Below are 119,240 nucleotides of genomic sequence, written 5' to 3' on the forward strand. Positions count from 1 at the left end.
CTAGACCTCATCCTTCTGAAGCCTCCCTCACATCTCACCTGTCAATCATCACAGAGCTCCACAGCTTTTTATATTTAAAGATAGTGTTTTAATAATCAAAAGAATTGGCTGTTGATTTAAGAATGAACTCTTTCTCAAATATACATATATAGTTTTTTGTGATATGCGCCCCCTGGTGATTCAGTGTATGTCTAGATCCCTGATTCACTTCAGAGAGAAGATATGAATATGAGCGTTTCTCCCTTTATATGGAAACTTAATGTCTTTCTTCATAAATGCAGATTTTTCCAAAAGGTCTTTACGCCTCTTTTCCCTTACAATAAAGATTCAGACTGAACTGGAACCATCAACCTGTTGTGTCGATTGTCGATCACAGTGAAGCCTCGGGGACACACAGACACACACAGACACACACAGAGCTGCAGTACATGTGAGGAGACTCTCAGAGTTACACATGTGAATGCAGACAAACCGGCCGGGTGGGTTTGTTCCAGCACGTCTGCAGGAATGTTACTCCAGTCAAAGTAAAAGTACTCACTGACTCAGTACTACACTAACTATTGATGCCATCACTCCAAGGTCAGGCCAAGGTCCAAACCTGCCAATGAGCAAGGCAGCAACTATTTGTTCAGTGTTAATTCTCTCTTAGATGTAAATTGAGTCACTCAGCTCATTATTCATTCACTTAATCTTTCTTTTTCAGAGCTTGTTAGTTTCTTTACATGTTGTATCTTTGAAAAGTGTAAAATATCCAGTTTAATTGTCTTAAAGTTGCACTAATCATTGTATTAGTCTATTAGGGCATCGTATACAACGTGTTTTGTAATTTCTTATTCCGTCTCTTCAAGAATCTAATTCCAAGGAACAGTTTGAAAGTAAAGTGACGGGCGATGAACTGTGTGAACTCCGATCCGACTCTAACCGGCCTCTGAAGAGCAAAGACACTTTTTCTGTCGACATCAAAGTGAAACCCCAAACACCCTGAAGCTCCTCACTGCAGCAGCTTCGCTCACAAGACAGAACCAGAGCTTTCCTTTAATTATTATTGAGCAACGCACATTGGGAATTCATTTTCTTTTCCTAAATAGATTTATAGTGTTTTGGAATGAAACTCTTCCAATGTAAACTCTGGCTCGGCCTCTTCACGGAGCTCTCCCAACCTAAACAGAGCAAAGTGGGACCGGAGGCGAGCCGCTCGTCCCCAGACGCAGTGGCAGAGCCTCTGGATGGCATCAGAGCAGAATCAGGCCCAGGAATTCACCAGCCGAGCGTGACTGTGTGCCTGTGCGGTCAGTAAACACTGCTGGTTGAGGAGGAGAGGGGCCTGCATGTTGGCCGGATGGCATGGGAACGTTGGAGGAAAGTTTGTTTTCCATCAGCGAGTCTCAGACTCTGGAGATCTGTCGAGGATTCGCTCCGTACGTGAAGGACCACGTCACCGACTCCAGGAACCTCAGTGGAAAGAAGTCTCTTCACCGGCATGTCCATCAAGCTGTTTGTGACTCTGATGCATCACAGTCCAAGATAAATGTGCTCAGCTCACATCACACGAGACAAATCACTTTGCATTGTCCCTTAATGTGACAAAACACACAACAGCAGCAAATCCTTAACCCTTTGAATTGTTGAGTCGGTCTGAAGTTCAGCGTGTGCGTGGTTTGTCTGTGAAGAGGGCGGAGCCATCATCCCCCTGTGGTTTGTCTGTGAAGAGGGCGGAGCCATCGTCTCCCTGGGGTTTGTCTGTGAAGAGGGCGGAGCCATCGTCCTCCTGACACGCCATGAGAGGAGTGACTGATTTCTGATTTGTATGTAAATCATCGGAGAGTCTGAACCAAGCCTCATGTGTTTGTTCCAATCCTGCCATCCTGGAGCTCCTCCTCTTCCTCCTCCTCTTCCTCCTCCTCCTCCTCCAGCAGTTTGTCTCTCAGCTGTTTCTGCTGCTTTCACTGCGTCTGCCTTCATTCATGTGAATTCACCCTCTGGCTCTGTTTTCCTTCAGCCTACCACACACACTTCTCTCTCTCTCTGTCTCTCTGTCTTTCTCGTGTTTATCCATGTCTGCTTGAGGTTTGGAAATCACTATTAACTGTGACTTGAAATACAAATTCTCAATATCAAGTTGATTATTGACACTTTTAACAGTTTGGCTTGTGACTAACTTAAAATCAAACTTATCATTCCATCGTGTCCTCCACATCCGGATGCACGGTTCCTCACGTGAATCGGTGAATCTGCGTGTGTTTGGTTTAGTTTCTGGGCGACACCTCGCGACACATGAGCCACAAATCTAATATGAGACACCGGATCAGTTGGTCTGAGCCGGGGAATCTCTCACCTTCCCCTCCAGCGCGGCCCGGCAGGGCGACAGGTTTTATTTGTCGATCCCGACAGGCTCTTAAAAATACACAACACATGGCTAAAAATATTTCTGTCGGAGCGGACTGCCGCACACACGGACGCTGCCGGCTTCGAGAGCTCCGTCAGCTGCTGCTACATGAAGCCCAACAGGAAACACATGATAAGCTACCTTTAAACAGTCGGGGGGGGGGGATTGCTTCATGTGTGTAATTGCCCTGCAGCTTGTGTGCATGTACACAGCTGCTCGCTCCACGGTTTATTGTTGGTGAGTTAAGGTCACTTTGACTAATTCCTGATTGAAGCCAGACTTTTCCTCTGCTGCTGCAAAGAAAAAACACCTGTGGCAGGTTTGAGATCAGTGTCCGAGCTGATGAAGACAGTTTATCTGATCCTTTAAAACAGGGGGAGGGTTCGAGAGGCCCTGTCCACACTCATCTGGAGATTTAACAAAGTGTAGTTCTGAAGTTGAGCCTCTCGTTCACACGCAAAGTCCCTAAAACTCAGATTCTTCTGTAAACGATGATATTTGAGAGGAAACAAAAGATTTGGATTTAAGCTTATTTTCTGTCTTCAAGCTCCAAATATTTGTTTGGATCTTTATTTACTTTTTATTCATAGCAAAGTTAATGATTAAACTGTAAAATAAAAAGCGTTGATTATATTTTAGTTATCTTAGAAATCATTGCTAATTATTTAATACTTTAAATCTGCATCAGCTCCCTGAAGCTCCAGGTTTTGCTTGTTTGCTTCACATCAGCATGTTAATGTGTTAATGACCAAATTTGCATCTGTGGCAAATTCCAGCTCCAAGACAACATGTGGTTTTTGTTCAAACGTGGATAAAAACAGAATTTAAAAAACAGATCTGAAGCTCCTTGTGAGTTTTGTCCCCGATCGTGTTCTACTATTGATTTAATCATCTAAACTCAAGCTCTTATTTTTCTGCCGTGTCACAACTGAAACAGAATCTCTGACCCCAGATGAGTTTCACATGTGTCAGAGTTGTGTGTGTGTCCTGCAGGGCCGTGAGGGGGTTAAACCCTCCGCGGTGTGTAGAGTGATTACACAGACCCAGTCATTGTTTTGGTGTTTGGGCCCAACAGCGAGGACGGCCATGTTTGTGGACATGTCTGAACCAGCTGGAGGGAGGCGCCGGCTCCTCTTTCATCTGCACCGGTGAGGTATGTAAACACGAGGAGCAGCGCCGCACACAATCTACCTGGACGTGTAAAGACACAGGGCCGACCGATCCATTGTATATTTCATTATTGATTGAATTGAAAGAATTTCCTCGTCACGTTTGATACACCGGGTTTCTGCAGAGGGATGTGGAGCCACATCAGTGCCAGGAGATGGATGCATGGATTATTCAAGCATGAAAGAGTAAAAAACTGATTATTAAATTAAAAACTACAGGACAGATTTGCATAAACCTTGGTGGAAGGATGTGGTACAAGTCAGAGAAGAAGCATTTTGTGTGTGTGGATCCGGACTAAAGACCAAATTAAACTTTTGAATAAAGCCTCTGCATAAAACAAGAAATACAGATTAAACAACTTTTTTGTTTTTGCACAAATAATCCAAGTATGCACATTTCCACTTATGAAACCTCTGAGTTTCAGGTGAATTGAACTCATGCAACATAATGACTTCATGTGTGAGACGGTGCCTCTCTTCTTGTCGTGATAAAGTTTGCAGCACTTGAATAATGGTAGGTTTGATTAGTGGCTTTTCAGAAATCAATCATTTCACTGCGTTAACAGTTTCTTTCCATTAATTCTAATCCCCTGATGTCACGTGTTGATCGTATGTGTCATGGTGAATCCTGCAGCAACACGCCAACACCTACAGCCGGGGTTGTTGACTACATACTGTCTCACACACACACACACACACCCACACACACACACACACACACCCACACACACCCTACAGCTGCCACACTAATACCTGCGAGAGAGGTTTCAATTTCCTGCCGGAGCATTTGGATCAAGCGGCTTCAGAAGTATGCAAACACACACACACATTTGTCACCAGGGAACTCAGCGGCAACAGCTGGTGCGTTACAGTCAAGGCCGGCGACTGCTGGTGTCACCACTGAGTTGCTGGTGTCACCACAGAGCTGCTGGTGTCACCACGGAGCTGCTGGTGTCACCAGGGAGGTGCCGGTGTCACCACGGAGCTGCTGGTGACACCACGGAGTTACTGGTGTCACCACGGAGCTGCTGGTGTCACCACTGAGTTGCTGGTGTCACCAGGGAGCCGCTGGTGTCACCACGGAGCCGCTGGTGTCACCACTGAGTTGCTGGTGTCACCACTGAGTTGCTGGTGTCACCAGGGAGCTGCTGGTGTCACCACTGAGTTGCTGGTGTCACCAGGGAGCCGCTGGTGTCACCACGGAGCTGCTGGTGTCACCACTGAGTTGCTGGTGTCACCAGGGAGCTGCTGGTGTCACCAGGGAGGTGCTGGTGTCACCAGGGAGCTGCTTGTGAAACCACGGAGCTTCTGGTGTCACCACTGAGCTGCTGGTGTCACCTCCAAATCCGTTTGTCCTTTCAGCCTCGTTAATATCGTTTCTAGAGTTTGGTTCATGTCCCATAGCAAACCAGGGGTTAAGTGACTGAACTCAGACTTGATTGATCAGGGAGACACTGCGTCCAATTAGTAATCAATTACCTGTACCCATGCCACCAATTGTCCAATTAGTAATAAATAACTTGAAGCCATTGCATTTTTTTCCTTGAGACAGTTTTCTGCTTTTCTTTGTTCTACATGGTTGGAACGAGACATTTAAAGACGTGGCCTCAGACTTCAGGAGAGAGACAGAGCCTAATTTGATCAGGACAGACGAACACCATCCTCCTGGGAGCACTGGGGCTCTTTTATAGACCGTGACACCCGCTCCTATTCAGCGACGCTGCTGCTTAGTTTCCAGTGAGCTAATCTAAACCAATGACACTGCAGCTGAGCAATGTCCACGGTCATCAGGAGCATCGCCGGGTTGTTATGTTAATGAGGAACTGAAAACATTTAGTCATGGACGAGGCTGAAAACGCTTCAAAAAACACAAAAGAAGTAAAAACAGATTTGGTTCAAAGTAAAAGTCGTGAGCTGGAGTTTGAGCGCTGCCGGCTGCGAGTTGTGAAACTGCATGATGTCAAACATCTCTGTGGAGATTTCACAAGACGTCTTCCTTTGTGTGGATTCACATGAAAGAGACACTGAGTCGTTCTCGTGGTGTCTCACACCTCTCGGCTCCGGGGAGACAGTTACTTTCTGATTGTGTGTAGTTTTGGTTTCTGGCGTCCGATCACAGTCGGTGACCAGACGCAGAAACACGAGGAAACCAACAAGACACAGGAAGGAAAGGAAAAGTTCAGATGGTTTTTTACTTTAAACCATCGAGTCTTCTTTAGTGTTGCACATCTCTATCAATTACACATCTTCAATGTCAGAGATTAAAAATATTCCCAGAAACGACAGCTGGGAAAGATACGGCGGGGGGGAGGGGGGAGGGGGGGAGGAGGGAGATCTGTTACAACAGGCTTTTTTTTCTTCAAGTGTTTCCAAAGAAAAGAGAAGAAGCAGAAAATAAACAGATGAGAAGCGCAGACGATAGCAGCAGCGATGCAAACTGCTGATTACATTAACGCGGCTCATGCTGGTGTCACCGTGCCTCCAGCAGATCACATTTCCTGCTGCTGTCGCTCACATTCATTCGTACGTGTTGAAAAGCTAAAATGAGCCGTGGGACGATGAGTGAGCAACACAGAGCTGATGAGTGTCTCCCAGTCTGACTTGTTTCTGGTGGGTTGACTGCAGAACCTGGTTAGACGCTGAGTTTCACATCTGGAAACGCTTGAGCTGGAAATGTACATAAGTGCACGTGTAAAAAAAAAAAGAAAAGTCTCCGGCTGAGTGAAACACAGACGCAGCGTCCTGTTGACTTTACTGGATCAGGACTGTGTTATTTTTATTTAGCCAAATTCTAATCGGGTTATTTTTAGTCAGAGATTTAGACCACGTGACACATTATCATAGATCTATGAGTTATAGTAATTACAGAAGAAATCCCATCAGGCTCTAGGGTCAGTGTAACGTTGGCGTAGAATAAAGACCTAAATTCTGGTGATATTTATGAATTGATTCTAATATGCTCGACTATTACAAAAGAAATAGTTAAATAACCATCTGCCACTCATCCTTCCTAACCCTCTAAAGACAATTCACTGATATTCTGCTCCTGCAGCAACAAACCATGAATATTTAATCCGCTGCTCGATCACTTGGGTTTCTCTTGTTTTTCTCCGGCCGGCTGGAATCTATAATTTGAGATTAGTTGTCGGTGCAGGTATCGAGTGCTGTTGAACGGCAGCTCGAGTTCCCACTGCACCAGAGTGTCTCTTGGCAGCTCCTTGATTCCTTAATGACCTGCACATAGTTGCCTCGGTGCCTGTGTAAACTCTCATTCATGGGGAGGAGGGGCGGGGCCCAGAGGCTGCCAGTAATTTTCCATAATAAAGATCCGACCCAACGCACTTCCCTGTTATTAGGAACAACAGGGCCGCTGCAGCTCCAGACGTGCAGCGTGTGCAGGGAGACTCTCTAGGTCCTGGCTCCTGATTGGCTGCGTAACGAGCAGGAGAGATAGCTGAGTGATGGATCACTCCACACAGTTTCAAACGGACTGTGTGTGTGTTAGGGGGGGAGCGGATGCAACAGGTGGACGGAGCGACCACGGAGCAGATCAGCGGCCGGCGGCTCCTGCACGTGGTGCCGCAGGATTTACAGCCGCCGAGAGACTCGAGCGCAAAAGAACCAAAAACACAGAGCGGAAAAACAGGTGGCGAGAGCCGACAGCTGCAGGAATCAAGACTCTGAGGAGCAAGAGCCCGATTCTCCGGCCCCGTGTCGTCCTGTGCTCGCTGAATAAAGTCTCCAGCGTTTCATAATTGATCTGCAAGTAGGTGGAGAGCAAGCAGTGAAGAGATAAGGTCACTAAACATGCAGATCTCAACACGTTCAAGCTTCTCACACTAGAAAATAATCACGACAAATAGAATATCCAGAGGGAATCAACACTTTTCTAACTTGAGTCTTATATTTTCATAGATTAGAGCATTTACCAGAGTCCAAGCTACAGTCTTCCTGGACAACTGGACACAGGACTCAGAAAACGCAGCTGAAAAGCCTCAACTCAACTCGAAGGAAAAACATGTTATGCGTTGAAATCAAAGAATGTGCAGTTGTGAGTCCTCGTCACGTGTGTGTGTGTGTGTGTGGAGCAAAGAGGGATTTTTCCTTTGGTTTGGAGGCTCGTTGGAGGCTTCAAGTGGTAAAAGTATCTGATTCTCAAGGAGGAAAAGTCCAGAAACAAGAGAACAGTCAGACGGAGTAAACACACTTTGATGTCACGGATCTCTTTAATCATATTTTCATCCCTGGAGTTTTTCTTGGGACCCATTTATTGGCTCTCCGCTCCCATGCTGCAAATCTTTGCCCCGGCTTCATTCCAGGTTATCCAGTTACATTCAGGGACAACAGCTGGTGGAAGAAACACTCGGAGGAAACCGATTTTCACACATTCAGAGCGAATGAAAGCTTTTACATGATCACTTAAACTTTCTTCCTGGAGTCTTATGGAGACAAGTTTTCAGAAGACGAGCACAAAGAGCACGAAGGCTTCCTCCATTTCCAAATCCAACATGAGACATAAAAGAGTCTTCAGGCTGCGCAGCAACATACCTGTTAATGAGCCTCACTAGGAAACATGATATTTGACAGGATAAATCACATGAGGAGGTTTCGTGGAGCACAATAATCACTAAAATCGCTTCAAGATGGAGCAGTGAAATAAAAGAACTACACCAACATCGTCCAGAAGACAGTGAGTATAAACCCATCGGATTAAAGATCCTTTTTAATTCAAAACATTTGAGGTAAACAAAGAGATGTTCTGGCTATAACGGCTCAACGAGCGTCCAGCAGAGAAGAACCCAGATCGATCAGAAGTTCCCCGTTTCTGCACAAACTGTCACCGTGTTAATTATGGTCATTGTTCCACGGCGTCTCCGACAAATCAGACGGCTTGGCTGGAGCCCCCCCGCTCCGTATCAGGGACGTTCACAGCTCGGCAATTATCCAATGAAAGGAGAGGCTAATTCTGAGCGACACATTTGGGTCGATAAAGAGGAAGTGGAGTCAGGAAGCAGCTTGTTCCTCTGAGGAAAATGAGATCATGACGGTTCGGTAACTGTATCCTGACTCTGGAAATATCTGAACCTCCACACTCTCGTAAAAAAAAGGGGTCCTGGGTAAAAACATGACCCTTTGAGAAGCTCTGAGGAGCCACCACACAGCTTCTCCTCCTTCTACACAACTGGAACTATCAGAAAACCGCCAAAATACGTAATGATTCACCAAACATGTGGTCGCAAGAGCTTTTTATTTTTAACTAACATGAGATTATGCTCATGTCCTGGAGAATCTTCAAACGCTTCATATTTCTAAACTCTAAATACTTGAGAAGCCTCAATTTGTGGATGAAGATTGTGATTTTAAAGAAAAACGATATTGAAATCCAGCTCGGGTGTTAGCCTGTATGCTAATGTTAAATTAAATCTCATTTAAATCAGATTCACGCAAACAGCACAGATTTTCTACCGTTAATGAAACTGTTCTTACAGAATCAACTTCAATTTTTTTTGTGGCTTGAGATTCACTTAACAGTAGAAAGAGCTGGAATTGCCCTTTAAAACCACTGTCAGCTTCCTGTAACTTACTGCAGGGGCTTCTGGGTAAAAGGTCAGCCTCATCTTTGACCTGCAGCTGCTTGTCACTGTGGACGGTTTTCTTTATTATTCAGTCATGCAATAACATGCAATAGTATATAAAAAAATCCACTGGGACGTGCACAAGCTGCTGCTTTTCACTGATCTTTGATTGGAAATAGATCCTGCAGATTCCCTGTTATCCTGAATGTTTAGATTTTTAAACGTCCTTTTCTAATCATGTTCTTTTCTGTCCCTGCGTGCTCTCAGCAGAATCGCAACCGAGATTCAAGACAAGCCACAAAGCGCAGAGCACAGCGCGTCCTGTACTTCTTCTTTAAATAACAACGTCTATCTCTCGAGCGCGTCCGAGCCGCCGCTCAGCCCTGTTTGGCCCCAGGGCCGTGGCTGGAGCAGAGGTTAGCAGACACCTTTCACTCCACCGCCACTTCGCCCCGGGCGCTTCCTCCCGCCCTGACTTCCTCTGACAAACATAACTTCCTATAAGACACAGAGGAGAGATTAGTCAACGTGTTTTACAGGTTTCCCCTGATTAACTGACAAGCACGTGGAGCTCGGCGGCGAGTTCCAGGCAGAGCGGCACGTCGGGCCGAGCTGAGATTAATCTGCACTGATCTGCCCCACGCTGCTTTTCATTAAACCTTCACTTCCCCTGCTGCTTCACTTTCTGGAGTCTCTCTCCGTCATTCATGTCGACTCAGTGTCCTCTGAGCGAGGGGACAGAAAAGCTCTGCAGGTTTCATATCTGTGGACGTGTTAGCTGACGGGTGCTCTGTGGTTTGGAGTTTAATAATCTAAAGAGATGACTCATCATGGGTAAACAGCTCAAAACAACTCTGTGAACTTTACTTTAGGTCAAAGCTGCAGAGAAAAGTCGACATGACCTTTAAAGACTGCATTTATCATTTTCCAACTTTGATCCCATGTTAAAAAAGCTTGTATTCATTCACAATTTGGTGCATTGATGTCTTATTCCCTTTATATATTAACTAAAAGCTTACCACGCTTTTCACAGCTCTTTGTTTGGGCGGTTTGTGCTTGGTTGGCAGTGACGGTTGAGCAGGACGGACGATGCAAATCATTTTTATAGTGGAGATAAAAATCGGGCTCAGTAGTAACATCTCCCCTGGAACGGACAACAGAGACAGAGACATGACGACCAACTGCAACTGCTCCATAGAAGCAGATGTGTCAGGTGCTGGGATTTGTGGGTAAAACAGTGTGAGTAAGGCTTTAGTCACCGATGGGGAGCGGACGGATGAAAGAGACGGAGGTCGTTTGATTGTTCTCCAGCTTTATGATTGTTCTCTGCAGGAGGAATAGAGCTCAGCACAGAAACAACATCGTGGCACGACAACAAAGCCCGCCCACCACAACGTGTGATGTCACTGACTGGGAGGACGCTGTGATGAAGAGTCATGCGTGTTTGATCCATGTGGATCGTGGAGAGAAACACATGTGTACCAGAATCCCTCTGGTTTATACTATCTGTATATTGATTTCCCTAGATAAAACTACATCGTCATGAAATAAAAGTATTTTAATTCCTCAAAGTTTTCAGTGAATGTCCTAAAAGAAAGAAAAGAAAACTACAAATTTAAAAGATATGATAAGATAAAATAACGTAGATAAAACAGAAATGAGTGCATGAGGCAGCAGCAGCAAGTTTCTACACACACACAGACACACACACACTGTGGTCTTCCCCAGATGCCTGGGCAGGTTTCTACACGAGCGTCTGTCTGCTGTGTTTTGACTGCGACCCAGCCGACGGTCTGCAGGTCTGATGTTATCACCCTGGACCCACTGAGACACACAGGACTCCTTCCAGACCCTCTCCAGATCATATTCCAGGAATCAGACCACAAACAAACGTTTTTCTTCTCTGGTGCATCATGATCTCATTCGTGACCTTTGACTGCACTGACACATCGGCTGCATGAAGACTTCCTTCAACGTTTACACAAGTCTCGGGTATTTAAAATGGTTCCCATGTTCTCTCCCTCCTCTTGTCTTGTTTTCTGTTTGATTCTGTGTCGACAGAACCGGTTTGTGGCAGCGTTTGTAAAGGTCTCTCTGTTGGACTTTGTCTCTCCTGCCAATACAAATATTGATGCTCATACTTCACTGACACAACCCAGTTCTTTATCTCCTGCTCTCAACCCCTTCACCCTTCACTGAACAAGCTGTTTATCCTTTCCCAGAAAACAATGAATGAAGCTAGTGAATAACATCTTTGCAGAAAGCGGAAATACTTTTAAAAGTGTGTAACAACAAATCTAATCGGAAAATCTGTGACAGAGTAGGAGCAATAAAACGAATCATATTTAAAAGTTTAACAGGAGGAAAATTAATCTTCAAAGTCCCAAATATTCCAGGAGACCAGAAACCTGCAGAAAACCTGGGTTTTGAGATGAAAGTATAAAAAAAATTCTCGCACCCTGACCAAAATCTGCCTTGCAAAACAAGCAGCAGTGCTTCACTCAGCCTCATTCAGCCTCATTCAGCCTCACCCGGCTTCACTCAGCTTCACTCGGCTTCACTCAGCTTCACTCGGCTTCACTCAGCTTCACTCGGCTTCACTCAGCCTCACTCAGCTTCACTCAACTTCACTCAGCCTCACTCAACCTCACTCAGCTTCACTCAGCTTCACTCGGCCTAACTCAACTTCACTCAACTTCACTCGGCCTCACTCGGCCTCATTCGGCTTCACTCGGCCTCACTCGGCTTCACTCGGCTTCACGCGGCTTCACGCGGCCTCACTCGGCCTCACCCGGCTTCACCCGGCCTCACCCGGCTTCACTCGGCCTCACTCAACCTCACTCGGCTTCACTCGGCCTCACTCAACCTCACTCGGCCTCACTCGGCCTCACGCGGCCTCACTCGGCTTCACCCGGCTTCACCCGGCTTCACCCGGCTTCACTCAACCTCACTCAACCTCACTCGGCTTCACTCGGCCTCGCTCGGCTTCACTCGGCCTCACTCGGCCTCACTCGGCCTCACTCGGCTTCACGCGGCTTCACGCGGCTTCACTCGGCCTCACTCGGCCTCACTCGGCCTCACCCGGCTTCACCCGGCTTCACCCGGCTTCACCCGGCCTCACCCGGCTTCACCCGGCTTCACTCAGCCTCACTCAACCTCACTCAACCTCACTTGGCTTCACTCGGCCTCACTCAACCTCACTTGGCCTCACTCAACCTCACTTGGCTTCGTTCGGCCTCACTCGGCCTCACTCGGCCTCACTCGGCTTCACGCGGCCTCACTCGGCTTCACGCGGCCTCACGCGGCTTCACGCGGCCTCACGCGGCTTCACTCGGCCTCACCCGGCTTCACCCGGCTTCACCCGGCTTCACGCGGCTTCACGCGGCTTCACGCGGCCTCACCCGGCCTCACCCGGCCTCACCCGGCTTCACCCGGCTTCACCCGGCTTCACCCGGCTTCACTCAGCCTCACTCAGCCTCACTCAGCCTCACTCAACCTCACTCGGCTTCACTCGGCCTCACTCAGCCTCGCTCAGCTTCACTCAGATTCACTCGGCCTCACTCAGATTCACTCGGCTTCACTCAGCCTCACTCAACCTCACTTGGCTTCACTCGGCCTCACTCAGCCTCGCTCAGCTTCACTCAGATTCACTCGGCCTCACTCAGATTCACTCGGCTTCACTCAGCCTCACTCAGCCTCACTCGGCTTCTCTCAGCCTCACTCGGCTTCACTCAGATTCACTCGGCCTCACTCAGATTCACTCGGCCTCACTCAGATTCACTCGGCCTCACTCAGCTTCACTCGGCTTCACTCAGCTTCACTCGGCCTCACTCAGCTTCACTCGGCTTCACTCAGCTTCACTCGGCCTCACTCAGATTCACTCGGCCTCACTCAGCTTCACTCGGCCTCAGGACGAAGCAGGTCCGAGCAGACGCCGTTAAACCAGCATCTGTTTCCTGACAGCGGCTCAGGACTCCTGCCAAACAGTGAATCTGCAGCAGGACTTGCTTTGTGTTTTAGAGGTGAGTTGCTGATATGTTACGTTTATTTTTGTGTGTGTGTGTGTGTGTATGGTGTGTATGTGTGTGTGTGTGTGTGTGTGTGTGTGTGTGTGTGTGTGTGTGTGTGTGTATGGTGTGTGTTTCATGTCATTGCACAGTGTCGGTGTGTGTGAAACCTCGGCAACGACCACAACACTGGTTTCTGTCTGTCGACGCCTCGGAGCAGCCTGCCAGGCAAACGGCAGGAAAAAGCAGAAGAGGGGAGAAGTGGACACTCCCTCGATTCTTACAGAACTAGAGTTTCACTCACAGTCTAGAAAACTTAGAGCACTCAACCTCCACTTACTGGCTTCTTCTGGAGCTCCTGACCAGATTAAATTGAGGAGCAGTCAAACCAAAGTGCCTGGAGATGTTTTCTTAGCTGTTGTTTAAAAGCACTACAGTATCTCTGACAGCACGGTGACCCTTGACCTTCAACCCCCTCCTCCTTCCTCGGCCATGAGACTGGCCCGAGGTCGGGCTGGGGGTTTGGTGGGGGGGGGGTCACGGGGTTCAGATAGAGGAAGCTCGACGACCTCCAGTCGGTTGTATCTGCTGGGAATAGAGAGCGCAGCCTGAAACCGTCCGCTGGAAACACATCTGGAAAATACATGGAGGGGGAGGGGGGTAGAGTTTGTGTGTGTGTGTGTGTGTGTGTGTGTGTGTGTGTGTGTGTGTGTGTGTTTCTCGAGGCCCAGCAGAGGAGAGGGAAGTTCAGCCGAGCTATTATAAGACCACAAATTACGGCTCTCCGCAGCCAGAAATCTCCTCTGCTGGGGCCTCATCAGACTTCACTCCAAAAACCAAACACATCCACTCTGTAAAAATGTGGAAACCTCAGATCCGTACACTGTGGATTTCAAGAGGACCTTCATCACAGAGCACTGATCTGTGGGCAAATACTTCAGTGACACACACGGACAGAAGGAACAAAAGATTCTCAATAAACCTTATTTGCCTGAAACCGTTCAACATCGGGCTTTTGTTATTTTTTGACATTGTCGTAAAAGGTTGTTTTTTACTAATTTCTGGTGAAATATCACCCGGCACTTTCAGTTTTACTTCTTTGTAGTTGTTTTTTTATAGACATTTTGCAAGATTTCCATCTCTTTTCAATCATTTAGCATCTATTTGAGGCAGATGTGCAGCTCTTTGCAGTTGTTTTGCAATTGTCTTGTGTCATTTTGCAGCAGTTTTGTGTCTTTATGAGGCAATTTAGCCTTTTTGAGGCCATTTTACATTTATTTGAAGTCGATTGGTTTCTTTTCAGGTGTTTTTCGTCCCTTTCAGTTTATTTAGGCCAACGATCATTTTCACAGTTGAAGCGAAGCAAAGAAAGCGTCTGAGACACAGACGCTGACAAACAGAGCCGTGTCTGAACATGAGGGAGGTCTGGTTCAGAAAACGTTCAGAGCGTTAAACAATGCCCCTGTTGTGCGCGTCGGCCATGGGATCAAACCTCCGGGCGTTTCCCAGTGGCCTCTCCGCCCCATCCTGCGGCTCGGCCCCGGGGTAAGAGACAGGGACGAGAGGACGGACACAGAGCAGTCCTTTCTCATCCACTTCCTGCCGCTCCAACGTGCCGGCCTTCCCATGAGCCTTTACACTCCCGGGTCGTCTTTGTTCGCTGACAGGCATGCTGGGAAATTCTCCATCGCACAGACTCTGACTCGTCACAATGAGGGATTCACCGAGGCCGCAGACGCTCAGTCAGTCTGTTCCTCTGGATCTGTGAATGTCATTATTTCTCTTTGAGCAGACACATGAAGTCACTCCTCGTCTGCGGGTTAATGACCAAAATGACCCATAATGCAACAGGCAAACCAAATAGAAGCGCTGCACAAGTGGGTTGTTTACATTTAATCAAAAAATAGCAAAACTCAAACATTGAGAGCTCAAGTATTTCAAACATCTTAATTCAGATGTTTACTACCTTTAAAAAAGCTCTTGAGCAGCTGAGCTGGAAGTGAACCTATGAAACCGATCAATAATCTCTATTTAACAGTTTAATAGTCAGACTGAGCTGCCGTTTAGTTTCTGTCTGACACTGTTTTCAGATCCTGTGTCTGGAAGGAGGAATTGTATTGCTCTTAAGTAAATGTTTGTCCTGGGAATAGAGGGAATATCTTGATTTAATTTGTGGTCACTGTTCCGCTGCTGTTTTCTCTGACGCCTGCAGAGCACCGACTGGCTTGGGTGTTTTCCCCGCGTCGGGAAATCTATTTTAATTGCGATGTGGGCAGCGAGGCTCATTTATAGAAAAAGGCTGTGCAGCTTTAACACAAGTCACGTCGTCACTCACTCACCCCAGAGGTTTTCTGGCTGTTGCATCATCCGTGTCACATTATGAGTTACAAAGCCACAGTGGACGATTAAAACCAAATGATTTTCAGATCTTTTAAAAATCGCTTATCGCTTTAATCACATTAGCAAACATGTTTCAGGGCCACAATCAACCACAGCGGCTTCATATATCAATACATTTGTGTGGTTCGTTGATAAAAGCTTGTCTTTTTGGCAGAGATCCATCAAGACACTTCCACCTGCTGTGCTCTTAACCTCAAGGAAGCTCCTTGAATTGTTTATATTTATTCACGTCACTTAAATACAGACATCAGGTTTTCTCAGAGGCTGTGTTGTTCATCATGAGGGGAAACGTGCTGGAGAGACAGAGCAGATCTTCACGTCTGTGCTTTCTTTCTCAGCGACCGGCCTTTTTAAACCATTGTTTAGACCTTTTTAGAACTTAAAGCTATGAATCAACATCTAAATTCAGGGTTTGTCCACAAAAAGATGCTTATTTTCCCAGATGGCAAGAATGGAACAGCTCAGTCTGCGCTCTAAGAATATCGAAGCCACTTCCTGTCCTGTCGCTGCCCCGGCTCCCAACATGACCTCACAGAAGATCGGCCATGTTCTTTCAGTCCAAGTAAACACATATCTGCTGAGGATCTACAGACATCTCTCATAGACACAGACACACACGCAAACACACACACACACTCTTTAGTTTAAGAAGACGGCCTCATTTCAACCTTAATCCTCGAGCAGCTGCTTTGTATCAGATTTACCTTTTAAAACTTGTAAACTCCATTTTATGGACTTGCTTGTTCCTCGATGTCTTTTTATTTTGACTGTTTGCACGATTATTTCTAGGCTCCGTCCTCGTGCTTTTATCCCTCCACACTTTTAATAATCACCTTTCTTTGATGTCTCGTTTTTATTTGACAGTTAAAGCACTTTTATGTTTAGTGTAATAAAATCACTACGCTCTATTATCGCAATTAGAGCGAAGCAAAGACAGAGATCCACAGAGGAACAATCGGTCGTTATTATTATAACATTTATCTGGAGAACAGTATGGTTATTGACACTGTACTATCTATGAGTACTTCACGGTATATAAATATGACTCTAAAGGAAAAATACCCAGAGACATAGTTTACTGATAATAAACTACAGTTAAGGACGCTTCCTGGCTGATAATTTATTGATTTATTGATTTATTGATTTATTGATTTATTGATCCACCAATCTGCCGCCTGCCACTTGATATGCATACTCAGGTGTGTCAGAATAGACGGAGGCAAAAAGGTTGTTTTAGTTTTAGAGCTCAAAAGGTGTTTGAGAGTGGATGTAGCCTGGAGGTGGAGAAGCCGACCTGTCATTACACAAAACCTCAAAAGCCTCGGTAATGAGGACTTTGTTCAGACTTCACATCAGATGCAGATACTAACCTGCAGCACAATGGGCTTTCACTTCTGATGCATGCACTTTTAAAGGAACCTTTGAAGGACCAGGTCAGATTGGGGGAACTGTGTGTTGGAGGGTGTCATGAATGGATAGAGCCCTGAGTTGTCCTGCTGCAGACCTGCCGTGCAAACAAGCTGCCTCCCCCCCGCTGTAACAACACACTGGAGACCTGCAGCGTTTGTTTGAGCCGGGGGGGGGCGAGCCGAGCCGAGCCGAGCCGAGCCGCGAACCTCAGACGTCGGAGCCGAGGAGGAAAGGGCTGAACAGTCGGAGGAAAAGGGGCCCCGGGGTGCTGCAGGGGGCGCCACAGGAAACGGGTGTGGCTCGATGGGAGAGGTGACGGATCAGTGGCCAAGAGGCGGGCGTGTTTGTGTGTGTGTGATCTCAGAAGCTTTTATGAAGACTGGCACTTATTTTTGATCTCGTCCTTTTTGATAAATCTGTTCTCAACCTGTAATAACCTGCGGCGTGTGTGTTGCAATCAGAAAGCAAATGAGCGGCTACTGGGCGAGGGAGTTAGAAAATACAAAACACTGTCACATGCTGAGTTAGTTATTCTGTGCAGATCCAGGGGCGAACGTGCCAACAGGGATTTGGACTGTGGTTTGGATTATCACACAAAACGCTCCAGTACCTGTCAAAATAAAAGCACAAGCCCGGTGGGATGTTGACACAGGGAGGCAATTTATAAAGGATCAGGGATTAATCCGTTAATTCCTTTCTTTTGTTAATGGAATTTTTCTCTTTTATAATAGTCATTCTATTCACAACATTAAGATTTTTTTAATTTACAATAAGAGAACATGACTTTTCTTTTCAATCGATGACTATTTCTTCTCCCCTTCTTTCACAATAAAAGCCCTGGGGGAAGCTGCCACCTAACCTCATAAGGACACTGGTGAAAGTAACCAGACTCCCGGGCGCATCTGTTCAGTCGACACTCGGTGAACGACGCTGCCAAATAATTGATGGATCCGAAGCAACGCTCTCTGACGTCTGAACACAAACTGAGATCAGGGCTGAAAACTGAGATCAGGGCTGAAAACTGAAATCTAACTCTGCAACTCCAGAGAAGAAGAAACTGCTCAGTTCAACACATCAACAACTTTTCTCTGTTTTCATTCAGAATCCCATTTACCATCACTTCATCTATTGACTCTTCCCTCAGTGATGAGGTCAGCGCTCAACGTGCTCCATGACGTCAATTCAATCAAATCAATCAATCCATTGTTTAGTCTAAAAAATGTTTTTGTATAATGTAGAATAGAAAGCATGAAACTGGACAAACACTCCACCAGAGGGAAAGCTTCTGACCACCAGAATAACAGTGACAGCATTTTAAACTACAGCACAGAGCAGGTGCACACTCACATGTTTACACACACACACAAACACACACACACACGCACATGCACACACACACACACACACACACACACACACACACACACACACACACACACACACACACACACACACACACACACACACCCTGAGTCTTAACCCTCATAAAGCATAAAGAAATGCTCGCCTCCGCTTCACACCTCCTGTTGCTGAGGAGGACGGCTCCGAACACACACACACACTCACACACACACACACTCTCACACACACACACTCTCACACACACACACACACACACACACACACACACACACACACACACACACACACACACACACACACACACACACTGTGAATAGGAACCCCATCTTTCAGGCGTTCTGGATCTAATTGCTGTTATTTTCAAAAGCGGTCTCAGAACAATGTGAGGAAGCTGGATGGAAACTGGAATAACCTCCCAGCGCCATGTTCACAGAAATAGGGCAGAATTCGTTTTTTTTTTTTTTTTTAAATAACCTCCTGGTTCCCGGAGGAGAGATTTGTCTCTCTCTTTTTTTTTAAAGAACCTAGAAGTTTATTTATTTTTCAGGTAATTGTTAACAGAGATTTACATCAATACATTTGGAAAACAAACAGCTGGCTGGTTTTCTCCTTAGCCGTGTAATCTCTTTTCTTGCAAGTACAATAGAAGCTCTATTAAAAAGATAAAGACGGATTAATTAACCTACATTATCTGTAGTTAAAAGTATATTTATTCTAATCTGTTTCCACAAAATGCAGCATTTGTTGTATTAGGTTTGAGTTAAAGAGAAATGGAGCGAGTAAAAGTAAAGTGGAGAAAAGTTTGTATTGAGAATATTTTAAAAACGATTAAATGAATCAAGGAGAAAACGTGGCGAGAATCAAACAACCAACCCCACTGGGCTCATACTGGAGGGTATCGAGGCAGCAGCACTTTATCCCTGATACAAAATTAAACAAGTAGAGAAGAGTCGAGAGGCTTCAATGGAAGAATAAGTGATCAAATCAAAGTGATGCAGCCTGTGAGACAGGAGAAAACACATCCTCAGCTCCAAAGGTTCCCCCACTCACCATTGAAGAAGCTCTTGACCTTCAGGTAGCCGACGCTGAGGCGCAGGACGGACAGCTTGTCCAGCCGAGCCCTGACCTCCTCGGTGAAGGGCAGCAGGCTGGTGAGCTTGTCCAGCTCGCCGTTGAGCCGGTCCCGGTGGCGTTTGGACGGGTTGGACTTGATGCCATCGGGAGGTGGAGGTTTGGGGCTGCGGGGCAAAAGAAAAAGGATTTGACAACAAGAACAGAAGGTTCATTTAGGACATCAAAACAAACATCTACAAGAAAATAGAAGCGGTTTTGACTCTTTCTTTAAAAGGTCAGTTCCCCTTACAAGTCAGAGCTCGAGTTTGAGACTGAGAAAGGTCACGATGAGTGCAACCAATGAGCTGGAGGCTAAATGTGTTCTGTAAACTGACGTTTGTGTGCGTCAGTGTGCACACAGACAGCAGCTGGAAGACATTGAAATAACAAGCAAATAAAACAACAGAGAGACACATAAATAAATGTGCGTTTTAAATAAGGCTGAAGCTCACAATTATTCCATTTATCGATTATCATCTCATCTCATGAATTAAAATGATTCACAAACCCATGACTCAAAATCCAAAGGTCAGAAAGTTCCCAGAGTACAAACTGACATTCTGGATGAGTGTGTTCCACTTAACAAGATTTCAGATGAGATGAATTACCAAATCTTCACACCTGAGCATCTGGACACAATTAAGATTTAAAGAATGAATACATTTTTTTAATATTTGCTGCACAGCATTTAATAAGGAACGTGGATATTTCATGTTTGCACATTAAGTTAGGACAGAGGCGTAAGTGCCGGCCCTCTGTTATAGACATCCCTCTGTGAAAGAGCTTCTGGATGTTGGGGAGTAAAACGTTGAGATCAACAAACGAAGCCCCGCCCACCGGGACTCTCCAGAGGCGGAGCTGAGGGGGAGCTCCATCCGCTGTAAACATGGGAACCAGGTGAACGGCCTGAAGTCACCTGCTCAGGGACGTGTTGTCACCCGTGTGTCGAGAGAGAGAGAGAGAGAGAGAGAGAGAGAGAGAGAGAGAGAGAGAGAGAGAGAGAGAGAGAGAGACAGAGAGAGAGAGAGAGAGAGGGGAAATGGACAGTTTCCTTCCTGAATCAGATTTCCTTTCCACCATTTAAAAAAAATTACACAAAACACAAAACTGAAAGTTCAAAGACCAAGTTCATCTGCCTGCAACTTCCTGCTGACTTGAGACACAGCAAATGTTTTCAAGGGAACAAGATGGCGGCACTCGTATTCTCTCATTTGATATTTCAGATTCATTATTGGGGGAAGACGGAAGGAAACCAGCCAAAATAAATATATTCAGTTTACTGTACTTGATGAATAGAAAAATTAAAATACTGATCTGTGGTGGTGTGATGGTCTAGTGAAGCGGACAGACTGCTACATATTCAAATCCTGATTAAACTATAGAGGAATGCCTGACATAATAAACTCTATTCATAAACGCCTGATGACATCTTGCAGCTCCAGTCTACTCATATTGGTTTCCATATCTGCCTCGGTGCAGTGGCATGTGTTCTCCAAATAAATTCCTGACACCTTTTTGTTGTGTTAACCTGTGTAATGTGGTAAATAAACCGCGTGGTCGCTGAGGCTCCGGCTGCAGCTCGAGGCCGACGGGACAGATGAAGCTCGGCGGCAGGTCTGTGTCTGTAACTGAACTCCGGTGACCGGCGGTAAACCCAGCGGCTTCTCGTCTGTAACTCAAACCAGACCTCCGCTGCACAGAGGGGCTTTTCTTTTTTCCCACAGAAGGTGTGAGGCCGGCCCAGGAGATGCCGCTCGTTCGGGGTCAACCCGAGATCCATGGAGGTTTTCATACAGTCTGAGGGACCAGGGCTAGGTCGGCCATTGAGTTTAGAACTGTCAACCATTACATTTTCATGTATTGAATTCCTTATCAACTCAGAAATCCACTGGTGACTTCTTCTTTAGTGACTCGTGTTCTTCAGAAAGTTGATACAAGAACAGAAATGAGTCGTTTAAAGATTCTTATCAGTTTCACACAATTTCCACCGAGAGGCACAAGTCATTATCTTTACTTCTTCATCTGAAGAAAGCACAGAAACAAGACTTAGTTATAAATAAAACCAATAACTAACTTGAACGTTAGGTGTTCAACCTTTGGAACGAATTGGATGTAAGGTCAAAAACCCAAAAGCCAACATAAAACCAAAAGGAAGCAGGTTTGAATCTGACGTTAGATTCTCATGTTGACGACATCTAGATGATGCATGTTACGGAACGTTTACTGTGAAATACAAGAAGATGAAGACGACCTTGCAAAATGACCTTGACGCCGGCTTCTGCCATTCAACACACACACACAGACCCTGGCTCCCCCCCCCACTGACAGAGTTTGATTCTATGACTCATTAACGGTGCCTTCAAGTGTCAGACTGTGCAGCCTGGAACCAAACTGTGAAAACAGCGAGGACCAGAACTTCTTTCCTCGTTGTGTTTGTTCAACATCTCGACTGCAGTGGATACACAATGTCAACAGCCATTGCCAATATCAATTTTGTGCCCTGAAGGTAAGAGAAGGCTTCCTCTGAAATATGATAAATTTAGAAGATGGGTTCCAATGAGTCCGAAGAAGGAATGTGATCCACTGGCCAGTCAGAGACTTTTATCTCCGGTGAATCGTTCTGGAAATGTGCACAGAAAGAATTGTAAAATACGTTGAATCCAGAAGATCAGATTCAAAGAGGTTACAGGAAAGTAAACGTGAAGAACTCATGCCTCGACTCGCTGGAGCTCAAACCTTCAAAACCTCTGGACCACAACTGACTGAAAACACAATCCCCAGCAGAAAGCCACCTTTCAAGAAGAAAACCACCTTCTTGAAATGTTTCAGAGCTTTTCTGTTGTTGAGAGCAGACAGCCTGTGGGAGAACAGTTGTGGAAGGAAGATCTGAAGTGTAAGTGCAACTCAAATGTGTAAAATGTGGACGCTGGCCCTCCCTCCCTTTCTCCTTCTCTCCCTCCTTCCCTCCCTCCCTCCTGTAAATAAGACATCTGCTTCCAATAATACTCCAGAACACGACATATCTGAAATCAAGGCGAGATGGCTATCGCTGCATTCCTGACGGCACAACTCCCTGCGAGAACAATGAGCGACCAGTGTTGTTGCTTCTCGCTTTATCTGCTTAATCTGTCCTGGAAGGGGCGTGTATATACGAGTGTGTGAGTGTGTGAGTGTGTGTGTGTGTGTGAGTGTGAGAGAGAGAGAGAGCGTGGAGTTGTGTTGGATTTGAAGAAACACTCCCCTGCGCTCACACAAAGGCACTTTGTCTCCGACGGGGAAACGACACCTTAGAGGAACAAAGGAAACTGAACACGATTTTGGCGTCTGCTCCCTGCCGGAGTTATGATACAGGAAAAAAGAGGAGTGTGAGAGCTCCAGTGATATCAGAGCCAGAAACAACACAACCGATGGGTCATCGGGTTGAAAGCTGATCGATACTCGATCAATACTCTACCAATACTAACATCATCTTTTACACATAGCAATAAATGATTCTCTGCTTTATGTGTCTATATATGTTTAATGTACTTTTCAAATAATTCAGGTTTTTATTCACATTCAGCTTCACAAACACTTTGATCTTATAAAAGTATAAAACTCAACACCACGTTAATATTAAATACATAAGTCCATTTATGATTCAAATAGCTAGAGGTGTCTGTTTTTGGCTGATCTGGTTCATTAAATCCCTGGAAATTGAGGTATTTAATCACTTTGATGCAAAATACTGAAATATATATCAAATACTACATAAATAATCTGAATATCCTATATTACCAACATTAATAATTACTAATAAACATGTTTTAATTGTGTTTACTCTGATTTAAGTCAGTGTTTATAACTTTACTCATCCATAAATATTAGAAATTATAGCCGCCATCGTTGTAATGAAGCAAAGCTGATTAGCACAACGCAGGAACTAAAAACCATCAGAATAAAACCATCAATAAAACAACCAGTGAGTGTGTTGTGGCCCTGGCCAGTGTCATAACACCCAGGAAGTGGATGTTGGGTGACCATCACGTGTTAGTCATGAGAGAAGTTGTGCGTCTCTGGCTGCCGGCCTCAAGACGCATCAGCAGGACTCGAGCCAGGATCACGTCCAGCAACACAAAACAACAACAGCAACACAAGGAAGAGCAGGAGTGACCGGTCTGTTCCTGCTCTCCTTCATTCTGTCCGACAAACAGAAATCATCTGGCACTTGAATTCATCTGCAGGGAAACACTGAATATAAACACATGCATGTGCCGCCATGCTCCACTTTTCACTGTCAGAACAAAACAGTGGAAAAAACGTCCACTTTTTCTTCTTTGATGCAACTTGGAAACCTCATTTGATCCCCTACCATCAAAAATCAAAAGGGGAACTAAATGGAAATTCCTGTTTTGACTACAGGCATTTTTTTTCCCCTAGGGAATCATAAATCATTACATTTCAACTTTTATAGGGCCCATAAATAAAGAAGCTAATATATGTGGTTTTGTGCCCATCATGACCAAATCACCGTACACTTCCCAGTATCAGAACTGGCTCTGATGCACATCACTGCATCTCCAGAGTTACGTTAATCGTCTTCGGCATAAAACAATATTTCCTCTGTCAACATGACAACACAAAGTCAGCATCATAAAGAAATACTCTCCCCAGTTTACTGTGACGGAACCATGAATGTTCCCCACAGACCACCATCATAAAACTTTTAATGGGACACCTCTAACTGCGAAAAAGCTCAATTATGACTTTTAGTTAATCCAGGAAACAGTGTGTAAAGTCTATTTATAACATATTGCCTGAAATGCATAACGTGCAGCTGATATCAGATATCAGCTGGCAGCCTTCTCAAGTCCAATATCTGCACCGCACCTTCTAACTGGTGGAGCTCCCTACAGCTGCTTGCACACGGGCAGTGAAGCTCGGACATTTTCTTGGAATTTTTGCGGAGGAGCTGTATGTGAGAACGCAGAGGTCTGACTGAGTTGCTCTGGAACTTTTCAAGAACATCAGAAATGTCAGAATTCATTTTGAAGTGGGTGTGCTGTTGACGTTTCGCACAAAGATGTGATTTCCACAGCAGGATTTCCACGTCATGTCCTTCCTCCTCCTGCTGCTCCAGACCAGGACAATCTCCTGCTCTTCATATGTGAAAGGCAAAATGTCCTGACCCAGTTTTCAGGACATTCCCCCGTCTGAACACAGCTTGTGGCTCTGGTGGCTCTGGTGGCTCACTGGGCAAATACCAGTATGATATAACGGCTCTCCTCCGCAGCATATACATGAGCATAGTTTCGGGGTGTCACGTTCATAAGTCATGAAGGGTGAATGGTTTGTGTCCACACACTTTATGTCATGTCCTGGGTCTTTGTCGGCTTTTGTCTTCTTACTTAAAGTTTGTTTTGCACGTTTTTGTGACGCTGGCCCACGTTGAATTCTCCTTGTTTCCTCCGCGCAGACATTAGCATAGATTTAAATGTTCTGGTTTCACGTGCAGTGTAAACAAAAAGGTGAAGGGCTCGAGGGTTTGCTGCTGGAACACCGCCTCCAGTGCTGCCTGCCGGTTAAACACACGTCTTCTCACACACTCATAACTCTCTCACAACCCCCCCCCTAGAAAAGAAAGGAAGAAAAAGATAAATTCCCAGAGAGTAAGTTTTCCTAAAAAAACGAGGCGAGTGAACATGGCAGACTTACGTAACCGTTTGCGTGACACAGAACTATGTTAATTTGAGTCAAGGGAGGGAGGAAAAAAACAACCCCGAAAAAACACACAGAGAGACAGAAGGAAAGACAGGAAAAAGTATGTTGTGGCAGTCAGAGGAGGAGGAGAAAAAAAAACAGAGCGAGTCTCAGATTACGCCATCCTCCCTCCCTCCCTCCCTCCCTCCCTCCCTCCCTCCCTCCCTCCCTCGTGGAAACATTGCGTGAGAGTGCTCTCGCTCCGCGTCCTGATTATGATTAATGCAGGTAGTACCACACACACTGAAACCACGGTTCTGGCAGGGTTCTCCCGGGGTTCTCGGCTCCAGCCTGTGGTTCCGAGTAGAGCAGTTAACACTCGGTCTGGCTTGTTAAAGTTAGAAAATCACAAACTGGTTAAAATCACAGAGAGGAGGAGGAGGAGGAGGAGGAGGGCGGCAGGGAAGATTACAGCAGCTCTTCAATCCTGAAGGAACCAGGATACTTCTCCTGCAGCACGGTGCTTTAAAGAACACCTCAAAATACTAAGAGCCTCTATGGAACCAGTCTAATGTTCTTTAGAGAACCATGAATGCTCCCAGTGGAACAACTGTGTGCTTTTTAAAATCATCTAAAAGTGAAAAGTACCGTGAAGGCTGAAGTTATTTCAACGTATAGAGAACCCCTCAAAAGGATCCTTAAAGAACCCATCTCAAAGTTCCTCACAGCAGTAAAGGGTCCTAGGATGAAACTATTTTCAGCGTGGAGCAATAGAGAACCCTAAAAAGCTCTTAATGGCTCTAAGTGTTTTTTAATTGCATGGCAGAGAACAAAGTAACGTGGAACGAAGGGAAGAGCCTTGATGCTGCAGATAAAGGATCAAGGCAGCTCCATATAAGGTTCATATTAGAGATGAGCACATCAGTCTAGAGGTTTATAAAGGCTCCTAGTTAGTCAGTGGCAGAAATACTCATTAACAGTCTGTTATAAACTATTTAAGTATGGAACCTGTCTCAAAGTTAAGAGGATTTAGGCAGGAACCATTCTACCATGGTACTAAACCACGATGAGGGTTCTACTACACAGCTGTTACACACACACGACCCTTGATGGTTCTTGGAGAGGGACTTTGCACATCTGTATGTCACCTGAGGGCCACCGTGTGTTGTCTGACACACTTGGAGAGGAAGTTAGTATCTGCTAAAGGGTTCCGTTAAGGTGTTCTCTCAAGGTTCTTAGGGAGTTCTGATTGGTCCGGAGGTGTCTGACTTCAATTCCCTGTTTCACCTGGGTGCTAGTGGGAGATTAAAACCCACAGCCGGGTTTCCACTGAACGAAACCAGGACTATGCAGCACATGCCGCCCTGAAGAATGATCTGCAGAGCAACAGTGTGCAGCAGCAGTTCTCAGATTGTGGTCTGGGGCCCTCCAGGGGACCGAGCAGGGGAATCCAGGGGGGGACGACATGCCATGTGCATGTTTACTTAAATCACAAGTAGAACCATAAGGTGGTGTCCTGATATTCCTGATGTGCACCTCCCCACCTACAGAGCGCCCTCACCTCGGCGCTATGCTCCTCCAGGAGGTTTCTTGAAAGGAGATCTGAGTGAAATGGCTTTTTTTACAGAGTGGAGTCCATTTGCACGAATCAGTCTGAGAGGGCCAGCTGTCTCACATGGTATAATTAGATTTAAATAGTACTGAAGCAACAGTTTTCTTTTATTTTCCATGCTGGTCGTGGATCGGCCTGCACGGCTGTTGGACTTCGGCACTTCACATTACCTCTGGTGTGGCTGGCCAACATTGCATAACCGCAGCAGGGGGAAAATAGACTTTATGGATCGAGCTCGGGACAATGCAGCTTCTATGGCAAACACAGAGCACAACGTGTGAGCTGCTGCGCCCTTGTTCCCGTGCAGCTCAGACTGTAATGCAGACTGACTGGAGGTGTTTGCACAGCTGCAAGCACCTAGACACAGAAAGCTCTCTGCACAGCGCAACGTGGAGGACTCACATAATGCAATTAAGAAGTTATAACCGCTTCGTGCTGCGTTGTAATAGATTATAAGCTCATCCCGGAGGATCACGTGCAGTGCGGTGCTGCAGTCCCAGCAGAGGAGCGGGTCACCAGACGCACTTCGGGGGTGTTCACACAGACACAATAAGGTCATTACGCACAGACAAGTCATTGTAAACACGCTTTAAACAGCCTGTGGGGTGTTAGTAGGGTTATTATGGGATGTTACTATGCTGATTATACTGATTATCGTGGTTATTGGGATCGTTAAAGCAGTGGTTACAGCGGGGTTTCTGATTGACTTACATTTTCTGAACGGGCTTCTTTCGCTTCTTGGCCGCGTAAAGCGCCGTGCTCGGCAGCATGGTGGCGTCCGAGCCGCCGAGGGCACCAGCGGCTGGGTCCCGGGTCGTCAGGGTCTCCACGTCCGGGCCGAGGAAGAGAGAAAACCCCCTCGACGACACGCGACCCGGAGTAAAGAGGCTGCGGGGAAAGAAGCCGGAGAACGAGGCAGACAACCCGTCTCCTTCTCCGCCTGGTGCGTAAAACTACTTTTGTTTTCTTCAACTCCTCCAAACGTCCGTAAAGACGCAAGTCAACTACCGTAACTTTCAGTATTCCCGACGGCCGCTTACTCCCGCGTCGGTTCACCGCAGAGCCCCGCACGTTTCACGCGTTCAAAGTGAAGTAAAGTTTAAAAAAGGTCCTCGGAGGGATTTTTCTCCTCCGTTGTGATTTGACAGGGCTGGTTCTGCTGCCGCCGCGCGCTCCCGACGCGGCTGGTGAGTGCGCGTGGGGCGTGCTCGTGTGTTTGTGTGTCACCGTAATAACGCGAGAGGAGACATATTTAAGGTGGAGCGAATGTGGGCCAAACGCGACTGACAGCGCAGAGCGGGAGGGACCAGAGAACTGCTAACCCACCCGGACGACCTTAAAAACACTCTCCACCAATCACAGCATGGCATTTATACGAGTTTTAATACAATTATGATAATTGAGTAAACGCTCATATTTATTAGAACAACAATCTTTTATAAATAGGCTTTTATTGTAATTTTTACATTTATTTAGTTTGAATAATTATAATAAGAGTAAATACAATACGAATATAATAATACTCAAACCTTTTTAATATATTTGAGCAAGGAATTATACTTTAGTAAATAGTAATAATATGACATCATTTTAAATATTAATACTTTTATTGTAATACTTATAACTTTGTATATGGTTTGTAATTAAGGATCATGATCATAAATTAAGAGAGAATAATTAATTCTACGGTAACTGTAAACATGAAGAGACAAAGGAAACCACAGAGAGACACAAATACTTATAGATACAATTACATTTGTGTTTGAAAACTAATGGTTCAAAAATCTTGTTAAAATATATCTTGTAAAAACTGATTCCCACCTCAAGTCTTTTTCAGCTCCACTATTGGCCACGACAGGAATAGACCGAGGTGCTTGTACTTGATGGATGCTGCATCCTCCTACGCCCTGTCATCAGGAGTTGAACCCAGGCTTTACACAACCCTGCATTTTGAAGGATTCCTGTATTGTTCATTGTGCTCCGTGAAGTCAGTGTGAGCATAATTTATCTTAGTGCCTGGCGAGCGACGTGCTCCAGCACGCCACGCACCCAATATATAAAACAACTGAAAGGTGCACAAAGTCACTTCTCATCACCTGATCCCAACGTCTGAGCTCATACCTTAAGCCTTAAGCCTTAAGATATGAGCTCAGATGTTGGGGGGGGGGGCTTCACTGGTTCTGTCGGATCTAAAGTAAACTGAAATTTACTGTTATATCTTGTCATGATGGTTCAAACTGGCCTCACTTTGAACCACAGGAAATCGAGCTCAGGCTTTTTAATGTTTTTCTGTCTAGTGCTCTAATGCTGTAAATAAAGATGGACGGTGCATCTCCACTTCCTCCTCTCCAGGAATGAAGCCGAAATATCCTGGATTCAAACGATAGTCCGCACAGTAGTAACGTTCAAATAAAAAGATGGAACCACAGGTTTGAGGTGCAGCTGAACCTTGGCGTCTCCCTCCCTGCACCTGACGATGATGGTGAAACCTGCGCAGACTGATTTACATTCATTATATCAACCATTCCCTGTAAAGACATTTTGGTCTTTTCTTCTTCCCTGTAATTAAAATCTACTTCTCATTTGCGACTGTTTTGCGTATAAAACAGTTCCAGGTTGGCCTCATGGAAGCGCTGAGGGGGAACTCTTGGCATCCATGTTGCCATGGCAGGATGTTGTGTTCAACACTAAACACGGCAGTTACACGTCAACAGTTATCTGCGATATGCCACCCTCTGGCCCTATTAAAATGCAACCTTTGTTAAAATACACCCTGTTTTAATACAGTTTGGCTCAATCGTCGAGCGCCTGGCAGCCGCGCTCTCACTCATTTTTCTTTATGAGGCGCTTTTAAAGAGCCAGAGCACCTTTTTCTGTTTCTGCAGCTCGGCTTTGTTTCCCCGTCTTTACCTAGAAGGACTTTGAGAAGGACGACAGTTTGATTCGTGCCCTCAAAGCTTGAATTTAACGGCTTTGTTATCTCTAGACGCTAATGGAGCCGAGCAGTTGTTTCTCTTAATTGAGACATCCACAAAATGATTTATAGCTGGTAATTAAAATAAATGATAGAGCTTTTTAAAGGATAATAGCTAACTTTGGTCCTCGCCTGACAGCATGATTATGAATCAGTAGTTTTGTTGTGTTTCTTTTCTCTGATCAGAACATGCCCGCTGCAGCCGTTGAATTAAAAACCGGCCTGTTTTTGAGTTTTTTTTAGCTTTTGGCTTTGACTACACAGGGAGCAGAGGCCATTACGAAGCCAGAAGCTGTTGTTCCTCATCATTAGCTTGCTCTATGACTAAAGTGAACCAGTTTATATATTTGGCAGCACCAAAACAGGCTGAGGAGCTGCAGTAACTTTCCACCGAGCCACCGCAGGCTGCTGCTGCGTTTTATTGCAACATGCAGAGGTGGCATTTACACGGCTCCCAAAACTCTGACTACAACTTGTGAAATTTGTGTGGTTAGAGTTTGATTCAAAGCAGGAGATGGTTCCCACGTAGACCCTCTCTCTCTCGGGCATACAGCTCCATTGAGCGAGAAGGCAGTGCCTTGCTCAACAGGTACCTCGGCATCTGATACTTCTGTTTAAGCTGAAAGACATTTAGTGATAATAATACGATTTTCTTTGGAGTTTTCTTATCAATTACAAATGAAAATGCATGCCCTGAAAATCCCTGCAGGAAAGCCAGACACCATGAAGGTCGACTTGTAGATGCATATATGGAAGTATCCACCTCCATTTGGCCACATGTGGGTGAGTGCAGAATATCTACGCTCCTCCGAGGTTAAATCCCTCTGGTTTTATATTTATAAACAGTATTATTTGACTTTGGGCTGTTTTCTGGTTCCTCGGACAGCTGGCAGAACTAGGGAAGAGTCTTTCACCGTCTGGAGCTTTGACACAGACATCTCTAAAATATGAAATGGCACCAAACATGGGTCGACGGTCAGGGTGAAACTTTTTAGACATCCGTCGTCTCAAATTAGCACCGGGCCACCGACAGAAGCAGGGATAAAGGATGTAGATCAAGATATGATTAAAGGTCACAGCCTCTTGAAATTACAGGTCTGCGTCAGTCGTGTTTTTTCCATGTCGGGCCGGTCTGGATGTGCTCGGACCTGCGGCTCATCCTTCAGCCCTGGTTAGTGGTGAGAGCTGTGCAGCCGGAGGAGATGCGGCAGGCTGCCGCTCTGGTTAATAGTCGTGTCCGGGATAGGCCTTTTCTGGTAAATTGGTGGCAGATGTTGTGGAGTTTGGACGCAAGCGGGGACTTTCAGAGGTTTGTAAATAACTGCGGAATCAAAACTGGAATTTAGGAGATGCTCTGTTCATACTTGCGGCTATTTGAGTTAATTTGGACTCAACTTTGACTTCTATAATTCGAATTTTTGTAGTTTTCAAAGCATTTACACACTCTACACTATGTCCTTGTCCATTTAAAAAACATACACAACATCTCAGCCAACATGGAAAAACTAAAGCCCGACAGATGGATTTTGGGCAATAAATACAGATATTAGGCAATAAAATATATTGTCAATGATTCCTGTGATGTTGTTTTCAAACTTTATAACAGATAACTTTAAATAAAAAGACAGCACAAATACAACCACATATATATAAGAAGATAAATTGTAAATAAACATAACATTTAAACCTGAATCACACAGTTTCTGTGCATTATTCTGTAAAATAGTATTGTTTACACGCTGATCTCTGTGAAAGGCGAAAAAGAAAAGTGAAGATTTTACAATTCCAACAGAGCCTTCTTTATGTTCTGATGAGAATCATGTGATATCACTGAAAACTCTGGACGGGCTAAATTAATCCTGAGGGAGTTTGACTATTTTATATTTTTTGTCCATCTTGATACATACCTACAAATGTTACTGTCCCAAGTAGTAATATTTTGTATATATGTGTAGTAGTAGTATTTTGTTGTTGCGCTATATGTATTGAATAACAGGAAATTCCCACAGCTACTAAAGTAGACACTTTTATTTTGAAGAGGAGATCGCCACTTTTGTGTTAAGGTTATTTTTGTTTCTTTGTTGTTGAGTTTTCAGCATTGTGATTTGTCACAGTTCTATATAAGTATGTTGAACACCATGTTAAGTGTGCAAGACTCCGGGGGGGGGGGGGGGGGGGGGGGGGGGGGGGGGGAAGTACTGGTGGAAGTTTAGTGGGAGTTTTACGTTGACAAGGACATTACCCGAATGGGTGGGGCTTCCTCGGAACGGAAGCTACGTACTTTCATCGATCTTCTGACTTTTATTAGTTTTAGGTTGTAAATAACATCAGAAGTTAGTCTACATGTTATATAATGTTTTTTTAATGATTTCATGTTAGTTTGTTGTGTTGCCAAATATTTTAAATTTGTGTAAACCTGAATGTGATGAAGAGGTGTGTCTGCTGCGTAGCGGTGACGCTACTGTTAGCATGCTAAGCTAGCATGTTCCCACAACTGCAGGTATGTGAGTTTATTTATGTCTTGTTTATTATTTTCTTAATGTACAACACATACGTTAGATTGTTTAATTTATGTAAAGTGTATTTTATTTACTTTATTAAATTGTATTTAACTTAACTATTTTAACTAACTTTTAATTAATGTATATATATAATATAAAGAAAAGAACACAGAAGTAAAGACACTACATTTGCTTTACTACTTTTCACTATGGGTCTTTCAGCTCCTCTCTCTGTTGCTACTGAAGGTCAAAGGTCAGTGTCTCTTCTCTCAGGGTCCTGGTTAGACTGGAGGTTTTCATGTTTCTGAGACGTTGGGATGTTTGGCCCGAACATGACCCTGTTGATCACATCTGCACAGACACGTCGCTGCTCTGGATAATCACACTCTTCTCTCTGGGGAGTTTACAGAGCGACTCTTTATGCTTTTTTTCACTGGAACGTAATTTTCAATTACAATAGTCGACTGCTACGTCTGTGGATTGCTCTGAAAAACAAGGGCGTTGTATCTGTAAAACAAACCATTGTAGTACTAGTACCAAGTAGTAGTATGTCTGTTTTTTAATGCAGATATTTCTTAATCTGGTGTTTTGATCATAGAGGTAGAGAAACTTCATTTCAGTGTCCTGTGCTGTCTATAGTAGTTAGTTATTATTGAAGAGAAAAGGTCTGATTTTATATTAGGTTTAAAATCAAGAAAACAATTCCTGGTTTTCAGTAACGAAACTTCTTTTTTTTTGCTGAACCCAGACAGAAGTGTGTCCATCTTCCTATTAAGATGGTTAAAGAGAAATCCGAGTCATGAGGGTTTCGAGCCAACAATGGCAGCATTTTCCTTCAAACAAAGCTCCTCTTTTTTTCTTGGAAATGGGAAAAATCAAATCTATGAACAACCTTTTCAGTAATTGCAACCTCACATTCTTCCTCTTTCTTGTGATTTATTATGGTTTGGTGTATTTTGGGAAATCAGCTCTTTTTTTTTTTACCCCAGTTTGACCTTTTTAAAGGGATTCAACTCTGTAAATAAGGGAACTGATTCTCATTTACCGCAATAAACTAAACTTAATTATCACATAAATATAAAGTGACGTGATCGTTGGGCTGGAATCAGTCTCACTGATGCTAAAGAGTAAAGATTTAAGCCCAAACTGGAAACGTTAAACCTTGAGTTTCTAGTGTCTAAAGCCCCAGTGTCATGCTCTTGATAGCAGAACTGAGAATTATCTAATTCCAATTTCTTTGACCTGAAAAAAGGTTTATTGGAAAAACTGAGAATGAATTCGTGAAAGTGGGAAAAAACAACATCTCATCACTCGTATGATTGCGTCTGATTTGTTTTTTTGAAGTCCGGTGTCAGATATCTGTGAGCAGATGAGTCACTGTGAAGGATCTTGTTTTCAGGACCTTCACATTAGTCATTGTTTACTGGATGAAGCCGCAGGAGTTGACAGCTATTGGGGGGGGAAAGGTCCCATAATCCCTGAAGAAGTTCTGCAGCTGTGGTGTTAGATAACCAGACATGTTAATACCTCATCAGGTATCAAAATAGATATATAACGTTTCCAGTAAAACTATTGGTACTGATATGACTGGGAAGAAAAGAGTTTGGATAGCAGTCAAGCTGATCCCCTGTTATTTCCTGATCCATTATACTGTAGAAATGCTACTGGGAGATCGTGCAGTAGTTCTTATACTGGTGTGTGTTCAAGTGTTTATGTTTCTAATGAGTTTGGTTTTAATTATCTAGACAGGACTCAGGTCTCTATGTTTCAAACATCACCTCCCGACTCAGGAGCAGACAACCTGATGCAGATACAAGAGGCTCATTCTAAAGTCGTCTCCCTGTCATGAAACCGTCTGGACCTCTGACCTAACAGCCTCCAACCCTGTACTTTAACCCCACAGCCTCTGAAAACCTCTGCTCCTATTTATACCCCAGCCGAACCCTGCAGCTCGTTAAAGCTGCTCCTGTGGCTGGGAGCTCGTAAGCAATTTGTTTGTGGGGAGAGTTATCAGGCAGAACGCTGCACGTCTGTTTGGATGAACGCATCTGATCACACATTCAAATCACACAGTCCAGTGTGCACTTGATCTATGATTGCTTTTTTTCTATTGGTCAAACTGGGACAAGGTGGATGGTCACACACTATTTGAGCTCATTTTGTTCCCTTCAAATATCGGCAGTCACAGACCTCAGACTTCTATCTAAACTAAAGATAACATTATTTTGACCTTTGTGGTGTTAACGCTTGGGCCGACCTTGACCTTCTGTCTCTGTCACCTGACAGTAACCTGTCGTGTCTCTGTGCTCAGGATCACCACGTTCAGCCAGAACTCCTCCACCACCGTTTCCCGACTGCAGCCCTGGTTCCACCAAACAGTGAGTGAAAGCATCACTCGAAACCAAACCCACCAAACACCACCAGTCACAGGTCATTTAAAACCTGTTATTCAGCAGGAGAAGAAGAAGAAGCTTCAGATCCGAGTCTTGGAGGTTTAACCAGAGATGTCTCCTTACTTTGAGCTCGTCTGTTTATAATCCCTCATTAAACACTTTATTTATTTGTAAGTGCTTTACACAGATGAAATAACAACAAACAGGGATTCAATGAGAACAAGGCAGCAGAGAAAAATAGAGCGATAAAATAGACCCGTTAAATAAATGAATAGTATTAGTCAGTGTAAATAAAAGCAAATGTCAGCCACCCTTTGGCATGACCTGTGTCAGTGCCACCCAGTCAGGCTGTGAGAATGATTGTGTTTCCAGAGCACGACAACTAGAGGGGATTCTAAATGAGCTGGAATTGTATGATGCAGATATTTGTCTGAAGAAGTGTGAGAACTGGTAACTTTGACTTGTGTGATGATTAGTGCATCTGCTGGATGTGTGATGGCTCGTCTGAGATACTAGATCTCACTGAATACTTCACAAGTCGGAGACTGACACTACAAACAATCGCCTCAAATCTTTTTACACATTTCTGGGATGTTGAGAAATGCTCTGAAGCCATCAAGCGACCAGAGGTTATCTGGGCTCTGTTTGGTTAAACACCAGCTTCCACACACTGACGCCTGAGAGATTAACTCCGCCTGAGAGCTTCAGCTCCTTCGCCAGCTCTGGAAAAAGGAAAACAAAGAATTTAAATTTAAGAAAAATATGGCGGAGGAGAGCCGCATATTTTCTTCGTTCCTCAGACAACAAACACTCACACACACTTCACTGCCACAGTGAGTCGACAGAGCCGAGCGTCAGAAGGTTTGTCTGACGCCAGAAGATGCTTAGAAACAAATGACACATGGACATGTGCATATGAGTCGGACAGACCGAGACAAACACACATGATGCAGCCACATCTTTCATTCTGCTCTGAGGTTGTTGTGCATCTCGTTCTGTGGTTGTTGCTCATCTCTCTGTTGTTATGTTGCGTCTCTTTGTAGTTGTTTTGTGTCTCTTTGCGATCACCAACGAGGATCTTGCACACAATTGTCTAGTTCTTATGGTAGAAATCATAATCTCCCTGCCGTTGGTAAAAACAATGATAGTGTTAAATTCATTTGAAGTCACACTAAACATATTTTGTGACGATATATTTCTCAAATTGTTCATAATCCATATATCTACAAACATTTAATTTCAGGTTAACAGAAAAGTTTATAGTCTAGAGAAAAGGTGAAGTTCCAGTAGCTGCCAGCAGGAGGCTGTGGTCGCAGCAGCTCTCACATCACAATGTGTTCAGCTTTATGAAAATGAATCACAGCATTGTTGAGAAACCTCCCCTGGATAAATGGGGGTTGAACAAAAACCTCATCGCCAACCTGGGAAGTGGACATTTGTTTTCGAGTATTTATTTGGAAGAAGTTTCAATCCATCATCCTGCTATGTGACTAACCCAGCATGCTGGGAAATGTTTTGGTCGGTGGCCGTCTTTTCCAAACCCTGAAGTTTTGATGACTCACTCCTGGACAACATAAAAACCTGGTCTGGAAAATGAAGCGGACGTTTCTGAAGCTGCTCTTCAATAAAGTTTTAATCCAAATCTGACCGAAAGCACTGAAACCAAATGCCCCCAGTGTTTATATATTTAGTTGCAGCTCCTCTCAATACATCATTTTAGCGTTTCTATTTTATTAATCACAATCCTCGCTGACTAAATACTGGAACTTCCCAGTTCTGCCGTAAATCTACTAACACAGTTTACGTGGCACCAAGCTGTTGCTTTCTAGGAGCAGTTTGTCCTGATCGACCTTGAACGCAGCATCGACAGCTTTTAGTTTTATATTCGGTTGAAATGTTTGTGAACGTCGTCGAGTGGAGACGTTGAAACATCTCACACAAACACAAACACACACACACAAACACACACACATACACAAACACACACAGTGAATCAGCTCGTCTGGCCTCTCCACTCATCTGGGGTTGATTAAATTCACCACTTCCCTACACACACACACACACACACACACACACACACACACACTGACATTGGTTTTGAATAAATGGGTAGGGGGTGTATCTTGGACTGCACACACACACACACACACATACCACACAGACTTATGATTAATGTTACCTTGGCTTCCCATGAACTCATTCACCCTTTCAAAATAAAATGTGGGTGTTCATCTCTCTTCTTTCTCTGCTTTATAATAATTAACTCAGATTTACTTTTCAAAACCGACTTTTCAGGGCCTCACAGATTTATCCTGACTTAACAATAACAATTTGGAAATTCCGTTGTGCAGAGCAATGCACATATTCTCTACACAGCAGGACTCAAATATGGTTTAGTTTCAGGATTAGGTAACAATAGTTTGTACTTTGTATTCCTTAACAAAGGTGGAGATAAAGAATTTTAATTTGTACCCTGGTGTCACCATGAGCAGTGAATTATGGAAATTGTTATATTCATATTTTCATGTCGTTCATTTACTCTGAGTTTTTAAATAATTCGAATTAGCTTTGTGTTCCATCACAGGTTTATAAATGTATATAAGAGTATTTCTCACCTCCGCTCTATGATCATCTTTCAGGTGCAGCACTCAAACTGTAGTTTTTACCAATGACCAGCAGGGGGCGAAACAGCAGGCCTGATAATGGACGGCAAAAATAATGGTGATGAGGTAAGAGGAGAAAGCAGCAGCGTCAGGTGGATCAGTCTGTGCTCGGATTAGTCGGCTGCCTGCTTCACTCTGTCTGTGACTCACATTACGTCTGTTGATTCTTATTAATCTTTAGATTTAAGGAAAACTTGATTCATTCATTAACTTTCTCTCATTTAAAATTTTCAAGCACAATTCATGTGAACTCTGTCTGCTGTTATTCAAATGAAGTTAATTATTTTGCACGTTAGTTGAAGCTGCTTGTCGACTCCTGGCAGAAAATGTACCAACTCATTTGATCAGATTTTGAAAACTGATTTGGGGAAATAGTTCTCTCTGTAAACTTGTTGAAGCTTCCCCTCTTATAACAGGCACTTGTGATTTCACTGTTTTTTTGTGTAATTCCAGGAGAAGGAGCAGCTGTCAATTTTTACCAATGACCAGCAGGGGGCGAAACAGCAGGCCTGATAATGGATGGCAAATGAATGGCAACAAATGAGGTAAGAAGAGAAAGCAGCAGCAGCAGGATCAGTCTGTGCAAGAAAATGAAAGGCACTTGGGATTTCAAGACGCTCTGTTGGTGAGTGTTGAAGATGGCCTCCTCACCAATGATGTGGTGAAGGGGGTCATCATAACTGTTGTCGAGGTAAAGTTTGACCAAATGATGGTTCAAGAAGAAATAAATCAAATGAGAAACTTAAACATCTTGTCAGCTGCATATTTCCAATAGGTTGGACCTTTTAGTTCCCTGTGGGGTTCCATTCAAAGTGTTCTCATCTACTCTAACAGGAGATGGTTCCCTGAGCTGTGTTAATATGAACTGAAATAAAACAGTGGAAAACCATTGGAACGCATGTTTGATTTAGAGTGATGATGAAACCTGAGTTTATTAATGATGTGTGCATTGAGTGTCTGTAATGTGATTTGCTCTGAACCAGTCAGAGCAGAAGAAAAATGTATCATTGGGATCCAGATCTCGTAAAAGGGAAATACACATCCTGGTGTCTAACAAATCACACTTCTGATGAGAACACATGAAGTCCAGGCTGATGTGTGTGTGTGTGTGCGTGTATGTGTGTGTGTGTGTGTGTGGCAGCTTTCACACAAACTTCAAGGAAACAGATTAAAGCTACAGAGTGTTTGGATTGATGTTTCTACTCTTTCCTTGAGGGAGTTTCTCATATTTACTTCAGAGAATTAGAGAAAACCAACTTTTCTACAAACTCGATAAAAGCTGGAGAACCGTCCCCAGAACAGGAAATGAGCGGAGCCTCCAATCACAATGGAGTCGTCCCTTGAGCCTGAGCTCCAGGTTAAATAAATGGCTTGTTGATGTATATTCACATTCCGGTAATGATGTTGTGGGACCGCCGGGTGGGAGGGTCCACGCTGCCAAGAGCCTCTGGAACAGCCTGCGTTACTGTGGAGAAATGAGCCATCTCTCCAGGGACGACCTCTTTGAAGTCCTTCCTCAGAACAGTTTGGGCTCATTCTTTCCTCGGCCGCTGACGCGATGTTGTTATTGAGAACATCGTTAGCTCTAATTGATTTGACAAACGGCGAGCGGGTGAGTCACAGAGGAAGTTTCCCACCTTGGCTCCTTCGTTCCTCGATGGTTTGAAGGACGCAGCTCTTACTGGGCAGGGAAAGAACCAGACCAGGTCCAGACGTTCCCTCTGAACTTTAACCTGCTCAGTTCCCGACTTTAAACAACGGAGAAGTCAAACACGTAAGCTGGTAAGAATGAAACGTTAATGAAGGTCATAGAGGTTCACTCAGGACTTTCTCAGTGTGAGTCAGAACCTGGAAAATCCCAAATCCACGAAATTAGAGAAATCAAGAAGCTTAAATGGAAAAATACAATCGGTGTTGATTCATCTTGAATTCATGGCTACTCTAAGAAAATGATTTGATTTCCCCTGGTGCGTCATGGAAGACAGATGTTTTTGTATATTTAGACGTTTGTTAGTTGGAACGAGGCTGGAACAACAGATGAAGAACTTCCTCAACCCTCAAGAGGACTAATAATAGTCACAGCAACCGCAAGAGGTTATCTACAATAACTAACTTAAACCAGAAGTTTAAAGTTGTAGAAAACATCAATATTCGTCTTATACAAACTGGAATGTGCCTCTCAGGGCTAAATCGGATGTTTACGGATGTTTAAGTGTCTGAGGAATTCAAAGAAATGCACGATACTTCCGAAAATGATGGTCAAGAGTCTTGTTATAAATTCATTGGTGGATTTATTTCTGACCTTGAGATTGACCTTTGACCTGTGAACTATCTGAGAACGATGGTGGGTTTGACTTGTCCTACAAATCATCCTGTACCGGTTGATTTACTGTTTTTATTCATGCTCTGTAGCATTAAACCAGAGAAGCAGAGGAGCTCTCAGAGGAATATTCCTAAAAAGATGGAAAAAATCCTCTAGTCCTGCAAGTGTAAATAAATAACAAGAGCGACTGACGGAGCTCAGGAAAGTCATCACGAGAAAATGTGACAAACCTTCTCCAGCTGTGAAGTAGAAAAAGATTGTTTTCACCAGAGCTGTCCGGTAACTTTCATTTCTGCACTCGTTCCTTTTTCTATTTGTTATAATTTTTTTGTTTCAACTAGAGTTTAGTTATTCAGTTTATATTTTTATTTTAGGCCAACAGTCAAAATGGCACCTCGACAAAAGAACAGGCAAACAACGAGGCTCTTTTCGCCATTGTTTCAGATATTAATATTTTAAAATACTCAAAATAACGTGCATGATTAAGTAAGAATGACTTTGTCTAAACAAACCTTTCATTTCATTTATAACACAAAAGGAACCAAAGCTAAATTTGAACCAATTTGTCCCCAAATGACTCAAATGGTTTATTTTCTGCCCTTTAAGCTGAAAAATGCTCTGTGTGTGTGTGTGTGTGTGTGTGTGTGTGTGTGTGTGTGTGTGTTTATTTGGGGGTTTTACAAGGTGATAAACACACAAACACGTCGTATTACTCTGCTTCTCTGTGGATGTGTTATATAATGATTGAGGTAACATGAGCTCACTCCTGCGATAGAGGTTTAATTTATTCTGTATATCTACGATCAAATTACTTTTCTTTTATATTCCAAGACTATATTTCCCTGTTTTTCCTCATTATCTTTTATTCCTCTTCTTTTCATTAACATATTAAATGTTCTTGGTTCTAAATTGTCCTGAATATTGTATATTATCAGTTTTCCACTATTTTCTGTAAAAGTCGAACTTTTAGCCCCATCTGCTGTCAAGAGTTGGTATTACAGTCAGTTTTCCAGTTATCTAACTTGTTTTTTGGCTTTTTAAGTATGAAGAATAAAAGCTATCAGGATTAAAACGAGGGGAAACATTTTAAATCCTCTCAGAGCTTTCGCCAATTATAATGCTTTTTTCGTAAGTGTAGCTCTAATAAATCACATTTACAAAAGTTACGCATATTTTTTGTTATCAATTATTTTATTTATTGAAAAATCAAACCCTTTCTGTATTTACATGATTTTTCATAAATGAAATAATCACTTTGACTCAAAGAACTGCTTAGACCTTTGAGGTCAAAGGTCAAGGTCACACTGACAACCTGTTCTTGTAAACACTACATTTTAAGGTAATTTCTCCACATACAACAGATTATTTTCTGCTCCACATGTTCTGAGCTGTTTTACTTTCAAATAAACTGTTTCATGTCTCAAATGTCTTTTTCTAACAACAATAAGTCGTTTTCATTCTTAAATGAAGCTTCTTTGAATCAATCCTTCCTCTTTCGAAGTCCTCCCCTGAAGGAGTGTCTCACCAGTGCTGCTGTGGAGTGATCATGGTTGAGGGGAAAGTTGAAAGGAAACAGAGTTTTGACAGACAGGATTATTTTAGGCTCTCAGAGCTGCACTGATAAATGTTGAACTATCAAAATCAAGGCTGCAGTACCCAATTTCAGCCACTGGATGGAGCTATTTGAACTTCAGTCACATTGGTATCAAATACAAAACATGTAAACTTCATTTAAATGTAGATAATAAAACTAAACATGAACTTTATATGTAAATTGAGTTTAAAACATCCACTTACACACTTTCATGAAAAAGCGAAGCAATAGATTTTTTTAGTATTAGACTTCAGGTTTACAAATCGTTACCATCAGTTGATTCGTAACAGCCTCAGCGTCCAGTCTGCACTTAGTTAAGATCTTAAATATGATGAATAATGACGACCAGGGCGGAAAAGTCCACGGCAGCCAGGAGATGCTGGTAAATGTTTAGTTACTGGGAAGTTGGTTGTTTGGCCTCAAAGCCTCGGCTGTGTAGTGAAGGTTAATTTGTCTGGTGGAGGAATTACAGGAGCTGTAAACCTCTGAGGAAACCAGCAGCACGTGGGCTGTGGGATTTAACTGGTGAGACAGTGAAGCACTGGTTCTTAAGGTTTCTCTGCTTAATGTTGATGGTTTGTTTATTAGAATAGAATTATGTGAAGCCGTTTCTATGGGATTGTTTTATTGCTCAGCCCCAATTCAACTTAAGATGCAATAGTTCTGATTAACCTTAGTTTCATAAACTTAAGTCCCAGTCAAGGACGACTTGGTCCATGTGGTCATCTCTACACAAATCCTGCTTCATAGTTCAGACCCCTGGACCTTGGTTTTATGATCGCCTCTAAAACAAACACAGATTCCAATGTTGGTCCACTGTTTTATTTCAGTTCATATTAACACAGCTCAGGAAACCATCTCCTGTTAGAGTAGATGAGGACAGCCACTTTGAATGGAACCCCACAGGGAACTAAAAACAGGGAACTAAAAATTCCTATTGGAAATATGCAGTTGACAAGATGTTTTGTAAAGACAGTTTTTTATTCCATCTTCCATTGGAAACATTAAATAGAACTTTCTTTCAGGATGACAAGTATATTTTGACGTTTTACAAACCAAGTGCTCTAACTGCATGACCCCTCCCTTCTTTGTGTATCTCTTCTCCCTACGACAGGTGATTTATGCAAGCTCCTCGGCCATCCTCTCTGCCTTCAGGACAACTTCCTCGATGGGGCCGACCATGTAGAAGGCCTGCTCAGGCAGGGCATCGTACTCGCCTACAGAGAAACACGTGTAAAACATTAGTAACGTGAAGATATTCAAGCATGCAACAGTAAACTATCTCTTGCACGAAGCACATTTACCATCAAGAATGGCCTTGAAGCCCTTGATGGTTTCCTTGAGGGGCACCAGCTTGCCCATGTGGCCAGTGAAGACCTCGGCCACCTGGAAGGGCTGTGACAGGAAACGCTGGATCTTGCGGGCACGAGCCACAGTCAGCTTGTCCTCCTCCGACAACTCATCCATACCCAGGATGGCGATGATGTCCTGCAGGGATTTGTAGTCCTGCAGGAGAAAAAGGTGGAACTGTTAGACGGGCGCTAACAAAGACAAACAGCCTCACAGAGTGTAAATAATCAAGTCCCACACCTGAAGGATTTTCTGTACGCCACGGGCAATGTCGTAATGCTCAGACCCGACGATGTTGGGGTCCATGATACGAGAGGTCGAGTCCAAGGGGTCGACAGCGGGGTAGATGCCCAACTCAGCGATGGCACGGGACAACACAGTGGTGGCGTCCAAGTGAGCGAAGGTGGTGGCAGGGGCGGGGTCAGTCAAATCATCAGCGGGCACATAGATGGCCTGGGGGGGGAACAGACATTTAGTCTTTAATAGTAATAATCCATAAAGAAACTGTACATCTTTCATCCATCACCAGAGAAGTCCTCGTCCTCCGAGTCACTGTTTACCTGCACAGAGGTGATAGAACCCTTCTTGGTGGTGGTGATTCTCTCCTGCATGGTTCCCATGTCAGTGGCCAGAGTGGGCTGGTAACCCACAGCCGAGGGGATACGACCCAGCAGGGCAGACACCTGAGAGGGAAGCAGATGAAGTCAATTATATAACATTAAATCAAGATTTAAATTCAAATATTAGTTCTGTAGGTCACAGACCTCAGATCCAGCCTGTGTGAAGCGGAAGATGTTGTCGATGAAGAGCAGCACATCCTGACCCTCCTGGTCACGGAAATACTCGGCCACGGTCAGTCCGGTCAGAGCGACTCGGGCCCGGGCGCCAGGCGGCTCGTTCATCTGTCCGTACACCAGCGCCACCTGATGGACACAGAGGTTAGTGCTCAATGTTTACTGTGATCCTTCACAGTGAAAGTTTTTAAATTGTTTTCCTGAATCTCACCTTTGAGGTGGTGTCCTTCAGGTTGATGACTCCAGACTCAATCATTTCATGGTACAAGTCATTTCCCTCACGGGTTCGCTCTCCTACACCGGCAAACACGGAGTAACCACCATGAGCCTTGGCCACGTTGTTAATCAGCTCCATGATCAACACGGTCTTGCCCACACCGGCACCACCGAACAGACCTGCAGCCGAGAGAGATGTTAGCACGACTTCTACAAGTGGCAAGATGGAAATACTCATAATGTGCAGCATTTAAATTTAGCACATACCAATCTTTCCTCCCTTAGCGTAGGGGGCCAGCAGGTCCACCACCTTAATGCCAGTGACCAGGATCTCCTGCTCCACACTCATGTCGGTGAACTCAGGGGCCTCAGCGTGGATGGGTGCAGTGCTGGGGAAGATAAATCCAGTTATTAACAACTCCAAAAGGACTAAGACCCAAACCCAGTCATGGCTGTCGTCTCATTCTCAAAGGGAACTCACTGCTTGGTGGAGATGGGACCCCTCTCGTCGATGGGCTCTCCGATCACATTCATGATCCTGCCCAAGGTCTCTGGACCCACTGGGATTCTGATGGGGGCTCCGGTGTCCAGGACCTGCTGTCCACGGACCAGACCTTCAGTTCCATCCATAGCAATGGTGCGCACCGTGCTCTCCCCTAAACACACAACATGACAAGTCAGTGCACACACGTCTCTCTGCGGGAGGTCGAAGGTTGTGATCCGGGCAGCTCACCTAGATGCTGGGCCACCTCCAGGACGAGGCGGGCCTCTCTGCCGCTGACCTCCAGGGCGTTGAGGATGGGGGGGAGCCCCTCATCGAACTGGACATCCACCACAGCACCGATGACCGCCACGATGCGGCCGGTGGCGACGCTGGCAGCTGCAGCTGGAGCGACATAGTCTCTGCCTGAGGAGGAAACACACACATTCAGGGGGTTAAGTGTGTGTGTCTCTTATTGAAGGTGTTAACGGAAACAACAGCGCGTGAGGCCGCTTCGCCTCAATGTCAAGTTAATGCCAACACCTGGAGAACGACTCCGCGTTAACACAAGTGACACATGGAGGTTTAAAGACTTTGTTAACTTGACTCCTTCCAGCTGGACCCCAGAGGAAATGAACCCCAATGACCCACGGATGAATGAAGGGTTCGTCAAGCTAACGTTGCTAATGCTACTAGCTAGCGGTGCTTGCAGCAGAGGACACCGCAGTGAACATTGTGTAGACACTTTGTCATGTTCCTGATCTTCTTCTACACAAACTCACTGGATCTGTGGTGAGAACACGTCTGTGCTCGAGTTGCTGATCTTCCATCGGGATCCTGGCAGGACGTCAGAGCTAAGCTAGCTAGCGGTGCTATGCTCACATGTCATTACACAAAGGTCATTGCAGCTAGCAGGGTAAAGACACAACCTGGTCATGCATGTTGCATGTCATGTATGACCAGGAGCACGTGTGGATACGTGTGTCACTTCACGTGTCGGTGTTCTTTCTACATATCTGATCTTTTTGACGTTTCCCGACTCGGGCCTGTTGCGCCGCTGCAGCCGGCGTGTTGCTAGCAGCAGCTAACGCTAGCACCGCCCCTGCCCTCTCGTGACAAGCGCCCAAATTACAGACTTTTGTCCGGATAAGAAGCACCACGCGTGCAGGGACTCACGTGAAAGGACGGCCGGTGATCCGACGAGGGCCTTGAGGGGCTGGACCCCGGGCTTAAGAGCCTGCAAAGCCCCGGTGCAGCAGCGTCCTACGGCTCCCAACATGGTCAAAATGGCTGAAGGTGGAAAGAGACGGAGAAACTTGGGGCTTTATAATGAATGAGAGCTGGGGTGAAGTGCGCATGCGTGCGACGTCAAGGGGCAGACCGGGCATGCGCACGCGTGTCGCTGAGCCAGCTGACACTGTGCCCTCCACAGACCAGAGCCCTGTCCCAGTCTGTGCCCTCCACAGACCAGAGCCCTGTCCCAGTCTGTGCTCAAAGGGACCAAGTAGAGGTTGTTCTTCTTCACGAGTCTTCTACCTCATGGACATCTTGTCCCTGTGCAGCTGTCCCTTTCTACAACATGTGGACACAATGTCCCAGAATCCACTGCGAAGCCGAGGCTGTGTTCTGCTGCATGGACTTGATTTGTTCTCCAGGTCTGGACGACTTTGTCTGGATCACCAGCTCCAGAGAGAAACTGCAGAATGTCTTTAGTGATAAGATGAATGGTCACAGACAGACACAGACATGTAGGGAGGATGGGGTAGATACACATGTCTGTAGGTGGGGGGGTTGTGTGTGTTTGTGTACTTCATTGATCCCAAAACTCCTAATTCAATTCATCCTCATCTGTTAATTCATCTCCATACGATTTGACTCTCCCACAAAAGGAAGTCAGTGGAGGAACCTCAGTGCTTTTATTGACTGAACGTGTATCGCATTGAGGGGATCCAGGATCAGTTCTGTATGTACATGCTAGATCACTGAAGTGGCTTACTGGGACTCAGAGGAACAGAGACTTGGGGAAAGTCAGCAGTTCCTCCTGTGCTTAGTCAAAAGGTTTATCCCATTCCACTACAAACAGTCCATTTAATACATTTCTTATATGCAATATTTAGCAATAGGCTATGAGAATGAATATATATTAATAGAAGCAGCGGTGGAGGAAGTACTGAAGTTTAGTACTTAGTAGACCCAGGAAAATGTATACTTGAAAAGTACTACATCAACAATCCTACAGTATTAAAAGTAAAAGTACTGTTACGCCCCTGGTCTAGGGAAAAACAGACAACCTGTGGTGCCTCTCCCTATTCTTCCCACTCCCAAGCAGGCCAGTGTCACCGGGTATTTTCGTTTAGGGGTAGCTTTTTATTTTCACTTCAGAGGAAGAGAAGGCCAACACAACAAACAAAAACAATCTATCTCCCTACCTTCCTGCTACAAACCAAAAATGTTAACAAAAAGACAAAAGCTTACCTAACTCCTAAACCAGGAAACACAGGAGAAAGAAGGGTAAAAGAAAATGGCTTCTCCCTCCTACAGGGCTACCACACACAGTTTTCTACTTTCATACATACGCAAAAAAACAATACTTCAGCCAGACACTGGTCCCAGTTGGATGTGGGAGAATTGGTGGAGGAAGACTACAGTCAGTCAGTGCTTCAAGTTGGCTCCTCTCTTCACTCTGGCCAATCCTGGAGCAGCAATCAGGCGGTCCAACCTGCTATCAATCAGGCACACACACGCACACACACACACACACACACACACACACACACACACACACACACACACACACACTCTCTCTCTCTCTCTCAAAGAAGACTGCTCACACTCTAGGAGGAGGAACAGAACAGTGTCACATATTCACACCCAGGGTCGTAACAGTACTCACGCAATGAAGGAGAAATGTTATACTTTTATTTTGAAAAGGTAGTTCCTGAAAAACGAAAAAGATCGCTAAATGGCAGGTGCATGAAAAAGCATTACTTTTAGTTGTTTAGCACCTGGCTGATAAAGGCACAAGGTTTGTGGTTATTTCGTTACTTTTTGTCATTATTATAAACATAATTCTAAACGTCTTTTTGCGGTGTAAGGACACGTGTGTGTGTGTGTGTGTGTGTGTGTGTGTGTGTGTGTGTGTGTGTGTGTGTGTGCGCGTTTAAACTTCCAAAACACCAACGCAATCCATATTTCCCGAAACTGTGTTCATATAATGTAACGAGTAACGACACATATTGTAGAAATGTAGTGGAGTAAAAGTATAGATAATAGCTGCAAAAATGTAACGGAGTAAAAGTAAAAAGTATGCACTATTATTTTTACTTAAGTAAAGTACAGATACGTAAAAATTTACTTAAGTACAGTAACGAAGTAAAAATACTTCGTTACATTCCACCACTGAATAGAAGCTGTGTACAATATCAGTATTTACTGTGGAACTGAGAAGCCAGAGATGTGATTCCATGATATGGACAGCAGAGGGTGCTGCTGTACCAAAACAGACAGGACGTGTAGGTGGGTTCAGGTGGAGGAACATGTGTGGCACACATGGAAGGCTTTTTCATTTTGGAAGCCTTAAATCATGCACGTGTCAAAGCCTTTGTTAAACCATAGCATAAAATATATATATCTCTGTACAGCGTCCTTGAGCAGACACAGCTGGCAGAGTTGTGTATTGTGTTACTTTTCAACCCTTCAACACAGGCAGGGCTCAAAAGAAACTTTGATTTAACTTACAAAACAAATACTTTGCACAATAGTCTGCATAATAATATATAATTTACCATTTATTATAATGTGATCGTATAGTATGAAATATTACTTTAAATACTGTGTTTAAACCTTCATACAGTTTTGGATATTACTCTGATTGAACAATACTTGAAATCCTTCTCCCCTCAGATGACTATCGGACTCTCTGCAGGCACAGACGCATCTTTACTCGTCTGTATTTGTCAGTGGAAACACAGCACATATTTGAATTGGGCATTCTGTGCAAAGTCAAGTCTGATGATTGACGGCTAGGATTACTTCATGCTGCTAGGCTACTGTGGTTTGTCTTGCAAGTGCATAATATATATTTACGAGATAAGTCAACACCTCTGAATGTCACCTGATGGCAAAAATATGTTTTCTCATAATTTAAGACACACTTCATTTGAGCTCTTTTGATTTGTGACAATCTAAACACTTGCACTTCAGGAGGTGAACGTGTCACATGCTTCAGAGAAAACAGCTGTGACACACAAAAGCAAAGGGAAAACCCAACAAGCACAATCCAAGCACTGACGAGCTCGTTTGATAGTGTGTCCTTAAAGTTTGTACGAATTTGTATATGCATGTTTCTCTGTGTTTCGACAGGTGGTGATTGTGTTGAGCTGCTGTTACTGTAGACACAATGATTAAGTTAAATTATCTCACAACGGTGTTTCGAGGCCAAGTTAAACAAGAAACAACACGTTGAGTGATCAGTGCAGTGGAGCCTGGTTTGGTCTCATTCGCCTCAAGAAGAGTGTGATGAGCCACATGATGAACAAACCTGTGGAACTTGCTCTGGATCCACAAAACTCAATGCTCCACCTGTGGAAGGTCTATGTCAGTTTCTCCAAAGTCCTCCTTCCTCCCACTCTGGAGCGTCTTGACGTTTGCAGCCGCTCCGGAGAATTTCCAGAGGTTTCCTGGAGTTCAGTGCAAGTCAGAAAACAGGGAAAGTGCCCTGAGACATGCCGCTCTCCATAATGGTGACACATGGTGTTGCTTCCCACTCCACTGAAGATCAGGTGTTATTCATGTTCTCCGTGCTGCTTAACAACATGCATTATCTAGTAAAAACAGTGGTTAAGCTAAATGTCATAGGAAAGATACCTGGAGGGGTTGAGGGAATATCAAAGAGTTAAGTGGCGGTTTCTGCAACGTCTTCAAAGACAGTATGACTCTGGTTTGGTTTCCCCTCCTCTCCTCATGCCACCTTTTCCAGGGAAAGTATTTGCATATAAAAATTCAAACGCACATCAACAATAATATCCCCTTATTGCTCCTTGTTGATGGTTTTCAATGGTTTGCAGCTCAGAACGTCTCTGTGCTGGTTTATGTTGGGTTTGGGTCATTTAATCCCACATACTCACTGATTGAATATCACAGACTCTCTGGGTAGTTTAGACCCACTGTGGCGTCCGACCTGTTAACTCCCACAATGCAGTAGGCCCAACGTGTAGACTCATTATTTCAGAATTTGAGAGTTAGATAAGTTGTGTTTTTTGACTGGGATCATTTCACCTACGTCACTGCAGACTAGATCAAAACAGACACATGGTTAAGATAAATATTACAGATTTTTCTGAAGCGGGTGTAAGCTGCTCCGTCTTTCACCGGGAGCATTCTTGACTGACAGCTCACCTGCCCTCGCCTCCACTAACGCAGCAGGCAGTAAAAACACACATTGTCATCCCTGTCGTAGAGTTATGTGATCCCAGCTCCAGCTTTTATGGTTGCAGACCATCTCACGGGACGTAGGACTCCTCAGATTCAGGACTACAGGAATGATAATGATAAGAACAAGGAGTTATGAGGCTTTTCTTTGGTGCTAAAAAAGGAAACACACCAGGTTTCAATAGAAAGTGGACTGATTCAAAAGAAACGCACGTTGACGACCTGTTACATCCGCCTTTGAAGAAAAGAGACGTCATCTTGTGTTAATGTTCAGAATCTGACTTCAGGTGGACAGATGCCTGATCTCTGTATTTGGCTGTAAATGCTCCGGTGGCTCGACCTTTAACACAAACAGCATCTGTCATGTTTACAGTAAATCCGTGAACAAATAACAAGCGACTGCTCTGGTTGTTTTCACAGGTGAATCATGGAATGCAGCTTTTGCAAGGTGTGTCGCCTCGAGGTATGAAATCTCAAGTCCAGAGTTTTCCATGTGTCTGGATCACTCTGAGGGCAAAGCCAAAAAGACATGGATGTGTAATTGATGTGTAATGTGAACAGTGTTGTTTGTAGTGATGCACCCACACAGAGATGCTGCATCACCCACTTGGCTGGACTGCAGTGTCATGGCCTCCTTCAGCTCATCATGGCCCATAACTATATTTGTTTTTTAGCAGAGCTGCAGTTTACAGGAGCCAGATATTTGGTGCAGAACAAAAGGAGATGAGAACAATCCACATGAACGTTGCTGCACATCCTCAGTGTTGCTTCTTTATAAGTTCACGACATCAAATGTGTCAGTGTTGATTTCACAGCTTGAGTTCACAAGTTTCCCTGCAGGAGAATGAGCTGCCGGGCGGAGACACAACCAGGAGCTGAAGTCCTGAGGTGATTGACTTAATGTTCAGGAGCTTGAGTTTTCATCGCTTCCTTTTTGCAGGATTACACAGAACTGATTTTCTTGAAACTCGGGGGAAAGACGGGACATGGGCCAAGAAAGAAGAAATTCAAGTTTGGCACATTCTGTAACATTTATAGCATGAAAGCATTTTTGCCGATTTCCCAGGCAATAATTCATGGATCTTGATGAAAATAAAGGAGGACAGATATGAATTTGTTCTCTTTGTTGCAGCTGGATCTTGGTGGAGAGATATGCACTCTACTGAATTATCTGCATAAAGTAAAGGAAGGCAGGGGAAACAGCCTGACCCGGCTCAAAACAACACAAGGAAGGAAAAGGCTCTGTTCACTTCCTTTACACCAGATCTCTTGAATCCTGGCAGATGCTACCAGCTGGTTGAGCTGTGTGAATCCCAAATGAGAGAACACAATTTGTTTATTTAATTTATATTTGCACAGAAATCTATAAGAATCATTTTCAGATGTAGTTGCTGTGACTCTCAGTTTGCACCCTGGCTGCTGTTCATGAGGAAATTGTTGGAGCTGATTTATCTGTGATTCAGATTAAATGAAGAACACAGTTCAGATCGATTTGTTATTATCTTCTCTATAAACGGAGGAATGCTTCCATTCCATTTGTCTGGCTGTTAGCAGGATTATGCAGATGCAGGATTTCTTTTAACTTTCTTTAAAAAATGTGGACAATTCAAACAATAATATCTTCGAACAGGTGAAATTGGGGGCAGATCTGGATAATGATCTGTATATGCAAATATGCAATATGTTGATAAAGTGCCCAACAAAGGTTTTGTGTGTGTGTGTGTGTGTGATTTCTCCCACACTCTGCCCCAAAATGGGAGTGATTTTTAAAAAGGGCTGGCCTTCCTTTCTTTTACTGCGAGGGGAGAATGGCTCCACTTATGAGAACCAGGATCCAAACCTGTGACTCGGCTCTGCTGCTGCTGCCTCTTCCCTTCACCTCAGACTCTCCATTGAAGCTCGGCACATGGAAGCAAACTAACTTTGAATGAAGAACCTCGCCTGCCTGTTTGCACTTTCTGTCTGAATTCCTTCACAGCCAGGAGAGCCAGTCAGAGCTGATCACATTGGAGACCTAAGTCAGCAACATTGTGAGTTATGCATGCCTGAGTTTTCCAATACGCAAGCTTGTTAAAGCTTGTTCTCTGAGTAGGTGCAGGTTTTGCAGAGGGTAATAAAATGTGAGGACTTGGCTGGGTACTTTTTTTTTAATCCATCTCTGTCTTTTCTTTATCTCTCAGGGGAATCATGGTCCCCTCACTGCTCTGGCTCCTGATGCTGGGGGGACTTCAGGGTCTTTGGGCACAGGAATATGATGAAGACTATGAAGAAGAGGTGGTGACCATCAAGAAAAAGAACAAACTATATCCATCCAACTCCATACCAGAAAAAAACAAATGTAAGTCTGAAATACTCAAATTTAAAATGTGATTTTCTGCAGAACCGTAAAGTTATTGTTTTGTTATTTAGAAAAACTGCAGAATTTCAATCTATGAAGAGGTGAATAAATAGAAATAGAATAAATAGAACATGAAACTCAACGAGGACTGGAAGATGCACGTGGACTGATCATATCTCTCAGGCTTCTCCGAACCATTCATCTCCTGTGTGACTACTCAGCGCTCTGCTACCCAAATGTTACACTCGCTCAGAATCCTGGTTCCCCAGGCGCATTCTCCCTGTGACATATTCCTGTGAAGATTAATGTGATTTATCCTCAGCCTATATTAGATCTGCAACCTCCTTCCATTGCTGAAGGTTGCTGCAGCAAGTTCAGCTACTTTTATTCCCACTTCAAAATGATATGTCACATTCATGAAAGCCTAAGTGGTCAGTAAATCACCTTTAGCTCCTCTGGCTCTGCAGATAAAATGTCCCCCTGACTTAGAAAATATGTTTTGCTGTGATGATATGAGTCTTTGTGTTTAGCTGGATTTGAGGGTAATGGTTTCCTATTATATCAGTTTAGCAACAGAGCATTGTGTGCAGTGAACTCATCAGTAAGTCATATGTTTGGATAGAAACCAGTCTCATGCCGGAAGGTTTACGTGATCACAAACTCCTCTTTCCTCTCAAGCGCTAAATGATGAGAACTGCGGATTGGAGTTAGCCTTCCTGATTGACAGCTCAGAGAGCGCCAAGGACAACCATGCCCAGGAGAAGGACTTCGCCCTGGAGGTGATGACCCGCCTGCAGGGCCTCCGGCTGCAGACCGGCCGCAGCCTCACCTCCCGTGCCGCGCTCCTCCAGTACAGCAGCCATGTTATCATAGAGCAGACCTTTAAACAGTGGAGAGGGGTCGAGGACTTCAAGGCCCGACTCGCTCCCATCGTGTACATCGGTCATGGCACCTACACAACCTACGCCATCACCAACCTCACCCGCATCTACCTGGAGGAGTCGGACACCAGCAGCATCAAGGTGGCCATCCTGCTCTTCGACGGCATCTCGCACCCCAGGAATCCAGACATATTGTCAGCTGTGGCTGATGCCAAGAACCAGGGCGTGCGTTTCTTCACCATCGGCATCACACCGGAAGCCAAGGAGGCAGCCAACATAGAAAAGCTGCAGATGGTTGCTAGCACCCCCGCCTCCCGCTACCTCCACAACCTGCAGGACGCAGGCATCGTGGAGAAAGTCATTAAGGAGATTGTGAGTAAAAACAAACGTTGGTGTCAGATTGCATGTAGAAGTAGAGGTAGTGGCTGTTCTAGCTTGAATGACCAACAAAGTTTGGTGTTCTCGATTCCCCCCCCCCCTAGATTCAGGCTTTAGCGGAAGGACCTGGGGTCAACCTGCCCCTGCCCCCTCCCATCGTCCCCTAGCTCACAAACTAGAACTAGGGCTTCCACTCCAACAGGGTTTGTTGACTCACATGTTGACAAATCATCGACATGACATGTCAATGAGCGATAGAAAACAAATCGCCTGAGAGTAAACATTCACCCGTGTGACCGGGCCCGGCCCCCCTGGCTAGATGCCGCCCTGGGCAGCTGCCAGTATGACACCTACCTCAATCTGCCATTACATGGAAACTAAAAGTCAACTTTTTAGTTTCTTAATATCATACAAGTCTGATCTGGTGGCTCATAGTTGTTGCATAAACAATTACTGAGTCCAGTTTGCCAAACTGATAACTCTTCTCCATGCTGCTACTGTTAATAATAAAAATATGCTTCAGGATTTATGACTCAAGACCCACTTGAAGCAGGAGTGTGTAAATCCCTTAAATTCAACTGTCTAAATACATTTTCATATAGATGACAGCGATAAATATACATTTTTTGGTGAATACGACATGTTCAGACATGAATTCTGTATAATCATTTTTCTCGCATTAACGTGTCTACATTTTTTTGGCAGTGGAACTCCATGTATGTTTGATAATTGCTTTTTACCTGAGGATAGAAACTTATGGCAGGAAGCTTCCAAATCGTTATTATGGAGACAGATATCAGATATCAATGATTAAAGTAGCTTTGACCTCTCCACTGGGCCAAAGGGTTAGTTAAGTTCTCATCACCCAAATAATCACCAAAATAAAATGTAAAGCTGTGAAATTCATCTTCAGCTGCAAACAGAGAGGGACGAAGACAAATGTTATTGTTATTTTCATTCTTCCTCTGAACTGGTAATAAATTTCCCCCAAAATAACTTGAACATGTGCTGCACACACAACCGAGCTGAGGCTGTAACACATGCTTTGAATTTAAACTCTTGTGTGTGAAAATTGGGTGCATTAAGTACATGAACCCAAGGAGAACATGCATGCACGCTACACTGTGTGAGCAGCTACTTGGAAATCAGGCTTCATGTTGACACAGGTGGTTCAAACCTGCATGATAAGGGAACACTTAGTAGAAGAGCATGGCATGCAGGACCCCAGCAGCAGCAGCTTCACTCAGACGTTCATCATTCCTTTGTACAGGCAGCATCTGTATGTCATAAGCATGAGTCTCCGTCCCTGAGACGAGGAAACTGTCTTTTATCTTCGGTCGTAGACCTCGACTGCGTTTCTCCATCCTCCAGGAATGGACAGACTGTTGTCTTCAGACAGCCCAGGACACTCAGGCTGTTCTACTGAACATTACATGTGGCTTGTATTTAATCTCAGTGGAATATGGAACATTCCCCCTCGTGTAAAGAATGTGGTCAGCTTTGAAGAGGAAAGCAACCACTGAGTTAGTGCAGGACACCAGTCGGCTCGCAGGAGGACATTTGATTGAGCGTCGCAGTGGACTTGTTTGATTGGGTGTATGTTTAGCAGCTCTATTCACAATCGTGTGACTTTCACATCACAATAAAAGATGGTCATGTTTCTGTTCATCAACAATATGCAGCTTGACCTTGTTGTGTTTCTTGCTCCACAGACGGCGCTGGCAGATGAAGGGGTAAGTCTCAACGCTGCTGTGTTTCTGTTCATATCTGGATTTGTTTCTCTGAAGCCTGTCTGACTCTCACCTGTGTTTGAAGTGTCCCCTGGCCCAGAGCACCTGTGTCTGCGACAAGGGAGAGAGGGGCCCCGCCGGCCCTATGGTAAGTATTTGTCTTACCCAGAATTCATATGTTCACTGGTAAACAGGAAGGAGATAAGTTATGAGAAGTTCTACATTGTCCCCTGCCTCATAGGACAGGAAGTTAAACTGATACCACATTGAGCCAGTTAGCTGACACTGGGGTAATCGGGTCCAACAAGTAATATTGTTTCACTTCCCTGCAACAATGAAAGTTCAGCAAATGCCTCACATTCCTGGAGCAGATCAGTGAGAGCAGGGCTGTTGACACACAGGGTTTACACCGGGAATCAGCAGAATCATGAAACAAGCCACTGGGGAATGTGTGAGGACACATGCAGAAGAAGAAGAAGGTACATGCATGACTTTCTTCGCCTGCCAATGCCTTGTCGTGACTGAGAAGCTCGACCACAATGAGACGTCGCGGTTTAGCTTTGATGTCTTTTCACTGGATGAGAAGAGAGTAATTACCCCATGAACCTGATGCTCTGAACAAAAGCTGTTTCACATCAGGGGCAGCGGTGACGGAGGCAGCGGATGCAGACAGACATGCAGAGAGGGGCTTACTTGAAAGATGAGAACATTCTCAGTCCACACCCTACATGCATGAAAACAGAGAAGAGCCAGACTGTTGCTCGGGCTCCCAGACCCTGTGGCCTTTATCCACGATGCTCTTCAGATATACTGTTCTCAACATGCATGGAGAACAAGAGGAGCTCTTTCCCTGCTGAGCTCGAAGCAGCTGAGCTCACTGAACAGAGTAGTGGGACACTTTGGGACATTATTCACTGTCTTGCACGTTAGGACCAGGCTGTAAGTTGCATTTTAGCGTCACACTGTTCATAGACTTTCTGATTCCGCACCTTCCACTGGCTTCTTCTCCATGGCCACGGCTTGTGTTCGATTCCTCACCGCGTGGAGTCAAAACTGACTAAAACTGAGGAGGCTTATTGGACTGAGGTTGTATTTGAGGCTCATATTATCAAGGTAACCTACGTGAGCTGTTTGTTTTAAGATCAAACTCCAAACCAAACTGAAAAAGGTACAAATTCACCAAAACATCGGTCGGTTGTGCTTCTTAATGTTTCATAAATTAAAATCCTTTTCCTCGCAGGGAAAGAAGGGCCGTCCTGGAGAAGATGGAAGTAATGGTTCAAAAGGACAGAAGGTGATGCCTGCTCACCAACCACCAGTTGTTGTTAAATCAAACTGCATAATTCAGATCTGCTGCCAGATATCGAATATATTTCCTGATTAAAAGTAGAATCCTTGTTCTTCTTAGGGTGAGGGGGGTCTCAGTGGACTTCCAGGTCGTGCAGGAGCAGAGGTGAGATCCAGTGGTTGATGAGTTGTTCCACAGACGTGTCTCATGTGGTCTGTGGTTTGGTTGCTGCTTGTCTCCTCCTGACTTAACATGACTGTTTTGTATTCACAGGGGAAATCAGGATACAAAGGAGAGCAGGTATCGTATGGATTCTACTGTAGATTCTCACAATTTCTGCTGATGATTTTTCAAAGTGTAGAGTTCCCACGCTGAAGCTGGGAGAGAAAATGAAGAATTGTTATGTTTTCCAGATGTTATGATAGGGATTAACCACACAATCATCACAGCAGCTTGTTCTCCTTCTTACATCTGTGTTGAATGTCTGCAAGTATCTCCAGGTTCTTTCCCTTTGAGGGAATTTAACCCACAAGATCTTTAGTACATGAATCCTATATCATTAGTCTTGACTAACCACATCCTTCCTGGGATACTAAAACTCATTACTCCAAGATAACCAGTTGGAAATTGCACGCTGGTGTAAACTGGTAATTAGAAAGTATGAAATTATATTTATAAAGTGTTTTTGTTCTCTTACAGGGGGAGAGAGGGGAGTGTGGGACACCTGGAATTAAAGGAGACAGAGTACGTCACCCTTTAACCCTGTTTTATGTTGACTTGAGTTCGGTACACCCATCTTAATATTCACTCTATGGATCGGCCCAATCTCACTTTTCAAAATAAATAAATACACAATAAGACATTATAAAGTGATTTATGGAGTGAAATGTTGTTTTATGACTAAAGTTAATCCTCCATACCATTTCAATCTATATCTGTATTGATCACATTATCACTAAACCCTTAGAGAACCACTTAAAGATGAAGGTATCGTTTGTGATCATCATGGACGAGGAATTTAATCTCTTCTCTTTTCCAGGGTCCTGAAGGAAATGTTGGCCCCAGAGGAAACCGTGGTCCCCAGGTGAAACCTACCTTCCATTGATCATCACTTTCAAGTGCACAGCATCATTTGTGTCAGTTTTATTTCAAATACTTGCTCTGCGTGTAACACTTGTTTACACTTCAGGGTTTGCCTGGTCCACATGGTGATATCGGACCTGAAGGTGCGATGGGTAAAAAAGTAAGTATTCCTCTGTGTGATGCTTTTGAAGTCATTGTTGAATATGTATGAGGTGTGAACAAAAGAGAGTGAGTCAGAGTTTCCTATCTGACGGGTCCTTCCTCAGTAAACGTGTGTTTCCCCTGCTCCTGATTCTCCGGTCCAAGTCTTTTGATTAAAGCTGAGCTACAGCCTCCGAACCAGATGCATATCTGAAGGATATTGGGTGTTTCGTTTGATGCAACTCTTTTCCAGTCTGGGTTGAATTAAGTCTCTTTTATAGCTGTATGAAAAAATGTAAAAACCTCAAAGATGATGAGAAACACTGGCACCTGGGAGAGGTGATGGATTCAAAGTGTGGAATCAAAGTGATCTCTCAGTTCTGGAGAGTTTTTCTCACAATAACATTACTCACGAGGTTGACATTTATAATGAGTCGATCTATCACATAAATAATATCACAAATGTTAAGTAGCCCTACGAACTAATTGCTTGACCATATACTTAAACACATACTTGTGAGTTATGATCCATCCCCAGTGAAATATTTGGAAACCTTTCTGAAGAACCTCATCTGTTATTACCCTGTCAGCCTATTTGTGTGGCCCTATACGTTTTCAGCCCCTTCTCCCGTCTTATAGCTGCCAATTCCGCCATGAGCGCACACTCCCCACCAAGTGTTCCCTCCTTAATTATTTTGGAAGAATGTTCACGTTGATTGTCTGGCTGTCATCCTATATCACTTAAATGGCAGACTAATGTCTGGCTTTAAACATTGTCCCAACCTGCCTGAAAGGGCAAGGGAGAGAGAGACACGTGTTGGTATGCACCTCTGAACGATTCCACGCCCTCTCTGCGTGTCTTAAAGCGCCCGACGCTGTACACCACCGCGGTGATATATAGCTTCTCTGGAAATAATTGCATTTTTTAACAATAAAGTCTTGAAGGGATGAAAGGACCAATATTACGTTTCCAACATCCTTTAAAAATAGCTGAAAATTACAGGAGGGAAAAGGAGTTTATGTAAGGGTGGAGCGGAAGAGAATAGAAGAGCCGGGGCAGTACTACTGTTTCCACCTTTATCGAAATGAAGCCAAGAATCAGATGAACACAGCTAGTGCTGCTCTCCATGCATCTGTGTGTGTGTGTACTTGCCCACATCTGTCCCTGCCTGTCTTCACAGGGGGAAAGGGGACTTCTTGGGCCACCTGGAATCCAAGGGGAAACTGGGATCGGCCTTCCGGGACCCAAGGTGAACTCTGCCACCCTTTTGTTGTGGATAATTAAGTCATGAAAACATAATCATCAACCTCACGCACGGTTGGCAACCCTCTCATTCTCTCTACTCCACAGGGTGTTGTTGGCTTCCAGGGGCAACTAGGGCTCCCCGGTCCTCCAGGGCTCGGCGAGTTGGGACCACCGGTGAGTAAGACGCCAGCAGTGAGACCGACTGACAAACCAAAAAGGTTGTTTGTCTTTGTTCCCCATTATTTATATATATATATCTTTTGTTTTATATCAGGGACCTAAAGGGCAGCAGGGAGTCCAAGGTGAGAGAGGACCACTGGGAGAAGGTCTCCCTGGCCCAAAGGTGAGTGAGGGTTCATGTCTTTTATGCCTCACGCTCATGCACTAAAACCTTTGAGCCCTTTTGACCCCATTTTCATGCATTCAATCTCACTTCAACCCCTCAACCCACTGATCTGCTCAAAGGCCTCATCTGGGCTCCAGATTGCAAGGTCGTCATGAAAGGAAATTGACAACGTGTACTGTAACAACGGCTGACAACACGTAGGTTTCATAAATTCACATAGAGCAGTGCAGCACGCCTCTCATGACCTCATGGAGTGACCTGGTCCATTGATCGTCCCCAGTAGAGGACACGAGCACAGACCGGCGCTGAGTGGATGTGGAGACAATACAGGAAAAGAGCCAGGACACCTCGAGACATGATGAGAGGGAGTGACTCAGAAAGAGAGGAAAGAATGAGTTTGTGCGTCTGGGTCTTCTCAGGATGTACACACACACACACACACACACACACACACACACACACACACACACACACACACACACACACACACGTATAGACACTCCCACGAGTGTGCACATGGGCAGAGACTTGAAACACAAGTGCAGTTTCCATTCTGCAATTACGACACAATCTTTCCCCATCAAAGCATCATTTGTTTTGTGAAGATTTTATCAAACAGTTCAATGAAGTTAATTAAATCAATAACTTCTTTATGAGCGGTGTCACAGTTCACTTTGTAGGTTTATCAGCCTCATCTGTGAAGTCAGACAAAACCCTTTTGTTGTGTGATGAATGCAGACAGTAAAGTGAAGGGTGATGGAGTCGGTGGAATTCCTTCAGGTCATGAGGAACCTAATCACTTGCTGGCTTTCTTAATCAACAGATATACTTTACATCAGAGGCGCAGTAACTTGAATTCAGGTTCCATTCTGATTCTCCCCACTCGCTCCAGGCCTTCATCCACTTGATCCTCTGTCGACTTTCCTCGAGGGGATGGTAACAGCTCGTTTCCACCCTTGAACAGGCGGAGGTGCTGATGCAGTGTGAAACTTTGCCTGGAATCATACTTCTTCTCGTTATTATGAATTCATGAATTAGTCAATAAACCACTGAGAACACACCGCTACTCATTCGCCCTCTGTACAGTAACTATCAGGCAGATATAAACAGGCCTGAGGCTTCTGGCCCAGTTACACACACTGAGTAGGAAACAACCACACACCTGCAGCGAGACCGGGTTGAAACCATAGACTGTGAATAACGAGCCGTTTCCCAAAAGTGAAGCCAAAACATCCCCATTGACATCTCACTAACCCAGCCTCCTCCGTGTTAGTGCATGGGACATGGACCAAACCTGATTGCTGTTTGCTGCGTAATGTGAATTAAACTTCCTCATCCGTGAACATGCTTTGCACCGGAGTCCTAATAATAATAATGATTGTTGCTGATTCCTCACCTTCCTCTGATGATGCTGTGACTGTGCTTACATTCTGTGTCTTCACAGGGAGAGCGAGGCCTGGACGGACCACGAGGGCCCAGAGGACAGCCGGGCGCTGGAATTAAAGGAGACAAGGTAGAACCGAGTGTGTGTAGATAAGACGCCTCGCTGAAAGTCCTTCACACCGGCACGAGGACGAAGCTCGAGTGTTGTTGTGATGACGGCTCTGTGTTATATAGGAGGTCACAATCTACAGGTCATGAATCAAGGTTAGAGCGTGGGTGGTGTAGGAGGAGTGAGGCTTCTTGGTTTGTACTGATGAATGTGGGGACGTCTGCAGCTGGATTCTCTCCACCTCTCAGATCACTGCAGATATCTGGGAATCCGACAGGGACCTGACTGGGAGAGTTAAAAATTAGTTTTTAAGTTCCATCATTCATCTCAAGTCACTGGAAGATGACGTGAACATTGAGAAGTGAATGAAACCGGCTCCCAGAGAAAATACGGGTCTGTTAAAATACTTTCCGAGTGTTGTGATGACAGTTTTATCGTAGCTGCGAGTGGAGGTTCATCGGGATAATTGCTTTGTTTTCACCTGGTAATGACAAACCAGTTTGTTCTGTACATTAGCACAATGCGTTACAATGTCCCTGCTGCTTGTGACAGATGCAAGTATTGAAACACGTAAATTGAGTTATGTGTACATAAAGATTTTACTGCGTGAAAGTACTCGTGCTGTGCAATAAACAGCACATATTCATTACTGAGCCATAAGGAAACACACAGGATGTTGGCAAAGGAAACAGGTGCTTTCCACACGCAGTAAATCTCTGGAATGTGAGAACGATTGTCTGTCAAGCTTTCAACATTAACATGCACTATAATTATCTATTATATATATTAATATATCTATTCTTTTATCTAAAGGGGGATTTTGGACCTCCAGGTCTTCCAGGACCCCTTGGACTTCCGGGCCTGGGCATACAGGGTGAGAAGGTAAGTACTCGACTCATGTGACTCCTGCTGCTCGTTATCACTAAACTCCTTCAACCTATTGGACATTTCACTTCACTGCAGCTTGCATGAAGCAGAATTATTTTAGTCGATAAAAACTGATTATAGTTTTCATATGGATTCTTTCAATAGATGCTTTTTTCTTTAATTAGAAACATTATATTATTAGTTATTCATCACTTCATCTGTTTATCCTTCCAGGGGGTAGAAGGACCAAGGGGGCCACTAGGAAGCAGGGGCCCACAAGGGGAGGGCCTGCCTGGATCCAAGGTGCGTACACACATTAAATAATACTGTTCCAGGGGCTCCTGAAATGTGTCACCACTCCTCTAAGCCAACTGTTAAATAAGGTAAAGTATTTTGTCTTCTCAACAGGGAGACCAAGGGCTGCCAGGTGAAGCTGGCGCTCCAGGGGAGAGAGGGGCTGGAGACCCTGGATCTAAGGTCGGTCAAATCACTGTGGCTGAATTCAGCATCAGCAACAATCGTCTATACTTTTTTAGACCTGAAAATGTCAGCGTATCCACAAATGTGTCCCCAGGGTGAGCCAGGATCAACAGGGATCTCAGGTCTGCCTGGGCTGCCAGGAGAGGACGGGGCTCCTGGACAGAAGGTAGTTTGGACATTGTTTCCTCCAACATGAAGCCTGTATAAGTGAACTCAGGTCAGTTCAGTGAATGCATACTTGTGTTTCTGTCGTCAGGGGGAGCCCGGACCTTCAGGTCTCAGGGGCCTAGAGGGGGCACCTGGAATTGGCACTCAGGGGGAAAAGGTACAAAATACACAAGGGACATTCCCTGCACACTGTTTTGCTCGTGTTGCAGGAAACCTTTGCTGCTCTATGCAGGATAAGTGAAGCCACTGCCAACTGATCACTGATTGTACTCCATCTTTTAAGGGTGACCAAGGCCAAAGAGGAATAAGAGGTTTGACAGGTCCATCTGGCATCTCTGGACCCTCTGGACCAAAGGTGAGATGCCACTGAAACCCTGTTCTGTGTCTGTTGGAATATAAATGGTTCAGTTAATAAGTTTAACAACTTGACTTCCATCATTCTTCCTCAGGGGGAACCAGGAACACAAGGCCGGGGGGGGCCTCCTGGTCAACAAGGACGTTTCGTTGCTGGACCAAAGGTGACTTTAGGAAACAGGCTCCCTGTTACATGCACATTTCATATTTCTAAGAGTTGGCATGTTCATTGTTTATTTCTTGAAAGAGATTTAACTTATATGGAACTATTGTATTTAATGGCATTAGCAACAATGACTGTGATGAATGGGTGAATGTGCATTTTCCCTTTCACTTAATATGGCTCTACCTTGTGATGAATAAATGTAAAATGTGTTCCAGGGGGACCTCGGCCCCAATGGGCCTCCTGGTCCAATCGGGGAAAATGGCTATGGACTCCCTGGCCCGAAGGTGAAGCTCAGTATAAACAACAATGAAACACACACACTTGAAGTTTTCATTTTCAACCAACAAGTCCGAGCATGTTGTCATAGCCTGTGTTTGGAAAATCTATTTTCCAATGAAACGTAATGAGCGGCAGGTCTCTCAGCACATTTGTGCAATTTTCACCCTCGAGTTAATTTCCCACCGAGAACAGAGACCATGACGTAAACGTGAAGTCACATCCTGTTTTTCTATTTTCGTTAATTTCACTGACGCACACAAAAACAGCACTGGTGCTTTCACAATGTGTTTGTGTTTGTTTTCTAGTCAAATGATTGACTTCTCTGTGTGTGTGTGTGTTTCAGGGGGACCGTGGGAATCCAGGCCCTTTAGGTCCATTTGGTCCCAAAGGAGACGGCTACCCCGGCCCCACGGTGAGGAGCCGATTCAGCCGCTCACTGTCCAATCCTAAATCTCGACATACTTAGATCAATCCTCTGACGGCTGTGTTCTAACGCAGTGTGCTGTGTTCTTTAGGGCCCTCCTGGTCTGCCTGGACTGACAGGAGAACCCGGCCAAGAAGGAGTGGGCGTCCCGGGACCAAAGGTGACGACTCGGTTCTCTGAGACCCAGAATAATAAAGCATAAAGTGATGCTTTTCATTTTCATTGTGTTTCATGTGAGGCCAAAAGTAGAAGTTTGATTCTGTGTGTTCCAACTGGAACCTGAGCCAAACCAAATGTCAGAAACTGAAAGATCAATTAGAAAGCTCCTGTGAAAGGTTTGGTCATTTGTCAGAGGAAAGTAATTAAAGGAAACAAGATTTATAGGAGTTCATTTGTCTGATGGATTGTGCAGCGTGGTCATATGTCTTCTGTGCTCCTTCCTCTTTGCAGGGGGATATTGGTTTCCGGGGGCCGAATGGTTTACCAGGACCTCCGGGCGAAGGACTCCCAGGACCTCTGGTACTTGATACAGATTTTTCTTGTGTCTAAAATTATTTAACTTTCGACTTTTCATCTATGATTGTAACTCGTAAAAAACTGTGTATTCTGTTTCTGCAAACACAAAGACAATATTCACAGGAAGCTTTCGATCATTCCATCTGACACGCGAGCAGATGGTCGTGATTGAGTCACACTCTCTGCAGAATTGTGTTTAGCTGCAGTCAGAGTGAAAAACGGTTCTTCTTCTGCTGTTTGAGCATGCCCACCACAGGGGCCTTATATTCAAAGGCAGCTCCGGGTGTTTATCATGATTTTCCCGCAGCACTCTGACACCTCGGTGCAGAGCGAGAATCTCCACAGACATATGTGTCTGATGAGAAGCACTTGGCCTAACGGGTCTAAACGAGGCGACTCTCAGTGCCCATGTGTCCACAGATCTCACATCCACATTCCCTGCAGGCCTCAGACCAGTGTCTCTGCAGGACCGAGCCCTGTCAGGGCCGGGCAGCAGCAGAGGCAGATTTAATGAGGACTCAGCTGATGACGTAATATGAGGCACTGAAAAAAACTGAGAAAATGGTGGTGTCAGAAATGACTCAGTATTATAATCATCACCTCGTAAATGATATTCTCTAAAAAAGCCTTTTAAAAGATTTATTTGACATCTGTCCACACATCTCTCACGAGGCCCCGGGCTGGTTTGCTCATGGGCCCCAGAGCCGGAAACCAAACCATGGAGCAGCACCAGACAGTTTTCATCCACATAATGAATCTGAAAAAAAGTATTTTAAAGTACTTTAATTTAACCCATTTCATTTCCAGTCCTATTCATGTCAGTGTTTGGTTTGCTGTTCAGTTAAACTGGTGTTTCCTTGCAGGGTAACCCCGGCCGACCTGGGCCATCGGGGCCAATAGGGCCACAGGGACAAGGAGTTCAAGGGCCAAAGGTTTGTTTATAATAATCAATGAATAATAACACAGTTTATCAGAGTTTAATTTCCTCCCCTACACACTCATATCCTTCCCAGTAGTTTAAACAGTAGTTAGATATATTAGTATCCTGCTGTATCTCTGTGTTTCTGTCCCTGATATAGTTGAACTGTGTTTGATTCAGGGGGAACACGGGTCCCAGGGTGTGACCGGGCCGAGGGGGCTGCCTGGAGACGGCTTTCCTGGAGCTAAAGTGAGTTTCAGACTTCTGAACGTGGGGTTGTGTGTCTGTATTCATCTCTGATCACTGACATGTTGCCGTGCAGGGGGACCGTGGCTCGGCCGGGGAGAGAGGGTTGAAGGGAATCGGAGGTGACATGGGAGATCCTGGAACCCCGGGGCAAACAGTGAGTGAACTCGTTATCACTCGTTATATTTAAATTGAGACATCTTGGAAGAACGCTCTTCTTCTTTACTATCTGTATCTTAGGGTCGATCTGGTATCAAAGGTGAAGCTGGGCTCACGGTGAGTCTTCTCATATGTTCAAACACATTTTCATTCTCATCCTGTCATGTTTATCAATGTGCTCATAGCATGTGTTGCTGTGTTGGTTTCAGAGAGAGGACATCATCCGAATGATCAGAGAGATCTGTGGTAAGGCATCTTCTGCCCTGTTTATTGACTGAGCTGCTGTCTCATGTTATCTGTGGATCACAGGATCAGATTCCACAGACTGAACCTCGTCAAGGGGACATCTCACTCATGATCTCATTGTGTGGTTCCAGGATGTGGGATCAAGTGTAAGGAGAGGCCCATGGAGCTGGTGTTTGTCATCGACAGCTCAGAGAGCGTGGGCCCAGAGAACTTTGAGATCATCAAGAGCTTTGTGAACGCACTGGTGGACCGGGTCACGGTGGGACGCAACGCCACCAGGATCGGCCTGGTGCTGTACAGCCTGGAGGCGAAGCTGGTGTTTAACTTGGCTCGCTACGTCTCCAAACAGGACATCAAGCAGGCCATCGGAAAGACCCTGTACATGGGAGAGGGCACGAACACGGGCACGGCCATTCGTAAAGCCACACAGGAAGCCTTCCAAAGCTCACGTGCTGGGGTCAGCAAAGTGGCCATTGTGATCACCGACGGCCAGACGGACAAGCGGGAGCCGGTCAAGCTGGATATCGCGGTTCGAGAAGCACACGCCGCCAATATCGAGATGTTTGCTCTGGGGATAGTGAACACCACCGACCCGACACAGGCCGAGTTCCTCAGGGAGCTGAACCTGATCGCGTCTGACCCGGACGCAGAGCACATGTTCCCCATCGACGACTTCAACACTCTGCCAGGTGAGACCACTTCTCTACAGTCGGGGTTTATCATGACCTCAACCCCCCCATAAACATAAAGTATATTTGAGGCTAATGGGAAAATGTCAAACACCACAGGAATTCTGCAGCTTTGCCTCTGACCTCTGACCTCTGACCTCTCTCTGTGTCTGTGTGTCTCAGCTCTGGAGTCCAAGCTGGTCAGCCGGTTCTGTGAGGACGAGAACGGAGCCCTGATATACAACACAATAACTAACGGCTACAACGGCTATGGAAACAACGGCCACAACGGCAACAGGAATGGCATTAATGGGAAGTTCGCCAGCGGTGGCTATGGAATCCGGCCTGTGACCGAGGAGGGAGCAGCCAGCGGCCGACAGACTGGAACCAGCAGCCACAGCCTCGGAGGCCATGTGGACAGCACGAGACACGGCATTAAAGGATCCAGCACAACACATGTACGGAAGATAAGAATGTACATTCATTTAACATTATATCTGTTGAAAGGGACAAAGTGTTTCACAGGGTTGTCTGGTTTCAGGGAGGAGGAGGAGGAGCAGGAGGAGGAGGAGGAAGATGGCAGAATGCACACACTGAAACAACAAACAGGGGAACGGAGCGCGGGGACACATTTAACCGTGAAACGATAGATCCTTCCGGAGGGGACTCCACCAGGAGGCGAGGATCATCTTCATCATCTTCTACAAATGTAACCACATCATCCTCAGGTGGATCTGTAGCTGCCCCGAGGCCGGCGCTCCCCAAAGGTACAGAAACTCCATCATACTTCGGTATTTGTTTTCTTTTAACAGCCAGCACATGCTCCGACATGAAACACGTACAAATCCAATCCTCAGCCACAACAGAGAGTTTCATCAGTCGAGGGAAACACCATCAATTAAAGAAACTGGAGTGAAGCTGCTGCCAAATGATGCAGAAGCTTCCCGGGCTACACACACAAAACCACTCCAACCTCAGGGATGTAATTAAATCAGTAAAAGAATCAGTGTTTCATTAATGCACCTGCACGGAGGTCAGGACATCTTCTTGTTACGGAGTGTGGGGGGGGGGGCTATGCAAAGATCTGACTCGGTTGCTCTGGACATTCTCTGAAACCTTTACCTGCCAGACTCTTGATAAAATCTCCAAACTCTGGAAGATGTCCAGACAAGTTCAGGTCTGAGGTTGTTTCATCTGATGTTTATCTTAAACCGCCCCAGACCAATTATTATGAGACACAGTAATAATTAGAGATGGAAAAAATGGGTAATTGGCTGCAAAACAAACTGTCAGTGAAATGATATCATGAGGAGTTAACATCCCAGTGACAAGTGTCGACAGTGAAGATCCATGATGAGAAACCTATTTGAACCCCTTGAGATGCACGACCCTTCCATGACTGGTCAAACTCTGAACCTGTTAAGTGAGCGTGTGTCGGGATGAACACCTTCACTCCTCCAGACGTGAGGAGCTTCCTGCAGCCGCCCCCCTGGAGGAGTGTGAATCTTCTGCCTCCAGGTTGGTGATGAGTGCTTCGTGACTGACAGGCTCTGTAATGAGGTCACGAAGGTGAGGAGCAGCGAGGCCAATTATTTCTGATGCCGTGCTGATGATTTGATAGAATGTGCTCCTTCCTCAGAGCGCTGTCAGGAAACAGGTGTTGCCTCAAAAGAGAAGCACTTAGCGGCGCCACTATTCTGACGTTTCTTCATCTGTTTCCCCATCGTCCTCCCGCAGAGACCGTCCCCCTGGACCCACGCTGCGGCCTGGCTCTGGACCAGGGCACGTGTCGGGATTACAACATCCGCTGGTACTACGACAAGCAAGCCAACGCCTGCGCCCAGTTCTGGTACGGAGGCTGCAACGGCAACAAGAACCGCTTCGACACGGAGGAGGAGTGCAAGAGGACGTGTGTGATCCCCAGGTCCACCGGTACGCCACCGTGACTCATCCCCGCCATGTCTTCATTATGTCATTCACAGCTACCATGTCCGCCAGCAGGGCTGACATCTCCTTTTCATTTCCTCCTCTCAGCTTTAGAGTTGTTTCTTGTGTTTGTGTTTTCCAGGCGGCTGAGAGGAAGCGTCTGCTGGAGACACCTCACGGAGGAGCAGCTAGAACCAGCCTCTCGCTGGGTTATGTAAAGTTCTTGCATCACTGATGTTCCATATCACCACCACGTAATAGTTCCTGTCGTGACCTCCTGTCTGATCAGATGAAGCCACGCTACGTTGGATAGATACCTCCATTGTTTTTATTGATTAATATTAGCAAATACTGCAGGAGAAACTCCTTCGCTCTTTTCTCAGGAATTCAGATGATCAGTGTGTTTCCAAATCTCCAGGGATCACACACAGCCTGTGATCACACACAGCCTGTGATCACACACAGCCTGTGATCACACACAGTGCATCAATCTGTCAATCAACAAACCGTTTCTTTACTCGCTGGATCGGCCGCTGCTCAAGCTTTAATCACAAGAACCAATTAGACACGACTGAGACTGAGCCTCTCATCACGTAAATCAACACAATATACTTTGTTCTTATAGAAAGTTACTGACGCTCTTTGGGATCATTTTGTGCATTTGAATGTTTTGTTTTGTGTTAACATTGTTTCACTTGTTTCCTTCTCTACATGTCTACACACACACACACACACACACACACACACACACACACACACACTGCCCTCTACTGGCCAACACATCCTGTGAACTGAACCAAGCTGTACTGACTGGATGAATTCATATTCTGTTGTTTTTTTCACGTTGTCAATAGTTGATGTCAAACATTTGTAATAAATCGGATCCAAACTAATATGTGATTATTATATTATGTATTATTAGAATGAATATACTTAATGCATTAACTTCAAATTAAGGGACTGTATGAAAATTCAAGCAAACAGACATGTGTGTAAATCCGCTCATTAATCGAAGGAGTTGAACCAAAGCGACAATATTATCAATGTAATATCACTTTTAAAAGATAAAGAGGAGAGACGGGAGGTGTTTATGTTTTTAAGGAGGATAAAATATGTTTAACTCAGAGCTTTTCCTTTTTTACCGAGTCCCAAGCTTCCTGAAAACGTTCAAATTCCACTAAAACACGAAGATAGTTGAAGTTTGCTTCATTGACCAGCTTCAGGGAAGTGGCAGAGCTGCTCTCCTGCTTAAATTAGACGCTAGACGCTCGTCCACAAGGGGCGTAGTGTGATCTATTTTTAGAGACGTGAGCTAACTCTACACACTCCTCACACTTCACCAGCAGCCGAGCAATTTAAACTCTGATTCATCTGCATACATCAGTCATGGCCTTTTACCTAATGGACAGTTTCAACATCTTGCATTAAAACGCTCGGCCGTTTAGTGATGAGAGTGAACGTTTTAAAATGCACACACACACACACACACACACACACAGAAGCAGCTGGGCTAAGATCCATCCAGCAGGGAGTGGAGGAGGGTTCTGATTGGTGGAGAGAGCTGCTTGTCACGAGGTCGTCACCTGTTTCTTCAGACAGCTGCTGCGTTCAAACTTTACTACGTTTCTACGACCATTTTTAGTTTAAAGTGATTTTGTGTCTCATTTCAGTAACGTCACAATAAGATAAGATCAAATAAGATCATATTAAATAGATTAGAATAAGATTTAATAGATCGAATGATTAAAGATTGAATTCGTGTCTTAGAAATCGAATAAATAAAATATTCATTGGACTTTAAAAGTTAAAACATGATAGATTTTCTCGAGGGTTATTTCCTGGAATCCATATCTGAGCTGACGACCAGATCTATAGGATGAAAGTGACCGAGGTGATGAAAGTGGATGAGAAGGTTCTGAATGAAAAGATGATCTGCAGCCGCAGCTCTAAATACACCATCATCGGTTCAGAAGCTATTTGAGGACTTTGACAGCATTGTCTCCGTCCCCCTCCTGCCACATGACACTGTGTGAGCTGAATCATGGTGGCTCCTCTCCAGGCCCAGCAGCCAGTTGCTTCCTTCAGTCTGTGGCAGCAGCTGCTCCAGTCCAGGCCTGCGCTGTGATTCGGCTCAGTCGGATTCCTCCGGTCTGCAGCGGGCAGGGGGCTATATTTAGAGCGGGACAGGATTACATGTCAGGGTCTTCACACCGGGACCCTTTTCTGTGCTCTCCCTTTTCCAACCAGGACCGACTGCCAGCAGGACCAGCGGCCGTCACCTCCTTCCTCTCTCCACAGACCTCTCGTCCGCCTGCCGTGTCCCCTCCTGACTCACCATGGACCCCAACGCCATCAAGGAGGAGCTGCGCCTGTTCCAGAGCACGCTGCTCCAGGACGGGCTGAAGGAGCTGCTGAATGAGAACAAGTTTGTGGACTGCACCCTGAAGGTGGGCGACCGCAGCTTCCCCTGCCACCGGCTCATCATGGCCGCCTGTAGCCCCTACTTCAGGGAGATCTTCTTCACAGAGGACGGCAAGGAAGTGGAGAACACCAAGGAGGTGGTCCTGGAAGACGTCAACCCCTCCATCCTGGACATGATCGTCCAGTACCTCTACTCGGCCGAGATCGATCTCACCGACGACAACGTTCAGGATATAATCGCTGTGGCCAACAGGTTCCAGATCCCCTCTGTGTTCACCGTGTGCGTGAACTACCTCCAGAAGAAGATGTCCCTGATCAACTGCTTGGCCATTTTTAGGATGGGCCTGGTGCTCAACTGTCCCCGGCTCGCTGTGGCCGCACGCAATTACATCGCTGACCGCTTCGAGGCCCTCTACAAAGAAGAGGAGTTCCTCATCCTCGCTCCTCACGAACTCTTCGCCATCATCGGGGGCGACTCGCTGAACGTGGAGAAGGAGGAGCTGGTGTTCGAGGCCGTCATGGCCTGGGTCCGCCACGACAAAGACAAGCGCCTCAGTGTCCTGAAGGACGCGTTCAACTGCATCCGCTTCCGTCTGCTCCCGGAGAAGTACTTCCAAGACCGAGTGGAGACGGACGACATCATCAAGGCCGACCCGGAGCTGCAGAAGACGATCCAGGTCGTCAGGGACGCCTTCAAGGGGAAGCTCCCGGACAAACCCCTGAAGAAGGAAGGGGAGGAGGGAGCTGACAAGGAGGCAGGTGAGGAGGAGGACAGCCCGTTCCCCGGGTTCCTGAATGACAGCCGCAGACACGGCATGTTCACCCGTGACTTCATCGTCATGATCAACGACACGGCGGCGGTGGCGTACGACGTCAGCGAGAACGAGTGCTTCCTGGCGGCCATGTCGGAGCAGGTGCCTCGAAACCACGTGAGCCTGGCGTCCCAGAAGAACCAGCTCTACATCATCGGGGGACTGTTTGTGGACGAGGAGAACAAGGACGTGCCTCTGCAGTGCTACTTCTACTTGGTGAGCAGCTCCTTCGTCCAAACTCGGGAGAAGAAGCTGAAGAAGACTTTGGGAAATCTTGATGAGAAGATAGAGATTATCAATCTTAGATGAACCATCACATGTACCTTTAATACGAAGCTGTGGTTGTTGGACAGACCCGTTAAAACATTGGGAATATTAATAATTAATGACACAGGAAAGAAAAGAAGAAGGGTGTGTGTGATTATTTATTCAGCACACAAATCACAGCGGTTATTTAAACTATATTAATTATAAACCCAGTGCAGTAAAAGTTTTGAGGCGTCATCATCAACTTATCAGCAAAACTTATGTTTTGACCAAAAAGCCTCTAGAGCATTTATAGAGCGACAGAAAAACTCTTCTAATCCTCAATAAAACAGAATCTACGTTTTCCTATTATTAAGAACTTTTCCAACAGGTTTCTCCTAAGTTAATATTAAACGAGTAGGTCTGACTCAAAGATGTGTGAGAATAATCTTTTATTTCAAGATGGAGCTCAAACCAATAATTGGATATTTCTTTATCATTTTACAGCCTAATCAATATGTTGCTAGCATGTAGGACGGTGATTCACCTCCTTCTTTACGAGGAGACAAAGAGCTAATGGCCACTGAGAGGGTGTTTCATCGTGTTTATTATTATCGTCTCTCTCTCTCTCTCTCCCCAGTTGGACCCGCTCACCTCTGACTGGGTCGCTCTGCCGCCCATGCCCTCCCCCCGGTGCCTCTTCAACATCGGAGAGAGCGACAACCTGCTGTTCGCTGTAGCCGGGAAAGACCTGCAGACCAACGAGTCCCTGGATTCTGTGATGTGCTACGACGTGGAGTCAGTGTTCTCTCCTCCCTCCTCCCATGTTTCCTCCTTTCTGTCTGAGTCGGGAGATAATTAACTGCAGGAAGCGAGTGTTGTTCAGGTTGAATGAATCATGATGTGATCACAGCTTTATAATCGACTGTGGTTGTTTGTTCAGTCATTATCGACACATTCCGATTGATCTGACTCATGATCACATGTACGAAGCATGTTCCAGGCCCTCCTGTCCTCACTGTGGCCCCGTGAGTCTAAAGAGCCTCTAGTGACCATGTGACCTCCTTTCTTCAGGAAGATGAAGTGGAGTGAGAGCAAGAAGCTTCCTCTGAAGCTCCACGGCCACGCTGTCCTGTCCCACGGAGGACTGGTCTACTGCATCGGAGGAAAGACGGACGACAAGTGAGTGTGTGTGTGTGTGTCTTTGTGTGTGTGTGTGTGTGTGTGTGTGTGTGTGTGTGTAGGCAGCAGCTGTTTGTGATCTATCATCCTCCCACACTGCACAAATACTCTGCTGCCATCCATGAGGATCTGACATGTTACTACCAGGGACTTTTTAAGATGGAGGACATAACATGGCTGTAGCATTGGTCTTAAACCCCGCCTCCTCCATGTTAGTGAATGGGACACGAACCAAACCAACATGTCATCCCTCCCTTCTCCTCCTCAGCAAAGCTCTCAATAAGATGTTCGTGTACAACCACAAACAGTCGGAGTGGAGGGAGCAGGCGGCCATGAAGACGCCCAGAGCCATGTTCGGAGCCGTCGTCCATGACGGAAAGATGGTGGTGGCCGGGGGGGGTGAACGAGGAAGGACTCACTGCGTCGTGTGAAGCTTACGACTTCACAACAAACAAGTAGGATTCTAACTCCAGCTTTCTTTTCTCTTCTTAGTCTGGTTAGGACATTCTATTTGTTAAAACATACAATCAAAAATATACATTTTAACAAAAGAAATATATAGTGTATTTAATGAAACTGTTATGATAAGGAATATGAAATCTGATTTAATGATACTCAATTTGTCAGCATTAAATCATTATGTCTTATTTCTTTATTCAATATAACCTCGATCGCTTTGAGCCTCTGTATTTTGTGTCTCATCCACTAAATATGAAAGGGTGAATTTCAGTGAATGCACCAAAGTTCAAAAGACTCAGTGAAGGCTCCATCTTGACCTTCTCTGAATGCCACCTCTCCTCAGGTGGGAGCCCTTCACAGAGTTTCCCCAGGACCGGAGCTCCGTCAACCTGGTGAGCACCGGTGGCGCTCTGTTCGCCGTGGGCGGCTTTGCCATGATCCAGACGGAGAACAAGGAGCTGGCCCCCACAGAGGTCACTGACGTCTGGCAGTAAGTCTGAGCTCTGGGTCTGATGTCCCCTCTGTGTGGTTGTTCTGCTGGGTCTGACTCTGATGTGTCTGTCCTCAGGTACGAGGAGGACACGAAGCAGTGGAGTGGGATGCTGAGGGAGATGCGTTACGCTGCCGGCTCCTCCTGCGCCTCCATGCGCCTCAACGCTGCCAGGATGGCCAAGCTGTAAACAGAGTCACCCCAGAAACCTCCATCCTCCTCCTCCTCCTCCTCCTCCTCCTCCTCCTCCTCTCTCTCCCTCCATCTTTTCTCTGTGAAGTTGACCTTTGACACTGAACTCAGACATTTTTAATCTGCACTGTAAACACTCGGCTCTGCACCGTCCCCACAGTATCAGAAGAGAAGCCCCAGTTTAGATGAAACCTCGCAGCTCTGTTTACGTCCTTTCTAGCTCTTCTTTTATAAAATAAACTTCTTTGATTTGTTTTGATTTCGTCTCATCTGTAAAAATCATAAAAAACATAAAACACACCTGCACTGTGTTTGTAGATTCTTTGTCCTTTGAGGTAAACAAGGAAGTGGGTTTACAGCAGGTTTAGACTCTGGGTTTTAAACCCAGGTTAATAATATTCAAACAGGTCACACACTCATTCATGTGCGTGTGAACAACGAGACGAGTGAGGTCACTTTTAACTTCACTGTGTTTTCATTGGTGCTAGAAGTGAATAATTCGGGTTGAGAAGGAGAAGCAACTTATTATTTGATGCACGATTCTCGATCCTGATCCAACATCATGATCCAGGATGTGGTCGCAGCAGCAAATCTAGATCTGCACCATAAATCACATTCATGTGATGAAGAGGAGGAAGGAGAAGCTCCATGTGTTGTTGTTGAGTCCCATGAGACAAACTGTGATTTGATCTCGGCTACACAAATAAAGTTTGATGTGATTTTATAATGATTAATATGTTTCATACTTGTCTGATATAAGATAAATTCTTTCACATAACTAAGAACAAGTCCAGAAAAATAGGCTGCGTCGGGACAAACATGACGGATCCCAAGAATATCTTCTCTCCTGTAGGATCCTTGGATGAGGACAAAGTGACAGCACAGGAATTTGATTGAAAATGGGTGGATTCCTTGTTCAAGAACATTCATCTGTGTTCAGGGTTGAAAACACTTGATGACCGAATGTTTTCTCTGAAACCAGGGTCTGTCTGTGCCAGGTTCAGGTAATGACCTGGTGAATCTGTTACTGGACTTCACCTGAAACCAGATCGTTGCAGAATATCTAAAGCAGACCCTTGCACTTTATCGGCTCAGGCATGACACCAGGAAGTCGGAGCTGAAGCCGAGAAACAACAATGGGCTTTCAAAGTGAAATAAGCTGGAGTTCCCCCCTGGGTGTGGGAACTGTCTGAGTGGGAGGAGGAGTGACGGAGGAATGGATCTGGACAAGAGACCAGGGGACGCAGAAGGTTTGGACTGAAGACGCTGTCGCTCACAGTGAGTAGAAAATGATTTTTTAACTTTGTCCTTATCTTTTTGATGCTTTTTATGTTTACAGGTGAAATTGTTTAAAGGGGAACAAGCTCCCACAGAGTGTTAATGTCTCCTCTCATCCACAATGAGAGCAGCACTGACAGCTGAGGAGGCCAGAGGTGCTGTCATATCCACATTCTGTTTGTTTCTTTCCCACTGAGTTTGCTTGATTGTTTGCTTCTCTGCTCGTCTGCTCATCTCCGGGTTGTTTCCTCCTTCCTGCAGCAGTAATCACCTCCGACAGCCATGAGGGAGGTGAGGGGGAGAGGGAAGGAGGACTCGCTTGAAGCCTCCTTGTTATCTCATGTATTCATCCACTGCAAACTTCCAATATGAAAAAGCAAAAATACAGAATTTGTTCATTATACTTGAAAATGCAAATGACTCTGTTTGTCTGTTTGTCTCCTGAACCTCTTTTCTTCACACTCAACAAATTCCTTGACACTTCAGCCAATGATGCAGCGGCAGGTGTGAACCTAAAGTTCCCACTTGCGGCCCAAATAGCATAAAACAAACTCGGCCATCTTTGACACCTTTGGTTGACCTGCGGTTTAGTTATGACTCAAATCTGGCAAACGTCATTCCACTCAGCTTGTGGGACATACCAAGTTTGCTATGTGTGTTTAATGTTTAATGATTTGGTTTCTGCTGAAAAATCTATGAACAGCTTAGTTATTCTATAGAGATTTAAAAAATGTAGATACAAACACATACATTCAGCAACAGGACGTGTATTCTATTTGTATTTTTTATAAAGAATTCAATGTGATTTAAATTTCAAGGCAATTAAGCAATTGAATCAAATCTATAATTTCCTGTTCCATTAATCTTCATATTGTGTTTAATTGTAAATTTAAAAAAATGTCATGAAGTGTTTGAGTTTATAACCTGTTTGAAAATGAATCAGTAAAATTGTTTTAGTAAAAACAATTGTGTAATTGTTTTTCAAACAGGGCTCCAGAATGGCGAACATCAGCGACAATGGAGAGCACCAGAACTGCACGTTGGTGGACCAGCAGTTGAAATGTTATTTCCTGCCCGTCGCCTACTCCCTCATCTTCATCGTGGGCCTGGTGGGAAACGTGACCTCCATCGGCGTCTACCTGACGAAGCTGCGTCCCTGGAAGAGCAGCAGCATCATCATGGTCAACCTGGCGCTGACCGACCTCCTGTACGTCCTCAGCATGCCCTTCCTGGTTTACTACTACAGCAACGGGGACTCGTGGACGTTCGGCGAATTCATGTGCCGCTTCGTGCGCTTCGGGTTTCACTTCAACTTGTACGGCAGCATCCTCTTCCTCACGTGTCACGCAGTTTTCCGCTTCGTGGTGGTGACCAGGCCTTTGAAGGCCGCGCAGGTGCAGCAGCCGTGTTGGGGAATCGTTGCGTGTTCCTTTGTTTGGATCATCACCGCCGCTGAGATAGCTCCCATGTTGAAGATGATAACGGTGGAGGAACTCGACAACAAGACGTTCTGTATGGACTTCGCCAGCGTCATAGGTCAGTCTTCTGAATTGCACTGGTATAGCTGGCTGCTCACCACGCTCGGATTTCTGCTCCCCCTAGTGGTGGTGTTCATCTGCTGCATCGGTATCGTGATGAAGCTTGCAGAAGGGCCCGGTGCGAGCACGTCCAGTCGGATGCGAGCGAGTCGTGTGACCGTGCTGATCCTGGTGGTGTTCGTTGTGTGTTTCCTGCCGTACCACATCCTGCGTGTGTTGCGAGTAGAAACTCAACATACGCCAAACACACTGTGCATTAATGAGCGGGTCATCCACGCCGCGTACATCATCTCCAGGCCTCTGGCGGGACTCAACACGTGTTTTAACCTGGCTCTGTACACTCTGTCAGGTGACAAGTTCAAGGGAGCGTTCCTCAGCACGTTCCAGTGGAAGGGTTGGCAGACCAAGGCCCGGTCGCTGCTGCTCAAGGCCTTCGTCAGCAGAGCAGCCACTGACACGGCTGCTGTGTGAGGAGCACCACCTGCCCAACACCTGCTGTCAGACAGGAGGCTCTGCAGACCTGCTCCAACTAGTTCTGCTGAGGTCATGTCTGAATACGGCTTCATCTCACAGACAGTAACTCACTCTGAGGTGTTGAATCACAGATTGTAAAGAAACTGACCTATTAGTGTCGGGTAGAAAGTGTGTGTCAACCCCTACGTGTAAATATATACAAAGGTAAACGTTTATATGTTAGAATAGACTCTATCTTTAACTGTCAGAGTGATTTACCTGATTGTGATATATAATACTATTATAATCCATAACGTAAAGTTGTGCATGTTTTGATGACTAAACTTTTAGTGATCCCTCTCGACGTATAATGTGTGTATGTCCTTTGCATATCCTAGGTAATACTTTTATTGTGTGTGTGAATGAAGTGATAACAGAGCTATAACCTGGGCCGAGCTGCGTAAATATAGAAACAACTGTTTTATTCTTGTGACGCGATGCAAACTTATGGAAATCCTCATTGACTCCAAACCATAAATATATGTGTCTCACCTGTCCTGAGCAGATTCAGCACATTTAAAATTCACACTGACATTCAAACAGCTGTAAAACAATATACTAATAAAAACAATACAATACACAAGACCTATATGAAGTAGCATTGTTTCTTATTGTTCAATTTCAGACTATTCCTTTTTAACTTGTGAAGCACCTTGTTACTGTATTTTTAAAGCCACGATATAGATAAAGTTTATTTTAGAAGGTTTTTTATGCGGTGGAAAATATGTTGTTCATACCGAAGCCACTAGGTGTCACTGTGGCGCCTGTATGAAGAAATAGCGAGGGACAGAGCCGGAAATGGAAAAAAACAACCCGGAAGTGTAGAACCTCCCATTTTCACTGATGGAGCTGGATGATTTCTAAATTGGTAAATATGCTTTAAAACGTGATTATTAATAAAAATGAGAGTATTTAAAAGTGTAAAATATGAACTGTTTGCTTCCTCTCTGTTTTCAGATCCAGAACATGTTCGCTGAATAAACTGGAGAAACTTTTACCCTCTGAAAACAATGTAAGTTCACTTTTAAGACTTTGTTATTGTTCCTGTTCTAGAACTTTCTCTTATTCAGATTTAACAGTTTCAATAACCGAGGACTGAAATCAGTTTGTTTTTAAAATGCAACTTTAGTTTGTGTGTCGACAAGAAACATTTATTTCAGCGTCATTTCCCAATACATATGTAACTTTGGCCACTAGGGGTCGTTAAGCAGCAGTTAATGAATTAGTAAATTGATATAAAAACAGAATGAATCCTTATGATTGGCAGCTGAGTCTGACTCGTGATTGGTTGAGGGCTCGTTTCACTGGGACCTTGCTTCTGCGCTGGTTCCCAAGATGGCAGCCTTTATATTCTGGTTTCATTATGGATAGTGGGAGGAGGTGGAGACATGTCGTCCATCTTGATTTGAAGTGTGAGGTTGCATCAGATGCTACTTTCTTGAATTTAGAATTTATCATGTCTCACATTGTGAATTTCCTTCATTCAAAATCCTCTGGAAACAGGTGGGAGTTCTCCTGCAGCTGCTGATCTGTGAAACCCTCTGAGCTTGTATCGAAGCACTTAGCTGCGTCTCTCTGTGCAGATGGCATTTATTTTTATTTATCTTCCCCCCTGAACTAACATTTCTCACTTCCAAAGCCGACATGTGCTGACAACTCAGGAACCAGTGGGTTGGAATCCGACTTGTGTTGATGGCTCCGATACTGCGATGTACGAAACTTAGAGAAACGTGGAAAAAAAACAAACAGCCCTTTGAAACCTCCTGGGACAAAGTCTCCCTGTCAACACAGACACATCCTGCGCAGACAATGGAAGCTTTCACATTATTTGTCTTTCACTGGCTGCTTCATCCTTGATCACGGATGTTTCTGCTGCGCTGCCTTCTCCTGGTTTATGGCTGCGATCAAACAAATAGGAAGCTGTGGCAAATAACAAGTATGGAATTGGACTAATATTTAAGGAGTCCATGTACACAGAGAGTTGTTATCACAGGCTTATATAATTCTATCTTTATCTGTTCCATGTTGTGCAAGTAGAACGTAAGGTGTGACTGGGGATAGAACCGTTTCCTTTTCTGCCCCCGATCTCACCGTGAAGGAACAATTCTTTAATGTTCTCCAGTGTCTGTGGGAATGTGTTGAAACAGATTGCTTTTCTACTCGAGTGCAAATGGAAGCGTCAGTCTGAATTTCCCACGGGATTAATAAAGTATCCATCTATCATCTATCTATCTATCTGTGTTTGTCGGACTATGGAAGCACAAGGCGTTCAGCCAGTCACCGGGCTGCTTCTGTTCTCTGCTGCAGCAGAGTCATGGTCAATTGAACTTTAAACGATCAATTTGTGAGCGAAGAGCCTGTGATCAATGTCCTAATGGTGGAAATACCAATGTTCCATCACAGTGATGTAAGAGCTCTGGAGCTGGCTCTGACAGGCTGTCTTTCAGGCGCTGCTCTCCTCCAGAGCAAGCCTCCGTGTGCGTCAGTGCGTCAGTGTGTCTGTGTGTGTGTGTGTGTGTCTGTGTGTGTGTGTGTGTGTGGTTATGGGAAGAAGTTGTCACACCGTGTGAGGATTTCAGATTTTTATGGTGAGAACATGCTGTGAAAAAAGGAGCAAAGCAAGAACATGTGCATGTACACTTGCGTACCAGAGAGGCGGTCAGGGACAAATTTACATCACTGGATACTGCATGTTTTTTATTCAACACATTTCCTGGAAGAAATCGCGTTGATTGTTTCTGCAGCTCCGAGAGTCAGAAAGAAAAACACAGCGTCAAGGTTGTGCTTTGATATTCTTATGAAGCCAAACACCACAGAGCAACTACAGGATTCCACTGCTGGACACGGCGCTAGATCACAGACACAGAGCATCCAAAGAGTCGCCATTTTGAAAAGATACTAAATCTGCCCTTCGTCATCAGACACGTTATTTATTTATTTAATTTCACAGGAAACATTCTCGCTGCTCTGAGCACATTCAAAGCACTGGCTATCAAATAAATAAATACATTTCACAACTGCAGTGCCAGAACAGCCATGAGAAAAAAATCAAATACAAAATGTTTATGTTGCCATGACAAATACATCCATCATAAATATTAAGACACCACTGGGCAGTCCAACAAAGCGTCATGAGAGCAGGAGGTTTGGCAGATTCCCAGCAGAGGAGACGGAGGGAGGAGCACGATGAATCAGACCAGTCAGCACCTCGCTGGTTTCAGTTCTGTGTTCTCCTCACCACTGCACCACCTGGCTGCTGTAATCCTCTGTGGTGGCCTCATTCCCCAGCACCTTCACCACGTCCTGCTCCTCGTCTTCCTCCTCTCCTCCTCCTCCTAGTCTCCAGAGCTCAGTCAGATAAGTCCTGTGCAGCTTCTGCCTGTGATGCCTCTCCTGCCTCCTCCTCAGCCGCTCCTCCTGGTGCTGCCTCTGCCGGTTGTACTGGTAGCGCCGCAGGAACAGCTCCTTGGCGTACTCGTACAGCTCCATGTCGAGGGCGTTCAGCCCCTCGATGCGCCACCGCACCTTCTCACTGATTCCCACGCTGGCCGCGCGCGTGCTGTTGATCTGCGTGAAGGCCTGGATGAAGCGCAGGCCAAACGTCCGCTCGAACAGGTACTGCGTCTTGCGCTGGAACTCCGTCAGGCCGTAGAAAGCCATGTTGCGCAGGTTGGCCTTGGCGCTGGCGAGCAGCACGTGGCCTCGCTCCAGCTCGCTCATGGAGGACATGTTGTAGCAGCCCACCAGGCTGAGGTCGGCCAGCATGCGGACCTGGCGGTTGTTGGCCAGGTTAGACGGGCAGTTCATGAAGTCTGCCAGAGGCACGCCGGTCCAGTCGTCTCCATTGTAGCACGCAGGGAGCTCCTCCTGAGTGGGCGCACGGCCATCACACATGTGGAGCGCTGTTTTCCAAGTGGCCCCGCGCTGCACGTGCTTCCACTCACTGAGGTATCGGGACACGGGGTCACGCAGCATGGTGATGTAGTAGAAATTCCTGCAGAGACAATTAAAGAGACACATGAGATGAGATGTCAAGCATGCACTGGTGGGGTCAGTGGTTCTATTCCTGACAATTGGGCAAGGCATTAAACCCTGAACTATGGGATAAGTGAGTGATGGACAAAGCACCATGTGTGAATGTGTAGTGTGGATGGGTGAAGCTGATCTGTAATGTGAAGCGAGAAAAACACTTCCACCCGGTGAAGGAGGATGAAACTATACATGAAAATATCTCATATCCTGCTGCAGTTAAAACAGAAATACAGAGCAGAAGAAATATCACAACCCTGGAGGTATGTGGAGCGACTGAAAGTGTGATTAGGGTTTAAATGAAAAACATCATTGAGTGCATCTGTGGGTGTTAGAGAGCAATGCAGAACAAGCGTGTATGTCATTTAATATCCTGCAGATTTCAAATTATTTTTGTTTATGTCTCACCAATTTTCTCCTGTCTACCTCTGGTAATAGATTTTTCTTTCCTCTCCAGCACCTTGTGTGTTTCTGAGTCACTCTGATCCGCCTCAAACGGCGCCTCACAAATTGCTGTAACGCAGCCGCATGGAAACCTTTCAGCTCCCACAGCTCTCTGCTCTCCTCTATAGAGTTCAGTGATGACCGGCAGCGCGGCGAGGTGACTGGAGGAGGCGGCGGCTCAGACTTTCAAAAAGGAAAACAACATGGATGAAAGGGAAATTGAAAAGGTTCGTCTTGTGTGCAAAGATCACCACGACCTCACGGTGTCAGACAGAAACCAGATATTAAGTTCACATGAAAAGCCAAACATTTGATTTCTTTCGGGTTTACTCTCAGTTTTCAGTTAACAGCTAAATAAAGAATTCTGATTCAAGGAGGTTTTGCTGCAATGCTGCTGTGGAAGCTTTCTCTTTCAAAACCCTTTTACATGAACGCTCAGTGCATGATGCAGTCTCCTTCCCACTTGTTACCAGTATAAATCAACATGGTTGAGTTCGTGGAAACAGATTAATCATTAATCAGCTTCCTGTGTTTATTCTCAATCTATTATCGAGTATATCAAGTGTTTCTTTCTATCCTAGTTCACGCAGAGATGTCACTGTAACCAGAGCTCCCAGCAGATATCAGTGTTCTTTCCTCAGAACTGTAGATGCAGATGGACGATGTTAGGTTCAGTGGAGCCAGACAAAGAAAAGAAGTCCGAGGTGTAATGAACTGTTTAGAACAGAACGTGTGTGAGGGAGAGTTCGGACTGTTGGTGATGACAAAACCTGGATATTTACCAAGCAGATGACAGAAAGGAGCGGCTGCTGTGGTAAAATACATCCCTCTCTATTAGTTAAATCTTTCATTTCTAAATCTGACGTGTATTCGATGTAAAAAGCATCAACCAGGAAACCCAGAGCTTTTACAATGAGAGCATCGATGCATCAGCTTTTCAGGTTCGCTGCTAAACTGAGAAATTGGATTTATTGAGGGAGTTGTGTTGGTGAGGAAAGCCTGCTCCACCAAACAGCCTTAAAAGCTCCATAATTCAGCAATTATCGGCAGGCGGCAGATATCAATCAGTTGTGATGTTTACTTAAGTGAGTGGCATGATGATATCATGGCAGAGCTCGTCCGCAGACAGGCACACCACCCACAGATAATGGCCTTTCCACAGTGGAAGCTAAGTGAATTACCCGGCCATCTTCGCTGGCTTGAACGGACGGCCCGAGATGGATGGATGCACACGAGGGGCCTTTGTTGTACTTCCTGGAAAACAGCTCAGCCTCTTCCTCCTCCCGTGCCTATCGTCTCTCTGTGCAGCTCAACGCCAGACAGCCAGATCAATACATGTCCGTGCAGCCCCACCTCCCTGTGTCTGCACTTCCATTGACAAAGAGCAGCAAATGTCAACGCTCTCCTCCTGCTCGTGTCAGCGACTGAGGCAGGGTCAGGTTATGAAGGTCAGCAATAATTACTCAGTGGAGGAATTGCTAAGGGTTTTTCATTCTGGGAAAAAACGGTGTCCCTTTGATAGAAGTCAGATCTCTGTCCCTCCTACACGGGGGAACTCTGTTTGGGGGAACACTTGCACGTCATGCTGCCAAAAACACAACACTGTCATATTCTCACCTTTTTAAGTTGCCATGTCATTTGCCTGAAACAGTTTGTGAGTTGAGGAGGATTTCCTGAGCTAAAATAACTCCCAGCATGCATCTCTCTTAAACATCATCTGTTACCCGTCCCACTTTTTTCCACGCCGGTGCCTCAGCTCTTTGCTCGTCTGCTAAATGGCTTCTAAGTCTTTTAGGCCTGATAAGGACAAACTGGGAACAATTTTCCAAGTTCTCATATACCTGATCGATCGAGCCCAAATCTCATGTTCTCTGAGAGACCAGCAGCTTCTCCCTCATATAATAGGCAGCGTCTCTATCATCGCACAACCATGCATGTGTATGTGATCATGCAAAGCTGTTCCCTGAAGGTAAAGTGAAATCAGCTTGTCGCATTCTGCCACCGATCAATCCCGAGGCCTCGTTCGTGCCCTTCTCCCCGTCACTCACCTTTCTCCACACGGCAAACCTGCAAACAGTATCGATCGCCCTCTCTCCGTCTCTCTGCCTGATTGTCTCTCTCTCACTCTCTAAATCACCGTCAGAAAGCTACAGAGGAAACTCGCTGCGAGAGATCGATATCTGCCTTGTTAATTCACTCACTAGCATCAAGGACGTTGCCAGTCTCGTGATAAAAGCCCTGATGGAAACTATTTATGCTGCTGAAGTCTGTGGATCGACAACAATCTCATTCATCTTATCCTTGTGAAAAATGACAGTACATCATTTTTCTTTTAGTCGTTTCTGAGGAGCAGTTTCACGGCGTGTGTGTCGTCAATGAAGTTTCTCTAAGCATCACATCTCAAGGCTTTTTCTAGCAGCCAAGTCGCAAGAAGAAACAACTTTGGAAACAATCACAGGACTACACATGGATTTCACACCAAAGTCAGGGTGTTGATAACTGGCCCAGTTGGAGCAAATCCATTATAAAGGTGTTTCTGTGTCCAAGAGGGATCCCTTAACCACTCCCTACTGTCCTGCAAGGGAAATCTAAACCCCTCGCTCATTAACGCTTCAGGCTCATCTCCCTCAAATCTCTTTTTAATGTCCTGTTGGTTGTAATAATGATGGATTTGCTAAATGTTGTTTTATGTGAGTCAGAACAATTCAGGGAGCACACTTAATAATTTTGTATTACATACTAATATCCTGTCGTGATCAGCTACCTGGTCTGCGTCTGTTATCTGTCCATAGTTCACGCTCCCATCCTAAACGTTACCCGGTTGTGAGCAATGTTATCAGCTCACAATACTAGATTCAATATACAGAGAGTGAGGAGAGGAGCGATGAGCACTGAGACCGGCACTGTGATCTTCAGCGGTCGCAGATATGAGATGCTATTTTGGGCAAATAAAGGAAAAGCCCCAGGGATGCTGGTGCGGAGACGAGGGAGCAGAGAACGCTTGCAGAAGGAGGAAGTGTCCAGGCATGCAAGGTGTGAAGCTGTGGTTTCACTGGGAACTAGGTGACAGACTATGTTCCGGCTGCAGCCAGCAAACACTTCAACAAATTGAATTATGCCAAGTATTTCAGGGTTCAAAACAAAGTGAGGTATCGTCTTTGCATCTTCCTCTAGAGACGGAATCATCCATCTGTAGTTATTCACTTTTGGCTGCCTTTCAGGTGGAGACGTTCTCCCAGAGTTCCTAGAGTTCATTTGGTTCTCAAACACACCCACGCGAGCGGAGTGCGGAGGACGTCCACGCACACAACAACCTGGCGTGTGCAGCTTTAGTAGCTTTGGCGTCTTAGCCTTAACCTTTGCTTGACATCTTAATCTTTGCAGCTTTGTGAAGTGTCAGCCGGTCCTCTAGGTCCGTGCACGGATGGAAAGGATAAATGGGAGCCCGAGCTCTGCAAAGGTCACTTCAACCCATACAAACTGTATTTCTGAAAGGCAGTCCTCCGTTTAGAACTACCTGAAGGCTGTTTCCAAGCGTGGGCTGTTTGTTTGACATTGACGCTTTGAAAGTGGTTTACAGCTTTCATCCTTCCAATAAGTATTACTCTGTAAAATCACAAAAAATAAGATTCTCATCACACAGCATATAAGACATACTCAGTCAATAACAAGCTAGAAATCCAGTGGAATAAATGCGGTTCCTCTAATTCAATTCAACAGTTCTATAATAATCGATCATCCGTACAGTAACTCGGCACAAGATAGAAATGGTGAGGCCTTTTGAATGATGGCACATATTGATCTGTCCAATAGAAACTGTTTTCTTGTCTTTAACCAAAACTAATACAAGGTTCTGTATTTTAAAAAGAAAATAAATTTTCCATTCAGCCGACAGGTTTTGTACAAATCTGGACTTGTGGATTAATCGCCCCCTTCCTCCACCCTTGTGTAATAAAACCTGTCTTCATCTGCCCCTAATCCCCCAGGGACTGTGGAGATTACCCAGATCCTCAGAATATCTCACATTTCTCAATGCCAGACGTTCCTCACTGTCATGAGGGAGAGAGGGTTTGATTTACCTCTTTATCTAATTCCTCTCAGTCCATCCAATATCCCACCACAATGAACCACCTCTGCAGAAGGTGACTGAAGTCGTTCTGCAATGATTTAAGTAATATTTTTCATTCCTGCTCGTTTCTGCCCCAATAACTTAAATGATTGTTAATTGTTTTTCCTATCATATAAGGTATTTAAAACAATCTCTTACTGTTATCTACAGACTTTCTTTAAGAGGTGATGATATTTGGAAAGCATTAAAGGCCAAAAATAACCCTAACCCTAATATATAATTGTCATCAATAGCAATATTACAAGGTTAAAGGTTTTGTAGTTACTGGGAGGATTTGAGGGAATTTCTGTTCCCACATCTCACCAGTGTGTCAACAGCAGCAATACAAATACAAAGAGTTAGTGCTGGCAGAGCCGGGATTTATCAGTTCATTATCGTGTCAGTGTCGTGTGACAATTATTGTCAGAAGATGTGTTTCATTGGTTTCTGGAGTTCGAAACAAACATAAATTAATATGATATTGAAGATAAGCAAAAGAGAGTCGTTGAATCACAAGAAGACTATAAACTCTATAAAATCTTCAAAACACAAACTCCCTTGTTCCTTCCCCCCCCCTACAGGAAGTTCAGAGGTCATTCAACGATGGATGACGCGTCTCTTTTCTACAAATATCCAGAGATGAAGCTAAAATGTCCCGGATACGAACGCTGCCATCTTGTCCACATGGAGCCAGAGTCTGTGCAGCAGCGATTTGAGGATCATGGAGCTGCGGTATCAGGATCCCACTGATACATGTGCTCGACCATCAGTGAGTCAATTTAGATTTGTATATCATCAAATATCTAATAACCAAAGTTATCAGGAACATGAAAACCCGAGCAGTGGGAGAAGAACTATCTGTGACAGGAATCCATTTACGTGAACTTTGATTTTCAGTTGTTTGTAATTTATTACCTATACTGCAGCCAGCCACCAGGGGGCGCTGCAGAGGACATATATATCATCCATCTTCATATATTGGCGTTTATTTGTATATATTATTCTCATGCTGCTGTAAATCATGAGATGGAGGTGCTCGCTGTAATACTGACACAGTTAAAGGCCAAGTCATGCACGCTGTCTTCATCAACAGGCCGATGAAGATTTACTGTTGCATGAGTGTGAAGTGGCATACTGCAGCACTACCACTCCCCCCCCCCCCCCACACCTCATGAGCAACATGTCCCACCTTCTTCTCAGAGGTAAACCTGGGTCGTGTAACCATGAGAAATATTGACCAGAATCTAAAAGTATTCTGCACCTGAGGAGAGTTGTCAGATTTATCTGCCCACAGTATATCACAACATCAGGCTGCAGCACCGGCTCTCTCCAAGGACCCGTACATTCACTCTCCGCTAAAAATAAAACCCTGGTGTCAGGTACTGTACATACTCCCACAAGAAGTGACGAATCAGAACTGTCTCCTAATGCAAGACAAGTAGAGGATCTAATTCACCGGCTTCACATCTTCAGGAGAAGATTACATGATTGTTACAGCAGCAGTTGTCAACATGAGGTGATGACAAGAAAGACTAGATTAAAAATAGACAGGAAAATACAGAGAACATGTACAGATTCACGACAGACAGAATATTATTCGAGGAGAGAGAAGTACAGGAGGATTGCACGAGGAAAACACATTTATATATACTGATTCAAGTACATTTCTGATTGTAATAGTTATCAAACACACTGCACTAGCCATACCAGATACCTGAGTGTATTAAATAGAGCAGCGGTACATTTACTGCAGAGTCATTCAACTTTTCTTTGCTCGGAGTAAGAAGGTGTTATTTACAGTCTGATTTGAAGGCATCAGATCCACAGGGAGCAGTTCCTTTGATTTCTGGTCACCGAGGGTCACGTTATTCACACAATCACTGTTCTTGTCACTTGTAGTTTCAACAATACTGTGCGGTTGTCAGCAGCAAAAAAAACCCACCAGTGTCTAAGCTGAGAGTCTGACTTCACAGTCAAAAGAAACGGTGACAGCAACACGGCAGCATTACGCCCAGAGCATTAAGAAATTCTCTCTGCTTCTAACACGTTTTCTCAATTACATACATCCCTTTCTGAAATCTCTGCATGTTTCTCTCTGAAGCCGAGGATTTAAAGTGACTCACTGAAACTGCAAAGGCAGATTAACGTCAGAAACTTGTAACCAGACTTTTTCTTGCCAATGGTCTGATGTGAATTTCAGAAAAAACCTCGAGGAAATCAAATATCTCGAAAACTGCATTTAGATAAAACCGTGTTTTTCATCATGGTTCCTCCCTCTCTTACTACTGAAGCTGCTTATTTCTGCATACTTTCAGTCCCATTATACCATTATCATCATTAGTAACAGGGAACCGTCGCCAAATTAATAGCAGGACCCATTATAACTGTGCCCAGAATGAACTGAGCTAATTGGACTGGTCCTGAGGCGTGTTTCGGCCGGCCTGCATTCTCTGCCCTAATCTGAAATAATGAGGTCAGTAATAAGGTTACACTCTCTGACTGCACAGTGTGAGACCAGCTGCCAAGGACGAACAGAGCAGCAATTGAAGCAGGTTTGACGTCTGGCCTTACAGCAGTTTTGTAGCCCGCTGCGATGTGAATGCTGTAGCCACATGCTGCGAGCAAAGCCCTGCAGGAGCCTGGGACCAGTGGCGTGCCAATCAAAGGCTACTTGAACCAGCCACGTATTTTCTTAAGAGTTTCAGGGGAATCTGCCAGACGTGTGATTGAATGCAGAATATGCTTCTTATGTTAGTCAGTCCGTTTTAACAAAACTAAAACTGCTTGCTATGCATCGCCCTCTCATTTTCTTTCTTGGTGGAAGTTTCTGAGACACATTTACCCACAATCACAACACATCCCCTCGACAATTCAAATCAGCATCCTTGTCATCAAACAGGATATCGACGCATGCAAAGGGATAAAAGCAATGTGAACACATTTCTCTCAACAATGTCGTGAACCTGGCGTTTCTCTACAGAAACGTAATCAGTCAACTTAAGTGAAGTAAAAACTGTGCCGTTAGTTCAAGGGGGACTTTTAGGAATTCAAATGTTATATCTTGTGCCGGAGAGTTACCTATCCCAGTGAAGAGTCTGAGGGCTGAGATAGGACAGTGGAACACGTCACACCCTGCTGCATGTAGCCTGAAGGTGAGCGTGGGCGTCCTCCAGTCCCATGAGGTTTTATCGACCAGTCAGGATCACCAGGCTATTACTAAGTTGGATTGTCTTTGGGAGTCAAACTAGGAACAAATGTTAGGAGCACTTTTTGAAAAACACTTTGCACGATTATGTCTCAACCTCAGGTACCGAGTGTAAAACCATCTGGATTATAAATATATTAAAAACTCTCTCAAGAGCAGTGGGATCAGGGCTGAAATCCAAACAAGCGACTTTTAAATGGTCGATCGGAGAAGAATTAAATATTGTGTTAAGCTGAGCTGTTGCATAAGTTGATAAGACTCACTGATGTGCACAACAAGCACAGACTCAGCTCCATCGCTGCCTCGTGTGCGTCACAGTCCATCATGAAGGGAACAGTGACGACGACCAGGTCCAATAGAACTGCAGCATGAATAAGATGATTGAATGAAAGTAAAACTAAAGGAGGGTCCCGTCAGCACACATCATGGTCCATGGTCATTTATTTAAGTAAACAGACAGAAAATCCACAAAGCATTGGGACGAGAACACTTAATGTGACAGATCCGTGGCTGTTGAACAAGTTATAACTCACAACGATAAATTCATGGGGACCGAGTGATTTGTGACTCAGGGGGCGTTTGGCTCCAATTGAGCCATTTCTTGAGCCTGTCTAATATATATAAACCTAGCATCTGGTCACATGGGAAGACTTCACTTGTAAAAGCTATACGTACTTATGAGTCATCACAGATGAAATATGTCCTTTATGGTCGAAGGATTTAAATGACGACATCACAACCTGCGTGGTCAGACAGAGCAGATGGAGAATCGTCCCTGATGGAGGACGACCCTGACCTCTGGAGAAAGAGCACTGCCCGGATCAATGAGGTATCACGTTATCAGGGAGTACTTCTCAAGAGGACCCGGTGCAGTATCGTATTATATCAGATCTGTCTGTGCTGCGGTGAGCCACAGACGCGTCCTTCTCTGTTAACACCTGCAGGAGTTTATACAGCTCTCATTAGCTCAGTGCATGGAAACATGAGGCTGTAATTGGTGTTTTATAGCAGGGAATCTGGTGCAGAGCCCAGATTTGGTCCCATGTTTAGAAACGACGCCAGCCCATGTCAGCACAGTGCGGATGTTAATGACCGCTGATTTCCCACTAACTGTTACATTGAGTTGACAAGTGGTGACTGGAGTGTGGTCGATTCCCTCCCAGTGCTGACACGGCTCCGAGGCGCCTCCTCACAACTATTTAAAAGGGTTAAATTAAGTCTGATGGCTGCCGTTAATGGACTGGAAGGATTCTTGAAGGCACTCCCACTCCGTGTCGACCCCCCCCCCCCCCCCACCTAATGCTCTCTGTAACATATGGAGATTTGCTCTTTGAACCGACTCGGAGGTAAATTGGCTTCAACACGCGGGCGGCACACCTCGGAGGACCCTGCCCTTCTTAAGTGATTTACTCACTTAAGCTTAGCTCTGCTGGTTCTGTAATTACAGGAAATTGAATCAGACCTTCAGGCGAGGAAACGCTGTGCCTGCTGGCTGCTTCCACATGCCAGGTGGCGAGCATGTTAACACCCTCTGCTCCCTGCGTGACATGTAACTAAGAGGAACTCACATGTGTGGCAGAGCCCTGAGGAAACAGAGAGACCAGGAGAGATGGTTCCACAAAGATACCTCTGGTTTCATGTTGACAGAAGAAACCCTCTGCTACATGAGTTCTAACAATGATCACTGTCCATCACTTGTTCCTCAGAACATCAGAGAACTGGGAAAATGCTCAAGGTTGTGTCGTCAAAGAGCTTTTGTCAAACCAACAACCCAGAACCTCAATGTGATGATCAGCAGATTTTTGTTTCCAAAATATTCATTTGTGGTTTATTGGCCGATCAATTAACAGTTTAATTGTTTGAGTTCCATTCAACAATTAGTGTTTAAAGCGTGTGTGTGTGTGTGTGTGTGTGTGTGTGTGTGTGTGTGTGTGTGTGTGTGTGTGTGTGTGTGTGTGTGTGTGTGTGTGTGTGTGTGTGTGTGTGTGTGTGTGTGTGTGTGTGTGTGTGTGTGTGTGTGTGTGTGTGTGTGTATAAAATAGTAACATTTCAGTGAGTGAACAGGTGAAGGAGATGGTTTCCTCCAGTCTCATGTCCTTCATTGACAAAGGTGAAGTGTATGAATGGATGAATGGATGAAGGTGCAGGGGAGACCTCACCTCTTCCTCCTCTGAGCGCTCTTCTTGTCCCTCTTGTTCATCACCACGGGGACACAGCTCGTCAGCTCGGTCCAGTCTGCGTGCAGCCCGCAGCTCCAGCCGGTGGAGAACCGGGAGAAGAGCCACGACTCGGCCTTCCCGGGCCGGTGGCAGGTGCACTTCCTCTGGCCGGGCATGCAGTCGCAGGGCTGCTCCAGCTGGATGTTCTTCACCAGGTGCCGCCCGAACGTGGTGCCGCCGGTCTTCTGGATGTGGAGGAACACCATCACGTCGTCTCCTCGGATGTTGAAGTCGACTTGTCGGTCCAGGTCTCGCTCCGTGAAGTTGAATCTGGCCGTGATCTTCGAGGGCAGGTCCTCGTCCGCCTCCAGCTCCGGGTAAACTAACTTGAACCCGGACGAGTAGCGCTGGAACAGCCCCTGGTCCTCGCTCCTGAAGTAGCAGGTGTTGGAGTCCGCCGGGCACACGTACTGGTACCCGATCATGAGGAAGAGCACCGCCGCGATGGGGATGAAGATGAGTCGGTTGAACTTCTCCTCCATGGTGGGAAACTGTGAATCACGAAGACGGTGATGTGATGTCCGAGTCGAGCTCCTCTTCCCCGCGTCTCATCCTGCGCGCTCGCTCCTCTCCAGACGCGCGGAGCTCCGGTTCGTGTCCCGCACTCCGGCCTCGTCCTGCACCGCAACACGTCCACTTTCCAAACTTCAGCTGCCTCTGAACACGCACCTACTCCATGGAGGGTGAAGACATGTTGTTTTGAACCGTGTCACTCAGAAGTCGCCTGCGTAAACACAACCTCCAGAGGCGTCTGTGCGTAATGGAGCATCCCCCCCCCCGAGCGGTGCGTTCGGACTCGTCCTGTCAGACACAACCGCTGATCGGTATCTGAGCCCGGAGCGCCCCCCACAAGCAGAGTAGAGCCAACACACCGCGACTTCCTGTCCTCACTGTCAGAATAAAACAAGTATGTGGAAATAGGGTCAATCCAGGGGCGGATCTAGAGGATCACTGGCCCCATCTGAAACCTGATTGGCCCCTGAAATGCCCTCGTCCTTTCATTAGACTGAGTTTTGAATCAACTAGTCACTTAAGCTGTTTTGAGACATGCACTGAACTCTGGAGAATCTCCTGATGTTCTCCAAAGTGTGTGAATGCAAACCTCCAAGGGAGACTTTCCCCGGCCAACCCCCCCCCCCCTCCCCAGTAAAAATGCCAGAATGTCCGAAGGAGGCGATGTGACAACACAGCTGGAGAAAGGAAATAAAAAGAAAGTCTAGTTTAAGGCTGCAGCAAAGAGGAATGTTTAAAGTTTAAAGAAAAACACATTTTATGAATGTAAACTAATACTAACCTTTATTTTACTGGTCTAATCAACCATAATTGATGCACCCAAGTCTATAATTGGCTCTGGACAAGCTCAGTGTCTTCAACCAATGAAGTTGACCAGTTCATCAAATCGACTGAAGTTAGAATCGTCCGATTGAAGTCAGGCGTGCTTTTATTTTGATGACCAGGTAGCCTCATGTTTTATTCTGGGCAGCTTGATTCTGCATCCACCAGTCAGCTGTCCTGGCAGCCTCATCCTTAAACACACACACACACAAACACACACACACACACAGAGGTAATTATTAGAGTGGCCTAGAACAAGTGGTGGAAGAAAATCACTAGAAAACAACAGTATAGGAAATTTAAAGAACCAGGAAATATTATTATTAATGATTTTTAATGAATCATTCTTATTATTGGGGCATCAGGACTAAAAGAGCTCTATATTGATACAGACCATTTACCTTTTATTTGTTGTGAATTATTTTTAATATATAATTAGTTACTTGCACATATAATATAGTGACTTTAGAGTAGGAGATGTACTGTTACAGCAGTGTTATTTCCTTAGTGTTATATTTATATTGTTTTATACAGGTGGTTGTTTGTCGATCTTTAATAGAGGAGAGTGATTTCAGCACCACAGACAGTGATCAGGGACAGAATCCAGGGGGGGGGGGGGGGGGGGGGTTCCAGCAGACACTACAGGCATGTGAGCTCCAGTAATGGACATCCTTAAACCTGCTCTGATCATAAGCTTTTGTTATTTTGCTTTAAGATGCCCCCCCCCCCAAGGGATTTAACCAGGGTGCGCTTTGGAATGTATTCTGTTCAATCCTCTTTCAGCACTCTGACAACACATTCCTCTCTCTTCCGCTGACTCTGACTTAATCGGTATTGGAGTTTAGTCCACGGCTCACCTCTCTTTATGTGTGAGGGGGCTCAGCATCCCTCATCCTGAGAGAGGGTGAGGGGGGGGTGAGAGGACTCTGCCTCATGACAAGAAATATCTCATCCTCAAAAGGTCATGCACAAGTGGACACACAGTTTTGGGGCTCAGTGATGATAATGTCCCATGTCAGCCTGCTCTTTACCTGTAAGGCCTCTTCCACACACGATACCATCCAGTCAAAACACAATCCATCCCTGCCAATGGCATGTGGATTCAAATATGAGCAGAATCCCTGATGGGAAAGAATCTGCATTAATGTTTTGTGCAGTGAAGCAAGACTTGTGTTGTACTGGCTGTGCGGCTGGGATATTTATGAGGTCCCTGACGCTCACTACACAAGCCTTGTGAGAAATATCCCCGGGAAAGTGCTGATTCAGCCGGTGGAGCCGTGCACAGGCCTCGCATTAATGGACCTGAAGCTTCCTGGAGATCACAATTGGATTGGTTTGTCATTTCTCTTCATCAGGTTTTTGTCTTTTTCATTTTCAGCGAGGCCTGTGTGATGCAGCCACAAATGCGTGTATGTATTCTGTGGTAATTGGAATAATTTATGAATAATAATAAGGAATGAGAGACTTTCCGACAGTTCACTTTTGGACTCTTGCAGCGGGACTGCCGGTGAGCGGAGAGTTTCTGAGCATTTCTCTCAAATGAGCAGCCTGAGACATTATTAAGCAAAGCAAGTGGAACGTGAAGCTGCTGCACAAGAAAACTTGAGGAAAATCATAAGAACAAAAGCACTGTGGGTTATGAAAGATAACATCCTGTTCTGCTGCTGCAGATTCATTCTGTAGTAGAGCATGAAAAATGATCCTAAACTTTACAGTCTCAGAGCATCAAGAACCCATCTTGTATGAGACTGTCCTGTTTTATTATGACCCATATGTTTAGCAACATGTTGTAGTCGTGTTAGGCAACTTCAGTCTAAAAAGCCGATGGTAGATGTTGATTTCTCAGCCTCATTCTCAGCCAAATTTTAAGAAATTCCCTGTGTTCACCAGAAAGAGCCGGACGGACAACCTGAAGCAGAATAACAAACATCATGATGCTGTGTTAGAATAAACAAACAGAAGCAGCAGTCTGGATAAGTCAATTATGATTTATATGTGACTTGAATTATTGTTTAGTCAAAATGTTTTGAACTGATTTGATTTGAAAAAGGCCAAATCCAAAATATCTACTATTTTTCAACTCCTCTGTAAAAAAAAAGCTCTTATCTCTTTGCAAATACTAATATTTAATATAATAAGTGTTCCATGGAGAAACTCTTCACCTTTGTTGACCGTCCTCTGATTAGACATCACATTAAATAGTAACATCTTGACCTCAGTAGATATCTTTTAACTTAGCTTAACCTTGAAGTCTGTTAAAAAGGGTTTTCAGTACTTTCCTGTTTAGAAAGATGAGATGCTGTTTGTTTACGACCTTCATCTGATAGTTGTTGTTCACATTGAAAAGAAACGCCTCGGCCGTCGGGGCTCATTGGCAGAAATGTACTTTCTTTATTTCCATGATGGAACGTTTTGCTTGTAAATCCCTTTATCAGATGCCATGCAGCACTTTTGGCTGTTTTCCTTGGCTGCATGTGGAGCGAGTGTCTGAAGAAGTGTGAACTCTCCACCGCAGGGATCCACCAGCAGTCCCCAACACCTGCAGCGTGGTGTCGGCCCCATGCCAGCCTGTGCCGGGCTCTCACCACAGCCTCATCCAAAAACACTTAATCAAAGGGGACACGCTCTGCTCTTGGTCCAACATGAAAAGGAAGCTGCTGTCCCACACTGTGCACTTTGGCAGCTCGACAGAGAATCACCCAGATCGGTGAGCTGTTCACTACGCTGCTGGGACATGGGCGAGGAGGCCGGTGATACAATCTGTGTTTTGGAGCAGGAAAGTGAAGCATTGGGGACACATCTGATAGTGATGTGCCGTGGCCTAATCAGCCTTCCTGTCTCCACCATCAGCACTGATGGAGGTTTATTACCTGCTCCAGCACAGCCTGCATGTCACTTCCTGCAGAAGTTGGTACGAGCCCCTGAATGAATGTCAACGGTAGAATTACTGTCATTTCTCTCATCAAGCTTTACTGCTTGTACCCCAATATTAAGGTCACCTTTCTCTGCCTTTGCTGATTCATTCAGAAACCTCTGTGCAATTTCACTACCACTACTAAAAGAATTGTATTTATATAGTGCATAGTTCACACAGCACTACATACAGCACTTCTCTATCAGGTGTCTTTAACACTCCTACACTCCTGCTGACATTCTCCACAGTTTGTCTTTCACACATAAACAACGCAGCGGGACGTTCAGGTGGGGGGGCTGGGGGGGGGGGGGTGCAGCAGGTAGAGACAGGATGTAACGGAGATCAGGTGATTTTATTTACGGCTCTTATCAACAAGAAATCTCTTGACATCTTTGATCCCTTTTCTTGCACAGAATATGGATCATGAATCTCTCTCTTTATCTGCAGGTTTTTCTTCTTTTACTCGCTGATATTAATTAATATGAAATGTAAAAATATCTCTATGCTTGCTTTCAGAGTGAGAAGACATTCATTTCTCACATTAACTGAATAAATGTGGCTGATTCAGGAGGAGTCTTTAATGCTGACAGTCCCAAGGACAGAACAAATGTGTGGAGTGAGATTTAAAGGATCCAACAAGGCAGCAAATGAAATGACCTCAGTGTGACTTTTCTTAAGATGCAAACAGAGCGTTTCATTCATGTCATTGTTCTTTTATCGGAAAGTTATCAGATTTAGACCAAAGGAATAAGATAAGAAGAGCAAGACACCCCCCTCACCTCGCCTGTAAATATCTGTTAATTAACATTCTGTCTTCATTCTTGAGAAAACCTTTCAAACACGCTTCTCGTGCTGCAGGATATAAAAGCCTTCAAGTGAAATCCTGAAGTTATTGATGTGTGAACTCGGTTTGTGATCAAGTCCAACAAATCATAAAGGAAGCATATGGAATATCTGACAGCCACCAAGGCTTTGCTGTCTCTTATTTATCTATTTTTGTTCACATGTACATTCAGTGTGCTCACTGTTCAGTGTAATTTATTTCACGTCACAACAGTTAAGCAAGTCCTATTTAGCTGCAGTCTTTGGTTAAAGTGTGAATTGAAATAAGTCATTATCTACAGAAAACAGCTTCACGAGAGGAAACACTTCAAAAGGAGGCTTCATGGTCACAGACACATAGGAGAAGCGTGCAGGGAGATTCTCTGAGAGGCCGGTTACAGCAAACTGCTCAGGGAACTGCATTAGACACCAAACATCAAAGCCGTAAATATTCAAGGAGACACGCAAAGGCAAGAGAAGTAAAAATGGATTATTCCTCAAGTGAACACACAGAACATCAGAGCGAGAAAGAGCTTCTTCGAGGCAGCATTTGGAAAACTCAAGGGTTCCATGATGATGGCAAAGGGTCAAATGTGATGGGAGAACTCAAAATGAATGTGTTTCCGAGACAAAAGGGGATCTTACCGGTGTCTAAACACATTTCATCGACTTGCTCGTACCAGTAAGATGAATTCAGCTCCGTACAATATCCCACTGTCACTAACAATGTGATGCTTGTCGTACTCTCTTACCACTTTAGGTGTCATTTCTAATGAAACTAATCATCAAGGCTCTGATGAGGCATAAAACCTCGGGCCCATTGAAGCAAGTGACCGTCTATAAACATGTTTATATAGACTGTGCATTCGTGAGATTGATATTTGATAATACTGAGATGCTTGTTTTGATTTAAATCTGTTTTGATGGTGGCAACATTCTCTCTAATCCAAACTGATTTCACACAGAAATGATGATTGATGAGTTCAGTATGCACACCAGAAGATGACCTTTCTTTACCTGTTAAATATTCATGCTGTCTTGTTGTGGGGGTCCCTTCAGGAGGAACCCACATCAATAACAGATACTTAGTCTTGTATTAATGGAAAGGAGATTTCACAAATGGTTCAGGGAGAGAGAGTCTTCGAAAACATAAAAGGCTTTGAAATCACAGTCATGATGTGTATTATGACCATCTGGTTAAGATTCAAAATCCCAGAAAGCTTGTGTCGCCCACTCCTAACATTCAGTCTGTGGCAGAGTCTTTAAAATGCATCGTGCATGTGTGGATTTCTTCTGAGGATAACAGCGGCCCTAATGTACAATCTAAGAAGATTGCTCTGTAAGCCCTCTGTGAGAGCATATCTGATAGAAACCAGATTAAACCATTTCAGACAAAGCTTCAAGTGAGCCCCAGAACTGGTGCAAGAGGTGCAGGACCAGAGGCTGGAGGGTTATTCTCTTATCTTTGTGGCCAAAGCTCTCTGGTAAAGCACCCCTCCTGGCATTTAATACACATGTCTGCGATAACATCATCGCTTCTTTTCTCCCCCCCCCTCCCCTGGCCTCCGGAGAGAATCTCTGAGCGTCTCTAAATGTCACGTTAAGTGCTTCTCTTGTCCCGCGCTGACACAAAAACCAGTCGCTCCCTGAATACAAAGGAGGCCGTGCGATAGCTCAAAGAGAGCGACAGATATCTGCTCTCCTCGTCCCTGCTCTCCTCCTCATCTGTTCACACTGTCAAACGCAACATTTAGTCTCTAATATGGCAAAGACCTCTAACTGCATCTAGGTGCTGGACTAAGTATTGTTTACACACAGTTAGATTCAAGGTGCTGTAAAGGGACATTGAAAACAACAGAGACGAGTATAACAAGAGGTGCAAGAAAATCTAAAGAATAAATCTAAATTTCAAAATAAGCTGTATTTTAGTTATTAGTGATGTTGGAAAGGTTCTCTTACTTCTTGAAGTTTCACTTTTACTCTATATTTCTGAAAATAAGGGATGATCGCAGAGAGGAAATGTGCAGTTTGGTAATGATGCAGACACAAGTAGGAGTTTATTCTGTCTTACAGTAAAGTCAGAGTTTAGTTTTATACCCACGAGCACATTCATCATACATAACTCTGCTTCTATATCTTATATATCTTATTACCTGTGTTCTCTCCAAAAGACCCACCACTGCTGCTGTGTTAATTTGCCCTGTAGAGCCCGGGCCTCCTCGCCCAGTGGGAGGATGAGAAACAGATCGCTGCAGACCTCATCATTTGTCTCTATATATAATTCTTCAGTGCTGGTACATCTTCTGACCTGTGCAACATTCATTTGGGACAATGAAAAAAAACGGTGGGATGCTTCTCTCCTTCTCCCCTCCCCAGCGCTGCACTCTTTCATCTCTCCTTCCCACAAGGCTGATTCACCACTTGTGAAGCCTGCGGCAGCCTCGTTGAAAATAGACAACAAAGTGTCTGAGATGAAAACCAGTGGGCAGTTGCAGGCGAGATTGCCGTTTGGCTTCCAGTTGCTTGGGCAGTGCAGAGCTGACACTTCCAATCGTCTGGATTTTAGTCAGAAACGGGAGCAGGCTGGCACTGCCAGGCCCCTCCACTGCAAGCACGCCCGAAAACCAACAACCAACCAATCGGGAGTCAGTCTCAGCTGTCAATCGTGACAACAAATAACTCATTGATACCAAACTTGTTAGATAACGAGCAAGCTGGTTTGTCAGACGTGGTCTATGGCTGTGTCCTTCATCTGCTGTGTAAGGATGCAGCCCCCCCCCGAAATGAGAAAAATCATTGATTTATCCATGAAAAAGGTAAAAGAGGAAGTACCTATACCATGTAGATACTTTAAATCTTCCATATTTTCCCCCTCATGCGCTTTTAAGGAAGTTGTTTTTACTGTGATGTCAGTCCCTCTTGCAACTCAAACAAAAGTGCTTTGAAAGCTAAAAATCCCCATTTGAATTTATAAATTTCATCTACACTCATACGCACAGAGAGAAAAGTAATTATTTTCTCTTGTGACCACCTATCTTCTGATTCTTCTAAACATCTCAAGACGCTTATCAGAGAGCAGCAGCACGGTAACTGTAACTGCACAGATCATTTCAGCATATGTCTGAATCCTTCTGGTCCTCTGCAGCAGCAGATAAGAACCTCCTTCATGAATAAAGATGTTTAGGCGTCCGCTCCGCTTTGTGTTCAGTGTGTACTTGTTACAGAGGCCAGTATTTATAGTCCCATGAAGGCCCAGAGCGGTGCGAGTGGGTCTCATGGGGGATTGGGAAGTGGCGCTGCTACCTATAGTCGGAGAGATATACCACCTCACCCCCTCTGAAAACTTGGAGCAGGAAATGAACTCATAAATCAAGCAGTAAATTGAGTGTAGAGCTGTGCTTACTCATCTCAAGAGGTCTGCTCCTCTTCCTCCACACACCCCTGCTCCTTTTTACTGCGTGACTAATGCAGCGCCGCCACTTCTCTGCCCCGCATGGGTGTGTCTCCCTCTGCTATCCACCAAGTGTTATTTTCTAGTAAGCGCCACAACTTCAGCCTGGAGGCTCCAGGAGAAACACTGCAGGGAGATTTGAGTTAGGCTGGGATTTGAGCTGCAGAAACCAGCACATCAGCCTCTTGTCCTGCAGCTGAACTTCACAGCCTCATTGTGATGCCACTGGCAGGAGACTTTACTGGGGACACAGCTTGTGAGGAGCGTCTCTCCTGCTCGCCTCGGGCCATCCCGACAGCTACAGACCCTGTCCACAGGAATTAAAGTCTCTATTTATCAGAAGTTGACTGACGTTGTCTGGGGACTGGCCGGGGAAATGGCAGTCAGCCTCCTCCAGCAGTGGGACGCTGATGGAGAGGTCCACTTGCTGGGATGTGCACATACAGGGGGTTTCTTAACAGGATGTGTAATGTTAAAACACACACACACACACACACATACACACACACACACACACACACACACACACACACACACACACACACACACACACACACACCACTCTTATGCATCACACTTTAAGTCACCTTGTTCTATTGCTGCAGATATGTCCTTAATAGGAATCTTCCTTTAATCTTGTGCTTAAAAGAAACTATGTGAGACTGATCCTGGAATACAGACACTATACATGCCTGTGTGTGTGTGTGTGTGTGTGTGTGTGTGTGTGTGTGTGTGTGTGTGTGTGTGTGTGTGTGTGTGTGTGTCCTACCTGCGCCCTATTACAGCCAGGACTGTGTCTCCTCCTGCAGCTGCTTTCCATCACAGCAGCATTTCCTCTAACCATCATCTCTCCTCAACAGTAAAACCACAGGGCCTGCAAAGCTGAGCTACACTGACCTCTGCTGGTAGAATCATCATCTACATGTTTGTACAGCTGCCTCAATAATCCACTGAATCATAAAGACGTAGTCCAGCATCGATGGTATTTGTTTTCAAACTTCTCTACAAACCTTCACTTGTGTCCCTGCAGCAGCGTTCATGGTTATTTCATTTATTCAACGTCAAATAACTTCATGATGTTTTATGCTATTTAATTTGCAACTGTAGCCTGTTACCATGTTCCCCTATGTGGTGCTCCCCCATTCCAAAGTGTCACCCTCACCACAATAACACAAGAAGTGCAGGGATGTCCTTTCAGAATTAAAGCTGCTCGGTGGTAGTTGTCTACTCCGAGCATTTCATCATTTTAAATCGCAATATAGTAATCAGATTGAAAAAGGGAGGGGAATAGATGAGGCATTAATAATACAGCAACAAATGGAGAACATAAGGGATTTCTGTACATTTTTTGATACAAATATTGTAATATATGCAAAATGCCAATATCACCATCTCCAACATATAGGGCATTGAATAGGCGATATGGCTACAGTTGTGTAAATTACTTCACTTCTGCAAAAAACTATTTCATTGTAAAGAATCCCAGTATTTGCAGAATGAGGTCTCATTTTCACCCGTGGTTTAGATATACACACAGGAGAAGATACTTCATTCCACTACAGGGAAAGTTGCAAGGTTACAGTTGCAAATGAGTAGATCACATGCATTATGCTAACAAGCAATATTAATATTAATAATAAATTAAATGTATTTGTATAGTACCATTCATACAATAAATGCAGCTCAAAGTGCTTCACATACAATATAATTCAAATGTAAGTCGTATTTCCTGCAGGTTTACTTTATTACTTCTCACTAAATACTACCTTTGAGACACAGCATGTGGTTTAAGTCCCACTTCATATCTTGTGCCAAGTGTTTGTTCACCTCACCCCTTTAAATCCATCCTGACTCCTCCCACACTCTGTGAGGTAGTGGATGTGCTTTGTGTAAAAACATGTGTACTTCAGATTTTATATTGTTCCTGCTTGTGTGAAATCAGGCAATGAGTTGTGGTTTTAATTGAAAATATTTATACCAGCTATAAAAGACCCCCCAGGTTCTTGACTTCACTTTCTTTCTGTCTTTCTTCTTTCTTTTCCACAAGCTTCAGACTCGTCAGGGTTCAACACAGACAGTGTTTCTTTTTTATTCCAACTGGTGCATGTGAGGACGTCCCAGTGAGAAGAGCCTCCGCACTTTCTGCAGAGTCACTGAGAGAATGGAAACAAAGGAAGGACCCGTTCTAAAGGAAACCACTTTGTTTTAATCATTAAAAACACAAAACCAAACCAGAGACTGTACAAAGAAAAGTTAACAGTCATAATGAGAAGAGGAAAATGTGTCTCACACTGAAAGTAACAACAGATTCACAAATCACATCCATGGAGGAAAAGCATCAAATCAAAGAACATTAACGTTTTGTAAGATTTCAAAAAAGATCCATCCAGTTTCTTCTTCTTTCAAATATGTAAACACGAGGAAAACTTTGACATTCAGTGAAAATAGGTATAACTGTGGTGAATATGAGTAATCAGCTGGTAGCTGAGCATGAGGGGATGAAGCAGCTTCTGTGGGACAATCACAAACTCCACCCGACTGAAGACCTGCTCTCATCACTGCTGTTTGTGGTCTGATGAGGGTTTGATCTCCTGGTCTCTCGTTCAGAGAACCAGTCAGAGAATCTCCCAGAAGGTCCAACTGGTCCTGTAAAGTCCTTCAGGTCCCTCTCTGAGCTCAGGACTTCCTGTGGGACTCAGAGGAAGCTGTCCCTGCTGAAGGTGCGGCCCCCCCTCGACGCCGTGGCTCCGGCCTCTCGGCTCTTCCTGCCCTCGTAGAACAGCGGCGGCCCCAGAGCGAGTCTGGAGGACGTGGCCGGCAGCATGTAGGTCCGTCGGGTCCGGGCCGTGGCGTACGTGCCGGGTCTCAGGGGCCGTTTAGAGGAACTGCTGTTTAGATACAAGAGGGAACATGGTCAGTATCACTGGTTGTCAAACTATAACACATCAAAGTACATATAGATATATTTGTGTGTATATATCATTGTATATGTACACACTAAATGGTATATTTGTATTTATATAAGTTGTATATAAACATATAGCCCTGTACCTTGATGGCAGACCTTCTTTTCCAGAGAAGTAGCTCTGCACCGTGCCTCCACTCAGCAGGAGCACGGATCCTCCCCAGCCAATGAAGATCGCAGCTCCCAGTTCAAACCTGCACAGGTTTGTTTTCATGAACTTACTCATCCCACTCTTTATGAACTACTTTCATATCATGTTGTATTTGTTGTAGTACTTCAAAAAGTACTCACTTCTGAGCCCTGAAATGTGGATCCAAGTATTCTCTGATGACTTTGTTGGCCCACCACGAGTAGGTGATCATCCCGCAGCATCCTGAACACACGTTGTACTTTGGACTCACTTCACACTTTGATCCTTCAGACTCTTCTGTGGTTCTTACCTGACACCAGGTACGTGATCCCGCCGGCGAAGGTCACTCTGGCGTTGGCGATCTCTGAGCCTCCGATCTTAGTGCACTTCATCCCAACGAGGGTGAGGACGCCTCCGAAGAAGCCGGTGATGACGGAGCAGACGGCCAGCGCTCTGCAGGCGTGGAGATACACTGAGGGACGACAGGGGGAGGATTATCTATAACTTCTGTTTATCTTATAACAGGATTCTTAAGTTACAGTTTGATATTTGCAACATGACCTGTGACCTTGTGACTAAAGCTTCATATAACTGTAATTCCCATTTAAATATATCTAATATAGATCTCAGTGGACTTGTTTGTCCCTAAACCAGAGCTCAACCCACTGGCACCAGTTTTCAGACGAGCTCACCTGGCAGGCCCAGCATGGAGGGGTAGTCCTTGCAGTCGGACACCCCCGTGGTGTCGGAGATGCAGTCCTTCCACAGATTGGAGTAGTAGTTGGAGGTGGTCAGCACGATGCTGCCCACCTCGGAGAAGGTCCAGTACTCCGTCGGCAGCGTGGAGCACACCAGGATCCAGCCGCACAGACACGACACGAAGCAGCCGATCTCCAGGTACATCACCAGCGTCCTGTACGTCATGGTGAGTCACTTCAACCTGTGGTGAGAGCTGCGAGTCGTGAGCGAGGCAAAGGGACCTGGACGAGCTCCCTGCTGATCTGGAGGCGTCACACCAGCAGTTTGGATGTTTGTCTCATCTTATCTTTTCAGGAGGTTTTGCCAACTCAGCATCCTTCATGTTCCCAGGTCATTCCACCAGATTCAGATTTCACCTCCTCCTCCTCCTACAACTCCTCCTGCTCCTCCTCCTCTCTGCTCCTTCCTCTTTAGATCCCAAAGTGCACTGCAGAGAAGTCATGAAACTGATTTTCTTCTGTGAGATGAAGGTGAAAAGTACAGAAATTACAATCAAGCAGGTGCCAAAATATTTTATTATTAGAATATAATTATTTTTATCGTTAATTATCCCGCTGAGTATTTTCAAAGATGCAGCGATTTTCCAGTTTCCTGTCTGAGGAGAACAGTTGATAAGATGCATTGAGTCACATGTTATTTGTTGGTGATATTATTCAAAGGATAAAAGTGGAAGGATCTGTTTCCTGTGAAGAGAAGCAGCCGACGCTCTGTTGACATATAAACAAGCAGCCGCATGAGGGAGAGTCGTGGGAAACCAGTCTGTGAGAACCAGTTTGAACCACTTTGAAGATGGACAACAGGTCGCCTCCCACAAGTGAAGCCAAAGGGCCTTCATCGCCAACTGGTGGCTGGATGCGGTATAGGTCTCTAACCCGGCCTCCTCCATGTTAGTTCCCTGAGACTCAGGCTACATCCACATTATTACATTTTCTCATCAGCTCTGCTTCTGATTGGCCGGCGTCCTCAGAGCAGCTGAGACGTTTGGAAACTATGATGCAGACTTTACGAAGCCTTCGCTGATTGGTCAGATTCTCATCACATAACCCCCTCCAGCATCAGCATCAGCTAAAGATGGTTTATTAAGACCTTTACTATTGAGCTTTTATTTGTATTATCCAGCAGTTGATCCTCACAGCCGAGGATTCTTCTGTCTCCTCGTCCTGACAGGCCTTTTACCTTCAATGTGATGAAGACAGTGATGAAGAGTAGAAGTAACCCAACATTAATCTGTTGCACTTCAGAGACGGAACCTTCACTATCTGAGGTTCCATTGTAGAGAGACACCTCCGCCTCACAGCTCATTTCACTGATAAACAACTTTATTATGAAACACGTCTGAGGAATGAACGAAACAGATATTTTCTCCTAATGCAAGACAAGTAGAGGATCTAATTCACCAGCTTCACATCTTCAGGAGAAGTTTACATGATTGTTGATATCTTTGCAGTGAATGCATTTCATCATTCAGTATTTCAGGTATTGTCCAATTCGCTTGTTTTTGTACCTCACAAATCTTATTGAAATGTTTCCTTTGTTACTTTCCTCGTTGTATCACTTGCCTTCTGAGGCACAACATGGGTCAGATATGATAATAATCTTCTATGTCATCAGAAGACTCATCTTCTTCTCAGTGAAGAAGGATGAACAAGCTATTGGAGAAGCAACCATCCATTCATGATACACGGGTAAAGGAACCGGTGCCTTGTTGAGCCATGTTGTGCACTAGCAGGGTTTGTGCATCTCTATGGCAAGCCGATTGAGCATTTATTCCATATCCTTGATATCAAGTTTCAGTCCCCTCCACTAGGTCGGTCATTGTCAGTACTAGTTGGACATTTGGTCGCACTAGTTTGGCATTTTACTGAACTAGTTGAACAAAAAATCGTACTAGTCACTCTTTTTCAGCAACTAGTGGCACTTTTGTTCAACTAGTTAAAACAGAAACCTTACTAGTAACACTGTGTGCCGCACTAGTAGAGCCAAAGTCTCTACTAGTGGGCTTTTTGCTGCACTAGTGGCCCTTTGGACCGAACTAGTAATGCTGAAAGTGTTACTAGCTTACTAGTGAGCTACAAAAGCTCTGACATGTAAGCTAGTCAAACATGGATTCAGCGTACTAGTAAACTAGTGGCGTCCAATTTTCTGCACTAGTTTACTAGTGGGAGCCCAAATGCACACTAGTAAACTAGTGCAGCCAAAATACCCACTAGTTTACTAGTAAAAGCCTATTTTGACCTTACTAGCAAACTAGTGAGGTGCAAAATGTGTACTGGTGCGACCAAATGTCCAACTAGTGCTGACAATGACCGAACTAGTGGAGGGGACTGAAACTTGATATCAAGGATATGGAGTAAATGCTCAATCGGCTTGCCTTACATCTCTCGTCTATCAAAGTGTTAAACGTGTTGTATCCTCTCTTACTGTGAAGGTCCTGACCGGAAGCGTAGCGTTGGTAACTAATGGCGTGCTCCCCCCTCAGGAATGTGGAGCCCAGCTTCGTTACCCCTGAACCTCCCGGAGCCCGTCGACTGGAACCCGCTCCACCACGACACCAACCCCCGCGGTGAGTCGCTCCATGTCCGCGCTGCAGCTCCACACGTCACATGCAACTGGTTCACTGGTTAGTTGGTGGATTAAAGTGGTTTTCTTTAAGTTTTCATCCCAGACGGGGAGTTAAGAAACTCCGTTAGCTAGCGGACCTTAGCCTCCTGAGCTAGCTGCCCCGGGGCGACGTGTTGTGCTCCACAGCAGCTCCAAGTGGTTCACTCGTTGACATGTTCGAACATGTGCGCCATTGTTTTTTTTTAGGGGATTAACTTCCTGCCCTGACTTGAGATGGATGTTTCTGGAAACGAGCGGTTGTGTTATTGTTGTGTTATTGTTGTGTATCATTTAAAAACGTTTCCGCTCCCCAGGGACGCTGCCCGGGTCTCCATGGGAACGTGGCCGACGCACAGCCGCGAGCAGGGGGCGGAACCAGAGAGCAGCAGCCGCTCATCGAGCGCCTTCTCCCGGTAGAGGCGCAGGAACCAGCTCCAGGACTGCAGCGGTGGATCGGTCTGTGCTCCGCTGCCTGCTTCACTCTCGGTCTGTGACTCACTTTATGTCTGTTATCGTCTCTCTCTTTGTTGCAGCCATTTCACAACGGCATCTACTACCCCTACACAAGTGACACCCCGGGGACCCACTCATCAGCGGGGATCCAGTCCCTCCTGAACTCCCCGCTCAGCCACTACTCTGTACCCGCAGCGGGGATGACTCCTTCCAGCGGCACCCCCACCGTCCCCCCCTTCAAATTCCGCCGTCGCGGGGAGACGGTGGACTGGCGGCGGATCCACACGGTGGACATCAACCTGGTGATAAGCCAGCTGGACATAGACGCTCTCCAGGATCACATCAACACAGTGACGTTCTGCAGCCTGGACGGGGAGCGGTGCCAGCAGTGCCGGAGCCCTGTGGACCCGGGTCTGCTCAAGCTCCTGCAGCTGGCGCAGCTGTCCGTGGAGTGGCTGCTCCACTGCCAGGAAGTGCTCAGCCTCAACCTGCATGCGGCGGAGGAGAGGCTGGAGGCGGCGCGCAAGGAGCACAAGCAGCTGCTGGAGCAGCAGAGCGAGCAGGAGGAGAAGGTGAAGGCTCTGAAAGAAGAGCTGGTGCTGAAGGGGAAGGTCGTGAGCGACCTGCAGTCCAAGCTGCTCCTCAGTAGCCATAAGGTACTGCTGACACAGCGATATTGGTCACCACTGGCATTTCACACATGCATCTCCATCACCCCCACACCTCCCCTCTCTCCTCCTCCTCAGGGACCCCCGCTCCTTCATTGTTCCCAAGATCTATTCACAGCTCCGGCTTTGTGTGTTTGAGAGCAGGGTTCAGAGAGAAAAGGGGAAACCGGCGAAGGCTTTTATCAGAGCTCGACCAAACGTTTCCCTCGAACCGATTACGATGCGTACCATGAAACCATGGCTTCTAATAAGCTTGTTTCCCGACAGAAAGAATAGGATTTAGAGCCCGAGAGCAGATGGTGGTGATTAGTTATATTAATCCAGGAGCATTCATCATGGTGACTGCCCCCCCCCCCTCATGTACTGGCTCTGTGTCCTTGTCCAGCATTGTGTCCTTCGTCTCTGTTGCCAAAGACGTTTCTATATCTGCTGGTTAATGTTGTGGAGGTAGGCAGTGTTGCTCAGTTGCTATTAGGTTATTTATAGCACAAATCAACCCCTCCCCCCCCCCCCCCCCCCCAAGCGGTTGCCAGGGCAACAGATATAGTGTGTCATGACAGCTTGTGGTTGCTAGGTGAGCGCTACCAGCTCAGCTAACAGAGGTGGCTCAATAATTGTTAGACAGGGTTTGTGTTTTGCATTTGTTGCTCGTCCACACGTCTACAAGACAAACTCACGCTGCTTTCTTCAACTTCTCTGTTGCACCAAAGCCGACGTGTACATGAGTCTCACTCACCTTTCAATCTTTGCTACCGTACGGTGTGGCAAGGTATCAGCAGAAGCAGTCTGAGCTTTTGAGTGAAGTCAAGTGCATCATGAGCGGCAGGCTCAAACGCACCAAGTAATATATGAGGAGAAGAAGCAGCATCTCTCCCAGTTGTGCAGACAGTGAGCTGCAGTGTGTTGACGGCTTCCGCACGGAGCAAATCAGCATCAATCTCTTTCCTAAGTGTTTTGAAACAAGCGCCTGAACTCAGAGGAAGCTCCTGTTGCTGCGTCGCCTTCGGATGTGTTTAAAACTTTATTTACACTTCCCCATGTAAAAGACTCTCAGTGGTTTTACTGTTGATGTGCGTTGATGAATTTCTTCATCTTAAAGTTCTATATATTGTTATCTGTTTATTATTTATTTGATAGGGAAAGTTCTTATTAATCAACAGACTAATTACTGTGAATGAGTTAACAGGATCATTTTATTTTCATCTGTTGTCCCTCTAGCCAGTTTTTACAATGCAACCTGTAATAAACCCAAACAAACCCAAGACACTCATCAGATTCAGACCAAAGCCTGATCTACACTGACCTGTTTCCTCAGTAATGGGAGTTGCCGTATACAATGTAATAAATAATGTTTTCTCTTTCTTTCTTTCTTTCTCTCTTTCTTTTAGTGTCAAATTTGTAAAAAAGGCTTCTTTACGCCACAATTCCTCCAGAGTCACATGCAACGCCGTCATCCTGAGGACCACGAGAGCCGTAAGTCCACCTGACACAAAGAGAGAGAGAGAGAGAGAGGAACACAAGTAAAGTCAGATACACGTAACGTTGCGTCTTCTACCTCAACATGAGGAGGTAGAAGATGGAGCCCTTGGCTTTCTGCTGCTAAAGGACTGAATGTTGTAGCTATTATGGTTTTTGTTTTGGATCGATTTGAGCTCCATCATGTAAACAACAATCCCTTGTGGGCAGTTGAGGGAAATTCCCTTGGTGCCACAACCTGTTGTTGCTACATTGCCCACTGCTTGTAGCGTAATGATGTGATCATTAGTGTGATGAGGTAAAAGACGCCTTCGCTTTCTGGTGCAACAATAGTAAAAGTTTTAGCTGTTAAAGTTCTTATTTAAGAATGATTTTAACAGGATCAAGCAAACAACGATCTCTCTTGGCCACTGAGGGGCGACCCTTGTCTTCTACCTTTAGATGAACGTTTAATTAAAGCAAGTGATTTGACTCTTGTTGTTTCCTCCAGAGCTGCAGTCGGAGAGTGAAAAGAAATCCCAGATTGAAATTCTCAAGATGGAGATCAGCGGCTTGAGGGAGCTGAACGTTCATCTGCAGCAGAACCTGCAGCTCAAAACAGCTCAGGTAAGAAAAGCAGAACATCGGAGAACCTTGTACGAACAGATTTGTTGTTACGTGGTAGTAACGAGCGATTAAGAAAAACTTGATGCAGTCATTAACTTTCTCTGATTTTAAATTTTCAAGCACAATTCATTTCAACTCTGTCTGCTGTTATTCAAATTAGGTTAATTATTTTGCATGTTAGTTAAAGCTGCTTGTCGACTCCTGGCAGAAAATGTACAGAGATAGTTACCAACTCATTTGAAGTGAGGTTGATCAGATTTTGAAAACTGATTTGGGGAAATAGTTCTCTCTGTAAACTTGTTGAAGCTTCCCCTCTTATAACAGGCACTTGTGATTTCACTGTTTTTTTTGTGTAATTTCAGGAGAAGGAGCAGCTGTCAAAACTCAACGACCTTGAGAGAGAGCGAGACCATTTGAAAGCTGAGGAGATGGCTCGCATTGAAAGAAAGATCGAAGACACCAGGGACGGCATGCGCAGAGAGATGGAATCTATGTACAACCGAAATGTTCAGGCTGTCAATGTACGGAAAAGATACGTGGATGTTGTTTATATACATTATTTATTTGCTCCTCAGGATATCTTCATAATCATTCCATGTATATTCCCATTCATAGGCATTGAATCAGAACCAGATATCCAAACTTGAAACCTCAGCCGACTCTGCTCACTCCCAGACACAAATCATCCAAAAGCTGGAGCAGCAGCTGAAGAAGCAGGTCAGTGGCGCAGGGAGCTGATATTTTACAACCTTGAAATGAGTGAATTGATGTAAAAGCACAAAATGCTCAAAATATTTCTCTCCAGGATAAAATGTGGGAATCCATGTTGCAGAAAAACAAGGAACAACACAAGTCTGAAAAGAATCAGGTACGATTCTGTCAGAATTGGCTCATTTGAAATATGAAACAAGCAGTCTAGGAACGGCCCTGTTGTAAAACACATCCTCTTCATGTTCTCCAGCTGCTGGAGGAGCTGAGCAGAATTCAGTCGTCTGTGTCCGGAGAGCAGGAGCGAAGCCAGCAGCTGCAGCAGGAGATGGGAAGGAAGCTGCAGGAGAAGCAGCAAACCATCAAGGCCCAGAGGGAGCAGGTTAATAACACACACTCTCACTCTCATTCATCTGCCCAGTGCCATTATGTCGGGAGAGGAAGTGAGGCGGAGGTTCAGGCCTTGTTCAGGATTTCCTGTATTTGCTGCACTGGCTCAGATTGAGCTGCACTGATGTGATGATACTGTACTTTTGACTGAAGCCACAGTTCAATGCTGATCCTGGAATATTTCCAAATTTTTAGACAGAGCGTGAACTGATCATATCTGACATGTATTTCTTGTTGTGCAAAGTGATCTGAGAGTGTAAAGAAAAGCACTTGTTTGTAGAGACTTCCATAAACAATCAGACCTGATATGGATGTTTGGGGTTGACATCAACTTTTTTTTATCCGCACAATTATTAAATTGAGTTCTAATAACAATACATAAAGACATAGAGAATGAATTCTGCTGAGATGTAAACGGTCAAGTCTCTTGCTGTCAGTTCAACTTTTTAGAGAATTTCAGAGTCTGCACTTATCACCAAACGCTCTCTTTTAATTTCATGAAAATCTGAACGATTGTTTATCTTTTTCTCATATGATCATGAGGTTTAACTTGTGATGATTTGTTCCACTTGCAGATAAGAAATATTTCCTCAAATACGCCCATCAAAGTAGTGGAAGTACCAGGTATGGATCCATCTCACATGTCTTCTGAGCAGAAACTGCTCATATGATCCTAATGCATTCATCTCATTGTGTTTTCCAGTGGTGGTCAGCGCACCAGCACCAGAGCCCAAACCAAAGAGGGTTGTTCTTGGTGAGTAAATCCTAAAACTAAAACGAGAACATTAAAACATGGTCACTCCCAGACAGGCTGAGCATGTGCTTCCCTGCACGACGGATTTAATGCAGTTTAACAGCTGTACTGCTACCACGTCCCTGACCCCTCTCTGTTAACGCCTGTTTATCTGACTCCCTCCCCCCCCCCCACTGACATCACGTGCCCGGCCAATTAGAGGAGCCAGTCTTTGCTCTTAACCTGGAGCCTATACAGGAGCTGTCAGAAGAGGAGAAAGGTAAAACAGAGAATACAAGCAGCCGAGCTGGGCGACTGCATGCTGCCTGCATGGTTGCATCGGCCTGTTGTTTGCAGCCTTTTCTTTTACGAGACTGAGATCGTCTTATTGCACACCGACATGAAAGACCTCACGATGAGCTTATATCATAGAAGCTTTGTGAAAGTCAGCCCATGGTCTGTGATATTCCATCATGCCTGCCACATCAGTCCAGTGATCATTACGTCATCTGTCTTCCTGCAGCCGTCACATCCACGCAACTCAACCTGTGGCATGGATCTTGCTTTGAAAATTGCTGAATGCATGCTCATTTTATTTGTTTTTGTTTTAGCATTTACTGTATGACGCCCAACATGTGTGATTGTCAACACAAGACTGACCAAGTGAGGTTTCTTTTACAGACTCGAGCAGCGCCTCTGAGAGGAGGCCTGAGCCGGTTCCAGAGAAGAAACCGAGTCCCAGGGTGACGGCCAGTGCTCTGAAGAGGAACCCCAGCATCAAGAAGGAGATGCGACGAGAGCTCGAGCAGGCCGCCACAAAGAACCTGGAGGACCTGGGAGTCAAGCCTGTATGTTCTCACTATTAACGCCGCCTCTCTCCACACAGTTTTGTTTTCGTGTCCAAGATTCTGTTTCATATACGGACTACACCCTATGAGTATCAGGATAAAGTCAAAATATAGGAGAACAAATTAGTAATTTAATGAGAGAGTAGCCTTTCTTCCTCACTTCTGGTTGACTTGCATACGGACACAGGGCTGCTTGGAAATTATCTATGAAAAGACATATAATCTATGAAGAAAGTCTTTCTCTAGACCTTCTTCCTTCTGCTTCTTCTCAGAATCAAAGTGGTGTGAAGAACAGGGAGTTCACTTCCATCATTGCTAAAGTGCATTCAAAGCAGGACCAAGTTGCAAAGGGGATGCCTGGATACTGGCCGAGTCGGGAGGAGATCAGCCGCCGCTTGGACGAGAAGATGAGCACGAGAATGACGAGAGAAGCTCCTCCAGAGATTCAGGCTCGATCCAGACCCGCAGTTCAAGGTGCTTCCTCAGACTCCATCTCCAGAAATCCTCTTTTCATTCTTATTCTGCTAACAGACCAATTTAAAGCACACCACACTAGACTTTCTATCTCCACTCATCTCCACTCCTTTCAAATTATGACTGATTTGAAGGGAAATATTAGTTTCCTTTTGATAAAGTGTAATTGGTTTTCACTGTGTATATCCAGCACTCTCAGTCTAATCTGTAAAAGCTTGTTTGCCTTCACATAATTGGATTAAGGCTCTGACACAGTGTCAGTGACTCTGGTGTCTGGACCTGCAGGCAGACAGTCCAAGACCCCCCAGCCAGCGCCGAGGGCCAGGAGCACCACCCAACCCAAAACGTCTACGCCCAACACCAAGGCTGCTCCGAGGACCTTCACACTCATGTAAAAATACAAAACACACTGTGTTATTTGATTTTCTAGTCTCCTCGACCACCATCACTCATACATCCCACTCTCATGGCAATTTGGGCTTCAGTGTCCTGCCTGAGGAGGAATTTAACCACTGGATAAATCAATTCTAGTAGGTTTGAGGAACACTTACAAACAAACTACTTTTCCCATCATGCATTTCCCCTTTCCTAGTATTTCAGCGAATCACAATGTACGTATACAATCAGTCACATGTCTTGAAAATAATAACATAAAAAGTGATTCAAATGGAATGATGATGGTTTTAAAACACAATGTTTCTGTGATTTTTTCAGTTCCGATGAGGACTCTGACGAGGAGGACACGGAAGAGAAACAGCCCCCGAAACCCCAGAGGGCCAGATCAGCACAGACCAGGATGAACCAGGCGACCCCGGTCCACATCAGAGCCGGCAAAGCCAGTCCGGTCCAGACCAGGCAGACGTTCTCCTCCAGCACCCAGCAGCCGTGGGGGTCAGTGGGGGTGGTGACCAAGACGGCAGTGAAAAAGATGGAGAGCGATGATGACGATGAAGATGATGATGATGATGATAAGGAGGAGTGGTCTGAAGTCAGCGAGCTGCTGGAGATCGACTCCAAACAGCTGCAGGGATACAGAGACCAGAATGGCAACGTGGATAAAAGGAACTTCAAGAAAGGTTCGTGCTTAGTTTCCTGAACTACAAACTCACACCATGAAAAAAAAGTTTGTTTAAAATGATTTACATGTCGATGTTAGTCACAGAAGTTGTGTTGTTTATATTCAAGGAGTCAACAAGTCATTTTAAAAGTCCCAAATGTCATTTTTGAAACAAAACATTTTTAATAAGGTTAATTCTTAAATATGATGCACTCACCTCGTGTGTCAATATGATGCCCGCTCTTTGTTTTTAGATAAGAAAATCACTGTCCTGGCCAAAGAGGTGGAGCAGAAGTTTGCAGAGAGAACAGCAAAGAGACCAGCAGGGGGCGTCAGCATTTTGAGAGGGAGGAGAGACGAGGTGCAGGAGCTGATGGTGAGAGGAGGAGGAGGAGGAGGAGGAGGAGGAAGAAGAGGATGACGGGACCTCGTGCATAGAGTCGCCAGTTCATTGATATAATTATTACTCTAAAAATAAAGTTAAAATATTTGTCTTGTTTGTGTGTGGGGACAGTACACAGATTTAGAGGAGAGCCAGGATTGGTTGGTCTCCTCCTCAGAGGACGAACAGGAAGTGTCTAAACCAGCTCAGGGCTCTGGACCAATGAGGAAGAGTCTGGACTCATCCAGCACCAGCGTGTGGGGAACCTCCACTGGAAAGGCTCCCAGATCAGGTCAGTTTAAGGAAACCTTGGGAAGAACTAGACTGGAACCTTCTCGTTTATTCACCAGAACCCAGCGGTGTCATCGAACATCCTTTTAAGGTGAAAGCAGTGATGTAAGTGCGTCTGTCTGGTTCCCACTAGGTCTGACTGAAGCCGGGACAGGAAGCACCTTGAAGAGCAGCCTGTTCTCCCTCGGCGACTTCAGCGACTCCGAGGAAACGAACCATAAACCCAGTCGACACTACAGCTGATCAGGTGACGCTCCGCCCAGCTCCGACACAAAGACCTCAGTCGCCTCCTCTGACGTCTACAGCCGATGCCAGAACAGCCATATTTTATACTTCTGCTAATAGAGACATGAGCAATACTTAAGATTTTTCTACCATCATCTAGTAAATATAACAGTTTCATAGACTTTTCTTGTTTTAAGTCCCACTTCATATCTTGTGCCAAGTGTTTGTTCGCCACGCCCCTTTAAATCCATCCTGACTCCTCCCACACTCTGTGAGGTAGTGGATGTGCTTTGTGTAAAAACATGTGTACTTCAGATTTTATATTGTTCCTGCTTGTGTGAAATCAAGCAATGAGTTGTGGTTTTGTATTGAAAATATTTATACCAGCAATAAAAGACCCCCCAGGTTCTTGACTTCACTTTCTTTTTTTTTTCTGACACCAGAGTGTCACCTTGTTGTTTTCCACAAGCTTCAGACTCGTCAGGGTTCAACACAGACAGTGTTTCTTTTTTATTCCAACTGGTGCATGTGAGGACGTCCCAGTGAGAAGAGCCTCCACACTTTCTGCAGAGTCACTGAGAGAATGGAAACAAAGGAAGGACCCGTTCTAAAGGAAACCACTTTGTTTTAATCATTAAAAACACAAAAACAAACCAGAGACTGTACAAAGAAAAGCTAACAGTCATAATGAGAAGAGGAAAATGTGTCTCACACTGAAAGTAACAACAGCTTCACAAATCACAGCCATGAAGGAAAAGCATCAAATCAAAGGACATTAACGTTTTGTAAGATTTCAAAAAAGAGCCATCCAGTTTCTTCTTCTTTCAAATATGTAAACACGAGGAAAACTTTGACATTCAGTGAAAATAGGTATAACTGTGGTGAATATGAGTAATCAGCTGGAAGCTGAGCATGAGGAGCTGAAGCAGCTTCTGTGGGACAATCACAAACTCCACCCGACTGAAGACCTGCTCTCATCACTGCTGTTTGTGGTCTGATGAGGGTTTGATCTCCTGGTCTCTCGTTCAGAGAACCAGTCAGAATCTCCCAGAAGGTCCAACTGGTCCTGTAAAGTCCTTCAGGTCCCTCTGTGAGCTCAGGACTTCCTGTGGGACTCAGAGGAAGCTGTCCCTGCTGAAGGTGCGGCCCCCCCTTGACGCCGTGGCTCCGGCCTCTCGGCTCTTCCTGCCCTCGTAGAACAGCGGCGGCCCCAGAGCGAGTCTGGAGGACGTGGCCGGCAGCATGTAGGTCCGTCGGGTCCGGGCCGTGGCGTACGTGCCGGGTCTCAGGGGCCGTTTAGAGGAACTGCTGTTTAGATACAAGAGGGAACATGGTCAGTATCACTGGTTGTCCAACTATAACACATCAAAGTACATATAGATATATTTGTGTGTACAGTGCCTTGCATAAGTATTCACCCCCCTTGGACTTTTTCCCATTATGTACTGTTACTAACTGGAATTCAAATAGACTTAAATAAACTTTTTCCCGTTTGATCAACAAAACATGCATAGTACTTTGGAGGTGCAAAATAAATTTTATTGTGACACAAACAATAATGAGAACAAAAAAGTTGACATCTGTTGGGTGCATAAGTATTCACCCCCCTGTGTCAATACTTGGTAGAACCCCCTTTCGCTGCAATTACAGCTGCAAGTCTTTTGGGGTATGTCTCTACCAGCTTTGCACATCTAGAGATGGAAAGGTTTGTCCATTCTTCTTGGCAAAAAAGATGAAGCTCAGTCAGATTGGATGGAGACAGTCTGTGAACCGCAATCTTCAAGTCTTGCCATAGATTCTCTATTGGATTGAGGTCTGGGCTTTGACTGGGCCATTTTAAGACATTAACATTCTTTAATCCAAACCATTCCTTTGTAGCTCTGGCTGTATGTTTAGGGTCATTGTCCTGCTGGAAGATGAACCTCTGCCCCAGTCTCAAGTCTTTTGCAGACTGCATCAGATTTTCTTCAAGGATTTCCCTGTATTTGGCTCCATCCATCTTTCCCTCTATTCTGACCAGTTTCCCTGTACCTGCTGAAGAGAAGCATCCCCACAGCATGATGCTACCACCACCATGTTTCACTGTTGGGATGGTGTGCTCAGGGTGATGGGCAGTGTTGGGTTTTCGCCACACATAGCGTTTTGCATTGAGGCCAAAAAGTTCAATTTTGGTCTCATCTGACCAGAGCACCTTCTTCCACATGTTTGCTGTGTCTCCCACATGGCTTCTGGCAAACTCCAAACGGGATTTTTTATGGATCCCATTCAACAATGGCTTTCTTCTTGCCACTCTTCCATAAAGGCCAGATTTGTGGAGTAGACGACTAATAGTTGTCCTGTGGACAGATTCTCCCACCTCAGCTGTGGATCTCTGCAACTCCTCCAGAGTAACCATGGGCCTCCTGGTTGCTTCTCTGATTCATTTTCTCCTTGTCCGACTCTTCAGTTTGGGTGGACGGCCTCCTCTTGGTAGGTTTGCGGTTGTGCCATATTCTTTCCATTTTCTTATGATGGATTTTATGGTGCTCAGAGAGATGTTCAAAGCTCTGGATATTTTTTTATAACCTAACCCTGCTTCATATTTCTCCACAACTTTATCCCTGACCTGTTTGGTGAGCTCCTTGGTCTTCATGATGCTGTTTGTTCAGTAATGATCTCCAACAAACTCTGAGTCCGTCACAGAACAGGTGTATTTATACTGAGATTAAATTGCAGACAGGTGGACCCTATTTACTAATTATGTGACTTGCAAATGTGACTTGTGAATGCAATTGGTCGCACCAGATCTTTGTTAGGGGTTTCACAGTAAAGGGGGTGAATACATATGCACTCAACACTTTTCAGATTTTTATTTGTAAATAATTGTGAAATCCATGTAATATTTCCCCCCACTTCCAAATGATGCACTATTTTGTGTTGGTCCATTACATAAACTCACGATGAAATAAATTTGAATCTGTGGTTATACCATGACAAAATGTACAAAAGTCCAAAGGGGGTGAATACTTATGCAAGGCACTGTATATATCATTGTATATGTACACACTAAATGGTATATTTGTATTTATATAGGTTGTATATAAACATATAGCCCTGTACCTTGATGGCAGACCTTCTTTTCCAGAGAAGTAGCTCTGCACCGTGCCTCCACTCAGCAGGAGCACGGATCCTCCCCAGCCAATGAAGATCGCAGCTCCCAGTTCAAACCTGCACAGATAATATTCAGGTTTGTTTTCATGAACTTACTCATCCCACTCTTTATGAACTACTTTCATATCCTGTTGTATTTGTTGTAGTACTTCAAAAAGTACTCACTTCTGAGCCCTGAAATGTGGATCCAAGTATTCTCTGATGACTTTGTTGGCCCACCACGAGTAGGTGATCATCCCGCAGCATCCTGAACACACGTTGTACTTTGGACTCACTTCACACTTTGATCCTTCAGACTCTTCTGTGGTTCTTACCTGACACCAGGTACGTGATCCCGCCGGCGAAGGTCACTCTGGCGTTGGCGATCTCTGAGCCTCCGATCTTAGTGCACTTCATCCCAACGAGGGTGAGGACGCCTCCGAAGAAGCCGGTGATGACGGAGCAGACTGCCAGCGCTCTGCAGGCGTGGAGATACACTGAGGGACGACAGGGGGAGGAGTATCTATAACTTCTGTTTATCTTATTACAGGATTCTTACGTTACAGATTGATAATTACAACATGACCTGTGACCTTGTGACTAAAGCTTCATATTACTGTAATTCCCATTTAAATATATCTAATATAGATCTCAGTGGACTTGTTTGTCCCTAAACCAGAGCTCAACCCACTGGGACCAGTTTTCAGACGAGCTTACCCGGCAGGCCCAGCATGGAGGGGTAGTCCTTGCAGTCGGACACCCCCGTGGTGTCGGAGATGCAGTCCTTCCACAGATTGGAGTAGTAGTTGGAGGTGGTCAGCACGATGCTGCCCACCTCGGAGAAGGTCCAGTACTCTGTCGGCAGCGTGGAGCACACCAGGATCCAGCCGCACAGACACGACACGAAGCAGCCGATCTCCAGGTACATCACCAGCGTCCTGTACGTCATGGTGAGTCAGTTCCACCTGTGGTGAGCGCTGCGAGTCGTGAGCGAGGCAAAGGGACCTGGACGAGCTCCCTGCTGATCTGGAGGCGTCACACCAGCACTTTGGATGTTTGTCTCATCTTATCTTTTCAGGAGGTTTTGCCAACTCAGCATCCTTCATGTTCCCAGGACTCAGGTGAGTGAGTCATTCCACCAGATTCAGATTTCACCTCCTCCTCCTCCTCCTCCTCCTCCTCCTCCTCCTCCTCCTCCTCCTCCTCCTCCTCTCTGCTCCTTCCTCTTTAGATCCCAAAGTGCAGAGAAGTCATGAAACAAATTTTCTTCTGTGAGATGAAGGTGAAAAGTACAGAAATTACAATCAAGAAGTTGCCAAAATATTTATTATTAGAATATAATTATTTTCATTGTTAATTATCCTGCTGATTATTTTCAAGATGCAGCGACTTTCCAGTTTCCTGTCTGAGGAGAACAGTTGATAAGATGCATTGAGTCACATGTTATTTGTTGGTGACGTTATTCAAAGGATAAAAGTGGACGGATCTGTTTCCTGTGAAGAGAAGCAGCCGACGCTCTGTTGACATATAAACAAGCAGCCGCATGAGGGACTCGTGGGAAACCAGTCTGTGAGAACCAGTTTGAACCAGTTTGAAGATGGATGACAGGACGCCTCCCACAAGTGAAGCCAAAGGGCCTTCATCGCCAACTGGTGGCTGGATGCGGTATAGGTCTTGTCGTGGCAATCAATAATAATCCCACCTTAGCAAGGAGGAAACGAGACACAATTCTCTTACAGTATTGTCACACTTTAATGCTCGAGCATGGTACATACAACAGAGTTGAGTTTGTCATATGCACCCAGACAGAAGACAGTGGTTGGTATTTATACATTTGGCTAACCCCACCCATTCGGGAGGGGGTTGTTAAACAGTTAATGACACAGGAGAAGCAGCACTTCAAACATCTTCAA

General features: G+C 45.1%; 9 protein-coding genes across 10 annotated transcripts in view; 4 read left to right on the forward strand and 5 right to left on the reverse strand.

Moving 5' to 3' along the window:
• ahr2 (aryl hydrocarbon receptor 2) overlaps positions 1 to 27,896 on the reverse strand; it is a 48,079-nt gene extending 20,183 nt beyond the window's left edge. The window contains exons 1-2 of the mRNA XM_053417388.1: positions 27,426 to 27,896; positions 19,361 to 19,548 (exon numbers count right to left, since the gene is read on the reverse strand). Of these exons, the coding sequence (XP_053273363.1) occupies positions 19,361 to 19,548; positions 27,426 to 27,484 (247 nt within the window). The 5' untranslated portion in view covers positions 27,485 to 27,896. The remainder of the gene's footprint in view (positions 1 to 19,360; positions 19,549 to 27,425) is intronic.
• Positions 27,897 to 41,968: 14,072 nt separating this feature from the next.
• Positions 41,969 to 45,316, reverse strand: LOC128430885 (ATP synthase subunit beta, mitochondrial). The gene is made up of 10 exons (XM_053417005.1): positions 45,180 to 45,316; positions 44,256 to 44,429; positions 44,004 to 44,178; positions 43,790 to 43,911; positions 43,518 to 43,702; positions 43,277 to 43,435; positions 43,073 to 43,195; positions 42,753 to 42,965; positions 42,467 to 42,668; positions 41,969 to 42,379 (listed from the first exon to the last, which is right to left on the reverse strand). Exons 1-10 carry the CDS (start codon positions 45,280 to 45,282, stop codon positions 42,282 to 42,284), a joined length of 1,554 nt encoding a protein of 517 aa, XP_053272980.1. The 5' UTR covers positions 45,283 to 45,316; the 3' UTR covers positions 41,969 to 42,281.
• A 5,928-nt stretch (positions 45,317 to 51,244) lies between these two features.
• Positions 51,245 to 68,667, forward strand: LOC128431266 (collagen alpha-1(XXVIII) chain). Its single transcript, XM_053417536.1, has 36 exons — positions 51,245 to 51,463; positions 51,614 to 51,771; positions 52,450 to 53,024; positions 54,743 to 54,763; positions 54,846 to 54,908; positions 56,001 to 56,054; positions 56,169 to 56,213; positions 56,322 to 56,348; positions 56,748 to 56,792; positions 57,088 to 57,132; positions 57,238 to 57,291; positions 58,454 to 58,522; positions 58,624 to 58,692; positions 58,793 to 58,861; positions 60,309 to 60,377; positions 61,170 to 61,238; positions 61,458 to 61,526; positions 61,632 to 61,700; positions 61,798 to 61,869; positions 61,960 to 62,028; positions 62,155 to 62,226; positions 62,321 to 62,389; positions 62,607 to 62,675; positions 63,014 to 63,082; positions 63,186 to 63,254; positions 63,545 to 63,613; positions 64,474 to 64,542; positions 64,710 to 64,778; positions 64,852 to 64,932; positions 65,016 to 65,051; positions 65,144 to 65,180; positions 65,312 to 65,869; positions 66,032 to 66,306; positions 66,390 to 66,615; positions 67,586 to 67,780; positions 67,917 to 68,667. Exons 2-36 carry the CDS (start codon positions 51,621 to 51,623, stop codon positions 67,922 to 67,924), a joined length of 3,675 nt encoding a protein of 1,224 aa, XP_053273511.1. The 5' UTR covers positions 51,245 to 51,463; positions 51,614 to 51,620; the 3' UTR covers positions 67,925 to 68,667.
• Positions 68,668 to 70,110: 1,443 nt separating this feature from the next.
• Positions 70,111 to 73,574, forward strand: LOC128431126 (kelch-like protein 41b). The gene is given in 7 exon segments (XM_053417349.1): positions 70,111 to 71,223; positions 71,894 to 72,051; positions 72,328 to 72,435; positions 72,704 to 72,827; positions 72,829 to 72,890; positions 73,238 to 73,384; positions 73,463 to 73,574. Coding segments are annotated over 7 exon segments (1,824 nt in total).
• Positions 73,575 to 74,773: 1,199 nt separating this feature from the next.
• LOC128431214 (2-oxoglutarate receptor 1) lies at positions 74,774 to 76,863 on the forward strand. Its single transcript, XM_053417462.1, has 2 exons — positions 74,774 to 74,854; positions 75,844 to 76,863. The coding sequence occupies exon 2, from the start codon at positions 75,853 to 75,855 to the stop codon at positions 76,861 to 76,863; it is 1,011 nt and encodes a 336-aa protein (XP_053273437.1). The 5' UTR covers positions 74,774 to 74,854; positions 75,844 to 75,852.
• Positions 76,864 to 79,626: 2,763 nt separating this feature from the next.
• LOC128431136 (heparan-sulfate 6-O-sulfotransferase 3-B) lies at positions 79,627 to 91,410 on the reverse strand. The gene is made up of 2 exons (XM_053417363.1): positions 90,851 to 91,410; positions 79,627 to 80,899 (listed from the first exon to the last, which is right to left on the reverse strand). The coding sequence occupies exons 1-2, from the start codon at positions 91,390 to 91,392 to the stop codon at positions 80,140 to 80,142; spliced, it is 1,302 nt and encodes a 433-aa protein (XP_053273338.1). The 5' UTR covers positions 91,393 to 91,410; the 3' UTR covers positions 79,627 to 80,139.
• A 10,205-nt stretch (positions 91,411 to 101,615) lies between these two features.
• Positions 101,616 to 106,110, reverse strand: cldn10d (claudin 10d). 2 transcript variants are annotated; one of them, XM_053417398.1, is made up of 6 exons: positions 105,708 to 106,110; positions 103,220 to 103,743; positions 102,838 to 102,999; positions 102,689 to 102,770; positions 102,484 to 102,591; positions 101,616 to 102,317 (listed from the first exon to the last, which is right to left on the reverse strand). In XM_053417398.1, exons 2-6 carry the CDS (start codon positions 103,449 to 103,451, stop codon positions 102,128 to 102,130), a joined length of 774 nt encoding a protein of 257 aa, XP_053273373.1. In that variant the 5' UTR covers positions 103,452 to 103,743; positions 105,708 to 106,110; the 3' UTR covers positions 101,616 to 102,127. The 2 variants fall into 2 exon arrangements, with proteins under 2 accessions (XP_053273373.1, XP_053273371.1); XM_053417396.1 differs by having other exon boundaries at positions 101,616 to 102,320; positions 105,708 to 106,108.
• Positions 105,768 to 114,616, forward strand: dzip1 (DAZ interacting zinc finger protein 1). Its single transcript, XM_053417605.1, has 18 exons — positions 105,768 to 105,863; positions 106,202 to 106,300; positions 106,421 to 106,996; positions 108,397 to 108,481; positions 108,975 to 109,090; positions 109,453 to 109,611; positions 109,706 to 109,807; positions 109,896 to 109,958; positions 110,052 to 110,180; positions 110,764 to 110,812; positions 110,892 to 110,942; positions 111,603 to 111,769; positions 112,042 to 112,243; positions 112,529 to 112,634; positions 112,958 to 113,319; positions 113,555 to 113,676; positions 113,815 to 113,974; positions 114,107 to 114,616. Exons 1-18 carry the CDS (start codon positions 105,768 to 105,770, stop codon positions 114,214 to 114,216), a joined length of 2,754 nt encoding a protein of 917 aa, XP_053273580.1. The 3' UTR covers positions 114,217 to 114,616.
• Positions 114,617 to 115,313: 697 nt separating this feature from the next.
• On the reverse strand, positions 115,314 to 118,461 carry LOC128431325 (claudin-10-like). Its single transcript, XM_053417606.1, has 5 exons — positions 118,045 to 118,461; positions 117,663 to 117,824; positions 117,514 to 117,595; positions 117,298 to 117,405; positions 115,314 to 115,506 (listed from the first exon to the last, which is right to left on the reverse strand). The coding sequence occupies exons 1-5, from the start codon at positions 118,274 to 118,276 to the stop codon at positions 115,314 to 115,316; spliced, it is 777 nt and encodes a 258-aa protein (XP_053273581.1). The 5' UTR covers positions 118,277 to 118,461.
• Between the last annotated feature and the right edge of the window lie 779 nt (positions 118,462 to 119,240).

This window comes from Pleuronectes platessa, chromosome 24 (assembly GCF_947347685.1).
Source record: "Pleuronectes platessa chromosome 24, fPlePla1.1, whole genome shotgun sequence".
In the NCBI taxonomy this organism is placed as follows: domain Eukaryota; kingdom Metazoa; phylum Chordata; class Actinopteri; order Pleuronectiformes; family Pleuronectidae; genus Pleuronectes; species Pleuronectes platessa.

Excerpts from the sequence above, each read along its gene's own strand:
- LOC128430885 (XM_053417005.1), bottom strand. The coding sequence starts at position 45,282 with ATGTTGGGAGCCGTAGGACGCTGCTGCACCGGGGCTTTGCAGGCTCTT. Across the intron at positions 44,179-44,255 it reads GGAGGTGGCCCAGCATCTAG|GGGAGAGCACGGTGCGCACC; the intron begins GTGAGCTGCCCG and ends TTGTGTGTTTAG. Across the intron at positions 43,436-43,517 it reads TGAAGGACACCACCTCAAAG|GTGGCGCTGGTGTACGGACA; the intron begins GTGAGATTCAGG and ends TGTGTCCATCAG.
- LOC128431266 (XM_053417536.1), top strand. The coding sequence starts at position 51,621 with ATGGTCCCCTCACTGCTCTGGCTCCTGATGCTGGGGGGACTTCAGGGT. Across the intron at positions 63,614-64,473 it reads AAGGACTCCCAGGACCTCTG|GGTAACCCCGGCCGACCTGG; the intron begins GTACTTGATACA and ends GTTTCCTTGCAG. Across the intron at positions 66,616-67,585 it reads GAGGCCGGCGCTCCCCAAAG|AGACCGTCCCCCTGGACCCA; the intron begins GTACAGAAACTC and ends GTCCTCCCGCAG.
- LOC128431214 (XM_053417462.1), top strand. The coding sequence starts at position 75,853 with ATGGCGAACATCAGCGACAATGGAGAGCACCAGAACTGCACGTTGGTG.
- LOC128431136 (XM_053417363.1), bottom strand. The coding sequence starts at position 91,392 with ATGGAGGAGAAGTTCAACCGACTCATCTTCATCCCCATCGCGGCGGTG. Across the intron at positions 80,900-90,850 it reads AGCGCTCAGAGGAGGAAGAG|GAATTTCTACTACATCACCA; the intron begins GTGAGGTCTCCC and ends TTGTCTCTGCAG.
- cldn10d (XM_053417396.1), bottom strand. The coding sequence starts at position 103,451 with ATGACGTACAGGACGCTGGTGATGTACCTGGAGATCGGCTGCTTCGTG. Across the intron at positions 102,592-102,688 it reads CCACATTTCAGGGCTCAGAA|GTTTGAACTGGGAGCTGCGA; the intron begins GTGAGTACTTTT and ends AAACCTGTGCAG. Across the intron at positions 102,321-102,483 it reads AAAGAAGGTCTGCCATCAAG|CAGTTCCTCTAAACGGCCCC; the intron begins GTACAGGGCTAT and ends GTATCTAAACAG.
- dzip1 (XM_053417605.1), top strand. The coding sequence starts at position 105,768 with ATGTGGAGCCCAGCTTCGTTACCCCTGAACCTCCCGGAGCCCGTCGAC. Across the intron at positions 106,997-108,396 it reads TGCTCCTCAGTAGCCATAAG|TGTCAAATTTGTAAAAAAGG; the intron begins GTACTGCTGACA and ends TCTTTCTTTTAG. Across the intron at positions 109,808-109,895 it reads AGCAGCAGCTGAAGAAGCAG|GATAAAATGTGGGAATCCAT; the intron begins GTCAGTGGCGCA and ends ATTTCTCTCCAG.
- LOC128431325 (XM_053417606.1), bottom strand. The coding sequence starts at position 118,276 with ATGACGTACAGGACGCTGGTGATGTACCTGGAGATCGGCTGCTTCGTG. Across the intron at positions 117,406-117,513 it reads CCACATTTCAGGGCTCAGAA|GTTTGAACTGGGAGCTGCGA; the intron begins GTGAGTACTTTT and ends TTATCTGTGCAG. Across the intron at positions 115,507-117,297 it reads AAAGAAGGTCTGCCATCAAG|CAGTTCCTCTAAACGGCCCC; the intron begins GTACAGGGCTAT and ends GTATCTAAACAG.